This window comes from Mytilus californianus, unplaced genomic scaffold (genome assembly GCF_021869535.1).
Source record: "Mytilus californianus isolate M0D057914Y unplaced genomic scaffold, xbMytCali1.0.p SCAF_9, whole genome shotgun sequence".
NCBI lineage: Eukaryota > Metazoa > Mollusca > Bivalvia > Mytilida > Mytilidae > Mytilus > Mytilus californianus.
The window spans coordinates 13,864,955-13,997,121 of NW_026262745.1; the positions used below are offsets into that span (position 1 = coordinate 13,864,955).

At 31.4% G+C, this 132,167-nt stretch overlaps 3 protein-coding genes across 10 annotated transcripts; 2 read left to right on the top strand and 1 right to left on the bottom strand.

Moving 5' to 3' along the window:
* The first annotated feature begins 4,156 nt into the window (after positions 1–4,156).
* LOC127715591 (uncharacterized) lies at positions 4,157–9,470 on the top strand. 4 transcript variants are annotated; one of them, XR_007988479.1, is made up of 4 exons: positions 4,159–4,342; positions 4,756–4,830; positions 5,252–5,548; positions 9,369–9,470. XR_007988479.1 is itself a non-coding variant. In XM_052221682.1 (3 exons), the coding sequence occupies exons 1-3, from the start codon at positions 4,264–4,266 to the stop codon at positions 9,234–9,236; spliced, it is 321 nt and encodes a 106-aa protein (XP_052077642.1). In that variant the 5' UTR covers positions 4,157–4,263; the 3' UTR covers positions 9,237–9,470. The 4 variants fall into 4 exon arrangements, 2 of the variants coding, with proteins under 2 accessions (XP_052077642.1, XP_052077643.1); XR_007988478.1 differs by lacking the exon at positions 9,369–9,470 and having other exon boundaries at positions 4,157–4,342; positions 5,252–5,650; XM_052221682.1 differs by lacking the exons at positions 4,756–4,830; positions 5,252–5,548 and adding an exon at positions 8,651–8,725 and having other exon boundaries at positions 4,157–4,342; positions 9,070–9,470.
* Positions 9,471–19,946: 10,476 nt separating this feature from the next.
* LOC127714345 (calpain-15-like) lies at positions 19,947–67,213 on the bottom strand. 2 transcript variants are annotated; one of them, XM_052220404.1, is made up of 13 exons: positions 67,158–67,213; positions 46,908–48,874; positions 42,747–42,952; positions 41,630–41,813; positions 38,234–38,378; positions 37,843–37,912; positions 37,192–37,317; positions 34,925–35,086; positions 34,050–34,211; positions 30,357–30,553; positions 29,670–29,827; positions 28,950–29,128; positions 19,947–28,039 (listed from the first exon to the last, which is right to left on the bottom strand). In XM_052220404.1, the coding sequence occupies exons 2-13, from the start codon at positions 48,786–48,788 to the stop codon at positions 27,859–27,861; spliced, it is 3,651 nt and encodes a 1,216-aa protein (XP_052076364.1). In that variant the 5' UTR covers positions 48,789–48,874; positions 67,158–67,213; the 3' UTR covers positions 19,947–27,858. The 2 variants fall into 2 exon arrangements, with proteins under 2 accessions (XP_052076364.1, XP_052076363.1); XM_052220403.1 differs by lacking the exon at positions 67,158–67,213 and adding an exon at positions 51,829–51,935.
* A 98-nt stretch (positions 67,214–67,311) lies between these two features.
* On the top strand, positions 67,312–120,222 carry LOC127714349 (GRB2-associated-binding protein 1-like). 4 transcript variants are annotated; one of them, XM_052220411.1, is made up of 7 exons: positions 67,312–67,583; positions 89,916–89,942; positions 103,220–103,517; positions 105,319–106,452; positions 109,355–109,448; positions 111,862–112,030; positions 115,177–120,222. In XM_052220411.1, the coding sequence occupies exons 1-7, from the start codon at positions 67,479–67,481 to the stop codon at positions 115,417–115,419; spliced, it is 2,070 nt and encodes a 689-aa protein (XP_052076371.1). In that variant the 5' UTR covers positions 67,312–67,478; the 3' UTR covers positions 115,420–120,222. The 4 variants fall into 4 exon arrangements, with proteins under 4 accessions (XP_052076371.1, XP_052076373.1, XP_052076372.1 ...); XM_052220413.1 differs by having other exon boundaries at positions 111,862–111,994; XM_052220412.1 differs by lacking the exon at positions 89,916–89,942.
* Positions 120,223–132,167: the final 11,945 nt, after the last annotated feature.

Sequence of the window (132,167 nt, forward strand, 5' to 3'; positions counted from 1 at the left end):
GTTAATTTCTGTGTCATTTGGACTCTTGTGAAGAGTTGTCTCATTGGCAATCACCGCATAGTCAGATATAAAAGGCCCCGAAATGACAAATGTAAAACAATTCAAACGAGAAACTAACGGCCTAATTTATGTACAAAAAATGAACAAAAACAAATATGTAACACAGCAACAAACGACAACCACTGAATTACAGGCTCTTGACTTGGGACAGGCACATACATACAGAATGTGGCGGGGATAAACATGTTAGTAAAGTTTACTGAAAGGTGATTGTGAGTGGTTTCTACTGTGTGATACAAAAAATATACAATAAAAATTTTGACACTGTAATTTAATCAAAATATCAATTTGATACTAAATTCATGAAATTGTAAATGCCAAATAAAAAATGAAAATTTAAACTATCCTGAATATATCTAAATATAATTCTCAATACAATGTAATTGTTTCAGGACCAAAAAAGAGAATTGCTTTCTTAGCTTTCGTGAAGAGTCATCCAACACTGTCCAACAATGTGATAAAGTTTAAAGACGTAGAAACAAATATTGGGAACCATTACAATCCTACCACTGGAGTTTTCACAGCACCTAGAAATGGTCTTTACGTCTTGTCTTGTATGATCATGGCATATGGTAATACAGAAATTGAATATGAATGGCGAAAAAATGATGCTATGTTTTCTTCCGGATATACGGACAAAACATACAGCGGTTCTCAATCCCAGATATTTGTCTTTGAACTGAAGAAAGGTGATCGTATTTACATTAAGCACCGAACTTCAACTATTCAAAAACTATATGGAGGACGTTATTCTTATTACAATGGTTACCTTTTACAATAAAAAGCTACAGTTGAAATTTTGTCTTATCTTTTATTACTTGTATGTACCCGGTATTCATATTGGTATAAAATACATAGCTAAACTTAATGTGGTGTTAAAAGTCATAGCTATACTTTATAGAGTTTTAATATTCTTAGCTTTACTTTATAGAGTTATAAAATTCCTATTGTTTTTTATGGGGTTCGTTTTGCTCAGTCTTTAGTTTTCTATGTTGTGCTTTGTAGACTGTTGTTTGTCTTTTGGTCGTATTTCGTGTTTTGCTATGGAATTGTCAGTTCTTTTTCGTCTTATGAGTTTGACTATTCCTTTGGTATCTTCCGCATCTCTTTTACCTTATGGAGATATAAAATTCTTAGTTTTACTATATGGAGTTTTAAAATTCCTAGCTTTATATAATGGAGTTTTAAAATTCCTACTGCTTCCATTAGGTATGCAAACACCATGTATAACTTATGTTATCATACTTCACGTTAAAATGACAGATTTTGATTAGCTAATACGAGGGAGATAATTTACTCTATCCCATGGCTCAGCGGGAGACAATTTTTGAATGTCACCCTCTCGTGCAGACCAATCAAAAATCGATAACTTAAAGGACAATGAAGTGAATTTATATCAATAAGTTTAAAGAAAATGCTACAATTCTACGTTTTGGTCTCCTAACTTTTTTATAGACTGTCAAAATTAAAAAATTACATCTTGCTTCAAATTGTTGTTTTTCTAATAACTGTAACGTTGTTATGTATATGACGTCATAGTTAAGTACTTTTAATTTAAAATTTAAGAGACAATAATGATAGAACACCTACCCCTCGAAAAATCATTGTCAAGCTTCTCAGCTATGTGTTATTTATAAAGTGTTCGTTTACCTCGGAGCTTTGTTTCCTTAGGTCTTTGCTAATTACATTCGTAGCTCTACGCAGACCCAAACTTTAACTTTTACCTATTTTCTGTTAACATCAACCTCAAAACCCTTTACCTAATAATTACCGTAACGTTCCCTGGCTGAGAACCCTCAGTAACCTAATCATAGACCAAATGTTAACTATATTTCCAAGAAAGAAACTTTTTCATTGGAAGACGCTCAATGTATTTATTATTTTATAACCTATAAAGAAAGTACTGTTGAGACTTGTTGTTTAGTTTTCTGTTAAAATTCATTTAAAACTTTATCATTTAACAGAATCATTGCATATATATTGCAAAAAAGGCTGCAACTGATCCTTTACGGGATTTATCTAATGTTTCCTTTTTTGTTTTGAACTTTTTGTCAAGTTGTCTATTTTTATAAACAAAGGTAGTCATTTTTTATGACATTTTGGGTTATAAACCCTAAATTTTATATATCGATTTCAAAAGTATCATCAGTTTAAAGTTTAACAGATGTCCAACTTTAATAGAATTTGTCAGGTATATATTCATATCTGTTAAGGATGTTCGCTCCTCTTGTTTTTGAAATTTTGCCAGATATTCGGAATCCTCTGGTTTTATTTATGTAGTGCCATTGGAAAATTTTGCCTGCCAATACCTACTTTTCTTTTCATAATTTTATTACGTATAGTCAAAATCTATTTAACTCCTTGTAATTTTTACATAGTTTTTGAAAGAAAACAGGTGCCAATGTTAAATGTATGAAAAATCTAGAGAGAATAATTTCCCGCCAAATTTTCAATGGCTTATGTCTCGAAAAAAAGCACACAGACCCTTAATTGTTTTCTGCTTTTTAAGTTCCTATATTTATATACTATCAATTTATAACAATCTTTTAAAAAGCTTGTTATTTTGAAACAGAGTAGCGAACATCCTTTAGGCCGAAAAAAAGACAGTTTATGACCGTTTATGATTAGAACCGATGAATTCTAGACCTGATTTATCAAAAACCCATTCAATTACTTTACCCATTTTATGTCTGATCAGATGGTGTGTAAGAGTAGTGTATAAATCTAACAAAATTAGGTTAAAAGAGTAAAATTCATGAACGATAAAATATAGTTGTTTTAAGACTTCACCAGAATGTTTACATTCCAAAATAAATTGACGATGTGTTTTGACAGACGTTATTGTAAGTATGTGTCGTTGTCAGACGAGCAGACAATTAAGTTGTATCCAACTTGCTAACAACTGATACAGTGTGAGATTTATAAGATAGTTTGTGTAATCTAGGTTGCCAGTTCGTACGGAACACTGCAAGTTTGACGCTTCACAAATGTTGAGTTCAAATGAGTAGATTTCTTTTACGTCTTTTTTGATATATTGTTAGAAACAAAAGTTTAAGATCTTTGAATTTCTTCAGTAAATGGTTGACATGATAGTTAAATCAACATATGTTGCTTTCATACCAGCTGGTACTCTTAATCTTGTTACAGAAAACTTTTCTTGTGCCTACAGAGTTATCTTTATGGAAGTGTATGCGTTTGTCAACAAGGTTCGCGATTTTATTTTTTCCAATGTATTTAAAGCGCGTTTGCAAGAATTTCCTCGTCTAGAACTCTGAGTACAATAGTTTAAAACAGAGTTAAAGATGATATTCCGGGGAAAAAAACCTTCAAATTGAATTCAGAAGTGATATTGAGGTTCATTTAGAGGGAACTTCTTAACATTTTGGTCGATATGATCACAGGGATGATAAATAGTATGTAAGAGGTACCTATATTGGATAATTATTTTCAACATTATCGTCTGATGTTAGATAAAAATAAGTTTAAGATAATGCCTATGGTTAAACGTGTTTATGAGTACAAAATTACCTGTAGTTTTCATTATCAAAATATGGTTGTATCAATTTTCGAACCAGATGATTTCTTTTTAAAAATAATAGAATTTTTTATCAATAATAAATTTCAAATAAAATACAACCATTTGAATGGTTTATTGATTTCATCCAATTGTATTTTCTATTCACAGCACCCAAGATGGTTATCCAGCATGAACATCTGATATCACAACATATTCACATTGTGGCGCCGTTTGTTTAACGGTGAATGTCCAATGATATCGAAAGAAATACAATAATCATTGTTTTCCTTAGAACAGTTTATTTTACAGGAATCTTTTTATTTCCCCTTACAACAGTCAAGCTCGAAATGCCTGTATTAAAAATCGTAATCTTACAAAAATGTGTAGCCAAGCGTGCTTCAAATAGTTCCTGTGATTTCTGAAAAGTAATTTTATAAAACAAGTTAAAACGATGACCGTGCTTGCTAAGACATAATCAGTATACTGATCAAGAAATGTGGTTTATAATTTTATCCTGGAATTAGGACAATTTTATGCATGCTGCTATATGATTTTTCAATATCATGTTTAATTTTATTTGTTTTCTTTATTTGACATGCAATGTGATCATTAGATGTATAAGGCTGGCATAAAACCAAAGACAGTCAGCATCAATCCTGTTATCTAACTGAAGAATAGTGAACAACATGAAAATGTCAATAGAGTTGATCCTTGCCTTTCTTAACATGATTTTTAGTGTTTTAGGAGACTGTAATGCAGGTCATGGTAGGTGTAACTAGTTGCTTTGGTATGAAAATTCGTTTATATATGGTATGGTTGCCCATAAGACAACTCTCCGTCTAGCACCAACGGTCTAGAGGGTGATTATCGTCGTATTCATAGATAAACGTGTGAACTTTAGCCCACTACACTAGGTAAGTCGCATAATGTTTCAGATCAATCATAAAAAATCAAAATTGAAATCTGTCGAAATACGTTCCCGGTAATAAATAGTAATTAAACAAATTTTGGATGAAATAAAAATGAAAATGAAAACCTACATTGTGCTTGCATGTGACATGTAGTTATTATAGGTCGACTATGTATGGAGTATTAGTATTATGTTCGAAATAATAGGACTATATTTAAACAAAAGAAAAGGAATAAACACTTTTCTTAATTTACGTTATTTATCATAGGAAAGACAACTTGTATCACAGAATACCTACTCCAAATGTTGATGAGAATAAACAGGCTTGGTGTTCCAATACAAGGTATTTTTCTGTTCTTGTTCATTGTATTTTCCTACATAATTATAAAAAGTAAAGAGAAATGAGACCGTTGTGTACAGATTCTAGGGTTTTCTATAAACTGACAACATTTAAATATGTTAACTGTGATCAAATAAATCGGAGTGAAGCTAATTCAAAGGGGCTTTCTAATTTGTCGAACTGCTAACAATCCCAAAAGCCTTTCATAAAAAACTTTTTTGTTTGTTTGTAGAATTCAATATTTATTGTAAAGAATGTATATCAAAAAAAGTTAAATGATACTTCATAAATTTGATAGTTTATCAGTATTTCAATTAGTTGCTAATAGTTTCCAAATCATTTGAATAATATATAGTGAAACTTTATATACTAGTCTAACTTTAATTTACAATGTAATTTCCAATTATCTATATCATTGTTTTAGAAACAAAAAAGAGAATTGCTTTCCTAGCTTTCGTGAAGGGTTATCCAACAGCGTCTAATGATGTGATAAAATTTGAAGATGTAAAAACAAACATTTGAAACCATTACAACCCTACCACTGGAGTTATTACAGCACCTAGAAATGGCCTTTACGTCTTGTCTTGTATGATTATGGCATATCGTACTTCACCAGTTAACTTTGAATGACGAAAGAATGACGCTCTCTTTTCTTATGGTTTTGTGAACAAAACAGATAGTGGTTCACAGTCCCAGACACAGATCTTTGAGCTAGCAAAAGGTGATCGCATTTGCATCAAGAGTCAAGCATCAAGTCAAAAACTACAGGGTGATCTGCACTCTTATTTCAATGGTTACGTTTTACAATAAAGAAGAAATGGCATATTAAAATGTTGTCTTGTTCTATATAATTTATAATATGCTTTTATATATTAGTATGTACAAAATTGCAAGCTTTACTTTATTGAGTTAGAAACGTACAAAATATATGGTGCTCTCATAAAGCATGTATGCTGTCATTTCAGGGCCTTTTATAGCTGACTATGTGGTATGGGCTTTGCTCATTGTTGAAGGCCGTACGATGACCTATAGTTGTTAATTTCTTTGTCATTTGGTCTCTTGTGGAGAGTTATCTCATTGGCAATCATGCCACAACTTCTTATTTTTATATGTAGGATGAATGGTGTTTATTTTTAGGGACTCTGTTTGTGTAGTTTATATGCCTAACCTTAACGTTTAACTAGTCATGGAACATTCAAAGCATTAACCTACTCTTAAACAATACGCAATCTTCAATGTCCATTAATTACGATGGCAAATCCTTGAAGGTTTTTGTTAAATTTATACTAACCGGTATAGCGATTAGTTAAGACCTTGTGTTGGCCGTTAAATGTCATTTTGTGTTGTGTTATGTTGTTTAGTTTTTCTTTCATCTACGTTACATATATACCTATATTGTCTCGTGTTCATTTATTTGAATGGAAATGTTGCCCTGGATACACAGATATTTTTTTTCTTCAAATTTTAGAATCGACAAGTGGGCGTTTTTGTGAACAAACAGTTAAAAATGTTACATCTTCGAGGAAAATAAACGACAGTATAACCTTATTACCCGTTAAATAAACAAACAAACAAAACAAGATTGATAGTTAGTCCAAGAAGATATGATTTATTTATTATTTTAAGAACTAATGGGAGGAAGTATGAATGTCAATAAGACAATTGTGAATTGAAAAAAGGAAACATATGAAAATGTTTATTATAAATAGATCTACGATTATAAAACAGCCTGAACGAATTTTCGCTGAAGTTTGCTTTTACAGCTTTTTACACTAATTGCGTAAAACAATTTATTTTCTTTGGAACGACTTTTGCTGTTGAAAGATTAAAAATATACTAATGGGGGGGGGGGAGGGGGCAACTGCACGTCAAGCAAAGACATACCACACTATAACCTAAATAAGAAAGAAGAAAGACAAAGAACAGGCCACAACACAATACAAGCAGATTTAAAAACAATCGCATGATTTTTAAATAAAATATTTACCCTTTTCATTCCCAAAATTAACAAACCGCGAGAATATATACGGTTACCCTCACAGAAAAAGTAGATCTTAAAAAAACTAGGATAAAATTTATATCCATGTAGGACAATAACTCCACGATCAAAAGTTGAAATACGAAAACTTAGATTATAGTCCATAAAATGCAGGCGGAACAACAAAAAACCTGATAAAAAGACTTCAGATTATTTTCAATAGTAACCGATTTCTGCTACAATAATGACACCTGCTATTGGAAGATGTATTTTGTCTTACGCGGGAACCTGCCAAATATGTAAACCATCAGTACATTATCCACCAGAGACCAAAAGACGAGGATGTAAACAACTATAGGGCACTTTCGGTCTTCAACAATGAACAAACCTAATACCATATAGTAAGTTATAAAATGGCACGGCTTAAAAACAGGAGAAACAATTCAAAAGATAAAACAAACAGCCTGAACTATGACAAAACATTAAACGAAAAACAAGGTCTAATATGTAGCATTAAACATGAGGGCAATATCTTAAGTGGCTGCGTTTCTGTCACTCATATGTCATATACTGTTAGTCATTACACTCGCTAGATTTATAATACAGATCAATGACGAAAATCAATTACTTTGTGTTATTTAGGTGTGCGAGTTATTTACGAATTCCCCTATTTCCTAAATGAACCAGAACATAATAGTGTCATTGATATATACATCTTGATTGGTTCATTTAAAGAAGTGTCAGTTTATTCCAATATATTATGCATGTAACTCAGATAATTTAATACTCTAAGGCTTCATTTATGAATAAAGTTCAATCGTTCGATCCTAAATGTGAAGCATTATATGACCTTTTATCGAAATGTAGACTACATGGGATGATGAGGATGGATGGCTGCGGCAAATTAATATGCATATTCAGGAAAAGAACATGTTAATGTATTATGCATAGTAACCCTGCTTTGTACTAGACGTGCTAGTTCACAAGGTAACAGTCCATAGGAAGACATGTCACCTTAGGGAGCTTCTATTTGATTTTTTTTTGGGGGGGGGGCTAGGATGAAATTTGAAAGAAAGGCAGGACAGGAGTTTTGAGTATTAAAAAAGCCAGGATCAGCAAATTGGCAAAAAAAAAGGCAGGATGACAATTTATGTAAAAACAAGTCAGGATAAACTAATAAAAAAAGGCAGGTCCGAATTGAGTGAAAAATAAAAAGGCAGGACAAAATTTTTCATCCTAGCACATAGTCACGTTATCTTTTCGACTATGCTTGCTAAAAATAATTAGAATATTGATCAAGATATATGGTTTATAGTTTTGTTTTGGAATTAGGACAATTTTATTCATTCGTCATTTTGGAATATCAGGTTTAATTTTGCTTTCTCTATTAGACATGCAATATGGTAATTAGTTGTATAAAGCTGGTACAAAACCAACGACAAACAGACAACTTCATTCCTGTTATCTAACAATAGTGAACAATATGAAGATGACAATACAGTTTATCCTTGCCTTTCTGACTATGGGTGTTAGCGTGTCAGGAGACTGTGATGCTGGCCATGGTAAGTGTATTAAGATGTTTAAATATGAAAATTAATGTTTGTATGGTATGGTTGCCAATAAGACAAATCTTCATCTAGCACCAGTAGTCTCGATAGTGATTATCATCATATCTATAGATAAACGGAAAGTTACAGTGTGTTTGAATGTGTCATGTAGTTATTATACGTATAAGTCGAATATACATGTATATGGAATATAAGTATTATATTCAAAATAATAGGACTATATTTAAACAACAAAAAAGGAATAAACACTTTTGTTAATTCATGTTAATTATTATAGGAAAGACAACTTGTATCACAGAAGACCTACTCCAGATGTTGATGAGAGTAAACAAGCTTGGTGTTCCAATACAAGGTATTGTTCAGTGATTGTTTATTTTTATTTTCCTGTGTAATTATTAAAAGCAAGGAGAAACGATACTGCTGTGTACAGATTCTAGGGTTTTCTATATACTGACAACATTTAAATCTATTGTAATCGAAAAATCGACAAAATAATTTTGTTTGTAGAATTCAATATTTCTTGTAAAGAATGTATACCAAAAGAAGTAAAATGAAACTTCATGAATTTCCTAGTTCATCAATATTTCAATAAGATGCTTATATTTTCAAAATTATTTTAACAATATATAGCGATACTTTATGTGCTAGTCTATCTTTAATGTACAGTGTAATTACCAATTATCTATATTGTTTTAGAAAGAAAAGAGAGAATTGCTTTCCTAGCTTTCGTGAAGGGTATTCCAACAACGTCCAACAATGTGATAAAATTTGAAGATGTAAAAACAAACATTGGAAACCATTACAACCCTACCCTGGAGTTTTCACAGCACCTAGACATGGCCTTTACGTCTTGTCTTGTATGATTATGGCATATCGTACTACACCAGTTAACTTTGAATGGCGAAAGAATGACGCTCTTTTTTTTTCTTATGGTTATGTTAACAACACAAATAGTGGTTCACATTCCCAGACACAGATCTTTGAGCTAGCAAAAGGTGATCGCATTTACATCAAGAGTCGAGCATCAAGTCAAAAACTACAGGGTAATCTGCACTCTTATTTCAATGGTTACGTTTTACAATAAAGAAGAAATGGCATATTAAAATGTTGTCTTGTTCTATATAATTTATAATACGCTTTTATATATTAGTATGTACAAAATTGCAAGCTTTACTTTATTGAGTTAAAAACGTACAAAATGTATGGTGCTCTCATAATTAAGCATGTATGTTATCATTTTAGAGCCTTTTATAGCTGACTATGCGGTATGGGCTTTGCTCATTGTTGCAGGCCGTACGATGACCTACAGTTGTTAATTTCTGTGTCATTTGGTCTCTTGTGGAGAGTTATCTCACTGGAAATCATGTCACATCTCTTTATTTTTATATGTAGGATGAATGGTGTTTATTTTTACGGACCCTGTTTGTGTAGTTAATATGCCAAACCTAAACTTTTAAACTTATCATGGAACTTTCAAAGCATTAACCTACTCTTAAACAATACGCAATCTTTAATTAGTTATGACCTTGTGTTGGCCGTTAAATGTCCTTTTGTGTTGGGTTATGTTGTTTAGTTTTTCTCTTATCTTCGTTATACCTTTATTGTCTCGTGTTCATTTATTTGAATGGAAATGTTGCCCTGGATACACAGATATTTTTTTTTCAAATTTTAGAATCAACAAGTGGGCGTTTTTGTGAACAAATAGTTGAAAAATTACATCTTCAAGGAAAATAAACGACAGTATATCCTTATTACCCGTAAAATAAACAAACAAACAAGATTGATAGTTAGTCCAAGAAGATATGGTTTATTTATTATTTTAAGAACTAATGGGAGGTAGTATGATTGCCAATAAGACAATTGTGAATTGAACAAAGGAAACATATGTTAATGGTTATTATAAATAGATCTACGATTGTTAAACAGCCTGAACGAATTTTCGCTTAAGTTTGCTTTTACTGCTTTTTATACTAATTGCATAAAACAATTTATTTTCTTTGGAACGACTTTTGCTGTTGAAATATTAAAAATATACTAATGGGGGGGGGGGGGGGGGGGGCAACTGCGCGTCAAGCAAAGACATGCAATACCATAACCTAAAGCAGAAAGAAGAAAGACAAAGAACAGGCCACAACACAATACAAGCAGATTTAAAATAAATCGCATGATTTTTAAATAAAAGATTTACGCGTTTTATTCCCAAAAATAACAAACCGTGAGAATATATACGGTTACGGGTTTAAAAAAGAAGGTCTTAAAAAACTAGGATAAAAATTATATCCGTGTAGGACAATAACTCCACGATCAAAAGTTGAAATACGAAAACTTAGATAATAGTCCATAAAATGCAGGCGGAACAACAAAAAACCTGATAAAAAGATTTCAGATGATTTTTAAAAGTAACCGGTTTCTGCTACAATAATGACATCTGCTATTGGAAGATGTATTTTGTCTTACGCGGGAACCTGCCAAATATGTAAACCATCAGCACATGTAATGTTCTTACCCTTATTATATGATTGAACGTCAAAGTATAAAATGAAGACATGTAGTTTTTAGGAAAAAGGATCAATAATGTGCGTAGTCCAATTAAAAATAAAATAGGAGATTTGTATGTATGTCAATGAAACATTATCCACCAGAGACCAAAAGACGAGGATGTACACAACTATAGGGCACTTTCGGTCTTCAACAATGAACAAACCTAATACCATATAGTAAGTTATAAAATGGCACGGCTTAAAAACAGGAGAAACAATTCAAAAGATAAAACAAACAGCCTGAACTATGACAAAACATTAAACGAAAAACAAGGTCTAATATGTAGCATTAAACATGAGGCCAATATCTTAAGTGGCTGCGTTTCTGTCACTCATATGTCATATACTGATAGTCATTACACTCGCTAGATTTATAATACAGATCAATGACGAAAATCAATTACTTTGTGTTATTTAGGTGTGCGAGTTATTTACGAATTCCCCTATTTCCTAAATGAACCAGAACATAATAGTGTCATTGATATATACATCTTGATTGGTTCATTTAAAGAAGTGTCAGTTTATTCCAATATATTATGCATGTATCTCAGATAATTTAATACTCTAAGGCTTCATTTATGAATAAAGTTCAATCGTTCGATCCTAAATGTGAAGCATTATATGACCTTTTATCGAAATGTAGACTACATGGGATGATGAGGATGGATGGCTGTGGCAAATTAATATGCATATTCAGGAAAAGAACATGTTAATGTATTATGCATAGTAACCCTGATTTGTACTAGACGTGCTAGTTCACAAGGTAACAGTCCATAGGAAGACATGTCACCTTAGGGAGCTACCATTTTATTTTATTTTTTTTTTGGGGGGGGGGGGGGCTAGGATGAAATTTGAAAGAAAGGCAGGACAGGAGTTTTGAGTATTAAAAAAGCCAGGATCAGCAACTTGGCAAAAAAAAAGGCAGGATGACAATTTATGTAAAAACAAGTCAGGATAAACTAATAAAAAAAGGCAGGACCGAATTGAGTGAAAAATAAAAAGGCAGGACAGAGATTACAACTAAAAAAAAAGGACAAAATTTTTCATCCTGGTTTTAAAGCTAGCTAAATCTCTCAGACTAATAGCTCATTTATTTCATTCAATGGTCTATTCTAATCACAGCACCCAAGCTGATAATTCTGATATCACAGATTCACAATGTGGCGAAGTTTTTTTAACGGTGAATTTCCAACGATATTGAAATACATGAAATTGTTTTCCTAAGAAAGATTTTTACGCTTATCTAATATATGTATTATACCAACGTTTACAGAACACGGTTTGTTTACTAGTCCAAATAAACTCCTTATCCATTAATAATAAATACTTGCAGGAAATTAAAAACCCTGAGCGTATATCGCCCCTCACATCCCTTACAAGCATAATAAAAAACAAAAAAACAAAAAAAAAAACAACATCTATTTATATCTGTTATACCAAGACACTAACTTGGTAAAAATCGATTGTCGAATAATTTCCACATTCTATATCTTACCAAAACTTCACTGCATGTACAACACGACTTTCAGGAAATAATACCGTGGCAGAAAATACAAATATTGGTAACATATTGTTCAGTTAAAAGAACGCACAGTACCAAAAGTAATCAGCTAAAACAAATAGAAATATCGAGTTCTCATAAAATAGTTTAATCGCATCACAATATCTTATCTGTCCAATTTAGGGATTTTGTCAGTTGTTTTTAATGTTTCTTGAATGGGGTAGGGGCATCAAGATTTTAATGTTGATGGCAGGTCTTGATTATCATTGCTGAATTCATTGGAAAAGTACACTACAGCAATGATAAAAAATAAACGAAACTTACCTTGGTAAAGGTTTAGAAAAATTCAATTCTTTATTTAATTTAGGTTTTTTGGTTTGAATGTTTAATATTGATTTACATGTCACCGACGTATTAGTAAAAAAATATCATCTTTCCATTTGATTTTGAAGTAAATGCAGATCTCACTGAATTAACAGTTAATTGCTTCATATTAATCCCTGACCTCTGAAGAACAATTATGCAGTACTTGAGTCACTTAATTGTGAAAATTAACATTAGATTTTTCTACATGTTATCAAGTTGTCTGTTATCTAGTAGCACTAATGTCTTGGTACTCAATTAACATAACTAATTTCTTAATAAACTCTTTTAGAGGTGAAAGTATTTTTTAAGATTTAAGCACACCAGATACATCCTGTACACAAACATTCTTTGTTTTGGTGGTAGATTGTAGATTCCTTGGTTAATCTAACAATAAACTCATTATAGATACTAGATTTAAAATGTTGTACGCCAGACGCGAATCTACAAAAGTCTCATCATTGACGTTCGAATAAAAAAAGGTTTAAAAGGCCAAATAAAGTACGAAATTTGCCAAAACAAAACAAAACAAACAAAGGTTTTGCCAAAAACAGCTAGGATAATCTATCCCTGGTGTCGAAACTCCTTAGTATTTCGAAAAAATCAAAGTTTTGTCAACAGTTAATTTGTATTATGACCATATCAATGACCATTATGACCATATCAACTAGTGACAGCTAATTTAAATATGTTATCTACCATTGCCAATCAAACGCAGAACGTCGATCGAGCTGTTCAAATGGACCGAAACCAAGTCCACATTCTGATATTATAAGTTAGAAATCGAAAACCCTTGAATTTCATTATTTTTTTTAACGACAGTATTGAAAATATTTCTTGACAGAAACATGGTACTACTAGTATTTCTTAGTTCCTTTGTGCCAAAACCACAACTTGTTTCTATTTTTTAGTTTCTTTTCACCAAGACCACAACTTGTTACTATTTCTTCGTTCCTTCACACCAAGAGCACATCTTGCTGGTGTTTCTTGATTCCTTCTGGCCAAGACCACAACTTAGTACTATTTCTTAGTTTCTTCTAAATAAAGGCAACAGTAGTAAACCACTGTTCAATAACCATAATTCGATTAAGAGAAAACAAATTCGGGTAACAAACTAGAACCGAGGGAAAAACATCAAATATGAGAGGAAAACAACGGAACAACAGAAACACTGAACAACAACAAAAGCAAACGCCAGCATACATAGAAACGGGCTGTCTGCTAACAACTGCCATATTCCTAACTTGGTACAGGACATTTTAAGAAAAAAATGGTGGGTTGAACCTGGTTTTATGGCTAGCCAAACCTCCCGCTTATATGGCAATGTTATAAATACCGCTAAAATGACAACACTACGTGACAGGAATACAGCACAAACAAACACAAGAACACTCAGCACAGAGAAATACATAAATAAATAATATGATAGTACATTACAACATGTAAACCGCAGAATAACACCGGACACCTCCCGTGAATTTACGACATCACACCAGGACACCACAACTTAGTACTATTTCTTAGTTTCTTCTAACCAAGACCACAACTAAGTACTATTTTTAAGTTTCTTCTCACCAAGACTACAACTTGGTATAATTTCTAAGTTCCTTCTAATCAAAATTTCAACTTGGTATATTATTTCTGTTTCTTCTCCTAACGACCTCCACTTGGTACTTTTTTTGAGTTCCTTCGCACCAAGACCACCACTTCGTACTATTTCTTAAAGTAGACGACCCATAAATTCGATTTTTTTTTGCAAACAGAGTGAACTTATCCTTTGCATTGTAGAATTTGAAAATCTTCTCATGTTGGAATTACCAATGGTCATTGGAATCGGTCATTTGCATTTTCTGTGTATACACGGGTTTACCATAACGGTATTGCCAAAATCACTTCCTGATTGTCACATTTTGACAGTATGTATTCGCATGACGGGTGATGCATGCACAGTAGGAGAAGGCTACCTTATCTATACATCCAATCTCGCTCTCCTTAGTGCGATATTTTAGTGTATGTTTGTTACTTTGATTTGTCTTCTTAGTCTCTTAGTCGATTTTATAAATTTGAAGATTGATAAACTACTGTTGCCTCCTTTAATCTTCTCTGTATATTCTTTAGGCATTTAAAGGATGAAATAACTATTACAATTTGTAATCATTTCAATCTACAAGATAGAACCAATAAAACATGTCTCGGATTCACGTTTCCGTGAGAAAAAAAAACTTTAGTATTTTCACGAGAAGCAAATATTTCAATTTGTTTGCATGGAGCAGTGTTCTCCCTGTGGCTTTTTATCACCATGTTGATGTGATGCTATCTAAAATGAATTGACCAAAAGCTGTGTTGTGCGTGTGATGCTATAATTTCTAGAAACCGGATGGTATTTCAACAACATATATTCAAGGATGCAAATTTGATTTTTATTTTCCGTGTTTTACTGCATTCAACAATATCATTGAACTTTCTAGACTTATTTTCTGTAAAGACAGGTTTCTCTTGTGCTATATGAGTTGTTGTTTACCACGTATTGTGATTTTGTTTTGTACAAATCAATATCAAGTTTACTACAAAATTGCAAGCACTCGATTTCAAACACACGCAACAATTACATAGCTACATGAAACATCTGCTGTTGTGTCAATAAGAATTTTGATATGACAAGTATTTCGTTCCGTTGCCAATAATTTTAATTTTTTTTATTTTAGTTTTATTTTCATTAGCAATGCAATATCTATCCGAGAAAGATTTTTGTTTTAGATGGTTTTGTATCTACACTCATCTGGACTATTCTGAGCTGAGACTACTGTGTTATAGTAGTCTCAGTTCTGAGCAACATTTTAATATATTTTTGAAAGAAACGGCGGGTTTTGGCAGGATAAATTGTACTCCATCTTTAGTTTGTTGTATAGTGTTTTAAAGACTGTTGTTTCTTTTCGTATTTCTGTTTCAACGGACCATGATGTCGGGTTTTTTTTTCTCACTAATCTTGTAATGGTTTGATAACTTCGATCTCTCTTTTTAACCAAATACATTTCTCCCAATCAAAACACTTGCATTAGTGTGCCATATGTCATCGATGTTCAACGCATAGACATCCCATTCTGTTTGCATGTACCATAAAAGCTAACGAATCCATTCCTTTTTTTTTCTTTTTGTCGAGTCTGCAGCATTTTATTTTGAAGAAGCAAGACATAGCAATCCTACATGCGTTAACACAAATTTTCGGTATCCATGATTTGTTATTGATATATATATTTCTCACGACAAAACATTTTCATACTTAAAAATTATTTTCATGAATATTTATTGATGAAATTAATATACAACAAACGATAAGGAATGTTATTTTGCACTCGATAATATCCGCGTAATTATACGAAATACGTTCGGTTATCAGTCAAACGGCAAGGAAATTTCTGCGGCAACATAACACCTAGTATGACCTCTCAAGGTCACATCCGATGTAAAAATCAATAATTTTGTTAACAGTTCATGGAATTTATGAAATTTGGACCGAAGCTTTCTTATGACCAAAAGACATTACTGTTAATTTAGAAATTATTGCCAAATTTATTATTGTGATTTTGACATGACAGGCCAAAATGTGAGATTAGTTATTACTATTACAGGAAAAGCTACTGTATACAAATATATGTGTCAGATTTCAAAATGCAAGTTCTTATTATTGCAACTCACCCAGTAACATTATTTGCAATGATAAATACCTTGCAATAATTTTATGAATTACAGTATACAGAGCAAAATTTTCAAATTTTTTTTCTTCATTTTTCTGTATTTTTCTGATAGATTAACTTAGGTTTTTGCAGTTAACATTTAAAGACAGTATGGAATTTAACTTGTTTTGACATGATAAATTTGTAAACCTTCATTGATTGCTATGAAACTTTGACAGAAGCTAATCTTCAATATCACGAAAAAGCCTCGCAAGAATTAGATTTTAAAAAACAAATTCTGCATTTTACTGATAAATGGACTTACTTTTTACAATCAACATTACGCTTTTACACTTGACAGCAACAATCAAAGGTGAAACACAGACATTAGAAAATGCATAAAGGGCCTTGGAACCCTATTTGAATGTTTTGTTTGTCTTGTCATGTTGCTGTGTCAATAATGTTTATCAATTCTCTCATGTTCCAACCCATATTTTGTTTGATTTGGTCATGTAACTGTTGCTACAGATAAAAAGTAAAATCACAAAAATACTGAACTCCGAGGAAAATTCAATCGGAAAGTCTCTAATCACATGGCAAAATCAAATGACAAAACACATCAAACGAATGGACAACAACTGTCATATTCCTGACTTGGTACAGGCATTTTCAAATGTAGAAAATGGTGGATTGAACCTGGTTTTATAGCGCTAAACCTCTCACTTGTACGACAGTCTTATGAAATTCCGATATATGTGTCATGCTTTTTGTAATTTGATACAAAAATGATAAAATTTGAAACATGTTAACTTTGCAAAACATCTAAAGTCAATGAACCATGAATGAAGGTGCAGGGCCAAATAACCTCCGCTAGCGGTTGCCCATTAACTGACCTATCACACACTAATAACATGAAAACTTAGCAAAAGTTTCAAAGTCAATAGACCATGACTGAGGGGACAGGGCCAAATAATCCCCATGGAAAAAAGATGTGCCAAGGCTTATACAACTGCATACCAAATACCATTGACATACCACTAGTGGTTCCCAATAAACTGACCTTATTACAAATTAATACATGTGATCTCAGCAAAAGCCAATGTTGTTACAACTGCATACCAAATATCATGGACCTACCACCAGAGGTTCCCCATAAACTGACCTATCAAAAACAAGTACATAAGTGATGCGGCAGGGACCATTGCTCCTTGGAAACAGCACCCTAAGTCTTCCTTTTTCAACTTCCTTGGAATCATTTCCCATAAACTGGGTTCATAACAGACTGCAGAAACACAAAATTTAGACAAAGCCAAAGAATACATATATTCATACTGTATATCATTTTTACTCTTGATAAAAACTTCACTCTCAAAAGAAAAAACAAACAAGCATCATTCATACATTTATTCTTAACTATTTATAAATCTTCTAACATGCATATGAATAAACAAAAATGAATATCATGATTAAGATATTATAAAATTTACATGAATATCCTTCATTTTCTAACAAAAGATTTGTGTGCATATCATAGTGAATATCATTATTTTAGCAGCACTTCATTTAATAAATAAGAAAGAATTTGTTTCTGGTATTATCTCCCTTTAAAAGCAGTCCTACAAAATATTTTTTTTCAAATTACAATATAATTTCTGAAACTAAATCAACATTTCTTAGGTTTCTTTTTTGTAACCTTCAAATCTAATTTATATTCATCCTTTTTCAGCATTAACCCATATTTTTGCAATTATTATAAATTACAATAGTTTGCAAATAAATTATCCTCTTGCAGCAGTATGAACTATTTGGTGGCAATGAAATATTGTATTTCATAAGTTTCCTATCACATTTCAGCAAATTAATAAATGATATAATTATAATTCAATTTGCATTACTTTGTTTTTACAAAAAGATATCAAAATACCTAAAAGACTGTCAATTTTACTGATTTAAGGATATATTTCATTGAACGAGAAAAATAGATTAACGTTTCATGTGACGTTGCAATTGCATTTTCTTAGCATCAACAACTGTGTCCCTGCTCATATTTTACATCAAAGTAACACTCAGAGAAAATTGAAAATCATCAGAAAATCCTCTTTCGATCTTACCTCTTGGTAGAAATAAATGGAGAATGTGTCCCATGGACAAAGATGATGCCCCCGCTTGCATACAACATTATAAAGGGACATAACTCAAGAACAATAAAAGTGACGCTACCCAAATTTGTACTTGATCTGAGTTTTGTGGTAATATTGTGTATAGGTCTCATTATGTTTGGTTGGGACAAACTTAAGTTACAGAACGGAAACTAAAAATTTTGCAATTTTTCGATTTATAAAGGGGCATAACTCTAGAACGGTTAAAGTGACACCACCAAAATTCAAACTTGATCTGTGTTTTGTGGTAATAAGCATTGTGCATAAGTTTCATAACATTTGGTTGAGGCAAACTTAAAGGGAAAGTCCGCGATTTTTTACTTATCATCTAAATACGTTCATCTTAACATAAAAAACACATTCACAAAGTTTTAAATTTATATTCTTTCTAATAACGGAGAAAATCAAGTATTTGTAACTTTTTTGGTTGACCTACGTCACTGGGTTGTGACGTTTTAACCCGATTTGTTGAATCATGGGAAAAAATAAAATCTGTTAAAGTCTTGATTGCTTATCAGAATTTTACGTAATTAAAAGCGCACAGATGACCGTTGGTCGTAGTTAATAACCACAATATAAGAATGAAAGAAAATGAATATGTGTGTACCGTTTTGTAATGATTGAATAAAACTTCCTATATGAAGTTATCTAAATATAAATATTTTCGAATAAATTTCATAAATTATTGAGATTTTTTCATAAAATATCTATAGAACATTTTTACTGATATTGAACTGAAAATATTTTAAGTTTTATTTACCGTTATAACTTTGATTACCATTTCAATGCAAAATATTTGTGAACAGAGTGTGTATATTATTTTGTAAAGTCATTGTTTATTTCTCGATTTGAGGAGCATTCGTTTGAACTTTACCTTGCAGCAATTTAGCCTCAGGCGTACACAGGTGTGAATTCAAGCGAACACAGGTGTGAATATTGTCATTTTGAATGGATTAACAGAAAGAGTATAGCGTGTTTAATATACCCAGATGAAATACCCGATGACAATAGAGAAACAATAAATAAATTGTATAAATTAATTGAAAATTAACATTCAACTTTTTAATTCCGGAAGTGTTACAATATTAAAATGGAACAATTTTCGGTTACGTTCTATGCAATTAGCATAAAGTTAAGATATGAAGTTAAAAGAATAGTACTTTTAATCTTAAAAATTAAATGTTACATTTCCCAATTAATAATCATTGCACATCAGTTTAATTTACTTTACCGGAATTCTTTAACTTGTATTTAAATCTGGCGATGTTTAAATGCTATAACAATCGTAAAACTATCGCAATTTTAAAGTTTTTAATTGAAAAAATACAACAGTACAACATGCATGATTTTTTTTAATTTTCTTATTAACATTTCATTCTTACATAATTAATTCATTTGACAATCCCTTAGACAAATTATTTGTGAAAAGAATACCAATTATCGTTTATTTCATTAATGAATATACATACATTATAAATCTAAGCTAATACATTAATTTGTTTGAGGATTTTTTTTAGGATAGCCGTCATTAATCCAAATTAGTAATACAGTTGTTATAATTAAAGGCATATCTTAGTAATGTATTACTGATATTGACGATTTTAGAACAGTTCGTCCCAACCTCGTTGTTCTTGAAAAAATCTTTACTAGTATCCTTGTAAGTTTCCTAACGTATATGCGCCATTGAGGATGAGCTCCAGAGATAGCAGACTAGTAGCGTATTTGTTTGATGGGGCAGGAGAGGCCATGCAACCACTTGTACAGATAAACAAGCTTATGTTGTCAACACTACCAGAAAGAGTTCCCATCGTCGGATGGGGTATATGAAGGTTCCAAGAATGAACTATTGACATGTCTGACTCTGAACAGTTAGAAAACGGACTTAACAATGATTTATAGACATCGATCGCTTGTTCTTGATATTTGAAACTGCATGCATATATACGTTTATGAGAGTGATTATTTATCTTGTGACTGACGAAAACTAAATGCCTGCATGGTTATATCTTGCCATACGTTTGTATTGGTTTGGTGGGTGTTCACTCAAAATCGTAATTCAAAAATTGTGTTTGTGAGATGTAGATTCACTTCAATACCGAATTTCGTCTATATATTTCACAAGTGTATACCACGGAAAAGATCTGAAGGTATATTACTCCCATTTTGTTTGGGTGTGAACCATCGATGTTTACAGCAATATTTAATGAATAAGATGATGATGGTAGAAAGAACTATGAGCGTCATGTGGCAAATATTACATGCATGTCGGACCATGAGTTGTCAATCTGTATGAAAAGATTTCCAATACAACCATATTGAGTAGGAATTTTTACATGCTATACTCTCGTACTAGTATTACAGGGTTCTTGTGTCGTTTAACTCTGACACACATCTTTTACTTTAAGATGTATGAAAGGTTCTAAATATATATATATATCTTAAATGTAACAATAATCAAACGCCTATAGGCAATCACTAAAATGGTATGAAGTTTTATACAGATTTATTCTTATTTACACAATCATTAACAAACTAAATAAATTTAACAAAGTAACACCGTGACACTACGATATAACAAATTGGATACTAATTATTTTTAACCATGCTATGCAGAAACTTTACACATCAAGCAGGAACATATATATTAATATACTGTTCCAAGCATCAAGTTAGTGCACGTGAATACCAATTAGGTACACGATGTGTGATTTTGTATAACTAAAAATATCAAAGCGAGCAATAACTTTGTCAAGCAAACATTTTTTTTCACCATGCCTCTCTTTATCTCCGCTCCTTTACAATAATTATTTCGCTTTTCGTCGATCATTCTCTATATTGTTCTCTATTCGGTTATTTTTTTTCACTATGCCACTCTATCTCCGCTCCTTTTTCCCATGTCGTCCTAATCCTTATAAAGATAGAGACATTAGACATAGAAGGGGCTCTCTTATCTTCAATGAATTAATATTGATAGTGACTATAAGTGCTGCATTACTTTATATATCTGCATGTTTGTCAATCGACAAAAGCTTGTATTTGCGTGAAGAATTTTTTTTTCTCAAAAATATGGTCCAGAATCATGACAAAACAATATTCATTTCAAATGTTCAAAGGTCATGTTTATAATTTTTTTAAACTTATTATCAGCAAAAATAGTGGATAATATTATTATCCGAACATCATTCATTAAAAGGTGGAATTATAATTTCAAACACACACAAGATAAACAACGTTAGACACAAATATATGGTTCAATAAATGTTACCTGTGCACACCGGGTACCTCAATAAAGAGGCCATGCATGAACCTGTATTATATAATTGTGTAATACGAATTTTTAGTTGACAGGATGTCACTGGAATACCCAGGGACGTGTATCTAATATACGTCCTTTGAATACCTAACTGAATGTGTCGCTCTGACACGACATCTATCAATAATTCTGACATACCTATTATCAATTCGGGAGGAAGCCAAAATATATACATAATAAGATAACGTAAATATAATTTAAACAGAAAAAAAAACTATAAATTTTTCACCGAACATACCAGATAGAGTCACACATTTAACTGTAAAGCTAAGTGTCTTTATAAGTGACCGTTCCGAATAGATCCCGTATCAATTTGATATAATTTAAAGATTAGTTAAAAAAACCACTTTTAATAAAAAAAATTGAGATGTCCGATATTTCGTTATTTACATATCTATAACCTTGGAATATTATACTATATCAACATATTATGTCCCAGCTAAAACCTCTTCCTAACATTGCTCCTTGTCAATAGCCGTTAAATATCATAATTAAAAAAAAATTATTTTATATCGTATAACTTTATTAATTGAAAAATTATCTTGTCTAAATACGGAACTATTCTTTATACAAATCAATGCACTTTATATAAAAGAGGCATACTAATGAATCTTCTGTAAATCAGTGATTGTTACAAGAACACTGCATTTGTCTTTCTTATAATTGAAACTGTTCTTCCTCATCAAATCTATAATTTTTTTTTTTATTAAAAAGGGATAAATACCATCGAATCTCCCTCGAAACAATATTGTTCAAAATGGTCTTCAAACACCAACTTGTGCTTGCTATAGATGCAACTATTTGCTGTTAATTTAAGGTTGTACAACCATGTCTCATACAATTCTTTCATTTTTTGTGGGATTGGGAAAACTATGTAGACTTTTGTCATAACCTTGTCTGACAGAACAACCGTACGCTTGACAAGACATTTGACACTGAATAACCGTCTACGGTAATCCCCAATTGATGATGGGAGTTTTAACGCACGGTCGGTAAATCCCCGATTCTTTTTGTTCTTTGTGGTTTATAGATATCACGTGACTTTTTAGATCGAACATGCCGACAAGATGGCGATATGTCGAGAACTGATAGTGAATTTCAAAAATCGATTTTGATCTCTTTACATAGAGAATAAAAGTTTTTTATTTATGAACATGTGGTTTTTTATGCTTAAAGAACAAAATATCAATTTTTCATTTTTTTGCGGAGTTTCCCTTTAAGTTGGAGAACAGAAACTAAAAATTTTACAATTTTTCCATTTATAAAGGGCATAACTCTAGAACAGTTAAAGTGACGCCACCAAAATTCAAACTTGATCTGTGTTTTGTGGTAATAAGCATTGTCTATAAGTTTCCTAACATTTGGTTGAGGCAAACTCAAGTTAGAGAACGGAAACCAATTTTGGGACGTACGCACGTACGTACAGACGGACAAGGGTAAAACTTAATGCCCCCTCCGCTATGGCTGGGGCATAAAAAATGTTTTAATCTGTAAATAGAATGGTTGAAGTACATTTTTCAATTTCTATGCAGTCTGATATTTACATAAAATTTCTAAATTTAGGCAAAATATACATTATTGAGTGTTTTTTATGAATATTTGATTCATTTTAAACTCATGGAACTGCATCTGAATACTTTAATCTCATAATTTTCATATCATTAAAACAGCAGTGCTCATAGTAATAACAATATTTTTAAACAAAGATCAAAATTTAAAAACAATTCCATTTAAAAGTCAAAGTAATTCCTTTTTATGGCACTCCTATTACACGAATTCTAAATAATTATACCACAAATTTTACAAATTTAAAATTCATTGTATTTCTAGAAATATAAATGCAACATAAATCAAATTCATTTCAACAAGTTCTAAATGCATACAAAATTTCACAAGACAAATAGCAGTCCACAACATTGAAAACTCAAATAATACCCCTTTTCTATACTTTTTTTTTCATCAGGGAAATAAATTCAACCAATTTAGTTTTATTTGATGACCTGCCATAGTAAATATAAGACTAACAAATCCTGTATGCTTTACATTACTTTATCTGAAGACAATGTTGCAGTTAGATAAACTGTACAAGTTTGGAGACATTTTACCTCAGATTTTATGGTAATTGAAAATTTTATGATGCCATGAGATGAAAAATGACCAAAATCAACTTCAAATTGCACCCATAAAATAAAACATATATTGAAATAATAACTCAAGAAAACTTAGGGCTATTCCATTCAACTGAATGAGGGAGGATAGGAAAGGAAGTTTATTTTTTTGACATAATCTGTTGGACATTTATGGTTGTTAGTCCATTTAGTATATGTAAAATTAATCAAAGCAAGTGTGTTGCCTGTGGGTAGGAGGTGAAGGAAGTGCCTTCCTACTTTCCCCCATACATTTTAATGGGATAGCCAACACCTAATTCATATTGCACACTCTATGGCAAATGAAAAATTAAATGCATCAATTCAGATTCAAGTTAATTCCTTCTATGTACAATTTCAAATGCATATTAAAATATTAATTATTTTTAATTGAAATTTACACTCAAGTTCTTTTAAAAAGTTTTCTTAAATACTTGTTATTTCTATCTTAAAATTTTACCCTATGAAATGTTTCAATAATATCAAAATAAAGCTACATGGCACAATAACTGATTAGCCTGAAACGTTGACCTACTATCTTTGTCATCATACATGACATACAAATTAAATTAAAATTCCAAAATGATGTATATATCTTATTTCAATATTATGTGAACTATTTTTTTCATTCACATGCTTTTGCACTTTAAAAATTTTCATTTCAAACTGTTTAATTCTAACCTTAAAATGACATTCATAAAATTGTCATGGTAATAAAACATATATCACAGATTATCGCACAAATGTAAGTTTTAATGCTAAATAAAGATTTACAATTTTTAAAAGAAAGAAACTAAGTTTATAATTCATTCATCAAATAACATTAAAGATAATTCAATACAAACCCCATTCGGAAAAATCCTCACTAAGTTTTTACAGGCAATGTTTTTCAATATCAGTTTTTACAAATACAGTAAATTCTGAATGTTTGTGATGTCTTTTTTCATATTTGTTTGTTCCTGAATTCTATAAAGGCTTTTATGTCTGTTGACAAACAATCACATTATTAAATGCACACAGTTATTTCAGAATTACAGTAAATAGTTTCTCCATCTTCATAACACATACCGTAGAAAGGCTTGTATAGTTCGCACTGGCACATAGTCCGCACCCCCTTCTCCCCACGAAATTTTAGGTAAAAAAACTTTTTGTAACTGTTAGAAAAGGTCTTATGAAACTCCGGTAATTTCAAATCCTGTGCGGTCGTTTGCGTTATTTTCTTGGAAAAATCTGTTTTCCATCATCAAACAGAAGCTGAAACTGCTTGTAAATGATTCTAGAACGCTTCATGATTGTTAAAATAAGTTTAATTCACTTAAAAAAACAATTTAGAAACCTGTGTATGTTTAAACAGGAAGTTTAAAAAGCACGTGTAAAAGAAGAAATTAACCGGTGAGAGTCGAAATCCGTACATAACAGATATCACTATAATACGACTTTGAAAGTAAAACAGTTCCATCCTTTTGTAAAACAGTCTTTAATATATCTATCACATTAATGTTTGAAGGGTCTTAAGCTAATACAAACCATATTAGTCAGTATGAAACACCAAAACGGAACGAACAATAACCGATTACGTTTTGTAGTTTACAAATTCTAAGCTGGTTTACGGTTGTCTTTTTCACTATGTTTGTATCGTTTCAATCAAGCAGATACCAGTTTATTTCAACCAATGCATTGAAAAGAAACGAGAAATTTGTAATGAAAGGTTTAGTTTTTATATTTATCAGTATTAATTTGATATTGAATAGAAATAACTTATTAATATGGATGAGTTAAAATTATTAGTTTGAAAAATGATAAGAGCGCCCTCTACAATATAAATAACAAAGATGGCGGAACGTAAACAAACCACCTCGCCTGCGAAATTGAAATTTTTCTCATATTTCTTGCTTATTGTACTCTATAGTCCGCACCCCGTCTGGAAGGTCCAATTTTGGAGACAAAAACCGCGGACTATACAAGCCTTTCTACGGTAGTAAAACATTCCTATGAATATAAATGTTTCAAACTTATATTTTTCATGAAAACAAAATTTACATTTATAAAGAATCTCCATATATTGTATAAAATAATACATAAGAAAACATGAAAACATTCCATGGAAAAGATGAAAAAAGTCATGATTTAATACAAGTGTTCATCACACGACAGTTGTGGGACAAACCAGTTTAAACACCAAAGCAATTTTGAATTACTATTGAGTTATTTAAACATAAATAACAGACAATTAGTGTTCAATTATTTAGATTTCTTTTAAACAATTAAGTCTTCATATTGACAGAGATGGGATGGATCTATTTAAAAGAAAAAGGCAAAAAGTTCAGAACTAATAAGTGAAATATTATGTGCATTTGATCACAAAAATTGGTAATTTCATGACATTATAAAAATCTGTAATTTGATGACATTACAAAAATTGGTAGTTTCAAGACATTATAAAAATTGGTAATTTCATGACATTAAATAATAGATATATCTACATACTGGTACTTTCTGTTACTTGTTACAAATCCAAATGAGAAGGTAAACATAACATCAACAGAGTATTTTTCTTATAAAAGTATATAGAATGATGTTTACCATGTCCTCAAATACTAATCAGATCCTGTAGCATTTTGTCATTCATAAGAAGCCTTTCATATTTCATTTGAAATCACACAAATTTTCTAAAGCTTATTGTGAAGGGATTTCTTTCCCAATTGTCATAATTTTCATAAAATTTTTCCCATTTAAAACAGAATAATCTTTAGTAAAAACTACATTTTTAAAAATTATTTTTTATAAAAAGTCATTTATTTTTTTTATACTGTATGCTTTCTCAAATTCAGAAAAGAAATCACTTGACAATAATTTGAAAACAAGTGGTTAAAAATCAAATATTTAGATAGAATTTCAAATAGTTTTCCACTTGTGACCTATTGCTACATTAAACATCTTTAAAACCTGAGATAATAACTAAACATCTTTTAAATACTGAAAAAATATGGGTAATCTGACACTATATAATCACAATTTATACTTAATAAGGCAGCAGTGAACATTCAAACAATTATCAACTAAAGAAACAACAATAACAAGGGACACAACTCATGATGACAAATCTAAGAGAGATTATTTCTAAATATTTCTAAAAGAAACACAGGTGCTGTGCTTCTGTGAATCATAGTAATTTATTTACACATCATATGATATATCTTGATATGATTAAAATAAAACTGAGATCTAACCTAGTGATTGGATTGTATCCATGATCTTACTTTCTCTCCTTGAAAATTATGAATTTCAATAAATGGTATATTGCAATACTTCTGATTTGAACTTTGCATATCTGATTAGTTTGATATTAAATGATTATGGTTTTGTTTTTTTTAATTTTAGAAATAATTGCACAGTTGCCTTTTCTGAGGTATTTTTTTAATATATTGTTCCCAATATTTCTTCCAAGTTTAGGCAGATTTTACTGCTGATATTGTGCCTCCTTAATTTTGCATATCAACGATTATATAATAACTCTACTCATGTAAATAATCACTTTGATTCAACATTTAAATGGTGTAGACAGATGAAAATTATAGAAAGTAAACCGTCTAAACTGAATCTTCATTGGGATGTGTCACAGGTACTGGTTCTGATATTAGATTGGCACCGTGACTCTTAACAGGTTTACCTTTTCACATAAAAGATAATTTTTAACTGATTTTATAATTTATAACAAGACAATGGTATTACAGCAGTTCTAGTGAATTTTTTACACTTTATATTGTATTGCATTTAAAAGTTGTTCACTACAATGGTCTTGGTGCATGGAGACTTTCTACATTCAATGTCAAACATGGTTCATGATTAACACCAGGTGGCGCCCAGTTTCCAAGTCCTGTGGGTGTCATGTTCATCCGATGTAGAAGTCGTCTTGATACATGGAAGGGTGCTGTTCTTTCCAGTTGTGTTAAAATCATTATAACTTGTCTGTAAAAAACATAGGTGTAAATTTTTGTAAGTACTGTTACAAGTAAGAGCTTATTGGAAGTACAGTTGTCCATATAAAGTGATTCCTAAATTAGTTGATTAAGTACTTTCCCATTTTGTCATCCAAGGCCTGATAAAGTTTACCATATGGTACAGGTTTCTTGAATTATTGAAGGCTGTATGGTGACCTAAAGTTGTGCAAATCTTTGGTGGATAGTTCTCTCATTGGCAATCATACCACATCTCCTTATTTGAATAAATTGAAATTTTAAAATGGCAAACAAAAATAAATAAAATGTTTATGGATGTTTCAAAAAGAAGGTCACTATTGTTATTCTATAAATGATGTCTGCATAATCCTTAAATTAAATTGACTTTTAATACTGTCTTTTTCTATTTTTTTTTAATTATAAGGACTATCTGTTCTGCTGTATAGATGTCAATGGGAATTTTTTTTAAATTACATTAGGTAACAGTTTTTTTTTTCTGTGTACTGTTATCAGCCTGAACCCATACATATAAAGACAATTACAAATATTGACTTTATGCTGTGACACTGTTTTTACAGGTATGTTTCTATATTAAGTCCCTATGCCATACCTATGATTGCTTAATTCATTGTTGTGTGTGTAAAAATAATAAAGGAATAGATTGTCATAGCCATATATGGCAAAACTTTTCAGAATTTTTAATTTTTAATGTTCTTCAGCTTTGTATTTTATTCGGCCTTCCAACTGTTTTGGAGCACCACTGATAAGTCTTGTGTAGACAAAAAGGCACGGCTGGCATACAAAATAATAAGCCTAGTATCTTTGATGAATTTTTTCATGCATATCCAGTACAAGCCCTAGATATAGGAGAGTATAATAACGTCAGTACCCTACTATATTTTAAGTTGTTTATAACCTACCTGTGAAGAGGAGGTATAGAATCTACAGATGTCAGGTTGCCTCTGGTTGATACAACATTAGTACTCTCTTTACAGTCACACTGTACATGTATAGATCTGTCAGGGGATCGATTCTCCACTACATATAGACCACCTGACCATCCTTGCATCAAGGAATACACTGTCACTGTTTCTCGAATCTACAGATAAAGTATTTTAAACTTACTGTAAATTCATAAATTTTTCTGCAACTTTTGTAGAAAGAACAAAAATGAGTGTTTAATTATTGCAGAAAACTAATTTTTTTCATCAGGTATTTGTTTTGTCATTGTTGAAGCCATACAGTGACCTATAGTTGTTAACTCCTACGTCATTTGGTCTCTGGTGGAAAGTTGTCTCCTTGGCAACCATATCACATCTCCTTATTTTTATATTTACTGTAAATTCAGTCAGTAAGATTTATTGTTGCACATATATGCCCAACACTGAATTACTTAATGTTTGTACATTCTGCACATTAAAAAGTTATTAATATTTTAACCAATTATGCTGACAAATTCAGTTACCCGGTAGTTTACAACCTCAAATCTTACTCCAAATGTTAATAAATTTTAACCAGCTAATCAATATGTTTTTATAATGTCATTACAATTATTTTTCTTTCAGAACATTTCTTTGTCATAAACTAATCATTATTTTTCTCCTTATTTCAATATATTTTTAAATGTCATTACTACTGACCCCTTCTCTCTGTCCTTTACAAATAGCCAGTTGATATATGGCATCAGCTAATGCATATTCATATTTCCTTGTCTTTGTAATAACTTCCTCTACCATCAATGCTTTAGAACTGTGTATGGACATCACATAATTACATCTCTGTGCTGGAGGTTTGGTACCTACACAAACAAATAACAAACACTCTTTTATGCTGTATGATAAATTATTTTTTGGAATGAACATTTTTGTAATTTTTTTTAAAAGGCAAAGTAACTTTGAGAATATGAGTGTAGGCAAAATAACTATTTGGGAATATCCGAAAATAACTTAACTTTGGCGCACATTTGCGCTTCAAAATAATAACTAGCTAGTGATGTCATATCTTTTGTTTACATCTGGAAAATATGGCTGCCACCTAACCATTTGGCACATGCACGGATTAGGACATTGGATGCATTTTGAAACAAAAAGACTCAAACAGCATTAAGCAGGCTACAAAAGATGTGTTACTATGCTTAAATGAGTATGCAATAAGTACAAATACATGAGAAATCTTGATTTTTCCCAAACAGTTTTTTGCCTACAAGCAATTTGCCCCCTGGAAAAAGTTTTTTTTTCTCCTAGAAGGAATAAAAAACATACATTAATATCTTAATTATCTTATTAGTTGTTACTATAGTAAAGTATAATAACAGTTATTATTCTTACTTAGTGTCCATATATTGAAGGCAAGAGTAACAACCACATATTCCCCTGGTTCTAACATAGCTCGACATCCAACAAAACTCTTCAGCTGTCGCTTACTACTGGTTACCAAAGGTCCAAAGGCTTGAGTTGGGCTAGAGGAGTCCCTGAGTATCAGAACACTGAGGTCAGCTGTTGACTGTTTACCATTACCGTTTCCTCTGTCAAAAAAAATAATCTAGTAAGACATTGTTAAACATAGTAACCATTTGAGTATCAATTGGGCTGACATATTGGAAGTGTTTCATATTTCATAAGATTGAAACATGCCAACTTAATGGAAACCGGTACTAACTTATTTCCTTTTCTTGAAAATGCAATTGCTTAAAACATTTATCTTATTCCTATAGATATATTAAAAAAACAAAAAATTATTGACTTACTGTAAATTCAGAAATTATTGTGATGTTTTAATTGATGCGAAAAATGCAACAGGATGAGTATCGCAATAATAATAAAATGCTCCGCAGGGCGCAGCTTGATACGACCGCAGAGGTCGAACCCTGAACAGTTGGGGCAAGTATGGACACAACATTCAAGCTTGATACAGCTCTGAATTTGGATTGTGATTAAATATTTGACACAGCATAGGTTTCTGACACAGAATGAATGTGGTCTAAGAACTTAAAAATTTTAAATTGGACATTCACCTATTATGGTCCAATATCCAAAATCTAAATACATGGTTAGATTCAGCATATCAAAGAATCCCAAGAATTCAATTTTTGAAGAAATCAAACAAAGTTTAATTTTGGACCCTTTTGATCTCAATGTGGACAAAGTTGATAACGGGGCCCAAAAATCAAAAATCTAAATACATGGTTAGATTCAGCATATCAAAGAACCCCATATATTCAATTTTTGTTGAAATCAAACAAAGTTTAATTTTGGACCCTGATTTGGACCAACTCGAAAACTGGGCCCATAATCAAAAATCTAAATACATGTTTAGATTCAGCATATCAAAGAACCCTAAAAATTCAATTTTTGTTAAAATCAAACTAAGTTTAATTTTGGACCCTTTTGACGTTTATGTAGACCAATTTGAAAACGGAACCAAAAATTAAGAATCTGAATACACGGTTAGATTCGGCATATCAAAGAACCCCAAAAATTCAATTTTTGATGAAATCAAACAAAGTTAAATTTCGGACGACGACGACGACGCCAACGTCATACCAATATACGACCAAAAAATTTTCAATTTTTGCGGTCGTATAAAAACTTGCATTCTGACATCTGATATATATATATCTGTATGCAGCTTTTCCTGAAAACGCAATATTAAATCTCAAATTTTTGTCCATTCTTTAATAAAATGCTCCGCTGGGCGCAGCTTGATACGACCGCAGAGGTCGAACCCTGAACAGTTGGGGCAAGTATGGACACAACATTCAAGCTTGATACAGCACTGAATTTGGATTGTGATTAAATATATGACACAGCATAGGTTTCTGACACAGAATGAATGTGGTCTAAGAACTTAAAAAATTCTAATTTACCTATTCAACCCATATCATTATTATTTGCTTTTATATATAAATCAGAAATAACCAACTTAAAACTGAAAATTTAAAAGAAAAAAAAAGGAAAACAAGGGAACCCCCCCCCCCCCCCCCAATTTTTGAACCCCCTTGTGATTCATCACCCCCAAACTCAATCCCAGCCTTCCCTTTGTGATATGGTACCTTGCAGTACAATTTCAGAGAGATCCATACACTTGAACACAAGTTATTGTCTGGAAACTAGAAAAATGCTTGTTTTTTGGCCCCTTTTTGGCCCCAAATTCCTAAACATTTAGGGCAATTACTCCCAAACTCAAACCCAGCTTTCCCTTTGTGATATGGAACTTTGTAGTACAATTTCATAAAGATCCATACACTTACACACAAGTTATTGTCCTGAAACAAGAAAAATGCTTGTTTTTTGCCCCTTTTTGGCCCCTTATTCCTAAAATTTTGAGGCAATTACCCCCAAAATCAATCCCAGCCTTCCCTTTGTGGAATGGTACCTTGCAGTACAATTTCAGAGTGATCCATGTACTTGAACACAAGTTATTGTCTGGAAACTAGAAAAATGCTTGTTTTTTTTGGCCCCTTTTTGGCCCCAAATTCCTAAACATTTAAGGCAATTACCCCCAAACTCAAACCCAGCTTTCCCTTTGTGATATGACACCTTGTAGTACAATTTCATACAGATCCATACACTTACACACAAGTTTTTGTCCTGAAACTAGAAAAATGCTTGTTTTTTTCCCCTTTTTGGCCCCTAATTCCTAAAATTTTGAGGCAATTACCCCCAAAATCAATCCCAGCCATCCCTTTGTGGTATGGTACCTTGCAGTACAATTTCAGAGAGATCCATACACTTGAACACAAGTTATTATCTGGAAACTAGAAAAATGCTTACTTTTGGCCCCTTATTCCTTAACATTTCAGGCAATTACCCCCAAACTCAATTCCAGCCTTCCCTTTGTGATATAAAACCTTGTAGTACAATTTCAGAAAGATCCTTAGACTTACACACAAGTTATTGTCCTGAAACAAGAAAAATGCTTGTTTTTTGCCCCTTTTTGGCCCCTTATTCCTAAAATTTTGAGGCAATTACCCCCAAAATCAATCCCAGCCTTCCCTTTGTGGAATGGTACCTTGCAGTACAATTTCAGAGTGATCCATGTACTTGAACACAAGTTATTGTCTGGAAACTAGAAAAATGCTTGTTTTTTTTGGCCCCTTTTTGGCCCCAAATTCCTAAACATTTAAGGCAATTACCCCCAAACTCAAACCCAGCTTTCCCTTTGTGATATGACACCTTGTAGTACAATTTCATAAAGATCCATACACTTACACACAAGTTTTTGTCCTGAAACTAGAAAAATGCTTGTTTTTTTCCCCTTTTTGGCCCCTAATTCCTAAAATTTTGAGGCAATTACCCCCAAAATCAATCCCAGCCATCCCTTTGTGGTATGGTACCTTGCAGTACAATTTCAGAGAGATCCATACACTTGAACACAAGTTATTATCTGGAAACTAGAAAAATGCTTACTTTTGGCCCCTTATTCCTTAACATTTCAGGCAATTACCCCCAAACTCAATTCCAGCCTTCCCTTTGTGATATGGAACCTTGTAGTACAATTTCAGAAAGATCCTTAGACTTACACACAAGTTATTGTCATGAAACTAAAAAAATGCTTGTTTTTTGCAACTTTTTTGGCCCCTAATTCCTAAAATTTTTTGGCAATTACCCCCAAAATCAATCCCAGCATTCCCTTTGTGATATTGAACCTTGTGGTACAATGTCAGAGAGATCCATACACTAACACACAAGTTTTGTCTGGAAGTTTCAAAAATGCTTATTTTTGGCCCGTTTTTGGCCCCTAATTCCTTAACTGTTGGTACCATAACCCCCAAAATCAATCCCAACCTTCCTTTTGTGGTATTGAACCTTATGGTAAAATTTCATAGAGATCCATTCACTTAAACTAAAGTTAGAGTGCGACAACCAATGCGTCTTCGGACAACGACGACGACACCAACATCATACCAATATACGACCGCAAAATTTTTTTGCTGTCGTATAAAATCGCAATTAGAAATGCATACAATAATTTCTGAATTTACATTATTCATCAATCAAAGAGTACACATAATTACTTACCTCACACCTTCCTGGAAGACCCCAACTTCAACTTCTGATGTATAAAATACAGTTAATCTAACCATCTTAAAGTCCTCTCGAGCATTTACAGGAAACGTTCCATCAACCCTCGTCTCTCTCCAGTCAGGTCTAACCTTACAGATATCTACACTGTCGAAATATCTGTTATAACAAAATACAAATTTCTTATTCTCATGAAGAAACTGTAAATGAAGCTACAAATTAACATAATTTTGTACACTTCTAAATAGGTGAAGCCAAAATTACAAATTCAAAAAAATTAAGCTGGAAAAGGAAATTCATATTATTTTATCAGAATATTATTTGTGAAGCATATTCATAGTCTTTCTGTGTCTATGTTCACTGTTTATGTTTAATATCTTATATTTCACTGTTCATTATGGGTTGTGTAATTTCCAACACCAAAACTATTTTATACTAAATTTTAATGGTAAGTATCGAATAACATGTTTCAAACAAGAATATGTATCCATTGGACACTATGCCACACTTGCACTATCATATGTCCATGTTCAGTAAAGATTAAAATCTGGGACAAATACTAATTTGGCATATAACCTCACAATTTACTTATGGGCTATGTTTAAAGTTGATGTGACCACAACTTCCTAGTGAACTTATATCACACTATCACATTTTGATAAATCAGTGAAACAAAGAAAATGGTAGATAATTAAAAAAGTTCACATTATAATGAACTGGAGTACTTAGTTTCAAGTAGATGTGACCACAATTCAATTGTTAATTTTTACCAAAAACTTGAATCTGGTACAGGATGGACCATAGGAAGGTTATAATAATGCATGTGTAATCCAATTAGATTTTAATTAATTATAAATAAGTGAAGAGCTTACTTGAGTAAATCTTCTAATGAGATCCAGAATACCCCCTCTGTACCACCATGTAACATAATCTCCTCTCTAGCAGCTGAACTTATCTTATTCCACAATGGAGATTTGTCTGACCAGTCTCCCATCCAGGAAAATCGTCCCCATGGATTTCTAAGTCTTATCAACCTGTGAATGAAAAAGAAATCTTGGTAAGACAAAAGAATAGTTTTTAATGCTGGGTGATCCACTTTTGAAGTTGACATTTGCATGCAAATTAATAGAGATATATATAATCATGATTTTTAATTTATCATTAGTTAGGTTGTATCTGTGACATTTCGACAGTATTTTGAAACTATAATGAACATTCAGCCCAACAATGCTTATGTGCCTATCACACCAAAACTTGGCAGTGACCCTGTTTTCTGCATTTATGGAATGCGTGTAGATTTCTGGTCGCCATTGCATTGATTTATTTGTTAACCCCATCTTCCTTTTATTAATATTAAGCTTACTATTTTAATCTCCTGATTATAATTTGGTAAATGGTAAATAAATTTCATTTTACATGTTGTAAAATGGTGTGAAGAAAATTCAAATGTATATTTTCTGGAAATTACTGAAGTAAATACATTTTAAGTTTCTGTTGTTAAATGCTTTTCAAAATAACCGAATTCAAACAAAATGAGAGAAAACTTCTCATCGGAAAATTATTTTTGAAGTATCTTACAAACCACTTATTTGTAAATCTAAAATTCTATTTTTAATATAATTTCCAAAGTATGCAAATGTGGGAGAAATTTCTGAAAGGTAATAAACTGTTATAATGTGGATGGAGATTTTGCTGTTTTGTAAATTCAATATTCAAATTTGTTCATTATGTCCACAGAAGATCTTCATTAGATTGTGATCATTGTACAGAATATCATGAATCTGGTTCAATATATTGATATTTTGAGATATATAATATATATGTCTTTGGCTCCTGAAATTCTTCTGTTTTCAGCGGTCATCTGTCTAATGCGCTCAGCAATCACCTAATTTCAAACAAAATCATTTCAACTTTGGACAACGGTCATTTTAACATTTTCAACTACCAATATAATAATGACAAAAAAGCATGTGTTCAGTATCATAGTCAAAATGATAATCAGAATCCATTTGCAACCTAAATCGTGCAAAAGGAGGTGAATTCTCGTGTTCTACATTTTTCAGTATCCATTGAAAACAGCATCACCAACATATTTCTCTACAAATATTAACATATTTTGAAAGTTTTCTTCCAATTTACAATGGCAGAATCCACCAATTTTTATTTGACTGCTCCATGAACGATATCTCTATCAATTGAAAACACTAACACAATTAAAACATATTACAATGGGTATATTCTGCCCCTGATTGACTACTGTTGTATTATTTGGGATGAATGTAAAAATGAAGGGATAACAAGAATTTTAAAACTCCAAAAAAGGGCAGCAAGATTAATTCTAGATGCAGATCCTTTATCCCCCTCAGCCCCCTTATTTTAAGAACTTGGGTGGATGACAGTTGACAATAGAATCAAATACCACAAATATTTACTTCTATATAAATGTATGCGTATGGAAGCACCTATGTACCTAGTTCAAAAGTTTAAACTGAAATCAGATAATAATCCTTACTCCTTGAGAGGTGTCACTTAAGGTAATCTGATATTTCCTAAGCCAAAAGCTGAGCTATTTAAGAAATCTTTTGTTTATTCTGGATCTGTGTTATGGAATGGACTACCACACAAAATTCGTAAAGCTCAAAACACTTATACTTTTAAACAAAGTATCAAGAAGTACTTAACACAGTCCTGATAAGATTATGTTTTCTACAATGTATTTGTATATTCTTTTATTTTTATTTGATTTTTTGACTACATGTGCATCTTGAACAGCCTTATATCTTATCATGTTAGTAATATTACATTGAACTACTTGACTGTAAATTAACTATGTGTAAATATCTGTTTTTGATTGTATTGTAATTTGTATGTGAGGGCCTCAGGGAAGATTAGTTTATTGTAACTAACCGAGTTTACCCTCTTTAAATAAAGAATTTATTATTATTATTATTATTATAATTTGCTGCTATCACGGCCATGGTCAATGATGGAATCGGAAAAAAAATTTCTAAACCTCTTTCAAAAGGTCACCTTTCTTGAGTGGTCACTTTTAATACTTCCCATGAATGACTGCTTAATACTGGTTTGATTGTACTTGTAAAAAATGAATATGAATGAAATTGATGGTGTATATTTTTACCTATTAGTTTCTATATTTTGTACATCTAAGATGGAGTAAGCATGTCTTGGTCGTAGTCCTAAGTTCTCATACACTTCTTCGTCTGTCTTCATTGTCCCTCCTCCACACGATGCTCCCATCAGAAACCTAAAAAGTTCAAATTAGTTTGAAAATTAACTTAAGGTTGTTTGCCTTTGGCTTTGAAAGTGTCAAAATGATCATTGTAATGTTCAAGAAATTAAAATTATGAGCGGAAATTTTCCAGCTCAAACATAAATAGTAAAATCCTAAACTAAATACCTAAAAATTCCTATATCAATGGACCAATTCAGAAAGTCAGTTCGTAATGAGATTGCACAGTCACAGTCTCAACCAAACAATAACATATGAAACAATGATGATGATATAATCCAACATTTCTAAATTGGTCCATTGTAACGATTTAGGTACCAGTGATTTACTTTAAAAGTAACTGAACAGAGTTTAAATGCTATAACAATAAATAAAAATTTGTCTCCAGAGAAAGGGTCTTACAAGTATAAAATGCAGTAGTGTATTTTTTTTATAGCCAAACACTATTTAAATGAAACTGTATGTATAAAATGAGTTTTGAAAAGATTAACATAAGCTCTGTTGGATCTGTACCAATCATTTCAGTTGAATAAATCTTACCCAGATTCTCTAGAACTCAATAATCTAGCCCATATCATATCAGGGTCAATTTCTTCTTCTCTGTCTTTACCTAAAAAGCCCAAGTATATTGTATCAAGTTCATGTACAGCTCAACAGTAAATGACAAATAACATATCAAAGATTGTCTGTGTTGCTAGCAAATACAGAAAAAGAAGTAAACCTGGGTGTAATGCTTTGAAAATATTTCATATTTCTGTATGACCTCACATTAATTTGTTTAAACCAAAACAAACTAGTATGCTAAAAAACACTGACTAAAATTTATATATAATGTTTATTCCAAATTTACAATATAAGAATCAATATAGTTTTATCAGAAAGCAACTAAAATGTAAAATGCAGCTCTTAAAGAAATCCTCATTATACTTACGCTGAAGTTCAATACTTTCACAAGGAGCACCAGTCAGGGTAGACAACCCTTCTATACATTTGCCTGCCACCAATGATTCGTAACAACCATGGAGCTTTGCCATTGCCTTCTCTATTAAGGCAACCCATAATTGTTTTCTCTTGGCCTGCAAATATCAACAGTTAAGAATTTGTGAATTAAAAATAAGTAATCTGGTCTACTAAACTGAACCCCTTCTGCAGGGAAATTTTTCCATATTATACATGTTAAAGTACTGAAGGATATTCATCTTATGCCTTGGTACAACAGTTTAGTTCATTTTTGTTTAAATGCAAGGTTCTGTTGTGACAGGAAATAAATTTGTCCCTTTTTTTATTATTCATTCAAGCTTATATTTTCAAAATTATTGAAGTATTTCATCATAGGAATTAATTCTTTTCTATCAAATAAATGGTGTCCTTTTTGGGCATTTATTAATTTATACAGTTGATGTAGTAATTATCATATCTTTACCATTTTAAAGGTACATATTTATACAAATAATCTGATTAGAAAAATAATGACCCTTTCTATCAACCTGAAGGTATGGTACATCAATTTATTTGAAAATAAATGTGGATAGTGTCCACATGTGGACACAGATGATGCCCCCGCTTGCATATCATATAGTTATAAAGGGACATAACTGAAGAACGGTAAAAGTGATGCTACCCAAATTTGAACTTGATCTTAGATTTGTGGTAATGAATATTGTGTATAGGTTTCATAATGTTTGGTTGGGGCAAACTTAAGTTACAGAATGGAAACTAAAAATTTTGCAATCTTTCGATGTATAAAGGGGCATAACTCAATAATGGTTAAAGTGACACTACCCAAATTCAACTTGATCTGTGTTTTATCAGTGGAAGTCAAAATTAAACATTGCATTGTATAAAGCATTGGTTGTAGTTGATTCAATTATAATCATGGACAAAGGAAGATAACTCCAATTTTAAAAATTACTTGATATTTAGAAGAAAATAAAAATTTTGCAATTTTTCCATTTATAAAGGAGCATAACTCTAGAACGGTTAAAGCGACACCACCAAAATTCAAACTTGATCTGTGTTTTGTGGTAATAAGCATTGTGTAAAAGTTTCATAACATTTGGTTGAGGCAAACTTAAGTTAGAGAACAGAAACTAAAAATTTTGCAATTTTTCCATTTATAAAGGGGCATAACTCTAGAACGGTTAAAGTGAGGCGACCAAAATTCAAACTTGATCTGTGTTTTGTGGTAATAAGCATTGTGTATAAGATTCATAACATTTGGTTGAGGCAAACTTAAGTTAAAGAACGGAAACTAAAAATTTTGCAATTTTTCCATTGATAAAGGAGCATAGCTCTAGAACGGTTAAAGTGACGCCACCAAAATTCAAATTTAATCTGTGATTTGTGGTAATAAGCATTGTGTATAAGTTTCATAACATTTGGTTGAGGCAAACTTAAGTTAAAGAACGGAAACTAAAAATTTTGCAATTTTTCCATTCATAAAGGAGCATAACTCTAGAACGGTTAAAGTAACGCCACCAAAATTCAAACTTAATCTGTGTTTTGTGGTAATAAGCATTGTGTATACGTTTCATAACATTTGGTTGAGGCAAAATCGAGTTAGAGAACAAAAACCAATTTTGGGACGTACGTACAGACGGACAAGGGTAAAACTTAATGCCCCCACCGCTATGGCGGGGGCATAAAAAAAGACTGCTAATTTCTCAAACAACAATATCACCTTCAATGTTCTTTGTGAATTTACAAGTAAAATTATTGTACTATCTGTTCCAGGATCAATAAAGCCAGATTTTAATGTCTGATCTTGTTCATTACCTTATGACTGTTTTAGTTTTTAAAGTTAAATTAAAAGTGTTAGATCTATAAAGGAGAATAAGGGGAAGATATGCATAGAAAACAGTTTAAGCAAAGGGAGAGTGCTTTAATTGCTATTCTTTGTTTTCTTTAGACTTTGTTTTTCTTCTTTATTTCTTTCAATTTGTTATTAAGGTCTTTCCACTTCGTGCGGACAGACCTTATTGTTTTTCTAATTGTTTTTAATATTCTATTATATTTCCATCTAAATTTGCATTTATTTTCCCCAAAACCCTCTCACACAGAAGTCGACCATTTCTGCCAAATCATTTAACAGCTTATAAACAGATGATAAATTCCAGCTAAAGTAATCTGACAATAATATTTATATGCATAAGGAGTTATCACATATAATCATTTTCCACTTTTTATTACTTATAGCTATAAACCACACAAGCCACCTAGCCTTAAGCAAATCGAAATGGACAAAATACCAAAGTTTATTGTCAAATAAATTATGATTATAATCAGAATCAAATACTTGACATCATAAACATGGAATGTCTGCACCTGTGACCTGTGTATTCATTTTATTGTATTGAACTTGTCATGTTTACCTTGAGAAAAACTAAATGATTGAAACTGACTCCAATTTTGGAATCAATAACCTGTAAATTCATATACACGTGTTTATATGTATGTGTATATGATGATTCAACAATTGAATTTCTGTTCATGCATAAATTTTCTACATTCTTTTTCCCACTCATGTAAACTGTTGATATTTAAAAACAAAAGCAGCTGCAATATACTTTTACCAACATTATCTGCCAGGTGTCAAGGCTATAAAACTATGCAAATTACCTGAGAAAATACGCTCACTGGCTCAGAGTACTAATTTTCATGGATTTTGAGGGTGAGGGTAAACCATGAATTTAAGTGTTCAACCATCATGACTATGTACAAATTTCCTAGAGGCTTGTATGCAGAATTTGGCACTGCCACGAAATGAAGTATCCACGAAGGATACAATTTCCCTCCATCCACTAAAAATGGTACCCATGAGTATAAATGAATCCACAGTGTCTTTCATTTGCTATTTTTTATACAACTAGGCCTTATATCTTATCTGATATTTTAATAATAACCAGTCAGAAAACTATGTAATTCAACATTCCACATGTAAGAGATCACCTATCAATAACATCTGTGCTGCTTGCTTTGTCTAATACACCTTATCCCTATTTAGTCCAATCCGGAAAAAACAGTCACTCAGACAACTTCCTGTTCGGGTAAAGTGTCGCAAAAACAAAGGTCATCAGTAACGATCTAAGGGAGGAAAAAGTTTAGAAAGCAAACATTTTGAAATTTTGATAGATTACGATAATAAAAATGCTTTGTTTGAAGTGTTTACAATGGTTTAAACATTTCTCTTTGAAAAGTACATTGTTTAAACAGGGCTCCAGATAGCTTCACTTGGATGAAAAAGTTGTGTAATTTTAGAACTTATCCGGATTTGAATAAATAGCAATGAGGTGTATATGCAAACTACCTGATCTGACATGTTAATTACCTGTGAGAAAACCAGGTTATTATGCATTCCACATGGTAAGAGATCATCAATTAGAACTATCTGCCACTTGCCGTCCTTACATAACCGAACTTGGTATGCCCCATGAGGACAATATTCCTTTGTTAATATAATGTTTTCTACCAAGTTTGGTCTTTCTGCTAATACTGCTAAGGCACTCAAAAACCTGAAAGATAGAGCTCTTTTATTAAATGTGTGAAATTATCAAATATCAAAGGCTACTGTTGTCACTAAAACATTGTTTCTACTTTAACAGCATAAACCAAAGATTAAAGGATGATATAGTTAATATCTACATATATACAGCTAACTGTAAATCCTTTTACAGTGTGCAAGGACACATGTAAACAATAAGATACGCAATAAAAGTCACAAGTTAACCAAATGTAAAATAAATAAATAGTGGCCTAAGTCATGAAAGTCAATAAAATAAAACATTATAATTATAAGAGGATGTGGTATGATTGACAATGAGACAACTCTTCCCCAGATACCAAATGACCTAGATGATAGCAACTATTGGTTTACATTCAGCCTTCAACAATTAGCAAAACCCTTACCACATAGCAAGCTACAAAAGGTTCTGAAATGCACGTGTATCATCATTATCATTAGTATGACATCAACCCTTTTTTTGTAAATTTTGCTAGTGAAACCAAAACTGTTTTTCAGTGAGGTGTGAGTGTTTACTCAATGTTGAAGGTCACACTGTAACAGTGAGGTTTGAGTATTTACTCAATGTTGAAGGTCACACTGTGACATTGAGGTGTGAGTGTTTACTCAATGTTGAAGGTCACACTGTGACAGTGAGGTGTGAGTGTTTACTCAATGTTGAAGGTCACATTGTAACAGTGAGGTGTGAGTGTTTACTCAATGTTGAAGGTCACACTGTGACAGTGAGGTGTGAGTGTTTATTCAATGTTGAAGGTCACACTGTGACAGTGAGGTGTGAGTGTTTACTCAATGTGGAAGGTCACACTGTGACATTGAGATGAAGAAAAGAAATAGTTAATGCAATGTTTTTACCATTATCTTTTCTTTTTTCTATGTAATTTTCATTTCTGTGTGTAAAACAAAATGTCTTAAACAGAAGACTTACCAACAGTTTCCTAAGACTCCCTGAGATATATCCTCTGGCATAGGTGTTCTGTAAATCTTCCATCCTATCTTCCCCTCCCCAGGGGCAGCAGCAACATCTTTAGGACGACTCCATACTATAGGTGTGTTAGTAAAAGGCTGGGTCTCATCACAAAATAATGATTTAGAGGTCGGAGGGAATGAATCATCTATAAACTGTTCATTATTCTGAAATTAAAAATGTTATATTGTATTACTCTTTAACATGCTTAATGTACCGTTTCAGAATCTAAAGGTATATCGGTAATTACATTGTTCGTACCCCAACAAAAAAATGTTCAGTGTATCCTTTCCAAAATATTACTCATAATGCATTAGATACTGAAATGTCAAATTCTTACATTTCAAGACCCTTTTTTTATATTTCAAAAAATTTTCTCATTTGCTGAACATATTTTTTTGCATCCACTTGCTACTGAAAGGATTCTATACCATTAAAGGAAATATTCAACCAAGAAGAAAGATGGTATGGATTTTACTCATTGTTGAAGGCCGTACAGTACCCTATAGTCATACCTGCGAACCCTCCTGTTTTGAGCGGTAGTCTCCATCGCAAACAACGATATTTCCGGAAATATCCCACTTGCCTGTCCGCTCCAGCACAGGAGTATAGAATCTCCCACATTTGGATATTTTAATCCCGAATTCGTATTTCTCTGGCTTTTTCATTACTGTCAATAGAAATAAACAAACAATCGGCGATCATTTGAAAACTTTGGTCAGTAGTTTTTACGTTCGATTTAACAGTAATCAAAAATCATTTCTTCTATGTCAACTCCAACAAAATAGAGGTCTTTGTCAGGACCAAGTGGCAGTGCAAAAAAGAAGAAATATAAATGCAAATTTCAAGCAGATTGGATGAAAGATTTTCAATTTTACGACTAAGTTCACTTAGCAATGAATCTTCATTTTGCATATTATGTTCAATCAATTTTTCTGTTGCTTCTGGTGGTTTGTGCGACGTTTGAAAACATGCTTAGAGTGACACTCACAACAAAATCACAATATGGAATGTTATGAGTTATGAGACTCTGAGGTATTGAAAAAGACAAAAAAAAAAAATCACCTTTTATAGATTCTAACAATGAATTATATTTATTAACTCTCATACATGTTATAGGTGTTTTGTAAATGAATAAGTAAACAGGTCATATATTTAACTTGAAAATGTCGTTCGCACAAAATCTCCCCCTCAGCTGTCATAGCTGTCATAGCTGAGGGGGAGACCTCCCTCTTTGAAGGTTTCAGAGGTTGGCAGGAATGTATAGTTGTTATTTTCTGTGTCTTTTTGTCTCTTGTGGAGAGTTGTCTCATTGGCAATTATACCACATCTTCTTATTGTTTAAAATACTAGAATGGACAGAAAGTTTATTACTCTCTTCAGCTCAGTCTTCACGATAAACATTTGAATCCACAAGCCTTAAGCTCAATTTTACGAAAATTTTAGTTGGATTCTGTTGGCTTGTAGAGAAGAATTTCACAAGCCCGAAAGCAATTTTACAAGCCTGGGCTGGTGGTCTTGTGGTTAGCATGAAGACTGTCATCTTAAAGTAATATGATGGCAAAGATTTTAAATTTATCTTTATCTTTTGACAATGTTTGACATCTGATGATTTATTTCATATTTATCTATTTAACATTGCATTTCTTTATAATTTTACCACTTGAAGTAATCGGTTAACTGAAGTATTTTGGGAAAATACAATGTATATGTTCAACATGTACAAAATGTCACTAGTGAAAAAAAACAACAAATGACCATCAATATTTGTGCTATCTGTATGACATGTATGTCATGTAGGTGTATAGATTTATAGAAACAGTGGAAACAGTTGCATTCTTTATTTTAAATTTTCAGATTCAATTTTTTATTTCAATATTCACTTGCAGCTTTACAGAAACATCACAATTATTACATGTATTGTGTGTAGTATATGAATGTGAATTATATAATTATCATTCATGTAATTAAAGACCCAATAAAATTCGGCCAATGCGCACAAAAAGTACTTGGTTCTTGTATTGTGTCCAAATTTGCATATTTAAGGAAGTGATTATTTTACTGGTTAAAGTGTCTGTATGTATGTATGTTTAGTTCTATAGGGCTTTAAATAACTTCTTTATGGAAAACTGTCAGTTCTTTGAATTTATAAAAAGATTATTTGTTATTAAATGCTTTGTGTACTAATAATGATCAGTCTATCCAATTTCGGTCTATTCAATCTATGTAACACATGATATAATCATAATGTGTTTTGTATGTGAGCAATTCACAAGTCTAACTGCAAAAATAATACATGCTCTACGGTGTATCAATGAAAATATTTTGTCTGGATTTGTGCATACACATATATATGACACTTTTTTTGTTTTAAATGTCCGAATGTATTGCTTTATTTATCATGTTTATATGTGTTGTAAGTTTTATTTAAAATTATGATGTATATATATCCTAAGAAATACTAATTTAATTTGATGGGCAGTCTTTAAACAATTGACATTTCACTTTTATAACAAAATTATTGGGGGGGGGGGGGGGGGGACTATGCAAAAAGAAGTATTGTCATCTGTTGGTCTTGAACTCCAGACTCACATTTTTCCCTAATTATTAATGACAAAAATTTTTATCCATATGAAGTTGTTTATGCTGTTGTGGCTATTATTTTCGATTTCTGATACTGGTTATGATCTTAATAGCTAAGTTAAGATTTTTTTACTATGAATTTAAAAAAAAAAAGAATTTCTACTATTAAGTATTTTAACTTAAAAACAATAACCAAGATATAAATTGTAAGCTGATAATTTAAAGTGTTACTACCTATTATGTCATCCATCAAAGTTAAAGAATGTGTACAAATGTTACAAAATGTAATCAACACTTCACCCTACTTTGATTTGACAAATGTCACCACTGTATCAGGGTTTCTTAACCATTCACATCAAATAATTTCTTTATTTCCTTGGGCTTAAATAGTTGTGGTTTTTTAAAGGAGATCATAGGTTTTGATTTCAATAACATTTGCCTACCTTTATCAGTGTTTATATGTAATATGTGAATTTTCTCAAAGTCTACCAACCTTGAAATTGCACTAACTTTTCATTAACAAAACATGAAATAAATACAGTAAAATTTGTCTCAGCTGAAAACCTATATACATGATGATGATATATATGATCAATTCAAATTTAAGAAAATTATTTGTTTTTTATAGTATTTAGAAGGATGGGTTTATGACTTATCTAGGTATGTTTTACTACAACATGTACAATGTACATTCATGTAGGCCTCAACTATCTGACTACTTTAATGAAAACTAAAAGAACAATAAGCAAAGGCCACATGTAAATGTATACTAATAATAACTAATACCCTATTCCCAGTTTCTATGCTTGATTGTTGTAAATTTGGAAATAAAATACTGATTTCTATATTTGATGTCTTTGGTGGTCAAATTTGGAGGAAGTATTGGCCACTACACATGCTACACATCTCAAGAGGTGTCAGAAAATAAAATGTAGACACTGGTCTATTCCTCAAGACAGTATATTAACATGACTAATAATTATTAATCATGTTAATACTAGAATTAGTAAAATGACTTGTTCCAATTAATATATAAAGAAAAAACATTTGTAACTTTGGCTACTGGCAATGCTTGTCCAAAAGCCAAGTTAAATGAAAATTGTACCTTGAATGTTTTAGTTGGTATTACACACTACATTTACGGGGAAGGGTTGGAACCCCCCCTTTTTTTTTGACGATCAATGCATTTGAATGGGGACACATAGTTGGAACCTCCTCCCCCCCCCTTTATCCTGGATCTGCCCCTGTGTGGTACTTATATCTGTGGTTTGTAACAACTGCTAAATTTGCTATTGTGGTGAATGTTGTATTGGAGTTTTGTCCCAATTCAAAATGTGAGCTTCTTAAGTTTTTTAACTCTTAATATTGATGAAAACCTTCTACCAACCATTAAGCTAAAGATGAGCATTAACATGTTTTTCTTTTGCATCATATGCATAGACATTTTCTTGGTAATATTTTTGTCTGATAAATACCTATATAGGTATTCCTCACCGCTCCTTCTTCAAACACCTGATTATATGTAATCTTTGTAATTACCTGTTTACAGAATAACGTTATATGCTGCCACAGTTCTAATGCATCATTCTCTTCTGTCTTTCTAATATCATCCATCAGAGTACTTTGTTGTTTCTGTAAAGAACCAACAGAAGGTAGACCTGACCCTTCTAAACCTTTCATTGTCCCACACATCATACACTGCACCAAGTTTGCATGGTTTTGAAAGGTACATGCAGAGCACTTCCACTTTTGTTCTTTTTCCAGACTGAACTTTCCTTTATCTGGGGTTTTGTTCTTTTTATCTTTTTCTAATGAATTTTTGTTCTTCTTCTCTAAACTTTTATCTTTTTTGTCCTTTTCTAAACTTTTGTCCTTTCTTAACTTATCTAGACTTGTGTTCTTTTTCTCTTCTATCTTTCGACTTGGTTCTTGTTCAGGTGTTCTTGTAATTGATTTTTTCTCTAAATATTGATCTTTGCTTTGAACACCATTTTTTATTTTATATTTTTCTAAATTAAGAATATCAAGCCCGTCACTTTTGTTTGATCCTTTGTTTCTCTCTTTAACATTTTCAGTCTTGTTCATGTCTAAATCCAAGCTTTTACTTGACCCAGTTTTATGCAAATTCTTTCTAGCTTGCTCAGTCTTGTTTATCACAGATTTTTCATTTGAAGGAGTTACTCCCCCTTTTTTATTCCCAGAGGATGTAGAAGGAGGTGCATTTTCATTCTTCTCTCCACAAGCTTCACAAACTAATTGTCCAATAGAATTTTTCAATGTACACATGGCACACACCCAGTCATTGTCACCAACTAATGCCGCTTTTGATTTCTTGGCAAAACACATAGCACATGATTTGGCAATTGCTTTGTTTTTCATTGTACACCTAGCACATGTCCAATCCTCCAAAACTAGGTCACTGTTACTCTGACTAGACTGAGCAGAATTCCTTGGAGATGATTTACTAGGTGCTATAGAAGGTAACTTTTGTGCAGGGCTAGGTGATTCACTGCTTACTCTGCCATGAAACTGTTTAGATTTGCTTGTTGGTTTTCTACCATCACGACATACTTGACACTGATCATTTAAGTCTGGGTTTTGATCGAAACTACATACAATGCATGTCCATTCCTTTCCAGTCACTGGATTTGATATACTTCGATGAGCCTGAGGATGCTCATCTTTTGTATTTTTAGAATTTTGTTCATTTTTCTGTGGATACATTTCATTCTCCATGCCGTCGGGTTCACCACGTCTATTAGAGGTCATGTACCCAGAGTCCACTGTAGAAATTTCATTCACGTCATCTACAGTTGGCAGGCGAATTTCCCGAGGAGATTCACACATGTCACAACGAGTTTTATTCCCTGAATTTTTCAAAGTACATCGTCTGCATTGCCAATCTACAGTTAAATCTATATCCATGGCAACAGTTTGATCTGCCATTTTAAGTGTTTTTAACACGGTTGTTTGCTCGGTATTAATATGATTATAAGTTACAGTATAGTCATCGTCATCATTTATCAAAATCACTTCTTTCTCTTTACCTGCTCCACAAGAAGTACAAAATTGAACACTTTGAACGTTTAGATTTGGGCACTTTTCGCATTGCCAACGACTATAACTTTCAACATCAATTACTGTTTCAATAGTTTTACCAGTAACATTAGCTAGTGGTACTCTTGATTTTAATGGTTTCTGATTTACAGAGTTACTATCAGACTTTTTCTGTTTTGGTTTAGCTCCTTTGCTATCACAAAAACAGTCTACATATTCTACATCCTTTAATGATACAGAACTAGAACTAAAGGGATCTAATAGTCGCTTTTGTTTACATGCTAAGCAAGAAACAATATCTGATGAATTTTTGGCTGTGCAAGATCGACAAATCCAACTATTTTGTATTTCAGAGCATTCCATTGTAAATCTATCACTAACCCATCTTCTCCAAACTCAATTTTTCAGTTACTCTCACATCTTTGGTGTAATTTTTTGATATTATAATTCTGAAAAAGAGATAAATACATTTATTCATACTTGTGATTGTGAAACCACAACATACAATTTCTAATTATTCATACCCCATAAGATTTTTCTATTCTAGTTTTTATAAATGCTTCTGGTTTTAGCTAAATTACAAGTTTTACATTACATTTGTACATGTAAATCTTTAAAATCAAAATCATATAAAACATTTTTAGCAACAACATTGTCCCCATACTCCTGGAAGAGTCATTGCAATCTCAAACACTCAAGTTCATTTGAACTCCAAAACAGGCGAGACTGTATGAGTTGACAGGGTTAAGCGTCTCCTGCAATGCATGCCTCGCCAGCTATGCGAATCAACACTCAGTCAAAATGACACATTCAGTAAAATAACAGATCAGATGACTATTCTATAAAGAAGTTTTATATAACTGTTATTTCCAGAAACAGGTTGTGATCCATTATCTAAGATAACAACCAGGAGTTATGATCCATTTTTATGTCCATGCAAACACCTTTCTACTATAAACATGTCCAATATGATTATCATGCACTTCATTGTTGTGTTATTTATATTGTTTTCTGCCCTCCTTATATGTCCAGATGAATATTTGTACTGTATGAATATTCTAAAATTTATCCAAATTTTAGTCATTGAAGCCAAGGACATGACCCATTTCTTCATGAATTTTGAAATTTTATCTTTTAAGGAATAGCACTACCTAGTTATTTATTATTCTATTGTTTCTATTGTCCAGACTATATTTTGTTCATGCTTTTTTTCACCTTAAAGTGAAATACAGCATTCGAAACCAAATTAAATAGTTAAGTACCATTTAGTCCATACAAACCATTGTCCAAAGTGAGGTAGAGAAACACAATGTATGAACTATGGCTCTCAAAATGATGACAAATACAACCAAATGGCCTATACACAAATAAAATATATAATACTAAATCTATTTAAATCTCTTTAACAAGCTACTTGTATTGAAGTTAAGTTTTAATGTTAACAAAGACTTGAATATCTATAATAAACCAACCTGACAAATGTTCAAACTTCACTTTCATCTCCTAATCTTAATCAATTCAAATATTTAAAGGTACTGCACTTAGTACTCAGTTGTGACATCTCCTAGAATGACCCAACTATAACCTTAAATAGCTGTTATATTTATTCCCACTCCTACATGAAATGTCCACAGGGTTTTTAATATTAAATCCAATACATAAATACACAGGATTTCACACCTAAGTCTTGTCACCTATGTCTATGTGACATTGTCATTTTAATGAGATTTCTAAAAGTTCTTGTAAGATTTTTTTCAAACAATTAATAAGATCAGTCTTGTGAGAAATGAGATTGATTTTTTTATATCTGACAACCTTATAAATAATCTGTCATGGTCATTATGGTCAAACCTAATCTGGACAAAATAGTGTAATTTGACAAAATATTGCATTAATGTCAACAAGACTCACTACAAGTTACCACCCATGTTTACAAACATGTTCCTTGTTTGACAAATCATACTCAATATGCTAAAATTTCTTGATTAATTTTGATTTTTAAAAGTCAAAGTACTTAATTTATACTTAAGACGTAATTATTTATAACTAATATTAAATGACATGAAATGATGTAATTCAATTTTTAATCCATTTCCCTCCACTATAGTGCATTGCTTCATGATGTTTATTATATCATGTATACCATATAATCAAACATATTACATATGACATTTATATAACTATTATCATGTTAATTTACAACTATTAAATGTTCAAGTATAGTATTTGTAAAATGTCAGTTGTTACAAGCAGGTTTTCCATTGATTTATTTTTTAATCAAAGCCAAAATTTAAAAAAGATACACAATCACCTTCAAATTTTTGGTTAATTTGTCATATTTAATATCGATCTTGTAATTATGTACAACTGTACCATTAGATACTTAGCAGTCAAATGAAAATTCAAACTGAGCAAAAAAGTTGATGGAATTTGTATATGTATCATCATATTTAAAAAAAAAAAGCAATCATTTTATATTTCGCATAGTTGAAATAATTAAAATATAAAAAAAAAATAATCGGTTTTTCTAGTAGAAAGAATTTTAGCATTTCTTGTAATTAAAATTTGTCTTACAAAATCAAATTCAACTTACAAAAGCATTCCGTTTTCTGCCTGTCGCAAGAACAAGTCTTACTACACACACATCACTTTGTTAAAATTCTACTGATTTAACAAAAAAACACAAATTCTTTTAATTACATAACATTAGTTGTTTAGTTGATTTTTATCTACCCATCAACAGACTTAAGATCAAAGATAAAAACAATACACTACCTGCAACATGCCATGTTCTTTGTACTTTGCCGACATAAGTAGTAATTTTAGAATTAATACAAAAATTTCCAGGTGAAAAAATGAACTACTCTACATCAATTAGTCCCAAACAGTAAAATAAAGAGCAATGTACAGGAGGTCTTCTAGAATGGGTAAAAATGTTACCCATAATTACATTTAAATAGAAATTAAATGCCATAATCTTCAAAAACATTTTAAAAACATTTCTCAAAGCTATATTTTTAAAGTCTTTTATAAAAGCATGTGCAAAACAAATGATATATAAAGTAATCTTATTTGTGGTTTCAGGGGATATTGTTTCTTCTAGCTTACATCTTTAAACAGTTTTGCACTTTGTTGATTATCTGATAATGGACCAAGTTAATTTGACCCAAAAGTTTAATAGACGATAAAAAATAAAATAAATACTGGGTTTCAACTATATATATATATATATATAATTTATTAAATCGATTTTGACTACTTAAGGAGAAAACTTTTAACGTAGAGAAAGCTGTTCTCTTTCTATGCGATTACATAATGTACAAATAGTCAAAATGAAAGATCAACAGTTCAATTGTAAAAATAAACGATAAGTACAAAAGAATGAAATTAATCAAAAATATACCTGTACTTTATCCTAACGATGTCAACAAAGAAAGGTAGTCTCTCCATAGTATGGTGTGTCAGTTTACCTGGTGAGGTGACTCACGGTACTTGTAAAATTTTATAACAATTAGGTAAATAACTTTGACAATGATCGGCATATCTTTCATTATTTGCCGATCGTTTATAAATATACGTGTGTATTAAAAGTCTTCACAGGATTCCAATAAAAAGGATTTACACAGAGAGTAAAACTGGCCCAGATGTAATCTCTGGCTTTTGTATTGTACAGTTTATCACACCGTTGATCGTTGTGATTTTGTCGAGCTGATCTACATAAGTATTAGCTTATCAAAGGATTAAGAGGGATTATGTATCATTCGAATAACTTCATGGCAGAAGATTAAAGCATATTCCATATTCTAATAGATCTTACCAACTATTTTAATTAATTCACAAAGGAATTTATTTAATTAGAAAAATATATATTAACTGCCCTCAAGCTCTATATATATATGTCCTTGTTTTGTTGCTTTAATCTTGTTCTCATGACATACTTAATTTTCCAATTTATTGTCTGTTATTATGTAACTGCTTGTAAAAGTGTTTTAGAGTACGTCATCATGTTAATTCATGTCAATATTGGAGCATATAAACCCTTGAAGTACATTGATAAAAAAAAATATAAAAGTTAACTTATTAGGCCTCAAAATATTGCAGTAAAATCTAATCTAGAGCCAACTAAACTTTAATTCCATTTTATTTTGTAGCCACATTAAAGACAGGGACCTTTATGAATTTTGACCCCAAAAATGTAAATATTGCCTTAAAAAGTTGGATAGAAATTTTCCCCAAAATTTACATTGCATCAAAAAAAGTTTGTACATGATGGATGGCATTGTAATTGGAAATACAGATATCTTCTTTTTCAAATATTCTCTCAGTGCACTGTTAGTGTGTACACATGGTATAATACCAGTAGTAGCTGTTTACAAATGCAGGCACGCAATTAAGAATGTATACATGTTCTATGTTTGTAGAAGGCTACCTTACATTTATACTTAAAAAATAATAATCAGTAGAATAAATATGAATAAAACAATATATACATTATTTGCAGAACAACACCTTACCTCAGGATAAGAATTTCTGATTCGTCAAAACAATATTACATAGGGTTTATGATTGTGACAAATAGCTACATAGTATTTTGTGTTAGAAGTGACAATGTCAATTTAGTATTATCTGATGAAGTAAGACCCTGAAGCTAATCTTTTAACAGTACAGGCCTCCATTTGTCTAAATCTAATTTTACAACTGTCTCCGGTGGATTAAAATATTTTTCTAATCAGTATTGTAGACCCAAAAAAGATTAGAAGGGTTGACTTAAGTCATTTTAACTTAATCTGAACACTGCCTATCAAAGCTTACATGTACTTCAAAGTTGGTCTACTAGCATGTTACCAAGAAAAAAATTCATTAGTCAAACTATCCTTAAGATTCCTATAATTTTCTGACTGGTACCAATTCTACTGCACCAGATGCACATTTTGCCAAATAATGTCTCTTTAGTATCAATGAGCCAAACTATTTGTAACCAACACTTAATACAAACTTTGAAAAGCTGAAAAAACATAAAAGGAACAAAAGTCAAAACTAGGATTCAGAGCTATAAATGAGAGATGTATTACTGGTACCTAATTATACCCTGTACTATGAAGAAGCAGGAGAGTATATATCCAGTTTTTGTGGGCGCATTGCATTTGGGCCAATTTTTACAAAATCCAATCTTTCATTTGCGCCACAAGGTTTACCGTTATATAATATTTGGGCCAAAAAATAAAAACTGCATTTGCGCCATTTCACAGGTAACATATAAGGGAGAAGTTTAAATATTCATTGCTATATTGTGAATAAGATTTTTCGGTATTTCCCCCTGGGTAACTAATTGAGTACATACTCATTTCTAATATAAAACTGAGAGTCACTTAGGTTTAAAATTATTTTGTGTTCACGTTTGAGGTGTCAATTCTGAGAGACAAACAGGACGTTAGTTTTCTTAATTGAATTATTTCATATTTTTATGTCAGGGCCATTTATAGCCCACTATAGGGTATGGGTTTTCCTCATTGTTGAAGGCTGTACAGTTGCCTATAATTGCTTTCGTCCTCTTCATTTGAACTTTTGTGGATAGTTGTCTCATTGGGAATCATACCCCAATCTTCTTTCTTTTTATATAGAAGAAATAAGTCTGTAATTTTTTATGACCACACATAAAGGTTATCAAATGTACATGAGTACACTCGGACCGTTACTTACAAGTTTTGTGTCAGAACAAACTTTTGGTTTTACTCCATTCTCTTTTTAAGAACGTATCAATGTATGGTGCTTTTATTATGATTATGGTGACTGATTTCTGATGAATATATTTTATTATGCAATAAAAAAATGTGTTTTAAAATTATTATTAAAAGTCTCTATTGAATAAAACTATTTTTTTTATACTACATGTATTTACCTGTATTATTGGCGCAAATGAAATATCATGAATATGGTTTGAGGCAAAAAATGAAAGATTTTTTTGGCGCAAATGAAATGCCAATTTGCGCAAAAGCAAAGCACTGGTAATCTGGTTTTTGTCCTATCTACAGTTTGTCCATAAGTCCATTTGTCAGTCATTTTCATTTAGGGATGCTAACTCCAATACTACATATGATCACATTAAGGATTGCAACCATACTTATATATGGTCACATGTAATGAGTTGAAGATCCCTGTTGATTTTGAGGTCACTATATGTTAGCTCTTAGTCTATAGGATCAAGGTCATTACTTATTTACTTACTTAGTCCTTGCTATGCCTGATGGCACAAAGGTCAAGGACATAGTTACTAAACAAGAGGCTCTCAAGAGCCTGAATCGCTCACCTGTAATTTTTTGCTTAAATCTTCCATCAATGATTATTTTTTCTTTTCAATATATAATGAGTGGCTTAAAAATGCCATTTGTTCATTGTATCGGTCATATTTTCTTCAAAAGCAAAAAAAATGCATTTTACCCCTATGTTCCATTTTAGCCATAGTGGGCTGTGGCTATTTTTCTTGACATACAAGGAAATAAAATACAAAATTTATACTAGATACTCTGAAACTCCTTCAGCCCAAGTTTGGCTGAAATTGATTCAGCAATTTCAGAAGATTTTTTAAAGTAAGCAAACTAGATGAACAAATTGTGAAAAATTGTCTTTAAAGGGCAATAACTCCTTAAGGGGTCAATTGACAATTTTGGTCATGTAAACTTATTTGTAGATCTTACTTGGCTGAACATTTTTGCTCTTTACAATATTCAAGATAATAACAGAAAACTGCAAAATTTCTTTAAAATCATCAATTCAGGGGCAATAACCATTAAAATGCTCCGCTGAGCGCAGCTTGATACGACCGCAGAGGTCGAACCCTGAACAGTTGGGGCAAGTATGGACACAACATTCAAGCTTGATACAGCACTGAATTTGGATTGTGATTAAATATTTGACACAGCATAAGTTTCTGACACAGAATGAATGCAGTCTAAGAACTTAAAAAATTTTAATTTACCTATTCAATCCATATCATAATTATTTGCTTTTATATATAAATCAGAGATAACCAATTTAAAATGGAAAATTTTAAAGGAAAAAAAGGGGGGAAAAAATCCCCCCCCCACCCGAAATTTTTTGAACCCCCTTATGATTCATCACCCCCAAACTCAATCCCAGCCTTCCCTTTGAGGTATGGTACCTTGCAGTACAATTTCAGAGAGATCCAACACAAGTTATTGTCTGGAAAAATGCTTGTTTTTTGGCCCCAAATTCCTAAACGTTTAGGGCAATTACCCCCAAACTCAAACCCAGCTTTCCCTTTGTGATATGGAACCTTGTAGAACAATTTCATAAAGATCCATACACTAACACACAAGTTATTGTCCTGAAACTAAAACTAGAGGCTCTAAAGAGCCTCTGTCGCTCACCTTGGTATATGTGCATATTAAACAAAGGACACAGATGGATTCATGACAAAATTGTGTTTTGGTGATGGTGATGTGTTTGTAGATCTGACTTTACTGAACATTCTTGCTGCTTACAATTATCTCTATCTATAATGAACTTGGCCCAGTAGTTACAGTGGAAAATATTTTGTAAAAATTTACAAAAATTTACAAAATTTATGAAAATTGTAAAAAATTGACTATAAAGGGCAATAACTCCTTAAGGGGTCAACTGACCATTTTGGTAAAGTTGACTTAATTGTAGATCTTACTTTGCTGAACATTATTGCTGTTTACAGTTTATCTCTATCTATAATAATATTCAAGATAATAACCAAAAGCTGCAAAATTTTCTTAAAATTACCAATTCAAGGGCAGCAACCCAACAACATGTTGCCTGATTGGTCTGAAAATTTCAGGGCAGATAGATCTTGACCTAATGAACAATTTTATTCTGTCAGATTTGCTCTAAATGCTTTGGTTTCAGAGATATGAGCCAAAAACTGTATTTTACCCTATGTACTATTTTTTTGCCATGTCGGCCATCTTGGTTCGCGGGCGGGGTCATCGGAAACATTTTTTAAACTAGATACCCTAATGATGATTGTGGACAAGTTTGGTTAAATTTGTCTTTGTAGTTTCAGAGGAGAAGATTTTTGTAAAAGATTACAAAAATTTACGAAAAATGGTTAAAAATTGACTATAAAGGGCAATAACTCCTTAAAGGGTCAACTGACCATTTTGGTCAAGTTGACTTAATTGTAGATCTTACTTTGCTGAACATTATTGCTGTTTACAGTTTATCTCTATCTATAATAATAATCAAGATAATAACCAAAAAAACAGCAAAATTTCCTTAAAATTACCAATTCAGGGGCAGCAACCCAACAACATGTTGCCTGATTGGTCTGAAAATTTCAAGGCAGATAGATCTTGAGCTGATAAACAATTTTACCCCATGTCAGATTTGCTCTAAATGCTTTGGTTTCAGAGATATGAGCCAAAAACTGCATTTTACCCTATGTACTATTTTTAGCCATGTCGGCCATCTTGGTTCACAGGCGGGGTCATCGGACGCATTTTTTAAACTAGATACCCTAATGATGATTGTGGACAAGTTTGGTTAAATTTGTCTTTGTAGTTTCAGAGGAGAAGATTTTTGTAAAAGATTACAAAAATTTACGAAAAATGGTTAAAAATTGACTATAAAGGGCAATAACTCCTTAAAGGGTCAACTGACCATTTTGGTCAAGTTGACTTAATTGTAGATCTTACTTTGCTGAACATTATTGCTGTTTACAGTTTATCTCTATCTATAATAATATTCAAGATAATAACCAAAAGCTGCAAAATTTTCTTAAAATTACCAATTCAAGGGCAGCAACCCAACAACATGTTGCCTGATTGGTCTGAAAATTTCATGGCAGATAGATCTTGAGCTGATAAACAATTTTACCCCATGTCAGATTTGCTCTAAATGCTTTGGTTTCAGAGATATGAGCCAAAAACTGTATTTTACCCTATGTACTATTTTTTTGCCATGTCGGCCATCTTGGTTCGCAGGCGGGGTCATCGGAAACATTTTTTAAACTAGATACCCTAATGATGATTGTGGACAAGTTTGGTTAAATTTGTCTTAGTAGTTTCAGAGGAGAAGATTTTTGTAAAAGATTACAAAAATTTACGAAAAATGGTTAAAAATTGACTATAAAGGGCAATAACTCCTTAAAGGGTCAACTGACCATTTTGGTCAAGTTGACTTAATTGTAGATCTTACTTTGCTGAACATTATTGCTGTTTACAGTTTATCTCTATCTATAATAATAATCAAGATAATAACCAAAAAAACAGCAAAATTTCCTTAAAATTACCAATTCAGGGGCAGCAACCCAACAACATGTTGCCTGATTGGTCTGAAAATTTCAAGGCAGATAGATCTTGAGCTGATAAACAATTTTACCCCATGTCAGATTTGCTCTAAATGCTTTGGTTTCAGAGATATGAGCCAAAAACTGCATTTTACCCTATGTACTATTTTTAGCCATGTCGGCCATCTTGGTTCGCAGGCGGGGTCATCGGAAACATTTTTTAAACTAGATACCATAATGATGATTGTGGACAAGTTTGGTTAAATTTGTCTTAGTAGTTTCAGAGGAGAAGATTTTTGTAAAAGATTACAAAAATTTACGAAAAATGGTTAAAAATTGACTATAAAGGGCAATAACTCCTTAAAGGGTCAACTGACCATTTTGGTCAAGTTGACTTAATTGTAGATCTTACTTTGCTGAACATTATTGCTGTTTACAGTTTATCTCTATCTATAATAATATTCAAGATAATAACCAAAAAAACAGCAAAATTTCCTTAAAATTACCAATTCAGGGGCAGCAACCCAACAACATGTTGCCTGATTGGTCTGAAAATTTCAAGGCAGATAGATCTTGAGCTGATAAACAATTTTATCCCGTGTCAGATTTGCTCTAAATGCTTTGGTTTCAGAGATATGAGCCAAAAACTGCATTTTACCCTATGTACTATTTTTAGCCATGTCGGCCATCTTGGTTCGCAGGCGGGGTCATCGGATACATTTTTTAAACTAGATACCCTAATGATGATTGTGGACAAGTTTGGTTAAATTTGTCTGAGTAGTTTCAGAGGAGAAGATTTTTTTAAAAGATTACAAAAATTTACGAAAAATGGTTAAAAATTGACTAAAAAGGGCAATTACTCCTTAAGGGGTCATTTGACCATTTTGGTCAAGTTGAATTAATTGTAGATCTTACTTTGCTGAACATTATTGCTGTTTACAGTTTATCTCTATCTATAATGATATTCAAGATAATAACCAAAAACGGCAAAATTTCCTTAAAATTACAAATTCAGGGGCAGCAACCCAACAACGGGTTGTCAGATTCATCTGAAAATTTCAGGGCAGATAGATCTTGACCTGATAAACAATTTTACCTCATGTCAGATTTGCTCTTAATGCTTTGGTTTCAGAGATATAAGCCAAAATCTACATTTTACCCCTATGTTCTATTTTTAGCCATGGCGGCCATCTTGGTTGGTTGGCCGGGTCATCGGACACATTTGATACCCCAATGATGATTGTGGCCAAGTTTGGTTTAATTTGGCCAAGTAGTTTCAGAGGAGAAGATTTTTGTAAAAGTTAACGACAACGGACGACGGACGCCAAGTGATGAGAAAAGCTCACTTGGCCCTTTGAGCCAGGTGAGCTAAAAAGGCTTGTTTTTTGCCCCTTTTTGGCCCCTAATTCCTAAAATTTTGAGGCAATTACCCCCAAAATCAATCCCAGCCTTCCCTTTGTGGTATGGTACCTTGCAGTACAATTTCAGAGAGATCGATACACTTGAACACAAGTTAACCGTTATTGTCTGGAAACTAGAAAAATGCTTATTTTTGGCCCCTTATTCCTAAACGTTTTGGGCAATTACCCCCAGACTCAATTCCAGCTTTCCCTTTGTGATATGGAACCTTGTAGTACAATTTCAGAAAGATCCATACACTTACACACAAGTTATTGTCATGAAACTAGAAAAATGCTTGTTTTTTGCCCCTTTTTTTGCCCCTAATTCCTAAAATTTTGAGGCAATTACCCCAAAAATCAATCCCAGAATTCCCTTTGTGAAGTGGAAGCTTGTGGTACAAAGTCAGAGAGATCCATACACTTGAACACAAGTTATTGTCTGGAAACTAGAAAAATGCGTATTTTTGGCCCCTAATTCCTTAACTGTTGGTACCATAACAAAAACCAATAAGCCAAAAACTGCATTTTACCCCTATGTTCTATTTTTAGCCATGGCGGCCATGTTTTCTGAGGATACAGAAACTAAAACACCAACTTTATTCTAGATAACCTAAGAATCATTCAGCTTAAGTTTGGTTTCATTTGGTTCAGTAGTTTCAGAGGAGAAGATTTTTTAAAGTTAGAAAACATGATTAACAAATTGTGTAAAATTGTCCTTAAAGGGCAATAACTCCTTAAGGGGTCAATTGACAATTTTGGTCATATAATCTTACTTGTAGATCTTACTTTGCTGAACATTTTTGCTGTTTACAGTTTATCTTTATCTATAATAATATTCAAGATAATAACCAATAAATTGCTTCGCCGAGCACAGCTGGATATGACCGCAGAGGTCCAAACCTGAACAGTTGGGCAAAAATGGTCACAATATTCGTGCTTGATACACGTCTGAATTTGGATTTAAATTAAATGTTGACACATAATAGGTATCTGACACAGAATAACTGTAGTCAAAGAACTTAGAATTGGTTATATGATTTGAATTTATATTCAATTTTTTGCTTTTGTGCAATTCACTATGCTGTTGTGAATTGCCCCCCCCCCCCCCAAAAAAAAAAATTTACACCACCTTTTTTTTTATTTTGTGCAATACACTATGCTGTTGCAAATTGACCCCCCCCCCCCCCCTCCAAAAAAAAAAAAAAAAAAAGTCATCCCCTTTTTTTTGGCAAAAAAATTCTTTTCACCCCACCCCTTTTTTTTCAAAAAAAAAATATTTGAAGAAATTTTCTTTTTAATTTCTGAAATCTGTAATGAGAAAACAAAATTGTTCCCCCCCCCCCCCTCTCACAATTTTGTTTCACCTCCCCTCCCCCTCCCCTTTTTCCGAAAACAAAAAATCTTTCCCTCAAGATATGGTCATTTTCTCTATTTAAATTTCCAATGGAGTTTGCAACCATAATTACCCATTTAAATACATCATAAAAGTCTTAAAATAGACATAATCATGTCTAAAAATAATATATCTTTAATCAGCATTTTTATTAATAACTTCTAAAAATAAATTGACAGCTAATCACCTCAAGACAATACAAAATTTCTTTATACAGAATTTTAAAGCAGTGTCAGGGTTCGACATTAACTTTTATACCAACTTGTCCAGTTGGGCAAGTGCCCTATTATTTTACCTTTCCGAAAGTGAAATCTACATGCCCAAACTTTTACATGCTATTTTTGTGGTTGTAATGTAGTACATGCAGATAAAATATAGTTATCATGTATATGGGGTGTTAATTGATTATGGAGTATGAAAATATACTATGAGGCATATATGAGCCGAGGAGGGAGGGAAAAGATCGATGAATATACGGGAATTGGATCATTTACATAGAGATACTTATTTCATAATAATTTATCTAAGAAATGCCATTTCAAATAACCCTTCTTGATAAACTGACAACAACTGACAAATTTGTTAAAGTTTAATTTCATTTTCTCTTTCAAGCTTTTACGTTTTTCCATCTTAGGGAAATACACAATTGATGTCAAATTATAAAGTTAGAACAACGAAAATAGACCTCCCCTTTCCATTGGTAGGTGGGAATAACACGTGCGTCGGAAACGCCCGAGTGGTGTCCCGATGGATAACGATAATGACGAAGCAACGCCGTGGTCGCCTGACTGGCCAATATTTTTAAACGTGATCTATTTTTGGTAAAATGGGGAATTCAGTGCAAACAATTGACGAAATATACGCATTGAAGGGGGGTTAAGACCACTTTACTCGACCGTGCGGTGTTATCACTGAGTAATCTATGGACAAAACAACAGACACTATTGATTTTGTGAAATTTTAATCATATAACACTTTTTTTTTCACTTGCCCGATCTGACAACCAAGATGATGTTTTTACTTGTCCGAATACGGCATTAGCTTGCCCCGGGCAATCGGACAACCGTAAGTGTCGGACCCTGAGTGTTAGGGAGGTAATCCAAATTTAACATTGTACTTAAAAGTGATTGTCTATTAACAAGGAAACCCTTGTTTTTCCCCCTTTTTTGCCCCTTATTCCTAAACGGTTTGAGCCATTACCCCTTAAAGCCAATCCTAACCATTCTTTTGTGGTATGGAAACTAGTTGTACAATTTCAGAGAGATCCATACACCGTTCCACAAGTTATTGTCTGAAAACTAGAAAAATGCTTATTTGGGCCCCTTTTTTGGCCCCTAATTCCTACACTGTTAGGACCATAACCCCCAAAATCAATCCCATTAATTTTGTGGTTATAAACCTTGTGTTTAAATTTCATAGATTTCTATTTACTAATACTAAAGTTATTGTCCGGAAACCAAGTGTCTTCGGACGACGACAACGTAATACCAATATACGACAACATAAAAACTGCAAAATTTCCTTAAAATTACCAATTTAGTGGCAGCAACCAAACAATGGGTTATTAGATTCATCTGAAAATTTCAGGGCTGATAAAACTAATGAACATATTTACCCTATGTCAGATTTGCTCTAAATGCTTTTGTTTTTGGGATATAAGACAAAAACTGCATTTTACCCCTATAATCTATTTTTAGCCATGGTGGCCATGTTTTTTGATGAAACAGAAAATAAAACACAAACTTTATTGTAGATACCCTAAGGATCATTCAGCTTAAGTTTGGTTGGAATTGGTTCAGTAGTTTCAGAGGAGAAGATGTTTGAAATAGTTTACGCCGGACGGACGACAACGACAGACGACGGACACCAAGTGATGGCAAAAGCTCACATTTCCTTTAGAAAGGGTGAGCTAAAAATGATTGAAATATATGCAGGAAGTGGTTTCCATATTCTAAATCAAATACTACAATGTAATTTTTTCCAACTTTCCATTTTTCTTCTTTTCCCCAGATCCCACTTATTTGTATTCATGTCTCCTACATTCCCACTTTTTTACCCCCTATATCCCACACCCCAAAAGCATGTCATCCCCCCTACTGCATACATGATTGCAATTTTCCTTTCTGGAATACTTTGATACATCATAACATGATCACAAATATAAAGAGTGTTTTATTTTCTAAACAGCCTGTAATAAGAAAGTACCCTTCAATTTACAGTGATCATGGTGATGAATGACAAATGCATGAGCAGTTTACATAAACATGATAAAATACAGGTATAAGAACTTCAATAACTAAACTATATATATCAAGATATTTGTATTTTTTCAACAAAAGTCATTGAAGCATGCCTGAATCATTGAAATAAAACTTATGTAGGATTGACCAAAGGCATATAATCATAGATAACAGTTTTAAAATTCATCTAAAAAGTCAAATAAGATTTAATCAAACCTACCATCATATGAAATCTACATGGAATTCTAATTCATTATTTACTGCCTACAGCTGAGATATTTGTCCAAGATAACAAAATAAGGTTTAATAATAATTTAAAAACAAATCAACAAGGAAATTGTAAAAAGAAATTCATTATTTGCCTAGACTGTTCAGACTACATGTTAAAGTGTTTCATCTTATTTTATTTTTTTCTAAATCAACAACCCCTTCTTGAAGTCTGTATTGATCATCTTGATGCAAAAACAAAATTTTGAATTTTGTTGCAAAAGAATAACTAATTCTATAAAAGAGCAGTGTTAAATATTTACCATGACAAGTTTACATGGTATGATGATCAGGCAAGAGGAAAAAGGAAAGAGGAAAGTATGAAGAGGAAGATGAAGATGTAAGTGACTCTTAACTGGCAAACATCCAATCAAATCTAGTCAGTTAAGTGCTTGATTGGATGTCGCAATAACTTGACAGTCCTTCCTGTAAGATCTGCTGTCTGTCAATTATAACTTTAATATACAAAATCTTAATAATATAATTATCATTATTTGTTCTTCATTACCGGATATTACAGACTTTCCCTTAAAATTTTGATCATGTAATATGAGAGAATGTCTGACACTACAGTGCAAAAGAGATTGTTGTCGACATGACGTCAATAATTCTGTTATGATCTACAGAGATGAGGTCAAGGTCAAATAACCCCTGCCAGATGGATATGTTCACCTTAAAATAATTTAATTTGCTAAATGAAGTTGACCTATTGCTCATAAGCTATTTATTGCTAATGTCTCTGAGGCAATCAACAAATCATGAAAGCAATTATTGACCAATATAAATATAAATTCTTACATAATCAGACGGAAAATAAGGTAAATGGCAAATGCCATATATATGCCAGACTGAAACTTTAGAACATTAAGCATATGTATGCAAGATACAAAGCATCATATATATACACATTGTATATATATATATATATCTATATGTTTAGATGTACTTTATCTTACGATCCTTTACAATAGATATTTAGCTAATCTGCAATCAATTCCATCTTCATGCCTAATATGTCATATATACTCTAAATATCAGCACAACATTGTTAAATCTGCATAATTTGAGGAAGCAAATTTTTGTTCTTCCCTCTCCAAGATTCGAACTTGATTAGACATACTTATATATATATATAAATAGTTTTTGTTGTCAACACAATAAGATTAGTATCCCTATGTCTCACACTCTTTGCTGGCCCGACAAAAATGAAAGTTTCAGGCAGACAGTCTCAGTAGTGTGTTTCAGACCTCGGGACAGAAGGTGACTATTTTTATGTCATACTCTGTGAGTCAACAGACAAGATAGATGAAAATTAAGTAACCATGGATACATCAAATAAAATGGACTTTTGTGCATGTATAATACATAAATAAATGTTTCTGGGTTTTAATTTGATCAATTCTCTTCACACAGTCAGGAGATCCACTTCTACAAATCAAAACCAATCTTTTTTGTTTGGATAAGAATCAAATTAACAGGAGTAATCTCTCTTTACCAATGGTAAATTTTAAAAGTTTTTGTACTTGTCCAAGTAGGAAATTTATGAACCATGATTCGTTAACACTCACATAGTACATGTAGTATTTCTTCTATTTCCTCTTTTGAAATGTAAATCTTATTTGTAGCAGTTGTACCTAACTAAAAACGAAATTGAACTCCAGTATGAACTTTTAAGACCAAATCAGAAGAATTTTATTCATCAATTATTTCTTAAATAAAAAAATTATCAAAATGTGAAAAAAAAACAGGGTAAATGCAATGAAAGTCTTGAAAGACAATAAAACTTTCGAATGACAATTACAATTTTATAAAAGAATGTATACAAATTCTTATAAATATTTTCAAAATATAAATGAAGTGGAATTAAAGTTTAATAAGATTGTAATTATGCTTCATTTTATCACCTAAGGTGTCCTTGCACTTTCACGACTTGACTGCAGTTTGTTGAAATTTCTGACCAGTTAAAGTTTGGTTTGATAAAACAAATTGCAATCTGGTCAGAATTTTGAATGAACTGCAATAGGTGGAAAGCAACACTTACAGTCAAGTCACAGTAAACAAATAAAAAATATATTTTTTCACATAAATTTCAAATACATGTAGTTGATAAATATAACTGCATCTTTTTAACTTGTTTTTTGTTGCTTAAATCAATAAAATAAAACACTTTGATGATATCATTGTCCATAATATTAATTTCTATAACCTCCCTTTAAAGGGACATTAGCTGTAAAATTCATGTTCACCGATTTGACTCGAATTCTCATATATGATTTATAACATACTAAGACGTATATCCAATTTGGCAAATGACTAAAAGTCTAAATTAAACAATAAACAATGCATTTACAATGAGGTCATTTACTTAATTCTTTTGACATTTCAACTGATTTATGGTCTGTCAGATGAAACACTACAGTTTGTCTTGGTAAATATGCTACAATCCTCTAATGAATCTAAGGAGTCTGAATAACCTGTATTATTTGATTGATTAAAATGTACAGAACTATTATTCAATTCTAAAATAATGCCAGGAACTTATTGGACAAACGAACAGCAGAATGTTGTTGACCAGCATTGTGATATAAAAACATAGATGACTTTCACATGCATGTATTTTCCAATACGTTTTAGATGCCACAATGCATGCTTATGTTATTTGGTCAAATTACATGTAAATGTCGATTGTACATGGCTTATTCTGACGACTGACATCATTCATAAAAAAAGAACTTGAAATAGAAGACTTTTAATTTGTGCACTTTCCTGTATCCCGCAATGGTGGTAAGTCGTGCACTTAAGGCCATTTTTTATTTTATTTTTCTGTAGACTTAGTTTTGTTTTTTTATTACTGTGTATTGTCAAGCTTGGTTGCTCATAATTGTTTCTCAGTCACTGAATGTACGATGTTGTTCCATACGGGAGCAGCTGACCCGGTTTGTTTACATTCAAATTCTAATGGCTTCAAAACCACGTGACACATTGAATCGTTATATCCAATCAAATTGCTCTACTGTCAATTAGGTGATTTTTTAGTACAAGGCAATTATATTATTTGTTTGTATGATATTGCTTTGAAATAGTTTGCAATAAATTGGGGGATTCTTCAATAGGAAAACTCATTATTAGCCATGAAATTTGACATCAATGGAATTTTATATGAATATTTACTTATGGTCAGAATATCGATCTCTTTATATTAAACCAATTTTTTTTTTATGAAAAATATATGTATATTGTTTTTTCTTAACCTACTCTATATTCCTGAACAAAAACATTACATGATTATCGTTTGTTTCCCAAAGTTTTTCTTTCAATTTGGATGTTTTTTTTCGCGGGAAAATCGCGGAAGACGTAAGGTGCTTGCCATTTTGAAATTCTTAAAAATACGATTTGCTTGGCCTGTTTGGTCTGCCATTAAGATTGATGACGCTCAATGGAATGTAAACAAAGCAATGGAGGCCGGAAGAGGGGTTTTCCTAAGTTCTGAAATGCTTTTAGGCATTCGGAAGTCAGGTTTGAAATGGCCATTAGAAAATCTGTATTTTTGTACAATACTTAAGAATAATAATGAAAACATATCTTTAGAGATATCATTTTATTTAGAAAAAATGTATTCTGCACTAATTTTATACGCTGGTATTAGCGTAGTGACGTCAATGCGGAGTTTTCCCGTATGATAAGTACAATAACAAAATCCGAACGAACCAACGTTATGACCGATTATAGACTACGGTAGGATACATTTCCAATGTCACAATGCTTATGTCAATTCATCACAGTAAGAACCGAATGTTCAATGACATGTATGCATCGTTTATGCAGAACTGGGTCAATCGTCCTAAATAAATCATTTTGGTCTATACGACTGGACTGTAACTTATAGCCGCCACTGAAACAGACTTATTTCAATCTAAAATGCATACCTGTCTTATATTGTTCTATGATATGTCTTTATCCATAACAAAGGTAGCCCAGTTGTGACCAGTTGTGATTCAATATTTTGTGTTGATGAAGGACTCTACTAGTACTACTCTAGAGTGTGAAATAAATTATATATGGAAAAAGACAAACCATTGAGACCTATTTCAGCTTTTTATACCGTTAATTATTGAAAATCGTCAGCTGAAAGATTTAAATAATTGATTACTCGCATACCTAAAATTTACTAAAACAACCAAACTTCTTTGCTTCTTCTTTCATCTGTGTATTCAGATCATAAAATGAAATAAAATATTTGATTGGTTGGATTTTCGAGATCGGTCCAATCAGACAGAGGAAGACAAATTATAAGATTTCCGGAAATGATCACGAAGCGAGAAGAGTGCTTCCTGTATCAAGTCAACTGTGTCAAGTTTGTTTTCTCTTTCTCTATTTTATGATGTTTTTAACGAAAATGTAGTGGATTACTTAAAGACAGACAACCTTTTTGATTTTTAATTGCAATATGTGCTAAAGAAAACTGTGACAGACATAAACATGAGCAAAATAGCGAACGGGAACGTTGTGTATTCGGGTTGGTTGGTAAAATCCCCTCCTGAGAATAAATTTCGATTGAGTGGTCCATGGAAAATATTTAGATCGGTAAGTGAAGAAGGGATGCAATAAGTGATTTAATTTCATCATTTATATATATACATGAAAATTAATCCTTTTCAGGTAAATTGCCATTGGAGACCAGATTGTCTTGTCATAACCCTTTTTATCTTCAGATATTTTACTAAAATAGTGGAACCAGGTGTAAAGCCAGAAATATCCAACATTTGCTTGATTTATTCCTGATATTTGTCCAATTTTAACAACTGTTTCGCATTAGTTAGGTTGGCATATCCAAAAACAGGATGTATTGCCGAGATTACATATAAATCAGAAGATGTGGTACTAGTGCCAATGAGATTACATGTTCGCTCTTGCAATTGCATAGTTTGTAAAATATAAAAATGATATTTTTTTTATAAATAACCTCATCAAAATTTAATTTTTTAAGTGTAAAACAGAACTTTTATTTTGTTCATACATATTTTTAAATAACAAATTAATGCTAAAAGTTCAGTCTTAATAAACTTATTCAGGTCGTAGTTTGCACATAAGATACATTTATATACATGTATTGTTGTGCAAATGTATGTTTCTATTGATTCTACAAGATTCAATATTTTATCTTATTGAATTACATTGTTTATTTGATATTTTGACTCAAATATTTATTACAATATACAATCAGCATTCAAATAGAATATACAATTCTCAATCAATGTGGAATATACAATCAACAATAAATTATTATATACATTGTATAATCAACAATCAATTAGAATAAACAATCACCAGTCAATTAGAATATACAATCACCAGTCAATTAGAATACACAATTTCCAGTCAATTAGAATATACAAAAATACTTGCTAATATCAGCTATATATATATACTTGTTTTGTTATGCAGAAATTTTGTGTAGAAGTAGTAGTTTGCAATTTGCAGTAAGACCATTTGTCTCTTGCAATATTAGCAGCAGGTTTCTTATATTTGTCTTTTATCTCTTGGTGATGCAAAGACTTAGAAATATTCACATACATGTATATCATGTATAACCAGCTGTAAAATACACATACAATTGTTACACATATTTATCATTTCATCATTTTTGGTCTGACAAATACACATAAAACTTATTTGAAGAAAAAAACAGCTCATAATCTAAGACTAAATAAAATTAATTTGTAACTGTTTTCTGTGTTGTTTTAAATAATGGGTAAAAACCACTCAGGGTGCAACATGGTGCAAACTTTACTTTATTCAGACCCTACACTAATCAGATGAATGGGTTACAGTTTTCAAAATGAAGCTAGAATTTAAATTTTTTAAGGATATCTTTTCAGTGTTTAAGCTTTGGACAAATACTATAAATTTGAAAAAGCAAAAATATTTGAAAACTGCAACAACTTCTTAACATGCTTAAGAAGATGAATATATACATGTATTATTTGAAATGAAATATTCACAGGAGTAAAAAACAGCACTTAGTCTAACCAGACACCTGGGCTAGCATTTCTTACTACCAGACTACTAATTTTTGTGTTAAGAAAAGTTTGATGAGGAAAACAAATAGTTTCCAGATTTTTTGGTATTAGGAAATTCCCTGTGGTAAATATAGCTTTTGTTATGCAGAGTTCTCAAAATATTTTTTCCCTGGTAGTCCTTGAAGAAAATCTGCTGTTCCTCACAATTATTTCTATTGCAAATTACCAAAATTGTGTCTGTCCTTTGCAAATTTTGGTGGACAAAACCTTGGATCACTACTTTTCTATGGTTATGATAGCTGATTTTTGTCTATTTTTGGAATGAATCCATTATTTTGTCTATGGTAATATAGGCATTGATCAATTGTTAATACCTCACCTGGTATCTATTGCATTGTACCTTAATTATATATAAATATCTGTCCTTAATGTGCATGATGTGGTAACAATCTGAAAAAAAAACAAGAAAACACTTGCATGATCACTTTGCAGTGTTTTCTTTAAGGCACATACACACATTCTTGACCCATGATATGTTTTGTCTGGATGCAACATTGTGCGTCTGCAGGAGCTATGGTGAATTTAAGTTGAAGCACAGCAATAAAAAGAAATGCTCTTTTGATATGTGTTGTATTAAGTGTGTGAAGGCGAGGGAAATTGCCATGAAGCATAAATACACCATATCCCTTCTTTTCGTGTTATCTTGTTTTCATTATCGTATGACTATTTCAGTATGTAAGAATTGAAAATGTCATTATAATAAACAAAACAAATGTATCATGAAATTTGAAAGGTTCAGCTTCATACATAGATGTTAGAATTACTACTCTGATATTTTAGGTATACACAGTTACATTGTTATTGTTTTGATGTTTAGATTTTCCATCATATGTTAGTGTTTTCAAGCCTAATTAGGTTTTGAAATGCATTGATTTTAGCTTTGACGTAAACAATGAGATCAGATCACAAAATGTATGACATCAGGTTTATTAGGATGTACTCTAAATCGTTGAATTGATAAACATGTATATAAGCATTAGATTTTTATATAAATATAGTGTTTCAGACATTTCAAATCTGAATGTCTAGATTGTATTTTAAAATGTGGCATTATAAAGTAAAAGTAAGATGGTATAGTTCAACAGTGGAGATATAAACAGTGTAAATAACATGAATAATGTCCCAGTTGAAATGTCTTTTTGTTTTGATGAGTTATGACTTCATCACTGCATGAAGTATTTTATAAACATCTTCGAAATGTCTTCATGTTACATCAGTGTTGCATGAAGCATCCTCTTTTAAATGCCTTTATGTTACATTTACTTCAGTGCTTCATAAAGTGTCCTCTGTAAGTGTGAATTGAAGATGCAATTTAGAAAGATACCCTAATAAAATGCACATTTTATACAATATACTCTTTATTACACACCGGAAACATGAAGGCACACTTTATAGATATGATTGAGGACACCCTCTACACATTGTGGCACATTTACATCCACCCCCATGGTATGTTATGACTGTACAACTTCAGCAATATTCAGATCATATATCACGAACTACATTTTGCAATAGAGTTATAATTGGTTAACATGGTTAAGCTCTTCGACCAAAGTCAAGAATAAGATTTAAGCTATACAATGTGTAAGTAGGGCACATACAATTAAAATTATTCACAACTTGTTTCAACCCAGTTTGATTAAGAGCTTGGCATATGTCATGATATGGTACACATGTACATGATGTATGAGCACATGTCATGATATGGTACACATGCACATGATGTTTGAGCACATGTCATGATATGGTACACATGTACATGATGTATGAGCACATTTAGATTATTTTTAGAACATCCATATATGTACATATATAAAAATAAAGACATGTGGTATGATTGCCAATGAAACAACTCTCCACAAGACCAAATGACACAGAAATTAACAACTATAAGTCACTGTACGGCCTTCAACAATGAGCAAAGCCCATACCGCATAGTCAGCTATAATGACCCCTATACAATGCACATATAAAAATGAAGAGGTGTGGTATGTCATTGCCAATGAAAACTATCCACCAGAATCCAAATGAAGTGGATGTTAGCAACTATAGGTCATCATACAGTCTTAAGCAATAAGTAAAATCTATGCATTTATGTTAAGGTTTATATGATATGTGTTATCAAGTTTTATTGTATTTTTGGGTGACTGTCAACACATGCCCCACCTTCCAATATGTCCTGTATTCATTATTGCTCAGTGTTTTAAACTTCTGTTTAAAGGTTTGTTGTATGTTTTTTTTAAAATAGAACAAGGAAGTAAACATATTTTTTTCATATAATAATAGACCTTTAAGATGTCATTGACGATTGTCAACAATTAAGTAGTGAAAATTCTTTTATATATCAAAGGTATTTTGAAATTGACAATGACATTAGTAGAAGTTTGTTATTTGTGGAAGAACATGACAAAAGAATGTGAATAGTTGAATTAAAATGAAACTGAAATCAAGGATACATTTATTTAGTGAAAAAAAAATGATTAATTTCTCATCTATTCTATTCATGATCTATTTTTAACTTTCAAAGAAAAAAAGTCTCGACCTTCAAAATTAAAAATTTATGTTGAGTCCTCAAATCTAGCATTGGTCCAACAGTCCAAAGATTGTAAAAAAATAGTAAGAAACTGTAAATGTTCTAGAATATTGCAGCACATTTTGATTGAATTATTGCCAATTTGTACACCAAGACATGTAAATTTCAAAACCTTAATTTGTCAAATGACTGGTTTCCTTAACCATAATTCTCTCCATGCCAGAAGTCGCATAAGGCCTCCATGGTTTCATTGACTGGTTTCAGGTCTCTCAAAACAATTCGGTTGCCTATTTTGTTCTTTCTTAACTTTTCCAAGCTGTCTGATTTAGAGTTTCGCAGATGGATTGGCCTTTGCCCATTATTAAATATGCGAAAGGTTTACTTTATATGTTATATTGTTTGCTTTGTGGGTCCAATTTTTGCATTGCCTCAGTAAAGAAAATAAGAGGTTGCCACTGAAAATTCTGCTTGTCAGTCATCCAAATTGATAACAGACTTGAAGCAGACAGAATGACCACCTGTTACCCACACATTTAGAGATGACTACAGCCAATATATGTACCAAAGCACTTGAATATCATAATGCTGATTTAATAATTATAATTACATCTCAAATAGTAAACTGATCAAATATTTCCTCCCTAATTGAGTTAACCTAAATAAGTATATAATTATTACTATTTTACTCTTGTTACATTGAAGTGTTAGATTATAATAAGACATGAGAGTTATATAAAATCATCGTGGATTGAGGAAGTTGATAATATAAGTTATATAATTGCTCAGTCAATCATTGTTTTATCTTTTGAGATGGAACTTCTGGTACAACAAAATGTGCCTAGTTTATCTTTGTTGTATTAACAAGGCGATGATTTAAGGTATTCTGCTAACTGAACAAGAGCTTTGTTGGCACAGTGTTCAATAATTATTTTTATTTGCTCTTTAAAATTTTCTTTTTTTAAGTATCTTTAAGCATAATTGTTTTGTTTTAGCAGTAGGAGACAAGTATATCACCCATGTTCCTTTAGTATTAAAGAATGGATTATGATATATACCAAATCAAATATCAAATATTTTATTATTCCAATCATGGTCCCACTGGGGCCATTTACATTAGTAGTTGATTTTTCAATCAGATTGAAATAAGAATCCTGTGTCCACGCTTTGCTTACAAGGATCTGAAAACGCTCCACTCTACTTGCTGTTTTAGAGAGTTTGTGTATCCACTGGTTTTGTTGTAATTTTACACACCTTCAAAAATTTGAATGCCTCAAATTTCATTGGCTGATGTAATAATCACCTGAACAGAAAGTAGAAGTAGTGTTATCAGATCCTTGTAAGGTACTTGTAAGCATGGAAAGAGTATGCGTATTTCAATCAGATTGTAGTTATAACGCATACTATTTAATGTTCAAGGTAATCATTGAAGTACCACTGAACAAAAAGTTTTACAAATTTTACAAAATAGGTTTGATTATTGCTGATTTGACCTATGCCATATGTAAAAGTAATTGCCCTTAGTTATCTGAATTTTATTTTCAGTTTTTCAGATGATTATTGAAGAATTGCGTGATTCAATAATTTGAAATTTTGACACAGAGATATGGACTGCTACAATAATGATCTTTACTCTTAACGATAGTTATGATTGAAAATGATTTTTATCATTAGTCTGCTATTCTTATTGAGCTCTATATGGATTTTTTATGAAATAGACCTTTGCCATTATAATTCAAGGTATTTTTTCAATACGCATTAAACAAGTGGGGATTTTTTCAGTGTCTGCTGATAGCTGGAGTTTTCTTTCACTTTGGTCAATATTCATTAAACTTTAAAAACAGTATTTCGGTTGTAAATGAAAAGATATCATGTAATTTTTAGTTTAGTTTATACGGGGTAATTTGGTGAATTGACTTTTGCCATTACAGAGTTATTTGACTTTGTTAACATAAGGTAGATGGGGTGTCTAAATTATAATCCATAGAATTTTTTAATAATTTGCCAAAATGTAGTTTATTTCATGCTTTTTAAAAAAAATAACAAAAAGAATGGGTCACGGGGCTTATTTTCACGCTACAGGTTGTGCAAAATTGACAGATTTTTGTATACATTATGCATGCAAAACCCAATTTTCTGCCATAAAACGAAAACTACAGCATAGAATTTTGAGATAAAATATGAGAAGATAGCTCTAATAGTATGCTTTCAGATAAGAAAAAGAAACAATGGGGTCACGGGACCCGTTTTCTTGCTACATAATTAAATAGGTAAATTCCTAACACATTCTATTGTAAATGTAACTTTACCTGAATTATCTGCCCTTACATTTGAGTTGCCTCCCCTTATGTGACAAAGTTGGAAAAAATTGAATCAAACAAAAGTATTCTGTTTTTTTGTAAAAACAACCATAAATATGATAAAACATGTCATTTTCTATATTGAAATGAAAATTCTTACACATGAATTACGGACTACTCTCAAAATTTGCACATTTTATCAAAGATCTAGACCAATTGTTTTCTGGTATTTCAAAATCCAAGATGGAGGAAGACACCCTATCTACCATAAGTCATGTTTATTACCAATTTTTCATAACGATATTGTCATGATAACTCTTTAATGGTTTAATTTGTATATACATGTATTGTACATGTAACTTTAGGTACTTATGGGTAGATATATATTTATATTGGCACATGTATACAGTATATGTTATTTCATGAACATTGATGAAGCTTCATTTTTCAGAATTATTAATTTACATTTCATATTTCTGATCATGCCTATCAATTTAAAGACTTTTATATATATATAGTTGACTATGCTAATTTCATGTGTCAAGACATTTTGGCAGATTAGGATAAACTAGCCTGTCAACACTGAGGTTGTGATTGGGAAACCACTATCATAGCAAGATGCTGGACTCAGATCTTAATTGACTTGGATTGCCAGTTTTCCTTCCAAAGGTGTGCAGTGGTTCTCTTCTATTACTCCAGCTTTCTCCACCAATAAAAACTGACTGCCATAGAATAGCCAAGTGTGCTGTAAGTGACGTCAAACACCATCAATCCATCAATCTTTGACAATGAGCTGACAATGCTTCTACACAATATTGAAAGCGTGGGTGGTTCCCGAGTTGAGGAACCCTTTCTTTGGAAGTTGATTTTGAAAATTATGTAAAAATCCAAGAAAAATATTCCCCTCCCCCTGTTACAGGTGGAACACCTTCATTTAAATGTTTCTATAACAGTGCTTAAGCATTGAATTTAGTTGTACTCTTTGATACTTGTTTGGAACTACTACCTGTAATCCGATAACAAGGAAGCACCCTACTACCATGACTAGTGTGGTTTGTATGAATCTAGCATGGTTTTGGTAGAAGTCTAGTTTACAGTATTTATTTGTTATTGTTTACTTTTAAAGTATAAGTGATTGTCTAGTGTCATTGTATTTCCTGATTTCTGTTTTAACAGGAAGTGAATAATATTTCACAGAAATCTAAATACAAAATGTAGGTTGTAATTAGGGCAATTTGTTTTTCTCTCTATAGTACTGTTTTAATAGTTTATTTATTTGTGCAAATTTGTGTGTGTCCTTATACTCCTCTTGGCGACCTTTGTTTCTAAAGCTGTACTATTCACCAGTTCCGACTCTTATGAGATCGATATAATGATTGTCTCAGTATAATTGATTGATCAAATGAAATTAAATTTGGTTAAGTATGATACAACTATAGCCTGGGAAGCGATTCATAAGGGATCCTACATTCTCTTGATATGACATTTTCTTAGTTTTTTTTAAGTTGTCTTAACGTATATTTTGTTGATTAAGGTGTATTCAGGTACTTGCATGGTACTATAACAACATGTAGAAAATAATATGGTTGTCAGTGAGACAGCATCCCAAAAAATACCATAGAAAATAAAAGACTTCCAGCTGTCCAATGATAGGCAATGCATTGGTGCAATGACAGAATTAGGTCAGAGATTTTGAACAATATGAAAGGGATTTATTTCAGCTAATATGGTAAATGTATTTCATAATTTCGAGTGGTGTGTATGGTGCTTCCAGATTCCTCTCAGTTCCTTGTATACCAATTCCCTGTTTAAATTTGAGAAAAAAATATAACTGTATGGAATAGTCTCAGTTTGAAAATATTCGGCTGACTGTGTTAGAATATATATCATTAACAAATTGCTGTGTAAGCAATTTGAGCCATTTACCCCAATTATTTATATTACCTATTATCGTGATTATAATACTTAAATATATTGACATTTCAATTCTGTACATTTTTTGGTATACAATATATAAATATATATATAGATAGATAATTGTATTATGTTCCTCAATAAAACTTCTCTCTTATCTGTGTTTACAAATGAAGGTAAATTTCATAAATATATAAGATTATATGTACAGTACATGTATTTTAAATTCGAATAAGTAAATAACAGGTTTATCTTTAACTCTTTTTGTATCTAATCATGCCATTCATGTTGACAAGATTTGAATATTTGAATATGCTTAAACATGTTTAAAGATATACATGTATTTGAACATCCACCAATCCACACCATTGGCCTTTGGTTTGAGGTCTTTTGTTGAACTCATTGGACTTTTAATGAGATTATATGATAATTATTAAGTGGATGAGATTATTTGATAATTGGTCAGTGATAGATGATCTTATCAAGATTGCAGGCCAAATATAGATGCTTTAAAAATAAAACAAGACAGACATTTGAGTATTTGTAGAGTTTCAAGGTTTTCTGTCAATTGCCTGTGGCAGATCCAGGATAGGAGTAGCAGATGCACACCCCCTTTAAATGCTCCAAAAATTTATATAATTTTCGACTTGCTCCACTTGGCACTATCTATTATTTTTTCTGGAATTTAAAAAATCTTGGATCTCGAATTTAAAAATCCTGGATCTTCCCATGAATGCCAAGATGTTCAAAGGGTTTAATTTTTACATTGCTAGGAGCTTTGGCTGTCCAAGTAAAAATTTCTTCCCCTATCAAATATGCCCTCAATTTCCAATGGCAGTCCATCATCCCACCCATCAACCGGGTTGAACAACCTTGCAGAACCTATTGCTTACTAGTATTTGCTTTTGTCCTAAATATGCATCAAATATTTGCCACAGGACATTCAGAGCATGAAACAATCATTCAGTCAATCATTTTTATGGTAGAATTATCAGTTTCCAATGACAAGTAACAATGTATAAGGTATATGGGTTTAAAAATGGGACACTTCATACAAAATTATTATAAATCAGAATGATCTCGTGCATATTAATATTACATTTTTTTTGTACTGTATCAATCATAACACTTTGTCCCCAGTCACTTTTGATAGAAACTTATATGTGCATCTGTGCATTATGGTAGTATTGACTGCACTCAACATTGCTCTTTATCGTAAATTAGTTTTATTGATCTATTATTAACTAACATTGAAAGAGTTTCCTTCTGTTTGATGATAATACAGATTAAGAAGCTGTTAAGTTTAAGCCACTTTATAGTGGAGTAATTGAATCCTTTGTAGTTGGATGTACTGATAGAAAATGTCTTTACTCACATTGTCTATTAGGAAACATAAAGGTCAAGAAGTGCACAAATTTGTAGGTCATGGAAAATGGGTCATAAGATTAATGGAAAGTAAAGGTGTGTTTATTCATAACATAAAATCTTTACATCCAATTGACTAAACCAACAGTTAAGGAAATTGTACTTTTATTGCTATTCTTCATCCCAAAGATACTGTGAGAACTTCAACTTGGAGCACAACTCTCACCTCACTGCAAATTAAGGATTACCCCTAAAACATATGTACCAATTTGAGTGGAATTCTTTGCTTGATGTTAATCATGCTACATATGTGTATTTAGGAACACAGATGGAATGGTATGATAGTTGTTGAAGCATGAGGAAAATCTGTATGAAGATTTCCAATCATCCAAAGCTTGGATAAGTTCAATAATCAGGGGAAATAATCTTAAATGGGGGGAGGGGGCCAATATGTTGCAGATATTTCTGCTGTTGATTATGATGGGGGTTTGGATCCTTCATTGGACTAATAGTTATCTGCTTGAAATAGACTTATTTGAAAGACTCTAGAAACACAAATATTTCACTAAAATGGATGAGAATTTCAAGTGGCCAAATAATCCATAAGTTTTAAGGAAGTATCAGCTGAAAAATGGTATAGTAACCACTTTTCAAATTAGTCCTTAAAATATAATAGCAGATACCATTAGTTCTCTCCCAAAAAAATACTGGAATTTAGATTTTTTGTGTTGTTGACCAGCAAACTTTTTATCTTTTATCAGAAAAGGAAGCTACTCTCAAAGTCACTTTGTACTTTGTTTGATATAAGAGGTATGATTTAAAAAAAAAAACTTGTCAAAGATAATAAGTATATTGATAACAACTAAAAAACACAATGACTGTAGTCTGTGTTGGACTATCATAGTAATATTACATCAGTGTACCACTATAAGTATTTGACTTTGTTTTTAAGTGCTTTGTTTTGAAAAAAAATATGTTTAACTCAGATAACATATGCATGGGAAACTTGAAATTGTGTATGTTTGTTTCTTGTTGTTTTAATTTTGCCACATTCAGTACCATAGCTTTGCTGTATCATTGCAGCTGAAACTGTGAGCAATGTTATTATAATTCAGGGATCAGATACCTGTCTAAAATCTATTACAGAAGAAAATGTTATTATAATTCAGGGATCAGATACCTGTCTAAAATCTATTACAGAAGAAAATGTTATTATAATTCAGGGATCAGATACCTGTCTAAAATCTATTACAGAAGAAAATGTTATTATAATTCAGGGATCAGATACCTGTCTAAAATCTATTACAGAAGAAAATGTTATTAGAATTCAGGGATCAGATACCTGTCTAAAATCTATTACAGAAGAATTCAAAACTAAGTTTAGTTGATGTTATGTAGCTTATAAATTTATGTTCTATTTCTCATTCTAACATGACGTTCTTCAAACGCTTTGAGTACATACCCGTGGTAAAATATGAATATATTGTTTGGGCTGTTCCGATCGTACTCCCGTGTCATATGCTTTTTTATGAATGAGCTACCCGATGTCATAGAATGATGACGTAAGAATATAAGCATTTTACGGGAAAATACACGCTTGTGAAACCGAAAATCATCACAACAAGGAAACGTAAACAAACGATGCTAAAATGTGTTATATAAGCCATTTTTTGTTTACATATATGACATATAAATACAATTATCATTTAGATTCATCCAAACCTATCTAAATATGTCATTGTAAATAGTTTAAGCATGCCATTTATTCAGTTTGCTCCGTTCTTTTACGTCAATTTAATAGTGCGTTTATTTATGGGAACAGCAAATAATGCCTTCACCTAGAGCGCTTCGATCCAAAAGAATTGCCGTATTTGTCCTATTAGAATCTAAATAATTCATGGGGGCTTGAATATATCGTGATTTTACCATGGGTTGTCCCTTTATGCCGATATTTTACCCCTCGCTATCGCTCAGGGTAAAATATTTGTCATAAAGGGCCAACCCGTGGTAAAATCACAATATATTCCAGCCCCCATGAATTATTTCTTAAACAATCAGGAGACTTTATATAATGGTCACAGACCTTATCCAAATAAAAACAAAATCTCCAAAGTTAAGAGAAAAGGAAGTTCCTTTAAAATGATGGTGTAATAGTTTCTATGGATCCATTTATCCTTGTTAATTAAATAATGTTATTTAGAATAATTGAGATATTTCTATAATGTAATTGTATCTGGTATTTGAAATATTTGATAACTCTCCAGCTTCAGCAATAGATAATTACTCTCATATTTATAACTTATTTAACTACCTGTCTGTGTTTTTAATTGTAGGTGAGGATACACACCTGCTTACCAAAACAATTCTTTTATTTTGGATTTGTAAACATTTCATTCATACATTTGCAAAATTTATGATATTTCTAGTGGAATAACTGTATTTTCTTACTTTATTGAATGAATAATTATGTTTTAACTTTGTGATACAACAGCAAATAAAATTCCAGGTCCTGCCCAGGAATTTATAATAAGGCTTCACTCATATGTTAAATCTTCTTAAAATGTTAAAATACATACTTTCATATACAATATATGAACATGTGAATTAATTGTTAAGAAATATAGGTGTTCAATTTTTATAATGGCCAAAATTTGATCTTCCAATTCAGTAAGAATATTTTCTCCATAAACTTTCGGCTGCACTCATTATTAAACAAAGCATTTCCTTTGACATGAAGAAGATTATCGAGCCTCCTTTAGCAAAACATGGAAGAACCTATTTGTCTTTTCTTAGTTTAATGATATGTGTAAGTAAAACACATAGTGCATTTACATATGTAAATACTGAAAACCTCCCAATTTATTGATTAAATATGGGAAAATTTAATGGTTGAAAATTAAAGTACAAGTATAGAACTTTTCCATCACTTTGCTTTATGGTCTGGGTTGATTTAATCTCAATTGTGGTCAGTTTCAAATGCTTGATAGATACAAATTTCTTGAAGAAGCTATAAAATGCCCCTGCCATCATCGAAGGGGGAATTATATATATAAGTGTTTCCCTTGTGTCTGTCCGTATGTACATCACAAAATTGGTTTCCGTTCTCTAACTTTAGTTTGCCTCAACCAAATGTTATAAAACTTATACACAATGCTTATTACCACAAAACACAGATCAAGTTCAAATTTGGGTGGCGTCACTTTTACTGTTCTCGAGTTATGCCCCTTTATTATGTTATATGCAAGAGGGTGCACACATTCTCCAATTATTATTGTTATTATTTTGATCTGATTTTTATGAAGCCACACCTTTTAAAGAATAAAGATTATTTTTATCCTTTAAATCTGATGAAAATTTGTTTTCAAAATTTGTTTTTTTCCACAATACACATGTTCTACATGTTCTAATTTTAAGAACAAACAGTTTTTCACTGGACTTTTTCATATGTGATTATGTAAGCATTGGATCTTTTCAAATGCTTCAATACAAAACTGATGACATCTTTATTTGACTGCTACTAGCCCCTTAATTTCTGTATATAAATACATTTGTAAGTATACCAAGAGATGCTGATTTTCAATTAAACTGTATTTTATCTCAGCTCTCAATTATTTCTTATGTCCACAATAATGTAGAAATAGATATATATTGCATTCACCAAAGTGTCACTGAAAAGTAGAATACAGTTTTGAGATTTTAGAATATGCATACAGGACTCTTCATTCAGTAGCTAAAAAGACATTGCAAGGTGTCCACACTTTTAAAAGATGATTTTATACTTCTCTTCAAAGAAAATTCTACAATTTTCAAATTTGATACTTAATGTTTGTTTTTTGGTGTATTTTATTTTCTTTTATCAAAGTGTGGTAGATATTGATTTACAAATACAACAGTCACTTTGACACTCAGCATTTTATAATAAAAAATGCAAGAAGGTGTTTCTTTGTAGATTTAGTATTATTGTTATTTAAATATCCAGACTTCTCCATCTGTTACAATGTTGCAGATGCCGATAGATTATATATGATTCAATACAAATCTTTATAAAAACTGTAATTCCTGATAGAGAATATGACATATTAATGTTGTGAATAATAGTTGTTTAATGATCATCTATAGTTATTTTTCTCCCACTTCCCTGGGTCCTGTGTAATGATGTTTAAGTACAGAATAACTTCACAGGAATTATACATGTCTGAAAAAAAATATTGATAAAAAGAAAGTTGTTGGTTAGGTAAAGTATATTCTTAGAAACCTTTTAAATAAGAGTTAGGTACAATTTCTTTGGTTACAAGGTTGAATAAAAACAAATATTATAGCATTTTTATGACCATTTTATTAATTTAGTGTAACCTAGGAAACAAGGATTTTTTACTTAAGAACAAAAAGCATAAAATATGAGGCATACATTAAAATTTTGGTTGATGTCAAGTAAAATTAAGTAAACCTTAAAAAAAAAAATTATGCAAACTGGTTACATTGTAGAGCCAATAAAAATACCTAGCAGTGGTTTTGTTGGGCCAATAAAAAAATACTAGTCAGTAGTTTCATGCTATAAACAGTAAATATAAAGTTTACTAGACTGATAGTAATTTGATTTTGAGTTATTTCCCTTGGCTGCAATTTTGGAGGGGTAAATAGTTGATTTCTTATTTGACTAACCAAATTGAAACATGCAGTACAAACAAGTCTGATAAGAGATCCTTACTTGTTTGTAGATATGAATCAAGCAACACTTTAAGAAATTAAAATTATTCAGAAAATAACCTTTTTTAAAGTCTTAAGAGCAGTAATGTTCAGTATATAAATAAATAAGTTGAATTTGGCAGAATAATGAAAGCATTTCTGCACGTAGACCTCCAATATGGTGAAAAAGGGAAGGAACTCTTGCTCAAATTGTGTCAATCTAAACCGATGTATAAAACTACTTAACCTATAGTCACTGATATTTATAATGCAGTTTGTTTAAATGGCAATTAAAAAAGTCCTAATTTATGCAAACTTTTTGAATATAAAATAATAATTTAAAAGATTACTTTTTATATACATTAAGATAAATTTATTTTTTTTATTGCACATGTAATTACCAGTATTGTGATGAGTTTAGTAGCAATGCATCACAAGTCTCTGAAGGCTGGCTGATATGAAATATTATGTAATAAATCCTTCAAGGAAAAGTTTTGTTACCAAATTTAAACTGCTAATTAGGTGTATTTGTAGTAGGATGCTTCAATATTGAGTGCTTGAAAACCCAAAGGTTGACTGGGGTATTGAAATATGGTCATCCCTTAATCTTCTCCCTACTGGTAGTGAAAAGCTTGCCAAAGTGGGGGTCTGTTTGGCTGTGAGGGATGTCATCTCAATTCAGAATGGGAATGTTAAATCTGATGCCTCATGTACACAAAGTGCCATGCTTTCGCCATGTTAAGAACATTTGCACCTGATGCAAGGCTACATGTCTGACCCTATCCAAAAGTGCTTCATTTTCAAGTGGCCGTCTAATGTTCCTGGCATCATTCATAGACTTATTGTTGTATTGAATTTGTCCTGAACATGCATGAAAATTTTTCCACTTAATGTATAGAAAACAACCATCATTCAATCATGCGTAGTGCTTGAATACAATTCTCAGTCATTGTAGAACCAAGGATTTAAAAATTTGTACATTCCAACTAACTACTAGAACATATATATAGCATTTTGAGTAAAAGCAAAGACTTATAGATAGAGTTCAGAATAATATGAGTGGTTATGATGACATGTCTTTCTGTTGACTGGTGCTTTGTGAGTTGCACAATAACATTTGGATTAGTCTAGTACATGTAGTACAAACCAGGATTTATATTGAATAACCACAGTTTCATACCCATTCAGGTATTCTTGTTCTTGCTCCTGGGAAACAAATAAGCTATGATTTTAGCACAGACTTTCTTTTTATGCCCAACCTAGGGGCATTATGTTTTTCTGTCTGTGCATCCGTTCATCCGTCTGTCCCGCTTCAGGTTAAAGTTTTTGGTCACTTCAGATTAAAGTTTTTGGTCTCTTCAGGTTAAAGTTTTTGGTCACGGTAGTTTTTGATGAAGTTGAAGTCCAATCAACTTGAAACTTAGTACACATGCTCCCTATCATGATATGATCCTTCTAATTTTAATGCCAAATTAGAGTTTTGACCCCAATTTCACGGTCCACTGAACATAGAAAATGATAGTGCAAGTGGGGCATCCGTGTACTATGGACACATTCTTGTTATTGATGTTTGAATTAATCAATTTATTTTTGCTTCAATTTGGTTTGATGGCATGAGTGATACTTGATTTTATTGTTCTTTTTTTGTACAAATTATTCCATAAGGAAATAAAAGTGATTTCATAAATTTTCAGTATTTTTATACCTAGATACTTAGATTTTATCTTCTTACATGACTCATTATCGAACAATTTCATATTGTTCATGGGAATTTTAGATTAATAATATAAAAACAGACTGTCACAATATGGTCATGAGGTACTAGTTAATTTTTATGTAAGCATTGCATGTACTACCTGTCATACAAAGAGAGATAACTCAATTTAAATGAAGATATTAATTGGCAACATCTGTTGCAGTACACATGTGTCATTTCTTATATTTTTTATAGCCTTTTTACTTTCATATAACTTTTTAAATTTGAAAGAAATGATGCAATTACTTGTCAGATAGACACACAAGAAATAGCAAATATACTTTTATTCAAATTCCTAATTCATTTTCCAAGAATATCAACAATCTACATTTGGTAGAGGCGTAATGGAGTCTGTTTCACTCACCTAGCATCTATTCATAATATTAAAGCTGAGTTTCAAAATGTATCAGTAATTTTAATGATACATTCCCTAGTGGTAGGCCATATTATTTGATATAATGAAACCATAACATTATGAGGATTTATTTTTGTTTTAAAAAAGCCTTTTGAAGAGAATATTTTATAACATTATAAATTTATACATTTTGACTAATTTGATTTGTTTAGGAATAGTCATAGGTTAAAACTGTATTTTCAAAGGCTGATTGAAAATGGCGGATAGAAAAGTGATATTGCACAATTATTTTTAGAATATCTAAAAACCGATATACTTTGCGACATCATCTAATGAATTTCATGATATTGTTAAAAGTTTTTAAAAAGTGTATATTTATGATCGATTATTTAGAAAAATAATCTTCAAATACATAAGATGGAAACAAAAAACATAAAAAATACTTGAAATAACAACTAATATGTTGTTATTTTCAAAGAGACAATATGATATAAAATTCCAACAAAATTAAATGATAAAAAAAAAGAAAATATTTTAATTATTAATAAATTATATCTGACAATTTTGATACAAATATGGTCGAAATTAATAATATAACAATTGTAGCGTTGTATGAGTTCAATACAGGATATATCGACCCAAAGAAGTATATCGACCTTGGACTTCGTCCTCTGTCAATATATCCTTTCATCAAGCTCGTACAAAGGCTATAATTTTGTAGTGTACTAGTAAGATATTTAGAAAAAAACTATATTACATATAGGTTGTAGTATAAATCTTGAAAATGATATTGTTAATTTGATTAACCAAAAAACAAAAAAATTGTTGATACTTAAGAGTGGCATTAACAAGGAAAATATTTTATTGAATGATTATACTTAAAGAAAAAATATTGAAGTTCTCTTCCTTGAAAAAATGTATGTATTGGGTTTTCCATGGATAGATAAAACAACCTTATCTGAACAATTTGAAAAGGTCTTTTATTATGCATGATTAGAAAACATCTGACCAAGAGAGTAAACAGGACTGCAATATTAGCTGTGACATTTGAAAATTATGTAAAGGGTAGCAAGGACTGCTGATGAAACTGATTAGAGCAAGGAATTCTTGGCTATCAAATATTGTTTATCTGTATTGCTTTGTTTGTAGGGTAAAGATGGCTGATTATAAAACAAATAACTTGTCCATGATTTATTTGAAACCCAAAATACCTCTGTATAAAATAAGGAGATGTGCTATGATTGCCAACAATGAGACAACTATCCACCAGAGTCCAAATGACATGAATTTAAGCAACTATAGGTCATCATATGGCCTTCAACAATGAGCCTATATACCTTATAGTCAGCTAAAAAGAAAAATGAAAATACCAATGACCTGATTTAATTTTTATGACCAAAAATATATACAAAAAAAGAAAAATATGAAAGATCAACCAACGACATTTACTTCATTTTCCTGGCACAGACTTATTTATTTGATTCATTGCCATTACTTAAATCTCTCTTCTGTAAATTTGAAAAAATCTTCAGAAAATTTGAGACTTTAGGTTTTAAAGCAACTTATTTTTATACAAGCACAAACCTTACTTTTAAAGTACAATATTATTCTGGTTAGAAATTGACAAAGATCTGAAAAAATACCAGAAAACTAATGATATAATATTATATTTGTCCTTGGGTATCAAAAGGTATTATTAACATAGAAACTAACAAGTTGTTTGAATGTCAATGAATTAAATTCAGATTTTTATAATTTACATAAATGAAAATGAATGATTACTGAAAACATGATTTTTTGTGTTAAAAGATGATAATTTCAATAATTTAACGCTTGCCACATGTTACCAGGTGTATTTTACCTGTAACTTCCCTCACCTGTCATATCACCTGTCAAATTTTATAAAAACTCTAAACTTTCAATCAGTTATTTTAAATTTCATGAAGATGTTTAAAAGTAAAGGTATGTTAATGTTACTTATCATCACCAAAATTTATCTACTTTATGTATGCCATAAAATAACAATCATTCTATGTGCTGTATTATTGTTTATCCTCATTGTATCTTGTGAAATACGACATTTCTCTGCGCTCAACGTCCCATTTTAAATATGTAAACCTCACAATTGAAAATTTGAAAATTTTGAGTCAATGCAGAGTTATAGTATTGCACTGTATGGAGTTATAGAATCTATATTTTCCTAACTCTATAGAATTTTAACTGGTTCTGGCCACATGGACACATCAACTTGAAACTTCAAATTTATATTCATATAAAGTATATATTAAAGATAATGATTTCCAATGAGACAACTTATTATCCACCAAAGACCAATTAAAAGATGAGAAAGTAAACAACAATAGGACACTGCATGGGCCATACACAATGATACAGGTTTATTATAATACAATTGTAGGGGGCATTATTTTTTCAGGTGTGTTAGTCCAATAAATCCATTCATTTATCTTTTTGTCCGTCTTTCCAGTATCAGGTTTAAGTTTATGTTTAAGGTGCCAGAAGATAGGAGTTTTGGTTTCAGGTAGTATATCATGAAACATATTATGATAGATTGATTGTTATTTTCTGAGTGTTCATCACAAATATTCCGGGTTAAAAGATATTGAGAAAAAATTGAAAATCTCAAAGTTACACATTCTGAATATTGATAATTCTAGGAAAAATTTGAAAGAGAAAGCAGTTTAAGGAGATGATTATGTAATTGTGGGCTTAAATTATGCTGAATAAGAATATTAGCTTTTAAGGATATGATGCACTTTATGTCTGCAAATTTTAAATCAACATGCACTGTACAAAGAGATGTGTTAAGGATTGGTTTGTTGTCCACCCACTTGTCTCTAATGATATATTTTTATAGCCTGAAACATAAAACATTTAAAGCTTTTGAAGGTCGAGGAGTTTGTTCATTAAAACACACATATATATATCTGTATTTTCCTTCTTCCAAACGTTGGTACAATACTTCAATATTTAAGATTTCTGTGCTCTCTATCTCTCTTTGGTATTACCGTATGCATACCGGGTATATATCACATTTCAACTTGGTTCATTTTATGTAAAAGTAAGGAGGTGTGGTAACAGCCAATTAGACAATTATCCATGACTAAATGAGGTAGATATTAGCAACTATAGGTCAACATATGGCCTTCAACAATGAGCAAAACCCATACAGCATAGCAAGTGTCGGGACCAACAATGTATTAGTTTGTGATTAGGTGAGTTTATGGAGAACCACTTGTGGTAGGTCAATGATATTTGGTATGAGTTGCAGTAGCATTGGCACATCTCATTTCCATGGAGATTATTTTGTTCCGCCCCCTCAGTCATGGTCTATTGACTTTGAAACTTTTGCTTACTTTACATGTACTAGTTTGTGATTAGGTCAGTTTATGGGAAATTACTAGTGGTAGGTCAATAATATTTGGTATGCAGTTGTATTAGCATTGGCACATCTCACTTCCATGGAGATTGTTTTGCCTTCACATGCTTGTACCTGCAGTCATAATTCATTGACTTTGAATATTTTCCATAGCTTACAAGTTAAAGTATTGCTATTTTAAGTTCAACATTTAAAATTAAAATGTTCGGACATTTTACTATGAAAATAACATAAAGGCGAGACATATCTCTGTGTTAACAGTTTATTAGTTGGTAGAATGATTTTTTAAGGAGAGCTCAAAAAGTTGATGAAGCAAAATCAAATATTCACATTTTTGCAGAAATGTATATCACCTGTCTATAAATTTATTAATGGTCTGAAATCCATAATGGGCTATAAAATGAGGGTAACAATTATTATTGGTAATGATATTTGACATGTTACTATATAAAAGAATAGACTAAAGTTGGCCATTTGTGCTGTTTATAGTACAGGGGACTGTAAAATAAAATTAAAAAAAACTATGAAGTTATTAAATGTTTGCAAAGAACAGGTCAATATTAAGATTTTTTACTCAGAGAAGCCATTTGCAAAATTGCAGAAAATTTAATCTTATGTAGTGCATCCAAAATTGAACCATATATCTATGTAGGTGTGAAAATGTCTCAGCTTCAAAATATCCAAGTTCATGATATATTTTGTATTACTGCCTACCTGAAATGAACATATTGACCGATATGACCAATCCATGTATTTATGTCTTTGTTAAGTCATATCATTTAGAATATTTTGTTTTCATAGGTTGTATTATTTAGTGTTTCTCTCCTGTTTGTTATCAAAGTATGAAATATTTCAAATTTATAAAATGCTACTTGGAAAAGAAATTATGTGAACCTGGGATTCCGAAATGAAAGCTGTAGCTACAGTACATACAAGGTAATTCAATCAAATATCACCAATATACACAGTAAATGACGGCGATTGTAATGGGTTCTTCGTATTACCATATGATGGGTAGTTAATTTTTAGTGATTGTAAAAGGTTCTTTGTATTACCATATGATGGGTAGTTAATTCTGAGTAATTCACTCAACATCAGCAAGAGTGAATTTAAAAAACAAATCACCTTATGTGTTATGTACATGTATGTAAGAAAATTATGTACTGTGATACCACAGTCTTAAAATTTACATGGAGAGAACATTATAACCATCTACCGGTACTAATCAATCCATGCATTAGGTGTTAGAAGGGAAGTAACTCTGATGACTTTAGTTGCAAAGAAAATTTATCAACTTAAAAAAATGTTCAAATTTTATAGTACAGATGTTTAATAGGATTATTTTAACATGTAACTTTTTTTTGTAATACTAACAATATTTTGCAGAGATTTTTTGACAGAAAGTAGTAAAAAGTAACTCTTATGTATTATAATTGTACCTTTTAGTATTTAAAATCAGGATTTGAAGATTTTTTTTGTCTATTTGTTTGTAGAAGTATATGAGGTAAGGTCAAAAGAATAAATTCAGCCATTATTTATTGTGAAAAAAATGTCTTCATAGAACATGTTTTGATCTGTTAAACTGTTGTCCAGATGCAAACATATCAAACTAAACTAAACATTGACGGGGATTCTTTTCACAAAAAATCTTACAACTTACGACAAAATTTAATCATCAGTATACTGACATAATCATGGGTATATATCAAAAATGTACTTGTAACATATATGTATAGATTTGCTAACCAAACTTCTCAGTATCTATTAAGAAAAAGAAATCTGCATAGTGGTAGCTGAGATAGCTTTATAGCCAAAAGTGATCAAAACATGTTCAGTTACTTCCTAATGAAATCCAGTCTTACTTATATTTTGCCAGCAAATGATAGTGCAATATCAAGCATAAAGAATTGAGCAAAAAGGAACAATCTTATTCAAGACAATTTTATATATATATTCTGGTTTTCCAGGCACCATACTTAAATGCTAAAAAAAATATGCATACAAATGAACCTTATTGTTGACATGTAGTCTGATATTATTATATCTATACAACTGCAGTGACTCAAATTCACAAAAAATCTTATGAGAGAAAAAAACTTGTAAGTAATCCATTGAAACTGCTTGACTTTGACTGCTATATCATTTAATTTTTGTTTTTATTTTTTTCATACTTTTTGCTACAGTTGAAGCTCAAGTTCAAGAGTTACACATGGTATTTAAGTTAGGCAAATATCAAACTGATGTAGAATACAGATCCTGTGTTTATGCTTTGCTTACAAGGATTTGACAACGCTTAGTACTATAGCTACTTTCTGTTTGAGAGACTTTTCAGATCCTCTTGTATTGTCATAATGACACACACTTTAAAAAATTTGTAGGCTGAAATTTCATTGGCGGATGTAATAATTACCAGAATAGAAAGCAGAACGGAGTGTCGGATCCTTGTTAGGGAATTATTGACACAGGGTCTTTATTTCAATCGGAGTGGGTAAATTTTTTTTCGTATTTTGCTAATTTTATCTTATTTTTACAGTTCTCTCAGGATGCTATGGACACAAGTGTAAGTCGTTCATTTTCTGGTTGTTTCTGTTTTGTTTTTCCAAATTAGTCACGTGTGCATGACTGTTTTAGCATGCGTGATCAGTCATGTGGTATGACCACATGTACTAACTCATGCATGAAATGGCATTTTCTTTTTTTTTATTGTGGCACTCAGAGTATCTATCTATTCTTGCAGTTTCTGTCAACTAACAAATTAATTTTCCCCTCTGCCTTCTTTAAAAAAAACAATAACATTGAAATATATAGATTTAAGTTTATATTCTGACTAAAAACTTGAAAAAAATCTTCCTTTTAACATAATTATCGTAAAATAAGTTCTGGGACCTTGCATTTTTCTGAAAGGGTTATGAAAATAATAACTTGGACTATTGGATTTAGAATATCCAGAATTGTAAGCACAGGTTAGAATTACTTTTAACAAAGTTGATAAAGTCCTGAAATTATCTTCAACGTTTTTATGCACAAATTTCATTCAATTTCAGGGCTGTAGACTATAAAGTTATTTTGAAACAATTTAAACTGAATATCCAAATTTTAAGATAATTATTTCTGTGTACATTTTTAATTCTACACAATTTACATTTTCTGCCATCAGGTCAAGTGGACAAAGGGACTAGGGTCTATTTTTAGATAAATAGAGTTTGCATTTCAAATAGTGATGCTATTTGGTTTACATCATATTTGAATTAAAATTAAAATGTGTTGTCTTAGGAAACTGAAGTAACTCACAATATACATTAAAGTTCCAGAAAATTTTTTATTTGTAGTTCTCAATTCATGCTCATATATCTTGATTACAGTAAGTCTGTTTAGCTCCTCGATTTCATGAATTATATTTAACATGTGAAAACCCAAATTGTTAAAAAGAATACCCGACAACTGCATGTAATATAAAAAATGGTTGACATTTTTTTTCTTATTTTTTTATAGCAACACACTGGGGTGACTTTAAATCATATAAAAAATATCAGTTACTGCAAAAATAGAGCGATATTTTAGTGTCAAACATTCTTTTTTATTTCTTTTATTAATAAATTTGCAGCATATTGTTATTTTACTTTCTAGTTTTTGTGATAATTTTATTTTTTGGTGGTTGTAACAAGCATGAGTGTTGAAACATTTGAAGATGGACAAGACATCCTATTTGATATTGTTACTTTAACACTTGTTATGAAATATATGCTGTGTTAGCATTACAGCAAAGTTTTTAGTCACACTTTTTAGAAATATGGCAATTTTATTTTATTTTGTCAACAATACATGTATCCAATCTGTATCAAAGCATTGTCCAATGATTGGCCAAAGGCACAGCTTTAACTCTTGAAAATCAAGGTCATAGGTCAAGTTCATACTCTATGAAAAGATTTTAGTTTGTACAGCTATACAGATTCAGTCTTGTGTTCAATTTTCATACAAATTTGTCTGTTGCTTGCCCACAGAGCTTGAACTCTATTTAATGTCATTGTCAAAATTCAAATGTTAATCTCAAGGTCCCAGGTCTTCATCAAATATTGTTTAGAAGTTGAACCTTTTTGCATTTCTAGGTCAGAGATCAAAGATCACTGGTTAGCATTAGTTCAATGAGAGGATATGATTGGAGATAAGTTGGCCCTACTTAGAAATTTATAATACCAAAATGTCTACAATTTACTGACTTAAATGTTGAATTTATTCTTTGAAAAACAATGCATTTTTGGTTTTTTCATAGGTTGTGCAGCCATGAACTCGTTACTGGAGTATTCAGTAAAATGGTGCAATTTCAAGTTCAGATCTTGATATATAATGCTTATCACAATCCATGTATAAATTCAAAATTTAGCTTTTTTGTTAACAGTGTAAAAAATATTCTGAAATTATGCTATTTTTGCTAAAAATCAAATAAATCACATCATGTTGTGACTTTCATGAATTTTCCAAGAAAAATGTCACATCAAGCAGAAACAAAAACATTCTTGATAACATTTATTCTAAGATTTGTATAGATATTACACATTTTTCCTTCTAGTAAATTTTCAAGGCCAAGTAAAACTGAAAATGTACCTTTTCCTCATGTTGGATTAGTTAGATGCTCCATCTTCATAGTAATGTCCTTGTAATATGAATGTGTATGATCCAAATTTCTTCGACCAAATCAGTTTCACTTGCCTATAGGTAATGAAATATGACTAGAGCTGACACAAATTATACACACTTTATTTAAAAGAGCTATAGTTGAAGTTCATTTTTGATTGTTCATGTGTTCAAACGGAAGCCGTAATTCCTTTTCAGAACTTGATTATTTGTATGTTTGGGAAATTGCTTTAGCTTTATGGCTTTCAAAATGTTGACTTGGTAACAGTATCCCAGCTTGGTTTCCTCATTATATAACATTTTGGCAGGGCTGGCTTATTTTTCGAAGTTATGAAGTTTTTTGCTGTTCATTAGCATTTTGAGAATATATATATGAAGGACTTATCTGTATAAAACTCATTCTCTTATGTTTGGATGTGCTTGTTTATTTCTGTCTGTCCATCCTTTCATCAGTTCACAACTGCCGATGGAATGCCCTGCCTTGGGTGCAGGAGGTCATTACAGGCTTAACTTTGTTTGTCCATTTATTCTTCTGGTCATGAGAATATACTTCCATGGTCTGGACAAACAAATTACATGCTGACCTTCGTCCAAGTCAATTATTTCATTGATAATTCTGTATAATCCAAATATGTTAATTTTGCTGCAGTATATACAAATGTCCTTCACAAAATATCTGCAAATAGCACAGATAATTTATATTGGAAGAAAAGAATGAATATAAGGATGATAACATAAAAGCGACTTGTAAATTGAATACTTCAGACTTGTTCGTTAGCTTGTAAGAAGGTGAACTATAGTAAGTTTGTTTTGTTTTCAAGAAGAAGAAAAAAACCTTCTGAATTTTACTTAAATGTATAATACTGTATATTTATCTGATGTGAAATCTATTTTGATGCATCAAGTTGTCAAGTAAGAACAGGGCCATTGCTTTCAGGTTTAACAGTGTCATTGTTTTGGTTGTATAAATATTCCAATGTACAATATACAACTTAAATTAAATAGATGGGATGGACTGTGGATGAGTACGAGACAATAGGTGAAATGCAAACAAATACACAAAAAAAAAAGAAACTTCATTCTACACTAACAGAAGACTTGAAATTAAGAGGTATCAGTAAAGATATTCTGATAAAAACCATGTTACAAATCTGACACTCCTAAAGAACAGATATTTTGATATTAATATTTTGGTCAGTACTAGCTCAGTAACTTCTGCTGCAGGTAGGAAAGCCACTGAAAAAAGGAGGTCTTTATTTTCCTTTCAATAATTGGACCATCTCCAATTATACCTTGATTATGTTTTTAGCTCACCTGGCCCTTTGTGCCAGGTGAGCTTTTCTCATCACTTGGTGTCCGTTGTCCGTCATCATTAACTTTTACAAAAATCTTCTCCTCTGAAACTACGGGGCCAAATTTAACCAAACTTGGACACAATCTTCATTGGGGTATCTAGTTAAAAAATTGTATCCGATGACCCTGCCTGCCAACCAAGATGGTTGACATGGCTAAAAAAAGAACATAGGGGTAAAATGCAAGTTTTGTCTATTAGTTTGAAAACTGTTATAAATAGAGAAATTCTGACAAGGCAAAAATGTTCAGAATGTTGAGCTCTACGAATTGATCATTGACTTCAAAACTGTCAGGCAACATCTTGTAGGAGTTATTTCCCTTAAATGACAAATTTCACTTTTTTTTTTTCAGTTTTGCCTTTTATCTTGAAAACTATAATAGATTGAGGGAAACTTTAAGTTGCAAAAATGATCAGCAAGACAAGATCTACGAATAAGTGTGGATGGTTGAAATTGTCAGTTGACTCATAATTAGAGTTATTGCCCTTTGATGACGATTTTTACCCATTTTTTTCATTTTTGCCATATATCTTAAAAATTATAATAGATGAATAGAAACTTTAAATAACAAAAATGATCAGCCAAGCAAGATCCACAAACAAATCAAATTGTGCCGATATAGTTAGTAGGCTGTCATTTATTATAGGAGTGATTGCCCTTAAATGAGAATTTTGTTTTGCCCTCTTTTGTGTTTTGAGCAAAAACTAAAGAAGATAGAGAGAAACTAAACAGACTAAATGATCAGCAATACAAATCAACAAAACAGAAATTTTTGTCATGAATTCTATTTCCGTCTTCTATGTTGGAGAGTGTCCTTTGTTGAATATGCACATAGACCAAGGTGAGCGACACATGCTCTTTTGAGCCTCTAGTTGTTAATGTTTAGTTGAATACAGCTTTACTAATAAATGACAGAATTCACACCAGATTCATGCAGTCATACTCTTACTCCCTTTTAAAGATCTTATGGTTTTATTGAGTTAAAAACTTAGTTTTCAGAGTATAAACAAACCTAAGGGTTCATGAAAATTCAGATATCTGAGAAGTAATGGTACAGATTGTTTACCTCAAAATCAGTCTGAAATCAAATTTGAACCTGAGGCAAATTATATTTTTTGTGCACCATGTCTAATTGACATTTTATTACATTGTACATGATCGTAGATAGTACACCAAATATATTGATTGTTCACATTTTTACAATATATTTTAGTAAATAGATAATTTAAAGAATGAGATGGAAAAAAATTTTGAAATACCTGTCTAATGAATGGAAATGTCTAATACAAAAGGTTATTGTATAAGTATTCAGACAGCATGAAATCTTCTTAGCTAACTAATTAAATTGTTTTGACAAATTGCATGTTTAAAAAGTTCTTTATTTATATGACAACATTTTAGTATTGATTATGAAATTCAAAAGCATGTAGTCTTTAAACTTTAAAGTATCTTGATAATCGAAACAGAGACTTTTGATTTCGGTTAGTGTACTTTTACGAAAAATCACTGGAGCATATATAATATTTCAGCTTGTGTCATATCTGTACAGAATAACACTGATTCTGAAATAATGTTTCGTTTGATTCGAGAAAATTACACAAGTGAAACAACACATCTTGTCTTGTCTGTGACAATTGCCATAGGCTTTGTTTAGAAGAACTTTTATTACGAAACAATCATTTTCTTGTAATTAATTGATCAAGGAAATTTTTATGTCTCAAACCAAAAATAGTAATATGAAGTAAGTATACTTAACTCTTAATTTAAATGGTAGTTGATTTTAGAATTGATAAATGAAATTTAAAGAAAGAGGTTGTTTTTTTTGTGGAATGATACCTGATACACTTGACAAGGATATGATAATGTATTCAATTACTTAACTACCTTCATACTTCATTGAATCCTAAAACCTATTTCATTAATCAAAGATCAAATGATTACATAAGTCATTGATGAAAATGTTAACACTGATGAGGAGTAAATACAACTTTGCCAAAAAGTTAGAATGAAAATAAACAAATTGGAATAAATTCTGGATATTGGTTGAAGTGCAAGACAACATATCCCAGATATACTGGTAAATATAATGATACAGTAGTAGTACATTTATTGCTGTTCTTTAATGCCCTCTTAAAGGTGCAATTATTGTATCTTATACCTGCAGAGAAAAAAATTTTCTTAACAAATTTTATAATGAACAAAATGAGATTAAGTACTGTTATAGTTCAATTAGAACACAATTAAGTCTGCAAATATGAGATTATTTTTCTGTTGTCCTCTAGAGTTCTTTTTGTTTTTTGGGTTGCTGTCTGTTTCACATACACTCTGACTCACATCTTCTTTTATTTATATCAATAGTTTCCATATTTTTGTTTATTTTTAAAGTTAATATACATTTATGGTAAAATTTGTTTATTCTCAATCAAAATAAGCATCCTGTAACTATATTTTTTCTTCACCAGCTTACAAAAAATCTTGAAAAAAAGAAAATGAGAAGAAAATTTATAGAAATATTCCAAACAGTCCATTATAGGCTTTTAATATTTGTTTATCAAATAATATACATTTAATAATGGTGTGAAATCTAAATAATGCCCAAAACAATTTAAATCTCTTAAAAAAATATTGACCTTTCAGATAATAAAATAAAGTTTTGACACAAGTTCACAGACACTGTACGAAAGGTTATTCTTTTAAATAGATTTTTGCATCTTCCTGTGTTTCGTTATTGAATCTTCAAGCCTTGAAAAATTCAGTCAAACTTGAATTAAGAAGAATGCCAGGAATTCAGAACAATAAGATCTATTAACTTGACATTTATATATCAATGCAGAATCTAACATTCTAAAAATAGCCCATACCTGTTATTTGAATTATCAGGTATTTTGTTTGATCTTGGTATATAAATCTGATACCTTTAATTGGTTGGGAATCCCAGGTGTACATGTGCTTCTTAACTTCCTGGAGTAATCTGATGCTGATGTACTTTCAATTATCTTTCTTGATGGAATTTGAACTTTAAACTATGGAATTATCACTTTGGAGTTAATTTTCCCACATTTTGGTATGTATATTTATACCTGTTAGTTTATGTTGTTGAGTTATACTAGTAAGTAAATGTTATATAAGATATGTAAATTTTCCATACATTACATAAAATAAAAAGATATTCATCCATTAATTCATGAATACAAAATAGATATTATCATTTATGATGTGGATATATTTTTACTATTTTTGGGGGTTGTTAAGGATCAGTGAATATATAATAAGATATTATCTTTTGCATTGTTATGATTTAATAAAATATGTATATTTAAGATACTCATATAACTATACTGTTTTTATACACATCTTTTAAGAGAAACTTTGTGACTAATATTGTTATGGTTATACAATTGTATATACATATAAATATCTTTAATGATTTCTTTACCATCACTCCTTGAAAAACACAGGGCTCTCGGTCATAAAACCTTACTCAATACTCGGAGTATAAAATTTATGCTCGAAACACCAAATCCAGCATTTTGATTGGTTGAATTCTGAGTCTGAGTACGATAGTCATACTCCAAAGTTTTATGACTACAAGGCCAGTATAGGGTGCAATCTTTAAGGCCTAATTTTTCATAAACATTTGTAATTTTGAATCTAGAATTTTATTTTTGTTTGTATAAAATTGATATACGGTGATGTACATGCAGTTCATCACACTGTCTTTTGTTGTAAAGTCGTTGAAATGACACTTTAAAACATGCTTAGATTTGGGTTTATTTTCTAATGGTTCTCAAAATTCCAAATAAATAGGAGACATGAAACAAAAAAGATAATTTACAGTGTCAGTATATACTAAGAACAACCCTCTTCTCAATAGTTACTTGAATCTTGCAACTGCTCTCAAAAATTTATACATAAAAATGATCTTTTTTCTTCTTTTATAGATCTTGTTGAATGTTTGCATTATTTGAAAGAGCTTACCCTTAATTTTGCATATATATGATACATAAAACTATCAACTACTTTAACACAAAATTCACTCTATTTTGAATAATTTGCTTTTCTTATTTTATCTTTTTCTTCTCTGACACATGTCTTGTTAAGTGAACATCCAATTGGGATGATAGTATCTTGTCCTTTTCAGTAAAAACATTGAATTTGCAAACTCTCTCACAAGTGCTAGAGATAAGAGCTGCTGTTTCCAAAAGAATTTCTTTGTTCGAAATGTGCATCTTGTGTTATAATTAAAAAAAATTGACAATGAATGGTAAGAAGATAAGTGGTTATATTTCTGTTAAGTTTAGAAAATGCATCAAATTAGCAAAATATCTTTTTCAAGAATTAACAAGTATTAAAGGATTGTGGTTATATATACATGTTAACTTTAAATTAAATGTGATTTATTTTGAGTGTAAGAGATTTTTTTATTCAGAATATGTAGAATAAAGTGGACCTGAATCTTTTAATTTGGTATGTAATAGATTATGCATACAAATGTATTTTAAAACATTTGGTCTAAATCTAGATTATTGTCAAATGTGACATGCAAGTTATACAAAAGAATTACAGTAGGCAACTCAAATGTCAAAGTAGGCAACACATGTCACATGTAAGAACCCTGGACATGGTTTTTAAAGTCCAGTGTGCTTATATTGTTGATGTTTCCATATTTGCCCTTCACTCCTAGTGTTGTCTTTCAAAAATTGTTTGTTTGCTGTTTCCCCAACTATCAGGTTTAATGTTTGTAGGTACATGTAGTTAAATGACTATATTTAGCCCCTCAATGAAAATGCTCAATGAAACTGGACTGATTTACATAAACCAATTGGTTTTCCTCAATTTTACTTGCTCAGTCCTTTTTATGCCCCATCTACGATAGTAAAGGGCATTATGTTTTTCAGTCTGTGCGTCCGTTCGTTTGTTCATCCGTCCGTCCATCTGTCCTGCTTCAGGTTTAAGTTTTTGGTCAAGGTAGTTTTTGATGAAGTTGAAGTCCAATCAACTTGAAACTTAGTACACATGTTCCCTATGGTATGATCTTTCTAATATCAATGCCAAATTAAAGTTTTGACCCCAATTTCACAGTCCACTGAACATAGAAAATGATAGTGCGAGTGGGGCGTCCGTGTACTATGGACACATTCTTGTTATGCCCCGGCCATAGCGGAGGGGGCATTAAGTTTTGCCCTAATGTCCGTCTGTACGTATGTCAAAAAATTGGTTTCCGTTCTCTAACTTTAGTTTGCCTGAACCAAATGTTATGAAACTTATACACAATGCTTATTACCACAAAACACAGATCAAGTTAGAATTTTGGTGGCGTCACTTTTAACGTTTTAGAGTTATGCCCCTTTATAAATGGAAAAATTGCTGAATTTTTCGTTTCCATTCTTTAACTTTAGTTTGCCTCAACCAAATAATATGAAACATATACACAATTAGATCTAATGCTTATTACCACAAAACTCGGATCAAGTACAAATTTGGGTAGCATCACTTTTACAGTTCTTGAGTTATATCCCTTTATAACATTATATGCAAGCGGGGCATCATCTGTGTCCCATGGACACATTCCCCATTTATTATGCCTCCACCGTAGTGGAGGGGGCATTAAGTTTTACCCTTGTCCGTAAGTCCGTCGTCCCAAAGTTGGTTTCTGTTCTCTAACTTTAGTTTGCCTCTACCAAATATTATGAAACTTCTACACAATGCTTATTACCACAAAGCACAGATCAAGTTTGAATTTTGGTGGCATCATTTAAACCGTTCGAGAGTTGTGCCCTTTTACAAATGGAAAAATTGCTGAATTTTTCGTTTCCGTTCTCCAACTTTAGTTTGCCTCAACCAAATGTTATGAAACTTACACACAATGCTTATTACCACAAAATACAGATCAAGTTTGAATTTTGGTGGTGTCACTTTAACTGTTCTAGAGTTATGCCCCTTTACAAATGGAAGAATTGCTGAATTTTTCGTTTCCGTTCTCTAACTTAAGTTTGCCTCAACCAGATGTTATGAAACTTATACACAATGCTTATTAACACAAAATACAGATCAAGTTTGAATTTTGATGGTGTCACTTTTACTGTTCTAGAGTTATGCCCTTTACAAATGGAAAAATTGGTGAATTTTTCGTTTCCGTTCTCTAACTTAAGTTAGCCTCAACCAAATGTTATGAAACTTATACATAATACTTATTACCACAAAACTCAGATCAGGTACAAATTTGGGTAGCATCACTTTTACCGTTCTTCAGTTATGTTCCTTTATAAATTTATATGATAAGCAAGCGGGGGCATCATCTATGTCCCATGGACACATTCCCCATTTATTTTTTTAATACTATAACAGCCAACCAAAGTAAGTGTTATATTTAAAATTTAATCTAGTTGATAAATCCTTGATAATACTCCTCCGTAAATGTTTTTTTTTTATACATACCGGTATGTAACTTGAAGCTGAAACACTCTAAGTACTCGTGGTATGTATTATGAAACATGATTCTTTTTTTCACAATGCATTCTTTATGTAATTAATTTACAGTTTAGCATTTCAGTACATAGTTTTATTTCTACAGTGGGGTACAAAATTTTGTTTAAATTAATTCATTAGAAAGGGTTATTAAGTTTTTAAGATTTCTAGGTACAACATGCTTTTCCTCATATTCATTAAATTGGAAATTGCTGGTCTTTAAGATGCACTACAAGCACGATTCTTGTATGCAAATTATTGATTAATCTTTATTACGTTTGTTTATTTGTTTCTTCATCGTCACAACATGTTAATTTCATTGTTTTACTTAAGGATTTGCTTATTTGTTCATTATTGTGGCAAAAACACGTAAGCATAACAATGTTTAAATGTTTTTCAATAGAAAACATGTTTGTTTAGTATGTGGAAATTTGATGAAAGGTATTTGACCTAGCCAACAATAAAACCATGTAAAATATAAAATACTATCCTTTTTATGTCCTAAGATTACCTTTTTAACCATTAAGAAATTAACTGTGGACAAATAGAAATATGATATACGATTATTATGTTTCTTTAATGCTTAACATGATTCGACAAATTCGGAAAATTAGAAAAAAAATCCTTTTCATTATGACCCACTCACTGAAATGAAGGTGATTAGGAAGACTGAGGGGGTATAAATAAACCACCAGGTTACTCATTTCTCCTCCAGTCAAGTATGAGTAAACATTCACCGCAGGTTTTAATATAAAAAAATCACAGTGTCCAGGGTTGTTTTTTTCCCCGATTTATGTGAAATTTTTTACAGCAAAACACCTGTTGATTTATCACGGACAAGCATGATGTGTTGAATTGGACCCTTTTTACTTTGTGAATTTTAATTTGAAACATACATATTTTATAATGGATGAAAAACTTTTCTGAATGAGGATTGTGACAAATTTGTCTTGACCACTCTGGGTAGTTCGTGATCAACAAAAACATTTAATTGTTATTTTGTCCTCCAGTACAATGCACAAAAGGACAAGATTTTTATTACTGCTAGGTTGTCATTTATCGTTTATTTAATGATCATTTCATACAGGATATTTCTTCCCAAAGAGGATGTCAATATAACACCATAAGCTGATCCTATATAATTTAATATTTTTGTTAAAAATATGAAGAAAGTGTCAAGATTGGCAAGTGATAAACTGTGACTTTTTTTAAAAAGTACCTGAGATATTTGTGTAGTAATAAGTTTCCAAAATAAAATTTGTTATTGGGAGTTTACCTGCACTTTTAATTTGGACACCAGGAAAAGTAAGTTTTTTGATAAATTGCAACTTTTAAAAGCTAATTTGAAATATGTCTGTCTGAATCAGGATATTGTCTTGTATAAAGAATGTATACATTGTTATTTGAAATTTGCATACTCATCTTGTAATAGTATTATAATAGTATATTCTATCATTCTATCAATCATGTTGTAAAATTTTTGAGGGATTTTCTTCAATGTGAATGAAAGGTGTCTGCAAAAAATTCATCACTTTTATCAGTTGATGAATTGAATAAATGGCTACCAATATTATTTTATGAGTACATATAAATGGAAGATTGCTTAAGTCCAAGGTTGATTGAAATAGCATTAATTCAAATATTGTTCTACAGGTTAAGATCCTGGGCCTCTTTTCACAAAAAATCTGATGACAAAAATTGTATATTTTCTTGTAAGACTTTTTGTGAAATGAGTCACTGGACTCATTACTATTAGAATTTTCAAAGGTCCTCAATGTCCATTCGTTAGTTGTCAGTTGAACAGTTTGAAAACAAATATTCTGTTTATTATCTACTAGTTAACAACTCCCTTGCTTGACCAGCACTTAATTGGTAGAACCTATTTCGGGGATATACAACATTTGTACAACGTATTATTAATTTGGTCTTTATCCTGAATATGCACAAAATATTTGCCACTTGACATTATGCAAAGAACAACCAATCCATATATTCAAACCAGTCAACATCTTGAAAGATAATCAGACTTCCAGTGTAAAATACGAATGGTCATTTGGTCTTGCCATGATACTGTGGTTTCATAATTATCAGTGGTGTACTAGTTTCCATGGATTTAATAGTTATGGGTGAACCAGAAATACATGTATATATATATATATATGTTTTAAAAAAAATGAATTTCATATAATAGACTCAAATGCAGAATTTCTCTAATTCATTAAATTATAAATGTCTACAAAAATTCAATTTTTACTCAATCTTCAAACTTAGTGCCCATGAATATAAACGAATGGAAGTAAATACCTGCATGGTCCTTCTTACACTGTTTAACCTCTGTAAATTAACATGTTTTGTTGATCCCATGTTTTGGAGTCCTTTATTATAATTTCTAAATGCATTCAAAATGGAAATGATTTTGAAGGAATGAACAAAAGTAACAGATATATGAGACAATTAAATGGAATTCATGCAAAAATTAATCAATCCCAGGACAGTTTAGAAGTTCTGACATGAAATAATAAATCGGAGACATCACCTAGGCAGGATACATGATGTTTTTGATGGATTTATTATTTAGGTTAGTGACCGTCTGCAAAGATGTCTTTGAAGTATAATGACAACAAGTTAACTATATGCATTTTAATAGGTCACGTCACTGGAACAGTTTAGAACATTTTCATTTCAGTTCCAAACATATACATGAAATATTAGAATTATTCCTTTATAATATTGAAACACAAGATCAACACAGTTCAAGGTAATTTTAACTTCCTCTGTTGAATAATAGACGGAAATGTCTAGAAGAAACTGAGAAAATATTTTATACTTTTCCTTAATGTTTTCCTGCATGAATGCCAGCAAGGAGATTTACTTTTTTTAAGACTTTAATATTAGAAAAATTTTGTAGATTTGTTGAGTTTGAAAAAATGAGTATTATTATTGGACAGAAAAATGTCTGTGTAGAAAGTTAAAACACAATTAAGTTCAAGTTCATCTATATGTGTGAGATGATACTAAACTAAGCAAAAGGTTGAGATTTTGTAACATAGAAATTAGAACATTGCAATTTGTAAAAATTCTTTTTTTCAATGTTAATATCAGCATTGAAGAAACAGCTGTGTATATGTAAGTGTCTGTTGTTTTTTTTTTTGTTCTGTGAATTTATATAGGAAGACTCAGTAACCAGTATTACAGCTGTCATTATTTTCAACTTAAAGGAACAATTAACATGAACTATAAGAGATGAAAAACAGCAATAAAATCTCTGTTCCTTTTCTGCATTATTTCATGTTTTTATATGATGATCTGGTACACATATCCTGTCGTTCTTTTTTTTCCATTAATTAATCATTTTTCATATTTTTTATGTAATTTTTATTTTCAGAAATGGAAAAGACGATTTTTTATTTTATTCAAACCACAAGGAAGCTTACCTCATCAGTATGTTTTAAACTACTACAACAATGAAGAAGGAAAAAAGCTGAAAGGTTACATTGATCTTGAACATTGTGAACAAATTATTGAATCTTTGGATTTAGATTTGTTTCCCTTTCTCTTGGCCATTAAAACTTACCATAAGAACCGTGAAAGGACGTATTTCTTAGCTGCCGACACTGAGGAACAAATGACATCGTGGGTACGAAACCTCTGTAGTGTATGTGGTCTTAAACCAGAGGATAACTGTAAGTATACTGAAAGTCGGAGACATATTTAGGGTGACAGGCGGCGGGCCCCTTATAAACTCAATATTTGGTTAATGCATAGACTTTTTAAATGTTCCACTTCTAGTTGGGGTCCCCCCTTTTCAGAATCCTGGATCTGCATCTGAAAGGTAAGGTTTAAAACTAGTGAACAAACGAAATAAAAAAGAAATGCTGTTTTTGTCTTGACTATAAATGCACTTGCATACATCATATACATCTGAATGTAATTTTATTTAGAAAAAAATTTCTGATTGACAGCAGAATCAGTAAACATGATTGGTATTGCTCTCATTGAGTAAATTTTTAATCCCATAGCTTAGACCAGAGATATATATGTCTCTGCATAGACTTGAAGTAGTTCAGACTAGTTTTAGTTAAACCATAAAACTATTTGTTTAAAGCTTTATATTTCAGAAGGTAGAGGACCTAGATGCTTCATACCTAATGTATGCAGATGCCTTATGTTACGAAATTTCTGGACGGCATATGTCCATTGTCCTTGACCTCATTTTCATCTTGGATACTATAAACAACAGGTCAAAACAAGGAATTATTTGAATCTGGAATAATTTTGAATCCTGGAAAATTGATAAGAAATGTGTGCATGACTAACCCTCTTTAGTTTGGTTAGTTTTCATGGTACATTTCTTATCAATTTTCCAGAATTCAAAATTATTCCAGATTTAGATAATTCCTTGTTTCAACTATATTTGGTGTATGTAATGATTGTAACATGTACATGTCTGACAGGCAGGTTTCATCTGACCTTTACCTCATTTTCAATGATCATTGATAATGTTAGTTTTTTTGAAACTTATAGTAAAACCTTCATATTACACACTTTCAACATAAATTCAATCACGATAAGTAAAGCAGGCTAGACATATCAGGGTGTGTACTCTTGTTAAAAATTATGAAAGGATTTTTTCACAGGTTTAAAAAGCGAAAACTTTCCAGGAATTAAATAACTCATTATAAATTAAGAAATGTGATAGACTAACTCAGGAGAGAATCTGTCATTTTATGAAAGCATTGGATAGCTTATTGCTGATTTATTCTACAAAAACAGATTTTAAAGGAAATATGAAAAAAGGAAAAAACACATGAAACATCTGTGCTTCGTAAAGTGTTGATTTACAGAGGTTTGTCTGCAACAGAAAGTGTTGATTTATAGCTGTTCTATACAGTGTAAGTTAGGGTTGCATAAAGCATACACAGAAATTGTTTGAGTTGGTCTGGCACTTGATAGGTGTTTAATGTAACCTAATGTGAAGTCATGAACTAAGTGCAAAAAAAGAATATCATCATAATTTTCTTCGTGTGTAAATTAGAAATTAGATTTAAATATAGTTTAAAGTTACCACATATTCTATTGTAAATCATTGTAACATGCAAAGTCTGTTGATTCATATTTGTAGACTTGTCATATTTGTGGTATTGTCTATGGTCTGATACTAATGAGGTGTAATAGAAGTCATATTATTATATACATCATAGATGCAAGAACTGAAACCTTATTAGACTATAAATAAATAAAAAAATACATTAATTTCAAATTTTACTTCAATAAATTTAGAAAGTTTTTCATTTTTGCTTTGAGTAACCAGATTAAAAATGTTTAAGCTGAAATTTTGAAATATGTATTCCAGATATTTACAAGTGAATGTTGGACATTTGTTATTCTCTGTTAGCATAAATTTGTAAGACTTTTATTTTGAATACTTGTTTGAATTCTATAACTGTTCTAGGTCTGTTATACTATTGTATTGTTTTATTTTAGCTTCTGATTTACCACCCCAGAGAGAAGAAGACAGTGATACATTTACTACAATTCAAAATGTGCCATCGTCTATTATTAAACAACCAGTTACACAACCAACTCAAGGAATCACACATGTTCCACAGAGTCGAGATCGAAAAAATTCCGACAGGGATTATGTTCCCTTGACTAATTGTAGAACTGGCACAGTATCAAGAAAACCACCTTTATTAAGGCCAGACAGTGTAGATAGTGTACCAGATGAAATAGCCCCACCACCACCTGTTAAAAGGGGCCAAGTGATTGAGGATGATGTGTTTCACTCTCAAGTTTATGATATGCCACCAAGAGCTCATGATATGAATGTGACTATGCCAGCTCCTAAAATATGTACATCTTCCGAGTCATCATCGAGAGATGATTCTACCTTAGATGTGTATGATGTCCCACCCCCAGGTCACCCCCCTCGTCATAGTCCAAGTACCCCTCGTTCATCAAGTAGTGAGAGTCATAAGGCAGACTCGGCTTATTCTTCACAGTCAGTCCTTACATATGATTATCCTCCAACAAGTTCGGAAAAGAATGTTGTGAGTGACGAAACTTATGACTATCCTCCAACAAATCCGCACAATTTGCCAAAAATGGACGATGTACCTCCGGTTAGACCACCTCCGCCAAAGTCATATCTGCAACAACAAGAACCGTACCAAAATATTCCTCCAAACAGTAAAATGTTGAATGAAGGAATTGATAGTTTAGACATAAACAAAGTTGTTCCAATGTCAACAAACCTTAGTGCAAATGTGCCGTTATCTTACGATTTTCCATCAAACAATGCTCCTACACAAAGTGCATATGATTTCCCCACGTCAGGACAGAGTGGTTCTAGTTTATTAGTGATTCCTCCACCTGGATGTGGTATTGATTCCCATAGTTATATAAACGCTGCAACTAGACCTGTGTCACATGCACATGAGGATATGTATTTAGCAATGGACGGTCTTGTACCGCCTGCTGTAGCAGATAGGACTTCTTCTATATCAGATAGTGGAAAATCACATGACAGTTACACACTTATGTCTGAGTTGAATGTATACGATCATCCGCCTCCACAGCGTCCGCCTAGGACTAGTAAAGTTATCCCAAAACCTTGCAGTAAGTAATTTTTGTTTTATCGGTAACAGGACAAAATTTGGTCAGAATATATAGCTATCATCCTATGCAGATTTATTTTATTTTTTACAGCTAAACTTAAGAGTTCTCGAAATATTTTGTTCCCTGGTGGTCCTTAAAAAACTGCTGGATCACTATTATTTCTATTGCAAAATACCAAAATTTTTGGATGTCAGGACCTTCAGACCACCACTTTTGGAGAACTCTAAACTATTTGAGGATGTAGTCTATACATAGAATCTAAATTAGAAAAAGACACAGAGTATATATCATTGAGACAACTACCCAACAACACCAAAAGAAATATGAAGAGGTCAGCATATGGCCATATACTCTTTAACAAGTGTCTACACAATACATGCACTATATCACACTCAGAATTCTGATAGTCTTTATTCAGATAATTTGTGACTTGATGAATTGGTTGATGAAACATTAGTTCTTTATTAACAGTAAATCATCAAACAAACTGGACATTCTGGTTCAACAGGCATCCATCATTTGATTGGCTAACAATGAAAACTGTGTCAAATTATCAAATGTTTAGTAAACACAGGTTTTATTGATTTCATGGTCCACCGATACATGCAAAATAAACTTAAATGAACGTTTTACTCTCAAATAGATAATTTGTTGCGTCATCATTCTGATTGATGTATTAATGGTAAAGGGACTACAGATGTTTAATACTTCATATAGTATTAAAAAGAAAATGACACATAAGAAAAGAATTAAATTTTTAAAATGATGATTGACACTACATATTAATAATTAGGTATCATGATAAAATTATCTGAGGATACATGTAAAATAAGTCTTTTATAGTTACATATTTGGTTGTTAAACAGTTAATTGGGGCAATCTGACTTAAACTTCAGACATGAACTTATGAACTGGTACAAGAAGAATGTATATGAAACATCAGTCCCATGTGCACAATGTAATACTGGAGAAAAGATACATTTCTATTGCTATCTTTTCTAGGGATATTTCCCCGGAGGACTCAAGAGTGATTTAAGTAGCTTACACTTACCATCAAAAACAAGGCATTTGTTTCTTTTTTGAAAACCATGTATATTGATCTCTTAATGTCTTTTATTTTTGTTGTTGAGGTGCTGTCTCATTGATAAATACACCATCTCATTTTATTCAAGTTTATCATATAATGCGACTTTGTTTCAAATGTCATAACCACAATCCTGTCCTCGTCCTAGAATATGACCTACTGTATTAGACTTATCACCGGGTTTGTACTTACATGAGTAACGCGATGGGTGCCACATGTGGGGCCAGATCTGTTTACCCTTCCAGAGCACCTGAGATCACCCCTGGTTTTTGATGGGATTCCTTTTGTATAGTTCTTTACTTTTCTATGTTGTGTTTTGTAGACTTGTTTGTCTTTGGGTTGTGTTTAAAACTTTTGCCATGGCTTTGTCAGTTTGTTTTCAACTACTTATTTTTACGATTCCTTTTGGTATGTATTTCACCTTTCTTTAACACTGAATGGATTGCAACAAAAATAAAAAGATTTTGGTTAATTAAAAAATTACGAAATTTTTCTCAATATCACCTCTTCAGTCCTTTTGTATAATCTGATGTTGATCATGAGTTATTACCTACATTTCTTATTTTAATAAGGTTATAATTTGATTATTTTGCCTGGTAAATGCACTAATCGGATTGGGACATTACCTTTTTGCATTTATAAAAGCTTAATATTTAAGAAGGTAGAAGACATATATGTAGATACCCTATGTTACAAGTTTCTGTCTGGCATATGCCTATTGTTCTTGTCACAAGAAACCCCTTAAATTAGTAAACACAATTCAAACAGAGACTAATTAGCATCATTGTGAGCATTAGGAGTGACAATTGACTTTTGCAGAATATAAAAGACTGAATAATTTCATTGTTTGTAAACCATCATGAGAATATTTTAGGTCTTTGCTTGAATGTCTGTTTAGTCTAGGTTAGTCTATGGAAAGGTATATACTATGAAATTTAGAGCGAGGGGCTCCGGGGGTTTGAAACATGCTTTTGAATGGGGACATATGGTTGGAACACCCTTTTTTCCTGGGTTGGAACACCCTTTTAAAAATGGCTGGATCCACCCCTGTTATGTCCCCATAGATAGTCTAGTGGATAGTCATTAAAAAGCAACTACCAATAAGATCAAAGATCACGTTTTTTCAATTCATGACATCGTCCTGAACATGCATGAAATATTTGCCACTTGACATTAAGCAACCAATAATCAATCAATCAATTCATGACGAAATAGATCAAGTTGCCTACATTCCCTTCACAAGGTTTCATAGTACACGCTTTTTTGTGTACGAGTAATTGCATGGATGATAAATTATCACAATTTCAAGATGGCGTTGTACTCTAATCAAGGTATAAAGAACCATATTTGTTACTTTTTATTTAAATAAAAAAAAAACTTGCAATCGTCAAAAACATTTTTTAGATCAAAAGATTTTAATAGCAGGATATTTAAAAATCAATGTGAAAACTAATTACAAACTATTTATTCAATTTGGAACACAGCATTTTATTTCAAAATAGCCAGTGGCCTTTTGTTTTAATATCTTGATTACGATACAATGAAATCTTACCCTTGTGGTCATTCATGCGTAGTTACTTAGTACACGGAAAAAGTATGTACTATGAAAATTAGAAGCCAAATTCAAGCAATTTGATTGGACGAGAAGTTGTAAGTATATGCTAATGACAATAAAATTGAGAATGGAAATGGGGAATGTGTCAAAGAGACAACAACGTTTACCAATTTTAATACTTTCATGCACTCTTTTGAAAATATTTTCCAGAATGCTTTCGATTTTCTAATGATGAATTGAAAAACTTTTTTTTTACTTTTCAGATGGTGATGCCTACACAAACATCTACAAAAATGAGCGAACACGAAGCTTTAAAAAACATAACACCATTAATAATCCACCATTTGATAGTCTAAGGTTGGTATTTCACTCAGGATTTTTGTGCTGTTTAGCTTTAAAGTAATTTGGTACAAAAATTTGAACAAATATAAGTTGATTAAGAATGGAGTAGTTGGTCATGTAACAGGATCACAAGATTCACAAAAAACAAAAAATTTATTAAAAAGCACTGAAGAAGAAACCAGTCACAAAGAATAGTTCTTTTACATGTATCTGGAGCAAGTTTGATGGATTGCTGAACAATGTTTTCCATAGTTTGTAAAGTGTTGGATGAGAATTATTATTTACTGGTCAACACAAAATTTCGCTGGACATTCAATAATTTTATAGTTAAAATTTGACAAAGAAAAAATTGACATTTGATCCACTAAGAACATTGTATTGGTCAAAGAAGACCTTTACTGATGTTTACATCAGATTAATTTTCTCCGCTTTTCACTTAGCAGGCTTAAGATGGGGGATCTAGTGCCACCAAACTCAGCAGTAAAAAATTTTAAAATGTCCTCATGATCATATTTGTTGTCTGAAGTCCTGGGAAAGCTCCTCTTCCTAAATGGACCCTGTTAATTGTATGTCTGCAGAAAGAGACATCATTTCTTTAAAGCACAACAAAGTGAGAATATTAAACTTGAAAAATATAGCCGAATTATTGGCCTTGAAATCATTTCATGTCTGATAAAAAGATAATGAACTGAAGCATTAGTAATCTTTTACACCCTCACTCTAGGATTGGGGGCTATGTTGCAATTACCTTGTTGTCCATCCATTTGTCTAAACAAATATTTTCGTCACACTTTTCTCAGAAACTGCTAAACAGAATAACCATAATAGATAAATGTCCAATTTAAAATTTTTAAGTTCTTAGACCACACACATTCTGCGTCAGAAACATATGCTGTGTGAAATATTTTATCACAATCTAAATTCAGAGCTGAATCAGCATGAATGTTGTGTCCATACTTGCCCCATTTGTTCAGGGTTCGACCTCTGCGGTAGTATCAAGCTGGGCCCTGCAGAGCATTTTATTATAAGTTATTATTGGCTTTGAACTATCTGTCAGTAACTGTGAATACTCTCAGATCTGTACTTTGTGTCTTTTTTGTTTTAGGTATGTATAAATACCCTGCCATATATAGTCTGTGTTTTTGTTAGATGTGTTTCTGCTTTGTATTGATCTGATGAGTAAAGCCCTTTTCAACTGATGTGTGTCTCACCTGTGACGAAATCGCAGTATGCGAGACATAGGGATTACTTTCCAGCTGCGGCAGAGTAAACTATATGTATAAAGCTTTATATTTCAGAAGGTAGAAGACCTGGAAGCTTCATACCTTGTAAAGCAGATACCTTATGTTACGAAGTTTCTGTCTGTCATATGTCCATTTACCTTGACATCAATTTCATTTTTCAGTGACTGCTTGAAAAAAAATTATAGTTTTTTTTTGTCTTGTGAATTTCACACTTATTATGAGTAATAGGATAACTAAATTTGGTATATGGGTTCCTTGCAATATCTTCATGTCAGTCAGACATGGTTAACCTGACCTCGACCGTATTTCATGGATCAGTGATCAAGGTTAAAGTTTGGTGGTCAAGTTAATATCTCAGATACTATAAGCAGTAGGCCAAATATATTTTGTGTATGGGATGATTGTAAGGTGTACATATCCCACTGGCAGGTTTCATCTGACCTTGACATTTATTTCATGGTTTATTGAATAATGTTTAAATTTTTTAGTTTGGTCTATTTCTCAGGTACTATAAGCAATGGGGTCACAATATTTGGTATATAAAATGATTGTAAGGTGTACATGTCTGTCTGGCATAGTTCATCTGACCTTGACCTCATTGTCATGGATTATTGGTCATTGTTAAGTTTTAACTGTTTCGCCAGTTAATCAGATATTATAAGCAGTAGGTCAACCATATTAAGTGTATGCAATGATTGTAAGGTGAACATGTCTGTCTGGCAGGGTTCATTTGACCTTGACCTCATCAGTGTTATTCAATTTAAAAAAAATAAGCAGGCGAGAATTTTCAGGGGTGAACTCTTGTTTTACTAAAACTAACACTTTTACTCCAAACTACTTCACAAGTTTCCAGACAATTGCAATATAACTTTAACACGTTATCTTGTTGCTATGGAGGTAAAGATTGAATTAATGCAAGTAAAACCCTTATGAGGTATACATTTCAATACTTTATCACTACTTTTGAGATATTTTATGGTTTTTCTTGCCTTGATTCTGATCTGAAAGATCAAATTTACAAGAGAGGAATTTACCAGTATTTTATAGTTATGAAATAAGTAAAAAGAAACTCTTGTAAAATTTTCATCTTTACAGTATGCAATACTTAAAATGCGAGAAAGAACATACATGTATTCATAATTCGTTATAATTTCTGAGTTTTGGTAAAATTTTTATATTGACAGTGGCAGAGATCCATATACCGGTAAAATATCTCGTTCACTCCAACATAGCGTACCTTTACCAAAAAATCCACATCCAGATTTAACTACAAGTTCAGAAGATGAGGATGATGAACGCATCGCTGACATTGACCAGGTAATGGTGCCATATCCATATGAAGAACATCAAAAGGTACGCATCATTCTGATCATTTTATCAAAGGGACTTAACTCTGATATAGATCCAAATCTTTAAAGTTGATACCTTTTTTAAGATTAAATGGTAAAAATATCAATTAAAAATCATTCATTTAAAACATATTACAATTCTTCGAAATTCAGTCAAATAAGAATGTGCTAAGATTCAACTCCTACTTATATTTTTGTTTGGTATTAAGCATGAAAAATGTGAACAACGAATAAAGTTTTAAATCATTGCCAACAAGGAGATCACTAATTTATAGACAAAATATAACTATGAAACAAATAAGATCTGCTAACATATTTTACAAGCAGAGCAAAAATTTTGGTATTTAAAGTTATTTTGCAGTCATAGCTAATCTTTGACTTAATAACAAACTTTGATGTTATATAAAAATTGAGACAATGATAGGTTTATATGTACTTCTGAAATATCAACAGAGTTAATTCCCTTTATGAGTTATCCTCCCCTTTTTCTTACATATATTGATGTTGTAAATCTTTCCTCACATTTAACTTTTTAAAATAGTTTCCTTCATTATCAGTCTGCATGGAATGATTATTTACAACCAGATTCATTACATATAAGTAGAAGTCTTTAAATTTAGTACAGTTCTAGCATAAATATATAAATGTATCCATAGGTAATTTACCTTCAGAAAATCTAAGTTTGTCAATGAAAGATTGTGCTTCTCGAGCTACCAGATTAACTTTATGTGTATGATTCTAGCATGCACAGTGTAGTTTGTTATACATGTATTTGCTGTTTAATATGCAGTTTGGATTATCTTTGGAATAGTTTTTAAAAGAAAATGATTTCTGAATGTTCTTCTAATTTGGCTAGATTGATCTTTTGATGAATCATGAGAGTTTGTATGACCAACTGTCTGACAGTCCTTTGATAAATTTCTGGAAGTCTTGTGTCTATGACATGTGAAATAAAGTTTTTGGACTTGACAAAAATATTTCAACTACCGGTAACTTCTTTCAACAATTTCTACACATACTTTATTTGTTGACAACATTAAATCTGAAAATACACATAATTTACATGCCAGCAATTTCATAGAGCTCATCTAGTAATTATTAAACTACAAGGTACCCTTGAGCCTATTTGGTTTAAAGATTGAAGTGTTACAGAATGAGATGACTTTTCCTTAAAGATAATTGATATATATGGGCAAGATTCAACCCATAAGGAATTTCAAATATTATGAATATTCACAGAGATTTTGTGGTCAAAAGTTAATATCAGAAATTTGATTTTTCTTTTTAAAATCTAAAAAAATGCATATTTTGAGACATAGCTGTGAGTTGGAAATGAGTGAGGACATGCACTTAAACAAATATAAACATACAAGATGATGTTTATTAGACAAACATGGTGGTAAATAATGTAGTTGGTACTTGCATGTGCTCTATATGTAAGTCTAAAAACTAGTTCAAAATTGACCACAATATATGTATTTTTCACAAAAATGCATAATAATGACATCATAAAGAATAGGGCCCTTGTCTCACCCTTTCCTTAAGGACAATATTTTCCCATAAGTTGGTAACTTTCACCTATAATTTATGATAAAATTGACTTAATAAAGTTTTATGTCAAGTTGATATCTAGGTAACTATTTGACAGAAGATAAATCTGCATTGAGATGTATCTTGGAGAGTAGATCATTACTGGACAAAAATAGGTCACTAATTCATAGATTTCATGCTCCATTGACCTAAGTTAGCTTGTATGTCTGATTCCATATTTTAATACTTTTAAGTAAGTGGATCATCAAAACTTATTTATAGATGGATTGTTGGAGGTTAATCAGCATCCAATGAAAAGTAGGTTACTCTGAGGTATATTTCATGGTTTATGACATTAAATTATCATCTAAATATATTGTTTAGAACAAGGAAGACTTTGTAATTGTGTATAATGTCTGTTTATTTTAGGAAATTAAGCATTAGGCAAAAAATAAGAAGCAAAAATGAAAAACTACTTTGTATTATAATGTAATTTCTGGTTGTAGATAAAAAAAAAATCTTGCATGTGGGAATTATATACAGACCCTATCTCCTATAACCTGTTTAGAATGATGCTTAATACCTTTTTCTTTGCTATAGTTTTATTTACAGTTATTATATACTTTTTATTAGACTGTCTTTATTATTTTGTAGGAGAAATGGTGAATTTTACTATGTGAAGATCTTATAACATTTTGCTATATACAAAGACAATTCCATCATAAATTTCAGTGTATTTATGATCTTAGAATATTATGATGGCTTTATATAACATAAGTTTGTGTACACATAAAATTATATTGTCATGAAGCAGTTGAAAAAAATACTTAAAAGATGTTGAAATATATACTGTATAAATAATTTGTTGGTGGAGTTCAGATAAAAACAAATCATCAAGAGCCTTTATCGCTATTTTTGAATCTGCAACACTTGATCTGAGATTTTGTGACACTTGAGCTATTGATGTTGTAAAACAATCATTTTTGCATTGTCGCATCAGAAATTTTCTCTTATGACATCAAATTTTGTCGGAATGTCTACAAAGGTCAGAAATGGTGGACAACTAACAATTAGGTGTATTAACCTTCAAGTCACGAAAAGACATATCCTCCTTAGAGCAAAACAGTTTCAGCAGATAGTTAATTAAAGATTCATCATTTTAATATACTGGAGTTTTAAACTTTTTAAGACCAAAGCTTAAGCAGAACTTCCCTCTTAATATATTAAGTATATTTTGTAAGATGAAAAGGATGTCATTTATGGAAGTTATAACAAGTTGATTCAGCGTTTTTCATATAAAAACTGAAAAAATGAAATAAAAACACACCATACATCAAAATCTTAAGCTTAATCTGACAAATCTAATACAAGATTATGATAATAGGGATGAAAAGTGAGCATGATACATAATCATGGAATAATCTAAACCAGAAATGTATCTGTACTCAATGCTTCAACCAAATTTAAAAAGTGTGTATGTTACTGAGAAGAAGACATTATGTATGATTTACACAAGTTGCACCATATAAACAAAATAATGAGACACTTACTTAAAATTCATTTTATTGTTGCCCATATGTTTGAGAAAGGCTAAAAGAATGTTTCATTTTCACATTTCAGAGTCAAAATTGGAATAAAGTGCCCCCTCCTATGAAAATGGGTGATAAACATGATAAAGATGAACTGAAATACTTAGAACTGGACCTGGTAGACCAACCTACAAGTCAACCCATCCATCTTACACATGCAGAGTCGGGAATGAATACACCGACTGAATACAGAGAAATAGACTTTATAAAGACAAAAGCTCTCAGTGAAGTGAAAAAGACTGTTGAAGGACAGAGAAAACATGATGAAAATTGATGATTGCTGAAGATTATCCAATCATTTATCTTATATTTAAATTGTATCAGTTCAGATGTAACAACTTTTTTAATTGGATAATATGAACTCAATTAACTTTATTGTTAGAGTTTCATAATATATTTTATTGTAATGCATGGCAAAAACATCATTCCAGAAGTTTTAACCTGTAGGTGAGCATTGTTTGAAAGTAGTATTATGTCACAAACCCAAGTGTTATGGAAATTTTTTCCAAAACTGTAAGAAGTACAAAATGGAATATCAGAATTAGAGGCATGAAAATAAAACTATGAGAACAGATTTGGTATTAGAAATTGTGAAAATTTACACTCCTGAAAAAAAAAATTGAAATCTTTAAAGTATTTTAAATGTATAAACAAGCCTGTTTTGAAGTATGGTCCATCAGGGTTGAATATAATTGTAGATGAACACTACCATATGAAATATATATGGAGATGGTGCTTTGAATAAATATCCAGCATGTACCAAAATCATCGTTTTTTGTACAATATTTATAAAATTTGAGGACAGAAAAGTTGATGTGAAAAACCTTTATCTAAATCAACTTTACATGCATTTGTTCAATTTACGAATGTGGTTCATTACAAAATTGTATGTTTTGAATATGTTCTTAATTATCCAATCAAAATGGTTGTTACATCTGATTTTTAAATGTTAAGTTTTGTTATAAATCTGTCTATTAGCTTATGATTATTTCAATGTTGTGTTGTAAATCAACTATCCTTAGTATTCATTCCATCACATTAACTCTAATTGACAATGAAACTTGTTTGATATGAAATACTTTTACATGCATCAATTAAATTATAGGGTGATTAAATTTTGTTGCACATTTAGTTATTAAATGACTATTATTTCAAAATGACATTGACTTTCACAATGTTTTTTATTTTTGGTTTACTACTGCTAAATTTCCAAATACACAAATTACATCTTTGATTAACCTTGTTTAAATACTTTTGGTAGTGCCATATTTCTGATACAGGTCATGACCTGATATCAGGGTTAAAGAACCAAATATGAAATTTAATAGTATTCCAATGAAATAACAGATATATCCTTCACTTTGTATTTAAAAATGTTTCTTGTTTAGTTTGGGTGTTTTATGTAAAACAAGTTCCATTGGCTATACATATGTTTTTTCTTTGTCAAATAACTCCATATTTCCATTTTACGCTACTTTGTGATAAATAAATGATTAATTGTACATAGTATTCCTAGCGTTGTGACTCCTGTCACTGCCAACATAGTAACAGCCAGTAAAAACCGTAACCGTTCCATTTTGTAAATTACAAAACAGCAGATTTGAAATATTTTGAAAATGTAAAGTTTAGAGAATAATGTTGAGTTCAAAGTTATTTAGAATTAAACTACCAAACAGAAAATAAGAAATATGTTCCCCTGTTTCTGTATAGAAAATAAATATTTTTATAACCAAGTTTTCAATTCAGTAACATCAGATGAACATTCAAATAACAAATGAGAGTGTCAGGAGAAATGACTACCTGCCCTAATACCTACGATGCTTCAAATGTACTACTGTAGATTCTTAATTATTTGTGGGCTAACAATGTTCGTGGATTTTGTGGGTATAGTTAAAACGTGAATTTAAATATTCAACAAAGTGTTATTTTATATAGGCTTGTATGCAGACTTTGGCAAATCCACAAAATCAATTATTCATGAATACACAATATTTTCCCAATCCAATAAAATTGGTATCCACTTATATATATATGAATCCACAGAAAAAGAGTGTCTGTTAAAATGTTTATTGACTTTAAATTTTCATCTGTATAAATTGTTTAAGAGCAGAGACTCTTTTAGTAAGTGTAGGATTAGCAAGTCATGGAAATTTCTGTACAACGTACGATAAATTCTAATGGTAATAGTTTTCAAGAAAAGAGCTGCTGGTATGTGAATTAACATTTCAAAAATTTAGAATGGTAGTAAAATACTATTCAAAACGCTCAATAGAATTTTTTAATATCTTGTTTTTTGAAATTTACTCAAGTTGAGAAATGGTACTAGATAGTAATACTAAACATACATGCTTTTGGTTTCAAACCAGATCTGAATCATTTATTGTGTTAAACAATTATTTTGGACAATCAGACATCATTGTATTTATATAGAAGCATCTGCTTAGATTGGATGTCAGGGAAATTTTAAGCATTAAATGCACAATTCATGTTCCGAAATCAAGTTTTACTGAATACAGCAATATTTGGGTGTTTTACATTTTGAAAGCATGAAATATGAAAGAATATATTTTATTGTTGATGAACTTCAAGGGTCATTTTTTTGTATGTCTTTACAATCATGCTGCAGATTTATTTAATGATCCCTTTTTGAAAAAAATATAAAACCAAGACAAACAAATTTATGAAGGAAAATTGCAATAAAAGTTCTGTAAATTATTTATTATCAATAATATATATCATAAGAGGTCAGAAAAACAAATGAAACAGTTTCTTTTTTCTAGTCATTAATTTTTTCAAAATTTTATATCTGTATTATTTTAATGTATATTAGGAAATGGCAGTTACTTTTGTATCATTATATATATAATATATTTTCTTGTCTCCATTGTCTGATTTTTTTCACATTCTATATTTTTTTATTTGCTTATAGTATTATTATTCTTGCACATAATTTATGAAATGTCAGGCTGCAAAAGATAAAATTATAGTAATTCAGTAATTTTTTTGATAACTATTTCAAAACCTAATGAATTTTATGTGATATTTTTCAATTGTTGACCAGAATATTTACATCTGCTTGTCTGGTATTTCATTAGTGGTTGGCTTTAGTTAAATCTAAAGTGTGTCCTGTAAAGAATTCAGTGTTGATGATAGATATTTGGTATTCTCTTCTAAACCTATTCAATACTTATCTCATAATAATCTGACTTTGGGTCAAAAGGAGCTTGTCTGTTATTGAAGACAATGTATTTACCTGTAGTTGTCTTTTTTGGCTTATTTTGTGTTGTTGGGTTACCGTCTCATTGATGTATGCTCAACATCTCATTTCTTGTTATTAAACAGCAGTTGACAGACATTGAAGTTTTGTTATTTACAAATTTCTGTATACAATTATTCTGTAATTAGAGATTCAATGTCCTGATTATGCTACATATGTTGGCCACTGGATAGTAGCAACCAAAAATCACTCAATCAATTCCTTAGATTTTGAGATGGTGAACTAGTAATGTTTTTTTATATAACGAATTACAACTTTTGATGTGTATTTAACCTGAACATGTACATAAACTACTGTAAAGCAACTTGTTTTCGTGTTTAGCATTTTTAGCAGGCATCGTGGCGATTTATTTTCACTGTTTTCTAATTTTCTTGATGTATTTATAAAAGGGAAGACCCAAGTTTTATTTATTCACAATGATTTAAATTTGTGTTATTTTTCTTTTCGTTAAAATCCCAAACATAAATTGCTTGCGAAAATAAGCTGGTTTACAGTATAGCAGATAAACTTGTGTAAAGGGGCATTAGCTGTCAAATTCATGTTCACCGATTTGAAGCAAATTCTCATATTTGATTTATAACATACTAAAAGGTATATCCAAATATTGAAAAGTCTAAAATAAACAATTACAATGCACAGACTCTATAATATGTATCAGTATTTCGTGTGTATTTAGTCTAGACGCCATCTAATTAACCATCGAGGTGACCTCTGAAGACTGCCGACAGTCATATGACCCAATATAAACATAAACATAGATATAAATTGATAGCGAACTCGTGCAGTTGGATTTTTCTAGGTCTGTTTGATTTCATATTTACCTGTATAACAATGAGTTTTTGTAGATTGAATCAGTCAGCCAAATGGTTTACCCTTGTTTCACTTCCAATGTTGACATTCTTTTCTTTTTAATAGCTGAACACGCCTACTTCATGCGTAACCCATCTCTAGCTAAGGGGTTCAATTTAAGTTCACATGAATACGAAACTAATGAGGTTGAATTATTCACTTGCAAGTGAATAATTTATTAGCGATGTTTCTTTGCCTAATTTGACAAAACTGAACCAAACTCACTGCTAAAAGCGAATTCTTATATCACCACTTCACTTTCATTAATGATTGAACATATTTTATTCTTGTAGCTAATGCCCTTTTAATCTCTGTATTGTAGAATTCATTTTATTATGTTTTTGCTAACCTTTATCATGTTTATAAGATAGTTTTACTAAATGCATGTTCCAAGATTTCCATTTGCCAAAATTTTTGTATTATCCACAAAACTTGATAGATAATTACTAAGAAAAATATTTTAATACAGCTATTTATTTTTATGAAATATATTCAATGAATTTTGTAAATAAACCTTTACTATTGTGCTTTATCAGTTCAGTGATGTGAATATTTTTTCATTTCTCCATGTAAAGTTTGTTACAGATTTACTGACATGTATATGTAACTTGCCAAAGAATTAAAGGTCTTTCCAGCTGTCAATATTGTACATGCACATAAAACAGCTTACTTTTTTATTCTCTTACAAGTCAGAATAAGAAACAATTACAAAACATTGATATGACTGTATTTTACCCACAAAGCACCCTTGTTTTTTGATAATTCAAATAAGGACTTAACTCCATGAAATCACTGAAGAGCAGTTTTTATAGCTTTTCCTTAGAATTACCATATTGCCCACTGGTAAAATTATTTGTTAGTTTTGAAAAGAAACACAGTATGACTTGAGATATGAGAAAAAATTGAAGAAAGTGGTTTTAGAAGAGTAGGGAGCCATTTAAGTCAAAAGTGGTATATCCTGAAGTGAAAAAAGAAAAAAAATGATCTAAAGACCAAAATTTAAATCCTGAAAGAATTGATACCAAACTAAGTACAGACTACCATTTTATGTATATTATATCCTGCTATCAGAGATTTTGACATGTCTGACCTCTATATGAAATGCCAGTAAAACAAACCTTTTAATTGGAAGGGATACACATTAAAAAAAAACCAGCTATTTGATTGGAAGGGATGCAATAAATAAATCATTTGATTGGATGGTTTACTAAACAAAAATAGAAATCATTAAATCAGAACAGAAATTTCTAATTGTTTTTAGATAGAAGTTATTATGAATTTTATGTAAATGGTGATAAAATTAACAGAGATGATTTCCAAAGAAAAAACATGTCACTTTAATAAAGTTACATGAAAAGGACATATATGTAGCTGTAAATGTGTGCAATTCAAATTATTATCTTGCTTAGTGAAAAAAATTGCCAAAATATTTTTATATTGATTTGTATATAGACCAATGAAATGTTTTAAATTTCCTGATAAGTGCATGCATTTATCCCAATAATGGGGATTTATTGCTAGAGTACATTTATCTCACAGTGTTCTTTTTTTAAAAGGAGGAAAAGAGTAATATATTATAAGACAGTATATTATCTGTTTTATTTTGATTATACATAAATTTTCATTTTCAAGAGGTCAATATTACGTACATGAAAGAAAGAAAAAATCTGTAAAGGTAACTCCAATTAATTTAGGGGATCATCTGAACCTAAGTCAAAAGTTTTTTCTTTTTAGTGTATGTTACCAGCAAAAACCTTAATTTTAAACCTGAGTTAAAAAATGAGATTAAAGCTTCAGATACTTCAAGTTTATTTTGAGAAACTTGAATATCTATGTGTATGTTGTATGTTAACCTCTTGACAACGGTAACAATGGTGATAAAATTTTAGACAATATTTATGATCAATTATATTTTGAAGACATTAATTGTTGAAGTTTTAGCTGAATGATGAAGCTATTTTTGTTAATTTTCAGTGCTATTTGTTGATTTTTATACCATACATTGTTAGTGATATTTGCCTACGAATTCTATTATGAAACTTCTTCCTGTGGTTATAGACAGGCCACAGAAACAAATGATTTATATATGTTTATGATAATGGCTTGACCTTTTGACCATCCAACCTTTATATCTATAGTAGATTCTTATCTAATGATTAAGTGAGCACAAATGTTGACAAGTGTAGAAATGGAAAAGTAGAAAAAAAATTTATTGTCACTTTGAGGTTTTACAGTAGTCACATTGGATATTTAACCACAGAATTACATAAACCATTTATTAAGGTCTGATTCAATTAATTTAACTGAATAATTCAATAAACCAAATTAAGTGAATCAATTTTTGTTAAAAGAATATTTTTTAACCTTATCGTGAGTACTGTATATATTTGGCAGATGTTTTTTATTCATAATTTTTTATGGAAAAAGATCAACAGAGGTAAAAAAAACTTCTGTTAATCATTCGAAATTTAAAACCTGACAATATATCTTACTACAAATAGTACAAGATCTGATGTAATGCATATCACTTTGTACATTTATGGTACATTAATTGAAATGACTAGTTCACATTTTACATATTTTGTAGCGTTTACAGACATAATCCACATTTCCTTTAATTATTGAATGTCTTTAATGCAAAATATTTACTCAAATTCAGTCCATTTCAAAAAAATATTTTGAAAAACACTTCATATAATTTTTTTATTTTTCTTAAATAATTTTTTGTTCGAGTAGTGGTTTAGCATTTATTTTTTAAACTAAAATGACTAACACCTTTCACCTTTTTTATGTAAATTTATAGATAAATAAATTAACAATGCCTATTTTCACCCAAAAAAAATCATCAGATTCGCCATTTCATATTGTGTAAGTATGAATTCATACCTCTTTTTGTTACACTGATTTTAAAACAAAAAGAATTATCTGTTGTCAGTAAAAAAAAACACAGTATACTCCATCATAGATCACAATCTTGTAACAAATACCCCTACATTATATATTAAATGACTCCATTTTTTATGGGTTTACATCTATATAAATTTCTGACAGGGACAAATTAAGCGTATTTTTGTCCTACTTCAAAACATATGAATAATATAAATCCATTTAATCAGAACTTGCATGTATATTTATGGAATACAATTTTATTGTTCTTCCTTCCATCACTCATTAAATATTTACACTGTAAATCTATCTATACATTAATATACTGTTTTATTGTTGAAATAAATATATTAATTGTATATTTCTGTTTGAGTTTGTCTGCTAAATAAGTAAGAAGATACCAAGGGAGGGGATAAAAAAAACAAAAGAATAATCTGAGGAAAATATCGTAACCAGGGGAAGACCAACACTGTTTGCCTAGCATTTCACTAAAAACTTAAGATTGAGCAACTTGAACATCAAAAGTTTGAGATAAACTTGTGTACCTTGAAAGAGAAAGCATGCCGTGCTCCAATTGAAGCATTCATTTTGTTGCTCATGATAATTTCAAATTTGGTGATTAGTCATGGTAACTCATAAAGGAGAAAAGATTGACAAGATCTTGTAAGAACAAGTGGAAGATTTCATCAGTTTTATCTCTTTAACTTAAACAAATAATCATGTAAATAAAGGGAATATTTTCACAATCATTATCACAGTCAGATAAAAAATACTTGTATAAAAATTAAACATGTGTGTCTAGATGACTTATGATATTTTTGGTATTGTGGTGCTATCTCATTGATGTATATCTAATGAAGGAGATGTTAGATATACATCAATGAGATATCAATTAAACGTGTGTGTCTAGATGACTTATGGATATTTTTGGTATTGTGGTGCTATCTCATTGATGTATATCTAATGAAGGAGATGTTAGATATACATCAATGAGATATCAATTAAACGTGTGTGTCTAGATGACTTCTGGATATTTTTGGTATTGTGGTGCTATCTCATTGATGTATATCTAATGAAGGAGATGTTAGATATACATCAATGAGATATCAATTAAACGTGTGTGTCTAGATGACTTCTGGATATTTTTGGTATTGTGGTGCTATCTCATTGATGTATATCTAATGAAGGAGATGTTAGATATACATCAATGAGATATCAATTAAACGTGTGTGTCTAGATGACTTATGGATATTTTTGGTATTGTGGTGCTATCTCATTGATGTATATCTAACATCTCCTTCTTTTCATATTGAAGTGAAAATGAACCTGTATGAAAAGTACTGAAATGTAGGTCACTTTGTATCTGAAAAAATGAACTTGGACTTGAATGAGATCTTGCTGTTCTCATCCGGAGCATACTTACACCCAAGTTATATGATTACAGGTTACTGTGTGTATAAGATCTGAATTAGGTGGTAAAGCTTAATAATAGTGAGACTTAAAATGTGCACAGATAACCACAAGACATCTAGATACTGTCTATCTATAAATTTGAATCTGTCAATTAAGAGCCAACCATTTGTTACTGTATAAAGAATATCTCTCAGACTCGCACAGAATATGATTCCTAGATCATTAAGTAAACAGCCTTGGTTATCTAGTGGTAGCATGTTCACAGTGCAGCAGGTCATTGGTTCAAACCCTGGCTGGGTCAAACCAAAGACTTCATAATTGGTACCGGTATTTGTTGCTTCTCCCCTTAGCACTCAGCTTGAAAGAGTAAGAGCAAAGACTGGTCAGCTCAGAGTTGGAATAATGTGTCCAGGTAGGGTGACATGTCTTCCTGCTGACTGTTGCCTTGTGAAATAGCACAGAAAAAATCTAGCTCAGCGTGTCAGTCTAGTACAAAGCAGGGTAAATATTTATATTCCATTAACACGTTCTTGTCCTGAATATGCATTTAAGGTTGCCACTGGACATTAAACAACCATCCATCATTATCATCATTATCATTAAGGTAAAAAAAAGGGCACAGGTCAGTTGCAAGATGAAAAGATATTTAGGCTCCTTGGAGCCTCTAGTTATGACGAGATTGATGTGTGAGTTGACACATTAGTTGGAAATGTCTGTTATTTCAGCAGATGTGACCTGACCCTGTACCTAGTTTCAGCTCAGTGATTCATGTTTACTTTCATTTAATAATAAGTTTCATGATTAGGTTGCATTACTGTACATAAATATCAGGTACTGTGGATTCATTTATTTTTTCGTGGATACCAATTTTTATACGACCGCAAAAAAATTTTTGTGGTCGTATATTGGTATGACGTTGGCGTCGTCGTCGTCGTCGTCGTCGTCCGGCGTCGTCCGAAGACACATTGGTTTTCGCACTCTAACTTTAGTTTAAGTTAAATGGATCTTTATGAAATTTTACCACAAGGTTCAATACCACAAAAGGAAGGTTGGGATTGATTTTGGGGGTTATGGTAATAACAGTAAAGGAATTAGGGGCCAAAAAGGGGCCAAAAATAAGCATTTTTGTAACTTCCAGACATAACTTGTGTGTTAGTGTATGGATCTCTCTGACATTGTACCACAAGGTTCCATACCACTAAAGGAATGCTGGGATTGATTTTGGGGGTAATTGCCTCCAAATTTTAGGAATTAGGGGCCAAAAAAGGGGCAAAAAACAAGCATTTTTCTAGTTTCATGACAATAACTTGTGTGTAAGTGTATGGATCTTTCTGAAATTGTACTACAATGTTCCATATCACAAAGGGAAAGCTGGGTTTGAGTTTGGGGGTAATTGCCCTAAACGTTTAGGAATTTGGGGCCAAAAAGGGGCCAAAAAACACATTTTTTTCTAGTTTCCAGACAATAACTTGTGTTCAAGTGTATGGATCTCTCTGAAATTGTACTGCAAGGTACCATACCACAAAGGGAAGGCTGGGATTGAGTTTGGGGGTGATGAATCATAATGGGGGTTCAAAAAATTTTGGGGGGGGATTTATTTTTTTTTCCTTTTTTTTTCTTTTTTTCCTTTTTTGTTTCTTTTAAAATTTTCCATTTTAAGTTGGTTATTTCTGATTTATATTTAAAATCAAATAATAATGATATGGTAGGAGATACACACCAAACAGGATGTGTAAATTATTATATAATAAGTATTGTGCAATAGCAAGAAATTTTCAATTGCACAGTATTGCACAATAGCAAAAAATCTTCAATTGCACAGTATTGCGCAATAGCAAGAAATCTTCAATTGCACAGTATTGCGCAATAGCAAGAAATATCCAATAGCACAATATTGCGCAATAGCAAGAAATTGTCAATTGTACAGTATTGCGCAATAGCAAGAAATATTTAATAGCACAGGATTGTGCAAAAGAAGATACTTCCTATAAATTGCTTATTTCTTGACCAATTTCAATGGGGTTTTATTCTTGATTTCATGGGGTTCTTTAATATGCTGAATCTAACCGTGTATTTAGTTTTTGGATTTTGGGCCCTGTTTTTAAATTGGTCCACATTGAGGTCCAAAGGGTCCAAAATTAAACTTTGTTTGATTTCATCAAAAATTGAATTATTGGGGTTCTTTGATATGCCAAATCTAACTGTGTATTTAGATTCTTAAATTTTGGTTCCGTTTTCAAATTGGTCTACATTAAGGTCCAAAGGGTCCAAAATTAAACTTAGTTTGATTTTAACAAAAATTGAATTCTTAGGGTTCTTTGATATGCTGAATCTAAACATGTATTTAGATTTTTGATTATGGGCCCAGTTTTCAAGTTGGTCCAAATCGGGGTCCAAAATTAAACTTTGTTTGATTTCAACAAAAATTGAATATATGGGGTTCTTTGATATGCTGAATCTAACCATGTATTTAGATTTTTGATTTTTGGGCCCCGTTATCAACTTTGTCCACATTGAGGTCAAAAGGGTCCAAAATTAAACTTTGTTTGATTTCATCAAAAATTGAATTATTGGGGTTCTTTGATATGCCGAATCTAACCGTGTATTTAGATTCTTAATTTTTGGTTCCGTTTTCAAATTGGTCTACATTAAGGTCCAAAGGGTCCAAAATTAAACTTAGTTTGATTTTAACAAAAATTGAATTCTTAGGGTTCTTTGATATGCTGAATCTAAACATGTATTTAGATTTTTGATTATGGGCCCAGTTTTCAAGTTGGTCCAAATCGGGGTCCAAAATTAAACTTTGTTTGATTTCAACAAAAATTGAATATATGGGGTTCTTTGATATGCTGAATCTAACCATGTATTTAGATTTTTGATTTTTGGGCCCCATTATCAACTTTGTCCACATTGAGGTCAAAAAGGGTCCAAAATTAAACTTTGTTTGATTTCATCAAAAATTGAATTCTTGGAGTTCTTTGATATGCTGAATCTAACCATGCATTTAGATTTTGGATATTGGACCATAATAGGTGAATGTCCAATTTAAAATTTTTAAGTTCTTAGACCACATTCATTCTCAAATATTTAATCACAATCCAAATTCAGAGCTGTATCAAGCTTGAATGTTGTGTCCATACTTGCCCCAACTGTTCAGGGTTCGACCTCTGGGGTCGTATCAAGCTGCGCCCTGCGGAGCATTTTATTTGTTATTATCTTGAATATTATTATAGATAGAGATAAACTGTAAACAGCAATAATGTTCAGCAAAGTAAGATCTACAAATAAGTCAACTTGATCAAACTGGTTAGTTGACCCCTTAAGGAGTTATTGCCCTTTATAGTCAATTTTTTACAAAAATCTTCTCCTCTGAAACTACTAAGACAAATTTAACCAAACTTGTCCACAATCATCATAAGGGTATCTGGTTTAAAAAAAAGGTCCGATGACCCCGCCCGCAAACCAAGATGGCCGACATGGCTAAAAAATAGTACATAGGGTAAAATGCAGTTTTTGGCTCATATCTCTGAAACCAAAGCATTTAGAGCAAATCTGACGGGATAAAATTGTTCATAAGGTCAAGATCTATCTGCCCTGAAATTTTCAGACCAATCAGGCAACACTTTGTTGGGTTGCTGCCCCTGAATTGGTAATTTTAAGAAAATTATCTTGAATATTATTATAGATAGAGATAAACTGTAAACAGCAATAATGTACAGCAAAGTAAGATCTACAAATAAGTCAACATGACCAAAATTGTCAATTGACCCCTTAAGGAGTTATTGCCCTTTATAGTCAATTTTTTACAATTTTCATAAATTTTGTAAATTTTTGTAAATTTTTATACGACCGCAAAAAAATTTTGTGGTCGTATATTGGTATGACGTTGGCGTCGTCGTCGTCGTCGTCCGCCGTCGTCGTCGTCCGGCGTCGTCGTCCGAATACACATTGGTTTTCGCACTCTAACTTTAGTTTAAGTGAATGGATCTTTTAGAAATTTTACCATAAGGTTAAATACCACAAAAGGAAGGTTGGGATTGATTTTGGGGGTTATGGTACCAACAGTTAAGGAATAAGGGGCCAAAAAGGGGCCAAAAATAAGCATTTTCTAGTTTCCAGACAATAACTGTGGAACGGTGTATGGATCTCTCTGAAATTATACTACAAGTTTCCATACCACAAAGGGATGGTTAGGATTTGCTTTGGGGGGTTATGGCTCAAACCGTTTAGGAATTAGGGGCAAAAAAGGGGGAAAAACAAGGTTGTCCTGGTTAATGGACAAATACTTTAGTACAAAACATAATTTAAAGCAGTGTAAGGGAGATAAATCAAATACATCATTGAAATTATCTCCCTTACACTGCTTTTAAATTATGTATAAAGTAATGGTTAATGAACAATAAAGATAATTTAAAACAGTGTAAGGGAGGTAATCCAAATACAACGTTTTGGTTACTTCCCTTACACTGCTTTTAAATTATGTTTAAAGAAATGCATATTTATAAAGGAAGACCAGTAAAAATATCTGCAAATGTTGCATCTTTTTTTTTTACAAAAAAATCCATATGAAAGATTTGACACTATATTTTTAATTCTATTATAAAATAGATTAAGTTAGCACTATGGTAAATTTAAATGGGTAATTATGGTTGCCAATTCCATTGGAAATTTGAATTGAGATTATGACCATATCTTGAGGGAAAGAATTTTTTGGGGGAAAAAAGAGGGGGGGGATAAAAAGAAATTGTGGGGGGTCAATTTTTTCTCATTTCAGATTTCAGAAATTAAAAAGAATTTTTCTTCAAATATTATTTTTTTTTCAAATTTCAAATATTGAAAAATTTCAAGATGTAATCTTTAATTGCACAGTATGGCGCATTAGATTTGTAAAATCTTTGATCACATTTATTTATTTTGTTTGATTTTAGCAAAAATTGAATATATGAGGTTCTTTGATATGCTGAATCTAAACATGTATTTAGATTTTTGATTTTTGATTTTTGGCCCAGTTTTCAAGTTGGTCCAAATTGGGGTCCAAAATTAAACTTTGTTTGATTTCAACAAAAATTGAATATATGGGGTTCTTTGATATGCTGAATCTAACCATGTATTTAGATTTTTTATTTGTGGACCCCGTTATCAAATTGGTTCATATTGAGGTCAAAAGGGTCCAAAATTAAACTTTGTTTGATTTCATCTAAAATTGAATTAATGGGGTTCTTTGATATTCCAAATCTAACCGTGTATTTAGATTTTTAATTTTGGGTCCTGTTTTTTAAATTGCTCTACATTAAGGTCCAAAGGGTCCAAAATTAAACTTAGTTTGATTTTAACAAAAATTGAAGTCTTGGGGTTCTTTGATATGCTGAATCTAAACATGTGTTTAGATTTTTTATTATGGGCCCAGTTTTCAAGTTGGTCCAAGATAGGGTCCAGTATTTAAACTTTGTTTGATTTCAACAAAAATTGAATATATGGGGTTCTTTGATATGCTGAATCTAAACATGTATTTAGATTTTTGATTATGGGCCCAGTTTTCAAGTTGGTCCAAATTGGGGTCCAAAATTAAACTTTGTTTGATTTCAACAAAAATTGAATATATGAGGTTCTTTGATATGCTGAATCTAAACATGTGTTTAGATTTTTGATTATGGGCCCAGTTTTCAAGTTGGTCCAAGATAGGGTCCAGTATTTAAACTTTGTTTGATTTCAACAAAAATTGAATATATGGGGTTCTTTGATATGCTGAATCTAACCATGAATTTAGATTTTTTATTTGTTGGCCCCGCTATCAAATTGGTTCATATTGAGGTCAAAAGGGTCCAAAATTAAACTTTGTTTGATTTCATCAAAAATTGAATTATTGGGGTTCTTTGATATTCCAAATCTAACCGTGTATTTAGATTTTTAATTTTAAGTCCCGTTTTTTAAATTGGTCTACATTAAGGTCCAAAGGGTCCAAAATTAAACTTAGTTAGATTTTAGCAAAAATTGAATATATGGGGTTCTTTGATATGCTGAATCTAACCATGTATTTTGATTTTGGACATTGGACCATAACAGGTAAATTAAAAAAAATCAAGTTCTTAGACCACATTCTTTCTGTGTCAGAAACCTATGCTGTGTCAAATATTTAATAACAATCCAAATTCAGAGCTGTATCAAGCTTGAATGTTGTGTCCATACTTGCCCCAACTGTTCAGGGTTCGACCTCTGCGGTCGTATCAAGCTGCGCCCAAGCGAAGCATTTTATTACAAAATATTTTCCACTGTAACTACTGGGCCAAGTTCATTATAGATAGAGATAATAGTAAGGAGCAAGAATGTTTAGTAAAGTAACATCTACAAACACATCACCATCACCAAAACACAATTTTGTCATGAATCCATCTGTGTCCTTTGTTTAATATGCACATATACCAAGGTGAGCAACACAGGCTCTTTAGAGCCTCTAGTTTTTATACATGATCATTGACACCATTTAACGATAGAATATTGACAACAGCACTACCAGCTTCCAAACCCAAAATCTTCTGAAGGACTGTGTATTTGTAACCTGAGAGCATGATTTTCATCAGAAAATTACATATCCTCATTCCTCACCTCTTGGAATCGAACACAGGATTCCAAAACAGAGCTCTAATTGACTAAGCTAAAGAAGTTATTCCATAGTTCAACTGATAATGGGTTGGTATATACTACTCAAGGGAGGCAATCCAATCATATAATTAACCATTGCAAAGACATTCAAAATTTTATAATTTTATTTTTTTTAATTAATTAAGATCACCAGTAACCTAGTAATTTTGTATTCGTCTTTGAGACTGATTGATAGTTGGTTTCTTGACATCTACTGTAAAATATTTAATGCATATTTAGGATATCATTGTTCAGATGTCTAAACATAAACTGTACATTATTCTACCATCAGACTTCAGAGTTTTACTATGCGTTTTGCTGTGTGTATGTTTATTCCACATTGGCTAGAGGTATAGGGGAGGGTTGAGATCTCACAAAACATGTTTAACCCTGCCACATTTTTCAGCCTGTCCCAAGTCAGGAACCTCTAGCCTTTGTTAGTTTTGTGTGTTTTTTTAATTTTGGTTCATTTGTATGTTTCAGAGTTTTGTGTGGGGTCCATTTTGTTGAACTAGTATACATTATTGTTTAGGAACCAGCTGAAGCCCAACTCTGGGTTTGGGATTTTCTTGTTGCATGGAAGTCCCATTGGTGGCCTTAGGCTGTTTTCTGCTCAAAGAAACTAAGGTTCCAACTCCCGTAGCCAAAGTTGACATTAGGTGAATTAGGATATTCTTTTTAGGTCCCTTTGGATCATATAGCTCCTCCCTTATTCATACATGTATACATGCATTGGCTTTCAATTTTTTTTTACTTATAGTATTTAAAAAAGATCTTAATCAAGAAAACTTAAATGTTGACAAATGAAGTATGACATTAAGAAATGGTCAAGTGAAGCCTATCTGATGAACATGAAAACCTTGCAATGGCTCTATACACCAAATATAGATGTCCTATAACTCATATTAACTGCGAAAAAAAACATATGATACAAAAATAGTGTTTTTAGGCAGTCATTGAACAATGAAAATAGGGTCAAGGTCAATGGACATATGGCAGACTTCAGACCACAAGGCACCTACCTGTATGTTAGATGAGGATTATCAAGCTCTTTTACCTTTTGAGAATTGAAGCTACCGGTATGTACAAAAGCTTATACCGTCACCAGATTAGCATTCCTGTGCATCCTTTGCAGGGGAGAAAAAAATGGCCAATAGAATCAAGCAAGATTCCTAACAATCTTAAATTGAACAGATAAAGGACCATATATACAACTATTCTTGCCTAGTTTAGATCTCATTTATTAGTAGTTTCAGAGGAGTAAGTGAAAAGTTTGGCAAATAACATGTTAGATAAACTCTTTTTTAAGGCTTAAGATAGCATGTCCTGTAAGGCTAAGTGCAAGATCATGCACCTGTCCCAAGTCAGGAACCTTTGTTAGTCTTGTATGTTTTTTTAAAATTTTGGTTCATTTACATGTTTCAGAGTTAAGTGCGATGTCCATTTTCGCTGAACTACATATAGTATACATTATTGTTTATGGGCCAGCTGAAGCCCGCCTCTGGGTGCGGGATTTTCTCGCTGTGTTGAATACCCATTGGTAACCTTGTGCTGTTTTCTGCTCTTTGGTCTGGTTGTTGTCTTTTTGACACACTCCCCATTTCCATTCTCACTTTTATTTTCTCTGATTGTTAATGACGCTTTTACACTAAATCCATTGGATGTTGAATGTGTACACTGATTGATGTTTTAGTGTTAGATACATGCTTTGCTTTATTAGAATTTTCTGTTATTGGCTTTCAACTAGCTTTCAGTAATTGTGAGTAATAACAGATCTCTGCGTCTTTAGTGTTTTTGTGCTTTGTATTGATTTGATGTGTTAAATGTTTTTTATAGTTTGTTCTTATGTTGTGCTGTTTCACCACTGTTCCAGGTTAGGTGAGGGTTGGGCAATATTTTTCCAATATCAACAGTTGGTTATCTCATTTTATATGTTTTACACCAAGTGTACCAATATT

What these genes read in the sequence shown, in the direction of transcription:
- LOC127715591 (XM_052221682.1), top strand. Translation starts at nt 4,264, where the DNA reads ATGAAAATGTCAATAGAGTTGATCCTTGCCTTTCTTAACATGATTTTT. An exon ending in AGACTGTAATGCAGGTCATG is followed by an intron (nt 4,343 to 8,650) that starts GTAGGTGTAACT and finishes TAATTATTATAG; the next exon opens with GAAAGACAACTTGTATCACA. An exon ending in GCTTGGTGTTCCAATACAAG is followed by an intron (nt 8,726 to 9,069) that starts GTATTGTTCAGT and finishes ATATTGTTTTAG; the next exon opens with AAAGAAAAGAGAGAATTGCT.
- LOC127714345 (XM_052220404.1), bottom strand. Translation starts at nt 48,788, where the DNA reads ATGGAATGCTCTGAAATACAAAATAGTTGGATTTGTCGATCTTGCACA. An exon ending in TCATTAGAAGATTTACTCAA is followed by an intron (nt 34,212 to 34,924) that starts GTAAGCTCTTCA and finishes TTGTTATAACAG; the next exon opens with ATATTTCGACAGTGTAGATA. An exon ending in GTCTTCCAGGAAGGTGTGAG is followed by an intron (nt 30,554 to 34,049) that starts GTAAGTAATTAT and finishes TTTTTTTGACAG; the next exon opens with AGGAAACGGTAATGGTAAAC.
- LOC127714349 (XM_052220411.1), top strand. Translation starts at nt 67,479, where the DNA reads ATGAGCAAAATAGCGAACGGGAACGTTGTGTATTCGGGTTGGTTGGTA. An exon ending in AGGATGCTATGGACACAAGT is followed by an intron (nt 89,943 to 103,219) that starts GTAAGTCGTTCA and finishes TTTTATTTTCAG; the next exon opens with AAATGGAAAAGACGATTTTT. An exon ending in TCTTAAACCAGAGGATAACT is followed by an intron (nt 103,518 to 105,318) that starts GTAAGTATACTG and finishes GTTTTATTTTAG; the next exon opens with CTTCTGATTTACCACCCCAG.